Below are 144,179 nucleotides of genomic sequence, written 5' to 3'. Positions count from 1 at the left end.
GATCTTTCTGAATTCATATTAAAAGTTTTGCATCTGTCCTCAAAGAATGTCACGGCTCTTGTTCCAAAAATATCTCGTTGCATCTGTTCATAGGGGTTAGAGTGACTGGTGTGCAAGTAGAGCGATATGTCTGTTATTGAATTAAAGGCAATCTGTGCTAGCATTTGGTTATCATGGTATCAACAATGTGTTGTAGTTTGAGACCATTCAAAACAGGAAGCACTGAAAAGCCTGGAACTTTGTCTTCTTTGTGTCACCCTTTAATGAGATTTGTGGCACACCTGAATTTACTGTCACTCTTTCTTGGAGATAATTGCAGTCTGCTGCAGGCTACTTTAGAACTTCAGTTTTATTTCTTATCAAGGACTCTCTCCTCCCCTTGCTGGTCACTTCTGAATTATATGTGGGATGATGGATTAGAAAGCCTCTAATCTTAAAAGCCATCCCTATTTTCTTAGACATAACAAACAGACACAACAAAAACAAAAAAATAAAAAAAATGCCCAGTTAGCTTTGAATTTCAGACAAATAATGAACACCTTAGTATACTTCCAATCATATGTAACATACTTTTCTTTGTTTCTTTGAAGATTAAATATAAGGGAGTCCTTTATACTCTATCTCATAATCTCATTTGCATAGTCACAGGAAGTTGGAATTGGAAAAATGTGAAAGGAAAGAGGTGAATGATTTTGCTTAACTGAACATAAAGTCATAAGAGAGCCCCACTCCATTGCCCTCAATGTTCTGCCTTTACTCACCAATGTTCTAGCAGCTACATTAGAGTCTTTCTCATGGGAGTTGGTATTTGTAGCAGAACAGAAATGGAAAGGTTAGAGGAATGAGATTCTCAGGGGCTTTCCAGAGCTCAAGTCCTTGTTCAAGGAATGTGGGACTTCCCCCCAGCTTTTACCCTGGCAGGAGACCTCACAATGGAGGGGTGAATTGAGAAAATCTATGGATTAAGCAGAAGTCTAAGTACATTTGAGCTTTTGAGATCTCCCCTTTTTCCCTTTAGGTACATACAAGTTTTTTTTTTCATTTTGTATGTAGATTTGGTATGTAGAAGTTTCCTGATCCCTTTATACCCAAATGATTTTGAGGGGTGCCATAAATTTGGGTGAAGTTTATCAATCGTTATGATTGAGTTCATAAAAGATCAAAATGAAAAGAGATTTAAGATGTTGTAGAAGGGAATTAAACCAGTGTGGGAAGAATATAAGCATAGGACAGACTTGAATCACAGTCTTTGTATCACACTGCTATTGCTATCCAAGCCTGAAGCACCAGAGGAAGAAGTGACTTTTGGAGCCAGGGACAGATATGGGAAGAGGGCTGTGCAGCAGCAGCTAAGTGATGGCTATTGTTGGGTGTCAACTTGACTACACCAGGAACTAATTAAAAACCCAAGAGCATCCTTGTGAGAGATGATTAGTTAATCACTGGAGGTAGGAAGACCCACCTTAAATCCAGATCACCTGAGATTAGGAGACCTACCTTAAATGGGTATCTTTTGATGTTGGAAGACTCACCTTAAATCCAGACCGTAGGCAATCAGAAGGCCCACCCTAAGTGTAGGTCACACCGTCTTGTGGCAGCCTACGTAATGGACAAGGAAGAAAGAAGCCTTTGCTTTTGCCTTCTTGACCTCACCCTCACTGGCATTAGAGCCTCCTTCTCCATCACATACTGAAGACCAGCTGACACATCTAGGCTCATGGACTGAGCAATTCCTGGGTTCTCAGACTTTCCTTTGGGACACAGTCATTGTTGAACCAGCAGCACCATAATAAATCCCAAACATATATTGATTCCGTCTGTTCTGTTCCTCAAGAGAACCACAACTTCTATGCTTGTCTAACGATTGGCAAACTTTCCTGCATTCCAGCTTTTGCTTCTGTAAACTTCATATTTGCCTTCATTTTCTCCACTACGTGTTTCTGGATCCAGAGACCACAAAACTGGCTTGCATTGTAAGTGGGCCATCAGATCCACCAAAGTGTCATATCACAGGGTAGTAGCCATTGAGTAGACTCCTAAAAGTCTGCCACAGCGTTTCACAAGGCAGTCGCACAGATGACTGACTGAAAACTATAGAGATGTTTAGTAAACATTGTCCCCCATTGAACTTTGTCTTATGACTCACAGTAACACTGCACTGGTTTGGTGGGAAGGGATGGGCAGTCTTTAGTGTTGGGAGCGATAGCATCAGTAAATTGCTAAACTTCCAGAATCTTGTGACCCTGCAATTCTTCCTTTGTTCCTCTTTAGCTCAGTGGGTGTCCCTGAGCCTCAAATGTTGTTGTATTTATAACAAACACTGCATCCTTCTTCACTCTTTTTCTCTGGAAAGCATTCATGGCTGCCTGTGAGTTTGGTGAGGATTGTTTTGTTTTTTGTTTGTTTTTCTTTTCTTTCTTTCTTTTTTTTTTTTTTTTTTTGACAGGAAGTCTTTCTGTTAGCCCAGTTGTCTTTGCCTCTAAAACCTCAGGGTCACCTGGCTCTCTCAATTAGACCTAGAGGGCTCGGGCAGTACTTAGAAAGACTTCTGTAAGTTTTATGTTTCCCTCCAAAACATACCTCAAGCCCTGTATAAATCAACACGTACACCCAGATTTTTCGGGGTGAACATACCTATATGTGACATGTACTTGCACTCCAGGATCCACATACATGATGAGCCAAGAGAAACTTCAAGATGCCTTGAACAAGGATGCCTGGGGCAGTCTCTGTCCTTATGAAAAACTCTTGGCTGCAATTATCCATAAAACTGGGTGTGTTTGATATTCACTTGATGCTTATTCATTTAGATGAGGAATTAAATATTGAAATTACTTTTGAACTTCTGGAGATTTTTAAAGGCCCTTGAATGAGCTGCTAATGCCTCTAGTTTTAGATGAAGCCAGCACTAGACAAACTTCAGATTCGAATTCCTGTTTAAGTCTTCCTAACTAAGGGTAAAACACCTAGCTGGGAAGGCCTCTTTTCCATCAGGGGAATAAGATGTCCTTTTGCCACATTGAGTCCTGATGCGGCTTATTTGGTGCTTTTGAGTTTGTAATATAAATAATGGTCACATGGACACACAAATGGATTTGTGTTATGGATGCGAGTTTACATGTGAAGAAGTCGTCTAGGATCCATTTTAACAGACACGGTATGGGCTCAGTCTGTGGTGGGTGCTCTTCCTCTGCAACTGGACATGTTGGGGTGTTTGGATAATCAGCAGTAGGGATCAATTTAAATTGCTGACATGTCAACCTTGATTTGGACCAGAGATGCACAGAAGTGAATTCCTTGTGAGTGTCCACTCTTGAGTGCGTTCTCATTGCTGTGTGTGGAAAGTAAAAAACAGAGACAAGTTGAAAGCGGGGGAGGGGGTAGGGGCGGGGGAAGATTGCTATGCAGAGAAGGCTTTGTGTGTGTGCTAATAAATAAGTTATGATATGGCATTGTTGCCATAGCTAAATACAGTGAAATGAGTTAGAACACTTCTGAGAAGAGAAAATGCCGTGGACAAACATAATTACGTTGCCTTTTCCATTTCTCTCTCTCCCATTTAGACGCAGTGACCCAATAATCCATAAAAGTCAGGAGTTCCTATTTTGACATTTCAACAATATTGGAGGAGGATTTGTAGAAGGCCTGGGCGCTTTGTGCTTCTAATTGTACTCACTGAATAGGATGCCATTTTCTAACAATGATTTTCTTTGGACAAATGTATATCTTGGCAAGTAATGTTTGGAGAGTTTGTTGTTATTATTGAGGAGCAAGCACAGAGGCCAATGGAGATGCATTCCTTGCAGCCTTAACTACACGCAGGGGATCGGCGTTAACAGGAAGACCTGCCTGAGAGCACTGTGAACTTGTGCTTTCTTTCCTCGCTGTGGCTACCCCGTGTTGTGATGGGGACACGGGTCACAGATGTTAGCACTTACGGGCTCTCCTTTCTCTCTAAACATGACTTGCTTTGATGTTTCAAGTTCCCCAGAATTAATCCCAGAAACAGGAGGAAAACCTACCTCTATTTCTGGTTGTTGTACGTAGAAGGTTGTGGTTTATGACCCCACAAGTTGCCAACCTTGTGCTCGGTTCACATACTTTGAAAAAAAAAAAGATAAAATTCTAAACTGTGTAGTAATGTTTAGCTGCATGGTTTAGAACCGTCATACATATGTGTGCTGCAGATGATTGGGGACTTGCCATGTACACTATAGTCATGCACATTATTTTTGACATATGACCACAAAATATCTGATTTCCGCTTGGCTCTTTTGTGATGAGATAGCCCGGTGATAATAATACGAGAGTAAAGGCATTTAGCTTGGAAGAAGTACTTTTCAAAATTTTGTTTTGATACCTGTTAATATTTGTTAAATGTAAAAAAAAACCCACAATGCCCCAAGTTGCTCTGACAGCTGAAGATCAAGGGTGTGCACCACACTAAATAACTGGCCCAGCATCTGAGTTTCCATCCCTGCCGGTCACAGCCTAGATCTTAGTTTATGCCTCTTCTAATTGATTCAGCAGGCCTGGTTCTGGTCAGCACATATTACGTCCAGTTTGATGAACTGTGTCCTGTCCTCAGGTCACTGGATAATTTTTCTAAAAATTATATAGGTGTCCTTAAGTCTAGGGATTTAAAACTGGATAGCATTGCTTGTAAATGTATTTTTTAAAAAAAGACCCAGTTACCATACAAGTTCAAAATTTTACCTCCCTGGAAAAGTTTTCTCAAGAATAAATAGTAATATTAGAGATAGGATCTAGAAATTTTCAATGAACACTACTGAATTATTTTAGTGCACTGATGATACTCGCATTTCAGCCACGAAACAAAAATTCCTTTGCTTTGAAATAGTTCAGATGGAGAATTATGTCATTTCCTGTCTAGTAGTAAGAATTTGCCTATAAACACCTGAGTCCAGCAGCCAAAGAAGGGAAGAATGGGGTCACATGTAGGTTTTCTTTACAATCCTTATGTCTTGGACCTTTTGACTTTTTCATCAAGCAATGTTTCCTTTAATACTTTCTCACAAGACCCCTTCAGCTTGTGCCAAGCAAAGACGCTGCATGCTGAGCTAAACCAGGACAAACCCAGAAAGGAGCTGACATGTTTATAGGGATACTGTCCACATTCATTTTACTTTAAAAATGGAGTTACTTGTAGTTGCTAGGAAATTCCGTAGCAAGACAAACTCTACATCTGTTTTTAAGTGGCTAGCAGGGAGGAGCAAAAATAATTTGATTTCCACTCTCCCTGGTAGTTGGCTTCCCATTACAAAGGGCCATTTGAAGAGGAAAAAAATGTTCAAAGCTCTTATTTGTGACTCTTCCTGAAGAAGCAGCTTCCATTTCTGCACCCTCACACAGCTGACAGGCATCAGAAACCAGGACCAGCTGAACAAGTTTCTGGTATTATCTGAAATAAGTTATCTATCATAAGTCAGCACTCTTCCCTGACATCTTGGTCCTCAGTGCTGATATTTCTCTAGTCCGGATATGTTTTGCACAAACCATTAAATAGCAGAGGTGACATGGGCAGAAATCAGCACAAAGAAGCATGGCGCTCGTGAAATCTGTGCCGTTATCCACACATGGAAATGGGTGGGATTTACCAAGGTGCTGGGGTTGCTCTCAGGTATTTCTCTGAGTTCACCTAGCATTTCTAGGTTAGAAGCAGAACAGAGGTCCAGAAGGGAGAGTTTGACAGCAACATTCATAGCCTAAGAATGGAACAAAGGACCCCAACGTGGCATCATCCTTACTTCTGCCTCTCAGAATAGGTATCTGCTTTGCACAATTCTTTTAAATTATTAGTTAATTTAAAACAAACTCGCACCTTAAAAGGTATGTGTATTTTGTTTTCCTATTAAAGCTTGCATAATGGAGAATATTTTTACTTACAGGTGAAGGGAATGTTTATTCCAGAAACCTTCCTAAGTGTGATAAATCATAACACTGCTCAGCAAAGTGTAGCTTATAAAGTGATTGTAGCCGTCATGTACATAGGAGCATTAATTTTTAATTATAAAGTCTGAATGTCATGTGGATTAAATATAGGATGTGGTGACTCAACTAATAATTCATATATAGTATATTTTTCAGTCTCTAATTATATGGAATATTAGCAAAAATGATAAAATTTCAAATGAAGCCTAGATTGAAATAAATTACTCATTTTTTTCAAATAGTAAAATTGAGACCTAGGCATGATAAATAATTTGCCTGGAGTCCCTTTAACAAGCAGTATAAAATGGATCGAGAGAGCTGGACTTAAGTGGTTTTAGATTGTCATATTTGTGCTTTTCTGTAAGGATCTTTCTAGAATGTAAGACTATGCTATCATTTTTTTCCAGTAAAAATCTAGTGTTGGGAAATGCAGATTTATATATTAAATTTATATTACTTGGTACTGAAAGCCCATGTAACATTTCATAGTCTTTCTGATGTAGCATAATTAAAACTCCTTATGATTCCAATAAAGGCTTTGAATCGTGGCACAATGCTTTCTAAATCCCAAGGTAACTGATTATTTGAATACCATGGGCTCCTTGAGTAATTATACATTCTACTGAACACAACGTGAACTTTATTAAGCAGGTGGAAGTGTATGTTTGTATTCTTGAACTTCACTCCTATTATAGAAGAATTCTGAATCTTGGAGGTATATTTCACCATTATGCAATCCTCAGTCTACTTAAGAATTTGAACCATATAATCAATTTTTCAACATAGTTTTGAGTGTTAGGATCCTTATTTTTTTCACACATGCTGGCAATCTCTGATACAAACATCCCTAAAGCTTATGACTTACCGTAAATTGTGACACTGTACAGGGCAGCACCCAAGACTTCCACTTACCTTGCTGTTTCCCTGGAATCCAATAAAGAGAGAGACAGGTGTGTTTCTAAGCATACTTGTCAATATAAAAGACAAACAAGCAGAATATTAAGAGGTCAGGGATTTTATAGGCATGTCAGAGATTGAAAAGAGATGGAACAAACTCAAGAAAGCTTCAAAAAAAAATGATAGACCTTGAAGCAAACAATTAGATATCAGAGGCAATGTATTTCAGTTGAAATTGTTCCAGTGGTAGGACAAATCTTGTACTGAGACCCAGTGGTCAGTCTCAAACTAGGCAACATGCCCAAGAGAGCACAAAGTAGAGGTTTGGGAGGAGAGAGCTCTGTGACTTTTTCTGTAGAGATGTGAAAAAACGTCTGTTCATCTCAGATAAGTCACCTAGGGCAAGCTGATGAAATGCTTCTACCCAAGTCCGCCAGGGTGAGCCAATGCATTTATGAAGTTCTTTACAGGAGGATCAGTGAGCCAAGAGCAGCTGCATTTTGAGGAAGCCTGCCCAAACACGGAGACCAGCTTACACAAAATACCTTCCTGGTGCTCCCTGAAGAACTTGAACAAAACTTTACTGCTTTTATGGCCTAGGTGAGGCCTTCCACATCTTGTAACTTTTGACAATTTCTAGAATCTTCTAATTCTTAGTTACCTTTCTAAGTCTTAGAAGCATTTTTGTTCCAAGAGTGAATGCTTCATTTTGGATGAAAGAGTCACAAAACTGAGAGCAGGGGATAGAAATTGATGGGAAAAGAACCTAGTAATACAGGACGCCCTTTCTCTTATACTTACCATTCCCAGTGTCGTATCAGTTATGCAGAGGATGGCAGATGAGGGCATGACTATGGACCACCTGTAATTCAGAGACACTCTCTGTGAAGTGTGAGTAGGCACTTGATACCTGTTTAGCATTCCTTACATTCTTACTATGGGACAGGGACCAAGCACTTTAAATAGAAGAAATATATAAAATTCATCGGATGTCACTAAGTTAACTTCTAATGCTCTTCTGATGACAAATGGAGCCTGCAATGCTCAAGGGAACATAGCAAGCCCTCCATAAGTTAATAATTGGGATCATCTCAATGATATGACTTCAAATTAAATGAATGTAAATTTAAGCAAGACCCAGTTGCATGTAGGTTTGTGGTGAGGTCATCAATGTTGATACCAAATGAATAGTGACCATTAGAATTGTTTGTGAATCTAAACCTTGTTTTAGTAGTATCTGAAGACCAGAAAAGTAAATCGTGCCATACTTATTATGAAGACTTACCTTTAGAAACCAGCTATTACTGATTCACTGTCTTCAGGGAGCTCTTTGTTGCTGACCCTGCTTACATATATGTTACAATTTGTATCTGGAGTGTCTTCTAAAGTCCACTGGGACATGGCATGCAGAATGAGGTCTCTGGAGCTGTGCAATCAAAGGGGACTGTAGAATCCTGCCCCTTCTCTCTCTTCTCCATCCTGGCTACACTGTGAATAAGCCTCAGGAAGAGCAGCCTAAAATGGGAACTGAGTCAGTTAGAAATAGGACAAAGGTGAGATCGGCGTCTTCTGAATATATACCCTGGGCAATAAAATAAGAAACAGTTACATTTTATTAAATGTTATGGATTATGATTCATCTAATACTTTAAGATCATTAAATGTTGTTTTCAAATATTTCATTAGCATATTACAATGTAGTCAATTAAAAGACTTATTAGTCAACAAGAGCAACATGCAGTGCACATTGCAGGGATCAGCCAAGCGGGCACATGATCACTGTTCTCCAAGAGCTTAAAGAAGGCAAACTTCAGGGATAAATGTTAGTTGCTTGTCTGGGTAGTGTGGCACAGATAGATCGATGCTTTTGGAAAAGGAGGATGACACTGGATTCTAGGGACAAAGTACCCTTGAAAAATCACCAAAAGTGATCTATCTTTCAATGTCAACTCAACAACATGACATTTTTCTATTTATTAGGTTCCGAAATTCCATGTGTTAAGTGTTAAAGATATACGTTAACTCAGAATATGAATTGGAAAAATAAAGGCGTCAACCTGATATTTTTGGTTATTTGACACTTCTCAGATAGGGGAAAAACAGAGGTGGGAATAGATTTTAAAAACACGTTTGTGAAGCTCAAATAATGATCTCTAGGAGAGGCAGGAATGAGATATAGGCCATGTTCCTCTAAACTGGTAATCCCTTACTGGGCTCTGAGGGACACTCCTTGGGCATGAACATTTGTCATGAACATTTGTTGCTTAGGAAGCTGCAGTCTGTACACTGCAACAGGAACATGAGCCCCTCTAGGACCTGGTGATGGCAACTCGACTCCAACATGAAGAGCGTTATGTGACATCTGGTACTGCTCATCCAGAAGATACAACTTTTTAAAAGCCAAGTACAGAATGTTTTCTCTGTTTTTACTTTAATTTCTTAGCACAGAGAACCTAGAGTAACTTAAATGTTTTTGTTGTTTCATCCCCTTTCTTTTTTTATGTTACATTCTTTGGAGAATGACTTGCTTCTATCACTTAGTCAATTTTATGAATCTGTGTCATCTGGGGTCTGACTAAAATCTTAATGGCTATCTGGATGATTGCTAAGCCATTGTTTCCTCTGCAGGAGCGATGGCTGCCTTCTACTGTGACACAGAGGAGCTTTTGCTGTGGGGTTATATTTGGAGCTTGCACATAAGAAGCATTTCAAGAAAGCATTTGTCTTGATTGGAGTAGAAACAGAGCAGAAATATTTTCGTATATACTTCAGCTACTAATTTTTCTCTAGGGATCATAGGAAAAGAGAGTATGGTTTTTAGCTTTCAAGAACTTTGTAATGGATGCCACATTCTTCCTGGACAGAAAGAAAGGGCAACATCATAGCCTCCTGGGGTTGGGCAGCTCAATTTTCAAGTGACTCTTCACGGGATTTGTAGCCATCTATGAGGTTCCTAAATTTCCCAATACTCTGTTCTTTCATCTGTAAAATGGGATTGTGGTGTGCACCCCATCGGAGTCTCATAAACCCTGAATGAGATGATGTATGGTGAGCAAAGTAAAACATCAGGAGAGGAAGAGGACCTATTATAACAGAGAGAATTTTATCAAATTTCGGAGCTGCTACTTTTATGGTATATTTCCGAGCCATATTTGGCCTTTCCCTGTGAAAATTATGAGCTTAAGTGTGTGAGCTAGGGATGTGTTAAGAAATATTAGGAGGAAGGTTTCATAAACTACTGGCTTCTGACAGTGGGGAATATGGTGTGTGAAGGATAGGAGGAGAGATTTGCTGTGACTGATGGGCTCTGGTTAGGCTCTCCCTTAGGAGAACTAAAGGAAAAGCATCAATTTAAACAAGGGAGCTAGAATAACTTACATCTCTGTGGCACTGTTCTAGGCAAAGGGGATATGGCAATGAAAAAACCAAACAAAATGGCCAGACTTTTTAGAGTGTATATCTGGGTGGGGAAGGAAGATACGAGATGCAGAAAGTATACAATAGCATCCCAGGAAAGCATCCCAGGAGGTAAGAAAGTGCTTTGGAGAAGCCATGTAAGCAGAGTCATTGGGGACTGTCTGTGGAGTAAAGGCTGGTTTATTCAGAGTGGGCAGGGATGGCTGTATTGCTCAGGACTTGGCTGGGTGTTGAGTCATCCCTCAGGGGGTAGAGAGAATGTGTGGGATCATTAGTTCAATCCCTAGCACTGGAAACCAGGCAAAGAGAGGCAGCCAGCATATTTCTGATGCTCATGTGTTCTAGATCAAAAACAAAAGCGTAAAGTGGGTGTGATGAGGCAGGAAGGAGGAAGCATCCACCAAGAGCAACATAGACATCACGGGTGGCACACCGAGGCATTCGAGGAGCGGTGCGGTGAGGCAAGAGGAGAACTGAGGGACCTTCTAGGGGCACTTCAAAGCTGAGGAGAAAGCTAAAAAGGACTCTGGGTTTCAAACGAAAGCTCATTCCGGCATCTATGCTGTGAGGTCTAGTGATCTGTAGACATGAAAGGGAAGATGGTTTGAAACCTTCAGATGTGCAGTTGAACAGTGAACAGTAAGAATGCTGTCTCTGGTCCACCTTGCCCTCCCGTGACAGGACACCCACGACTGAGTCGTGTGTAAAGAGCAAAAAGGATGTCTCTTGGAGTTCTAAAGGCTAGGAAGGACAAAGTTGAGGAGCTGGAGTCTGGCCAGAGCCTCCCTGCTGAGTCAACCCACAGTAGAAGGTAGATGTATACCATAAAGATATAAATTTAGAGCTTTAAGCCTTTCAAGATTGTCACTAACCCACTTATGAGCCTGGGTCCCCGATAACTTAAATCCTCATCAGTCTCTGCCTCTAAACACTATAATGTTGATTAAATTCCCAACACCTGCTTGGGGGTGGGGAGGACACATTCAAACTTTATAGCCTGGTATTATTCCTGCCCTCGATCCTCCTGCTCAAATTAAAGTCCTTCTCACATGCAAAATGCATTATGCATGTATTTAATTCTAAAGCTCCAAAACAGCCTGGTAATAACACCAAGTTTCAGTGTGGAAAGTTTTGTCTAACTTAGGGGTAATCTTAAAGGCCCGGTTCATCTTAAGGCATGTTCGCCCTTGTTATGAGCTTTAGAACAAAGCAAGTTATTCCTTCTAAAATCCAATGCAGGGCAGACACAGGACACTTTCCTTCCAAAAGGAAGAAATAGGCAAGAAACGAGCAGTCACCGGTTCTAGAAAAGCCTAAAACTCAACAGGGGAAACAATATTAAATCTTAAATTTTATAATAATCCTACTTAAACCTCTGTTGCCGCTTTATGGTCACAAGGAGGTGTGGGCTGGGTTCTCAAGGCCTTGGGCATCCCACTTGTATGGCTTCGCTGTCTATAGGTCTAGACCTGAATCGGACTAAGGACTTCTAACTGCATCATTCCATGAAGGTGGAAGAAGAGAAAGACTACACATATAGAATTGAGTGAAAGAGGAAGATTGCAGTCTGAAGATATTTTATAATTGGTATTTATCAATTTATGGCAGTTGGTATTTATCAACTTAGACTTTATGACCTAAGTAACTCCTGGAAGGGCCAGCTTCCAAATACCTACCTTCTAGACATACAGTCAAGCCATAGCAAACAATAACGTGCATTTATTGAGAGCTTGAATGCATGGCAATCCCTACTCAGATTTGGTACTGTATAATCTCATTTATTCTTTACAACTAGTATAAGAGTTCTTACATGTATTATCTCTATTTTGCATAGGGGCAATGAGTTTATAGAAGTTAAGTAATTTGTGTAAGACCCCAGATTTAGGAGTCTCACTGAAGAAATCTGACTTTAGTGTTAGCTTCTAATGTGTCTTTTCCCTTTCGACATCAGATTAGATTTTTAAAATTGTATCCATTTCATTTAAAGAGGTTCATTTTTCACTTGTTCTCAGTGGTAAGAGAATAAATATCTATTCAGAGATGTCTGTACTTCAATTCCTGAAACTGGTAGCTATGTTAGCTTGTATAGATAGGGTAATTTCTTGACAAATGCATAGTAAATTGAAATGATCCCCATTGCAAATGGATTAAGCACACCTTCCCTGTGAAGGTCAAAGCTGAGCAACGCAGTCTACTTTAGGGTGTCAGTTTTTCATCCTTGTGATTTCTGGCCCACCTGGAGCTATGGCTCACTGGTATTGCCCGTTGCTACGCTGGGAGAGTATAATTCTATTCTATGTCACATCGCAACTTTGGGAACAGATGACAAGTTGAGGCACAGTCTCTGTGCAATGAAAATGACTTTCAGACAAGTATGGCCTCAAACTCCGACAAAAGATCATAGGGTGTAAACATTCTCTTTCTGCAGCTGTGGTTGAGGATCTTAAGATGACAGGATTCCTGTTGGTTACCTGCGTGGGCCTGGTGTCACCACAGAGACACCGGGAAGTGGGAGGCACGAGAGACCAGAAAGAAAGGAGCAGGAGAGTCATGCTTCTTTGGCTACTTCTTGAAACAGTAGTCACAAGAGGAGAGATGTGTGGATAAACCCAAGCGATAACATCTTCCTAGGCATAGGGCCACTGGGTGGCGGGTAGAGAATTAGTGATCATAGGGCTGGCATATAAATGAAAAGGGTAACCTCAGCCTCTTGCCACGGGGACAGTGCTAGTAAGTCAAGCTTTGATTGCATGAGGTTGGGAGTTCACTACCTGTCCTTGGTGTTACCTAATGGGGGGCTTGAGAGAAATGATCTCTCAGATGCTAGTAAATACAGAAAGAGAGAAGGAAGGTGGGAAGGCAAGAGGATGGTGCTGTCTTTCAAACGGGATGAGCAGTATCCCTGTCTTAACAAGGTTTGGAAGCTTGCTAGACGGTCCGCCTAATTGTGTAATTCTTCTGAAAACACTTGGGATGAAAGGCTCCTCTATCGCAGCGAGCACTGTGTGCTTCCAATGCTCCATGCAAAGACAAACAAGCCAAGCCAAACAAACAGCAAGCCAGCCTGCGTGTTCCACAATTGATTTTTAGCAGAAAAGACTCCTTTGAGATCAAGGCTTTGGGAGCCTTTAGCATTCCCCGTGCAGTTCTCTGACACAATTGCTCTTTTGATTTTGGTAAGTTAAGTTAATGTGTTCTCTTTGAGGAACTGGCTATTTGTTATGAAGAGGTCCTTAGTGGATTCATAGGAGGAAACTGGATGGTAGAAACCAGAACAACATGATTCAGCTGAAGAGTGGGAGGGAGCATGGCAGAACCATGCTAGCAAGAAATCTTTCCTAATTTGGCATTTTGGGAACTATATGACTGAAAATTTCCTCTTTGGAGGACTACTTCACATGACATGGATGCCCATACTTTATATTTTGAAACAAACAAATAAAAAAAAAACAAACAATTCAATCAAACGCATAAAAATGGCTGGCTCCCATGTCTTTCTTTAATATGTAAAAGCATGTCACAGAAACATGAGTTATCATACTTGGATGCTTGGGATGCTGCAAAGAAGTTCCAGAGCCTGAGTATTTGACACATGGTAAGCTCCTCCCTGTTCCACTGCTCCAGAATGAGAGAGGAGCATCACCAAGGAACTAACCAGTTTCCTGTCTGATGAGGTACTATTTCCTGTCTGTTGGTCCCTTTCCCCAGGTGTTCTGGGAGGCCTCTATTCTAAGGTCACAGTTATGGTTTAAATGTGGTCCATGGACTATGTGCTTAAATATTTGGTCCCTAGCTGGTTCAGATGTTTTGAGGGTTTGTCTTACCTTCAGGGATGGGGCTTCACTGACAGAAGTGGGCTACTGAGGAATGGGCATTGAGAGTGTAGCCCGGCTTTTCCTTGGTCCAGCTTCCAGCTAGCTTCCTGTTTCCTGATCTATCCATATGCGAGCAAACTCTTGCAGACACAGCCCTCAGTATGGCCACTTTGCCTTCTGGCAACATTCTTTTCCTCAAATCACAGGCCTAAAGATGGCCTCCTTCCTCACTTGAGTTGCTTCTGACAGATATTTTATCCGGGGGAAGAAAAATAACTAATTGGGATCTGTATTCTTGAGAGATTTGTGTGTGTGTGTGTGTGTGTGAATATGGTGTGTGTGTGTGTGTGTGTCTGTCTGTCTGTCTGTCTGTCTGTCCGTGTCTGGGGCACATGCCCACATGCAAGAATGTAGAGTTCAGAGATAAACCATCCTCTATTATCCTTGCCTTTTATTTCTTTGTTTGTTCATCTATTTATCACTGCTTCTGGGGATAGATACATGTAGTTCTGATGGGCTTTCTTCTTCCTTCTTTCCTTCCTTCTTTTCTTTCTTTCTTTCTTTCTTTCTTTCTTTCTTTCTTTCTTTCTTTCTTCACAGGCTCTAGAATTTAATTTCAGCTTCTCTTGCTGTCACGGTAAAAACTCCCTGGGCTATCTCCCCTGCCCTGGGTTTTGGTGTCATTTATGTTTTGACTGTTTTTGAAAGAATGTGGCCCAGACTGGCTTAATATTCATTATATAGTCTAATCATAACCTTGAACTCTGACCCTCCAGCTTCTACTTCACAAATGTTACTATCTGTGGCCCAAAGATTCCGTCTTTACCAATCAGGTTCAGTGTGAATGCCTTACCAGCACAGTCCTCCCCTTCTCTCCGGCACACACTCACAGACAAACACCATCTACCAGACTTTCAGGAGTCCTGACAATCATGCCTGCATTCTGGCATGCCTATTACTCTCTGCCTATTGGCCAAAGTCTTAGCATTCTCTTTTTCCCATGTCCGTGTATTATATTACAAAATATTTTAGATTTATTAGATTTTTGTTACTATTTTAAGGAGTGGGTAGTTGCAGAGAAACCATAACAAAAAGCTGTCTAATGGTTTCTATAGAGCTTTGAACAGGGCACCGGGTGGGACTTTTAAACACTGTATTATGGCGTATTTTACCTTTCAATATGTTCCTTGTAGACTTTGTTCTGTTTACTTTTGCATTTTCATTGTGCAATTATGCTTCCTAAATTGTAATAAAGAGGGAAAAATAGCCTGTTAATTTGGGAACAGGGAAAGAATGCCTCTAAGGTGCAACAAATGTGTTTCTTGAGACGAGTACCAAGATGGGTGATTTGGTCGCCAGGAAGATGGCTCTCGGTGGTGGAACAAGCTGGGCTAGGTACGAGGCAGAGGAAAACTGACTCTTCTGACTGGAAGATCAGACCTTGGAGAAGAGGACGGAATGAGCAAAGACAGAGAGTTCGCTATTCTGGGTGGAAGTCTCTGCTATTGGGAGCGGCTGGAAGACTGGGAAGACAGGTTCTGGCTTAGAAGGATTTGTGCCCCAGAGATCTTGTTCTGGGAGCTTGTTCCCACGGTGGGAACAAGCTCTAAGAGATGGGACCTAGCAGAAGATGAGTAGATCGTGGGAAGGTTCTGCTCAGAAAGAATTAATGCTGGTTTGTCAGGAGTAGACGATTTCTGAGCAGGTTTACCAGGGGAACCAGAACTCCTCCCACTCTCTGACTCCGCCCACCTACTCCCCTCTCTGTGCTTGCTCAGGGTCCTTCTGCTTCTAACTGGTTGTCTACTGTGCTATGGAGGAGGCTTGGAGCTCTTTTCAGGATGCTTTTACAACGTGTTCGGAGTCTTTAGACACCAAAACTATGAGAAAAATAAGTTGTTTTTAGTATAGAATTTACCCAGTACCAGGTATTTTATTATATCAACACATAATGGACTAATTTGCAGACACATCTGACTTTCAGTTTTGAGTTGTTCCCTGTGTGTGTGGGAGGGTCTGGCATGAAATTAAAAAAAAATTATGTGAATGTGTTAGGCATTTAGTTATACAATTTTCAGTGTGTGTGTGTGTGTGTGCGCGCGCGCGCACGCTCACACGCGTATGAGAAACAGAGAGGTGGGGGGAGGGGAGCTGAAGCTGTGCAAGAAGAGGAAGAAAAGATAAGACAGGCAGCGCCTAAGGAAGAAGCAGAGGTGGGGCCCTGCTATCCAATGACTGCAGAAACAAAACTGCCCTGCCTCCCGGGCTGTAGTGCTTGGAAGATGCGAAAGTACCATTCTCTTCCCAAACCAAACCTGTAGCTTTCTTAGATTTACTTAAAATGGCCTCAGTGTCCTCAGCACCCAGGGGGCTCTGCTTTGCATCTCAGGTAATCTACAAGTAGAAGGCACTCTAATGACATCAGTTTTAATTGTTCATTCATTAGTGTGAGGGGCTAAGGGGGAACACAGAGAGTGAGAAAGAAGGGAGAAACGCTCCATCAGTGTTCTGCAGGTTCGCCCCGTTTCTCTTTTCTTTCACATTCTTTTGTTTTTGTTATCTTCTTTCTCTCTTCCCTCCTTCCCATTTCTTGCCTTCTGATTGAATTTTTCTGTTCAGAAGCTAGACTGGGATTGTCTGGACGTGAGCACTCTGCAATGCCTGCTTTCTCTTTGCTTCTTGGTACCCTGTAGGGAAGAACTGTGTGCCGGTGCCTGGGTGCACCTCCGTACAGGCATGGGATGATCTTCATTTACAAAAAAGCCCATTAGCATGTGGAGAGCAGATAAAAGACCGAACAAGTCTCTCAAGAAATCAGCTCGGGTTTTCGAGAGAAGCAGAATTGGGCAACTGAGGAAGATCTGTGGAAACCGTGTTCCTGTCCAGTAATAGGGTCAGTGGTCCTGCCGTTCAGTCTGCTGTTACAAGCCCTGTAGGTTTTCTTTACAATTATAATAAATTTATCATTTGAGTCTTTCCTAATACATACGAAGTTCATGAAGATAGGAACTGTGAAGTTCTCATGTAGTGTCAGGTATATGACACAGACTCATTATTAGGCACCCCTGTTTATCCCGCCTGTTCTAATTCCTGAATAGGCATCAGATGTTTGCCAATGGAAGAAATAGTTGGGCAGGTGCTCAGGGGAGGAGCAGAGACTGAAAAGGTGCTCGGATTCATCCTGCTCTTCCACAGTGAGTGCTCCCTCTAAGGGTACTTAGGACTTTATATACCATGCAAAGAATGTTCAAGCTGGACAAAACTTTGTTTAGTCAAATTAATTCATCCATTAATTATTAACACAAGCAGATTTAAAATAATCCAAGGTTAGAGAAACAAATGCATAGTTTTTTTTTGTAGCCTTAAGAATTGATTTGTATTTCTTTAAAACACCTGCCACATGACTAAGCAATTTTAGCAAATTCCAGTCCTAAATTTCATGTTGGTTTTTTTTTTGTTGTCGTTGTTGTATGCATGTAGCTCACAATGAATGTGAGTTGTTTTGGCCATTTCATAGATAATAGGTAGGAATCTGTGTTAAGAGACTGCAATCCCCAATCCTTCCCTCTTATTTGCAGCCATTCCCTCCAGTTAACTCCCCGGGAAAGCATCTTGCCTGCAGGAAGTATGCAGCACCAGGCCCTGACAAATGACCCCATTAGTCACACAGTCTATCTGCTGCTCATAGCCATGCAGGGCGGGCCCCTTCCAGAGATTGTACGATTTCCTGCTGCCTGCGAACAAGCACTGCAGGTCCGGGTTGAGACTTGCTTGTGATTACAGTGGGATGACTCAGTGTTTTGATGGAAACCAAGACCCGCATTTCCTTAGCTTTCTGAAGCTGTGAGACAGGAACACCACAGGAGTTAGGGTATTCAAATATCCACACAGCTCTCATCCCTACTCCTCTTCATAGTTTTCTTTATCACTCTTTTATGTTTTTGTGGAGTATACACACCTTTTAAAATGATAGCACTCACCCTTCAAGATGTTAAGGAAGCATCCTTATGTGCTGAAGGGATTCTGAAATGCTTGCTTGTGGATGATTTGGGTTTGCTTAATATAATCTTAATAATCCACTACAAAAAAAGAGCCCATTCTTTGCTTCCCCGAGGGCCTGTTTTCCTCCAAGCTCCTTTCTTCTTTAGAGTTTGGAATTTAGGCTTAGGTGAGGGTGGTATTTTCAGGCAAGACTGGACACATGAGCCATTCCATGGATTCCAGTGGTTGCTCTGCTGGTGTGCACGGTCCTTCCGGGAAGGGAGACACACTTGCTGGGACGTTGGTAGAGTTGCAGATGTCACACTAGACTGTCATACAATCCCATCCAATTCAGGTTTAAGGATGATGTAATCAAAAACCATAGACAAAGACATTTACAGATAATGTAGCCAACACAGGATGTGGGTTTAACTGACAGCAGTGAGTGTGCCCATTTCCTTCAACGCGAAACGTACGTTTCACTTGTAAGAAATAAAAACATAGATGACGGCAAAACCTTTTCCTGTCACCTTCTTGTCTTGTCCCCCCTCAAAGATAAGCATCCTTTGGGAGCTGATGAATCCTCATGAAAATCCTTTTCCTTTTACTATGGATTCACAAACAACATGCAAAGTTGTGTGCTTTTGCCTTTCACAGAAATGGGGCCATGCCAAGTGTAACTTGCCTTTTCTACTTGACATGATTCTTTTGGGATATTAACACATGTGAATTTAGTTTATAGGCTTCGGTAGTAGGGGCAAATCATAGTGCATCAAATCTTTTATGGTGTTTCCCTATTTTTGCTGTTACAAGGGTTTTTGTGTCCTGAACAACTATATAGAACTTTTAAATGGTCTTTTCTGATGACATTTCTAATTTATAGTACATATACAACTTTCGTTTTTCTGGATATTTCTAAACGGCTTCCTAAAATCTTTGTATTAAATTTATTCTCTTAGGTCAATGTTCAAGTTTCTTTTCCTCCATATTCTTACAAATACATGGACATCATCCATCTTAAACATTTGTCAACATGTAAGAAGAAAAGCCTAGCTTTTTTCTTTTTCTTGTGTAAAATATCTGGTTAAAACTTGTTGCTAGAGTTTAGGGTGGTGGCTTGGTGCTAAAGTATTTGCCTAGCATGTGTGAGACCCTAAAGTCTGTGTCTAGCACTGAAAAAAAAATTCAGTAATTATGGAACCAAAAGATACACTTCATGATTTATCTTGTTTGCCAACTTGATTGGATTTGAGCATGTCAGGAACATTGTTTATAAAGAGATTTAACCTAGGTGGAAAGTCCCAATTTTAATGTCAGAAGCCTGACTCCATGGATCTGGATTCTAGAAAAATGAAATAGAAAGAACAGAGGAAGTGAGCCAAGCACCAGTTGAGTATAGGTGAGATGCACTGTGACTCTTTACCGCACATTCCACCGCCCTGCCTTCTCCATTAGAACACACTGCATTGCCTTAAGCTGGGTCAATACAAACTCTTACCTACTAACTTGCCTTTGTCAGAAATTTTGCCAGAGCAATGAGAAAAGTATCTAATACCAACACAGTGCAGTCACTTTTATTTTTTTCTAGAATCTCTGACACAGAGGATTCTATTTCTAGGTTTATTGCAAAAGGAAGATTAGTCCAAGATGGGTAGCCATATATTTATTTTCCTATTTGTAAACAATGTCACTGACACCCACTTGTCCTCTCTTTTTGTGCCCTGTCCCCTGTAAATTTTCCTTTCTTTTTAGGAATTATTCATGTGTCTCTCTGAATACCTTGATTTTACTAGCTGGGTGAAGAGAGTTTCATAGTGAATGGTGGTTACACTTCACTCAACATTATGGTAAGACTTGTCATGGTGTTCTATGAAGCTGTAGTTTGTGTTTTCACCTCCACTGTGTGAATAAAGCACAATCAATTCACATCCTCCAGTTGGGAGGGATTTGGGTTGTTTGTGATGTATTCATTTTTGATCATTCCTGCAAGCATCCCTTCCTGTAAGACATTCTCTTATTGAAGTTACAACGAAGAGTGTAGAGTACGCAGATTGTCATTATACTGATCTTTAAGAACCATTATAAAACTCTGCTACGTCCCAGGACAGGCTACAAAGCTGCTACACAGAGAAACTTGGTCTCAAAAACCCAAAACAAACAAACAAACAACAACAACAACAAGAACCTCTGCTATGAAGCTTTTTGATCTTGTGTTAATTTTACATTTATTAAGGAAAATGAAAAGCTGGTTAATCTTAACATTTGACATCTTCATAAGTCTGTTTTATTTGGTGACATTTGAACAGTTGGTACATTTATCTCTTCTCTCAGTGATTAAAAGCACTGCCTGTTCTTCCAAAGGTCCTAAGTTCAATTCCCAGCAACCACATGGTGGTTCACAACCATCTGTAATGAGATCCGGTGCCCTCTTGAGAAAGAGACCTAGTCAGTCACCCTCATCAGCTTAGACCATGAAACCCAATATGGACAAGTTCAACAGTACTGCCATATATGGGCTGCCCATGCCTGCTTCAGCAAAAATTAAAAGACTGGGTCGAGCAGCATTTCCTTGTTATTTTTTTTAAATACTTTAATAACATTTAATTATTTTTATTAGTGTGTGTGTATGTGTAAGAGAGAGAGAGTAAGAAAGAGAGAGAGAGAGACCTTGCAGGTACGCATCTTCCATGCTCCACGTGCAGAAGACAGAGGACTATTTGGGAGTTGGTTCTCTCCTTCCACCGTGTAGTCTCAGGTCATCTGACTTGGTGCAAGCCTCTTTATTTGCTGAGTCATCTACCTAACCCCTTGATTTAATCACATTAGTATGAAGTTTCCTTTATTATTGATAATATATGTCTCTTCAGTAATACTAATATAGCTTAAGTTAACTTTTATTTTGTCACTTTTAAAAGAGAATTTATTGAGCTTCTATATTTTGTTTTTGTTTTCCATTTCACTTTCTTAACTGACTCCAATCACCGAACTCATTGTTTTTAAGTTTTTACATTGGAAGTTTATTCCTTTCTTCCTTCCTTCCTTACTAGTTTTTCTTGTTTTGTAAAATGCCCATAACTAGTGCTCACAAATTGAGATGTAATATTGTTACTTTTCCTTTGCCTCTAAGAATTATTAAATCAATCACCATGTATTTTTGACCTGAGATTGAATGGGGACTCTAATTTTCTTCCTTCTAGTTTTCTGGTGGAGGTGTAATCAGAGAACATGATCTCTATATTTCTTCCCTGAAATATTTTCTGATGGATATGTCTTAGTTAATACCATATGGTCTTGTCTTGCGTGTGACATGTTACATATGTTTGGAATTTCCCACACCTCCATTTTTCTCTGTTCCGTCTTCAGTAGGAGTATGTCAGCCAGGAGAGGGCTGAAGAGAGAAGATGAGCTGTTTTGTTGGTGTCTAGGACTAGAGTACTGCACCTTGTAATCAGGAGTCTGGGGTGGATGAGATAAGCCCGTGGAAGGGCAGTCGCTGGCTGGCTGGCATATGCCCAGACCCAGCTTGTACACAGATTGCTTCAACATTCTTTTTGTCAGGTTAGATCTGGTAAGAGCAGGTATATTAAAAGAATTCCCACGGACCTTACTCATCTCCATGGGTTAGAGTCTCTGACAGGAGAACCTGAAGGTTGTGGCTGACAGAGCTGAGGGGCATCTTGACTGTGCTTGTTCCTTTCTCCGTGCCTCAGGTAGGTACATCCGTTTGATTTTCACAAGCAACGCTGTTCTCTCAGGCAACATATATTATTGAGAAATGTGGCCTAGTGGTTTATACCTGAAGGTGGTTTTTATGTTTCTTTTTGGTGACTAATCTGTGAATAATCCTTCCTTTGTTTTCACCTGAGTCACTTTCCTTACATTTTTGCACATGTATCTTTATACTACAGACTTCATGACTTTCTCTCTCATGTGAAAATTATTTATTATTAGCAGTATAGCATACATTTGTGCTTATTTTAAATAAAGTTGGGTTCTCATTGACCCTGCTTTTACTAGCTTTCTACCTTTTGATAGTTAACTAAACATGCCTGTATTAAAAGGAGTCTTTTATGGTGTATTATTGGAGTGGCAGTTTACATAAATTAAGAATTATATATCCTTGAAGTGTTTGTAGCGACCCCTGTGAAAGTTCCCAATCTTCGTTTGCTGTGAAATGTGATTTTGAACTATTGATTAATTCTAACCAGTAAGGAAAGTCACTCAATTTTTCTATTTATTCTGGCTCATATTAGTAATGATAGGTTTAAAAATTATTTTAAATTGGTTTTCTAATAAGTTTTGTAGAATTTATAGCAATTCTACTTTCAAATCTATACTTTGTTGTTAGTTATTATGGGCATTTTTTGTTTAAAACTTGCTGTGCTTTGTCTCCTTCTGCTTTGATTTACCCTGCCCAACACATGACTGATTTGCTGGCCTTCAGAAAGGGAGCTGCTGCTCTTGTGATTTCTCCTCACTATATTTATACTGTCTTTGTGTTTATCCCATCCCCTTTTTCCTTTGTTCTTTTCACTTTTCATTGCTCTCTTCAAAATTATTTCTTGTTGCTAAAAATAATTATTAATTTAGCCATTTATGAATGGCTACATATCAGATAGAACAAATACTGTATGTATCAAGTCAAAAGCTTTCTCTTCTTATCCCCATGTTATGTGACTTTTCCTTGGGATGTTGGGCAGCCACCTACTCACACCCAAGATACGGCTGATAACAGACCAAAGAAGTGCTTCCCTCAAGCCTGACTCAGTGAGCCCTTGGATTTATTGGGGTGACTTATAGTATTGTTAAAATGTTATGCACAGGAGCTTGATGGTTCAAAAGCCGCTCTGTCCAGGAAAAGGACACTCCAGCCAGGCTGATGACTCATGGAAGCTTCATTCCTAGAAGTCTCTGCAGGACTGGGAGACAGCCCTGCTTGAACACTGCCTCTTCTCAGCAATGTTTTACTGACTTGGGGAGGGCCTTTGTAAACCTTGCAACTCTCTGAGCTTTCTGAGTCTTGTAAATTTTGTTAGCTTCCTGAGTCTTGTGAGTTTCCTTTGTACAGAAGGCAATGTTTCAACTTACAGGAAGTAGCTACATAATACCCCATCTAAGCAGAGATCATACACAGTCATGCTCATGCATACATGCCATTTTTACCTTTCTCTTATTAGTTAGTATTAGTGCACATTATGTTTCACAAATTTACCTTTAGTTATAAGTTAGTGATCTTTAAGGTTTTTTTTTAATTTTTTTATTTTCTTAGATCTTTAAGTTTTTAAATAAACTGCTTAGAACTTCATTGTACTTTTGACAATAAATCTTTTGTTTTTGGATTATGATTAGCACTATTTACAAACCTTTGTAGAAACTATAATAGTGTATGACATTTGACTCTTCTGTACTTACACATTGGGTTAAGAAAGCCATTTGTTAGTAAATTGTATATGCTGTACTTATTTTATAGGTACATCTGTACATCTGAAACACTGTTTTCCTATGAAATTACAATTTTATGATCATGTAGGAAAACTCATAGTACTTTCCATATATAATCTGATTTTATAATTCTTATTCAATATTTCCTCAGGCCTATATTTTTAATATTTGAAGTTTAAGTTTTCTGAAGTTCATTTTTGTTTTGCCAGCTTTGTTTTTTTATCTAGATTATCTTTCCCCTTTCATATTTCATTATAATGAGTATTTTGAAATGCTATACAGTCTGTTAGCAAAATTTCCTTGTGTTCTGAGTTTCTTCTATTGCTTTCTTCCATTGATTCAGGCACAACATTTTTGACAAAATTGTACATAGATGTTACTTGTTTTTTGTATTTTTATGTCAACTATCAGTGTCAACTAATTTCTTCGGTTACCTGAGACAAATAAGTAGGTCTCTCTGTTGTAAAGTTGAGTTTTCTCTTTGAAAACTTACGGATAATCTCAGCACAGATATTTATAATTACATGAATATTCTTTTTCAACTAAGTTTTACCCAGTGGGCTGTGATGTTCATGATGACTTATTTTTACCTGAATCAGTGATTGCATTGATATAAAAAGTTATGAATTTTCTAATCCTTTCACTCTTTTGCTTATTTGTTTTCTCTCTGTTGCCCAGGACAACCTTGCTATATAACCTCAGCTAGTCTTGAACTGGGTAAAGTCCTTCTGTATCAGCCCCTAGAGTCCTTGGTTGAAATGGTAAGCCACCACACATGGTTTCTCTAGTTCGGTTTAAGTGTATAAACTGTGGTCCTTTGGAAAACTTTCCTTCTCTCCTTACTCTCTCCCCTAAGTAAATTTTAGTCATCATTAAAGATATGTAACATGTAAGAATTTATTTCAGTCCCTGTCTTATAGATGCTCAGCTCGTGATGTCTGGTAGATAGATCCAGCTTCAAGAGGACATCTCTATGGCCACATTCCTGGGTGACTGAGGATGTGCATAACTGTGGAATTATGTTTCTCCCGGTGTGGATAAGGTTGAGTATGTTTTGTATAGAGTTGTTGGCCATTTGCTTATTGCCTTGGGTCTCAGTTTTAACTGTCAACTTGACACAATCTAGAGTCATCTGAGAAGGCAAACTCAAGCTCAGTTGAGGAATTGCCTAGTTTACGTCTGAATCTGGCATGCCGATCAGGGATGTCTGGATTCTTAATTGATAGAGTATGCCCAACCCGGTGTGGGCAGCATCACTCCCTGAATGGGTGGTACTGGACTATATAAGAAAGCCATCTCGGGGCTGGAGAGATGGCTCAGAGGTTAAGAGCACTGACTGCTCTTCCAGAGGTCCTGAGTTCAGTTCCCTGCAACCACATGGTGGCTCACAGCCATCTATAATGAGATCTGGTGCCCTCTTCTGGCCTGCAAGCATACTTGGAAGGAATGCTGTATACATAATAAATAAATACAATTAAAAAAAAAAGAAAGCCATCTATCTAAGCATGAAGCTTTACGCAAACCAGCAAGCAGCAATCCTCCGTGGTTTCTGCTTCCAGCTCCTGCCTTGATTTCCTTCAGTGGTGAACTATTTCTAGTCAGCTGAACTAAGATGTTTCCTCCTTCTAAACTACTTTTTGCCGTGGTATTTGTCACAGCAGCAGAATGGAATGAAAACACATTGTGTGACAAAGTTAAATTCAGAGATTAGAGGATTTTTGACTGTGTGGCTAAGTGTATCGCTCCTGTATTATTTCTGCCTTGTGTTTTTGCTATGTGGATTTGGAATAAAACATGGTAAAATTTTTCTGAGAGTGTTTTAGATAAATCTTCTGCACTCTATATTCTAATGGGACGCCACCCTGTTTTATAAAAGAATGTTTTCTAATTCATTTTTAAATTGGTCTACCATGATTTTATGCCTATTGTATGGCATATACATTGATTCAATTCTATTTTTACAGCAAAGCTCATCCATGTTTCTCCACATTATCACATTTCCATGCTTTAGTTTTGTTTTTTGTCTAATCAAATGGCTAGTCAGTGCATACATATACTACTTTAAGGGAAGTATTGACTGTGGATTTGTCTGCTAATATTAAAGGGATTGCCTTTAATACTCCCAAATAAAGAGACTACACCGAGGAATGCATCCCATTGTAAATCTAGCCTGTCATTCTTTCCAGGTGAAAGTCTTAGAAATAGTCACACCACAGTCTAGCAAGAACTGGCAGCAATCCTTTGTGAGTTGGGCATCATTGTGACCAGCGTGTGAGTGAACCTGGGTTCCTTTCCTTTGAGGATACCTTTGAGACAACCTCAGTAGCGATCACCTTAAGCAGGGTCCTCTAGGAAAAGACGATAAGATGAGGAATCACATGTGAAAGACTTGCTAAGGAAATGTACTGCTCTCTGGGGGACCAGCCTCCTGCAGCACAGGGCTTTGGTAGGAATCCACGGAAGTCGGCGTAAGCTAAGATTTTTCTATCTGAGGGGGGTTAAGGAACAGACACACACACCCTTGATGCTTTCCCTTTAAATTCGCCAACCTCTTCTGATGGACTGACAGGGCTGGACTTGATTGGCTTGGCTTCCACCAGAAGAGCCAAGCGTATTTACAGATTGTTGCTTAAAGTGCTTCCTCATACCAAGGTCCCCAGCCTTAATTTCCATGTCTTACTGAAGGGCAGCATCATGTGCTTCCCTGACTCTAGTCCTTCAATACGCATTGTGTTCAACACACAATAATACAGGATTTTCTGAGATGTCTTGTGACCAAAGCCTTGGTACAGCCGTGAGGCCCCTCAGTAAGACAATCACTGTTTTCCCAAGGATTCTCCAAGGTCAAGGTCCTGCTAAATTCTCTGCTCATTCTAATCTCTATCCTAAACAGTGATTTTGCTAGAGTACAAGTAACATGGTCTTCATTTCCCTTGCAAGATTGAAAACAAAGTTGCCCCCACATCCCTTATACACACATAGGTCTAAGTAACTTATTGCGAGTTAACAGGACAGGAGCAGACTAAAAGCGCCTTTTCACAGCCACTGTCTTCCCAGCAGACTGCACACCATGGCTGCTAAGAAAGAATCAAACATTCTGCTGTCTATCTAGACTGTTAATCTTACAAGGAATCCCAAAGGAATCACAAGCCTAAACTTTTTGTACAGGAAAGACAATCCGCTGGCTCTACTTTAGATCTTTAGGATGTGTACCCATTTATTGCTAGTTTCTTATTTTAGGAGAATGAGGGCGGATATTCCTCCACTGCTACAAGGGGTTAATATCTTTTGAGCATTAAGAGAATTAAGACCAAGTCTGGCTCCTAATTCAATTGTTCTCCTTAATCACTAACCTGGACTGTGATCTAAGATAGAATTTAGGCATAAGGCATAGGCCTTCACTGTGAAATGTATCGTTGTATATGTTTTTATTCATCAAAGCTCTGTATAAGCTAACATTATTATCAATTAGATGATACAGCTTAGGGGGAAAATCATAATAATCCATAGGTAAAAGTGCCCCAGTAGGACAGGGTGTGTCCATGAGATAAACACATTCATTACCTTACAAGCGGTGGGGAATCTCCCCGCACCCACTTCAACTATGCCAGATCTTAGAGAAGGATAGCAACAGCAATTGTGTAAAGGCCACAGCAGAAGCAAGAGGCTTTCTGGGGTCTGGTCTTGCTGGCCTTGCCTACCAGAGAATTATCTAATAAGGGGTTGCCTCCTGGTGGACCGACATCCTGAACCTCAATTGGCCACCACATGCTGTTCTTCTGACATGGCCATCGGTAGAAATATGTCCAGGACCACCAGTCAGGAGGGGCAGGAGTGAGGATGGAGTGGGTGGGAACAGACAAGAACAAATGTCTAACTTCAGCAGTGTGATCCTCCAAGATGAACTCATAAGGTAAAGTATGCCTTAAGTTTTAGCTTCATTCGAGAGTGTTAGACTTTCACAGTCTCAGATCAGGAGCTCAGTGGCTAGTGTTCTTCTAGGGCTGTCTGCTCTGACCTATTTTAAAGTTCTGCTGCTATGGGAATAGTGGCCCCAATAGTCCATGTTCATCCTCAGAGAAGATCTAAAATACATATACCAGTGCAAAGCAGACCATAATTTAGAGAATAAGAGGAAAATGGTGGGCGGTGGGAGAACAGATGTGGTCAAACAAGAACTCTATTAGACTCCATGATTGCTTGTCTCTTTGGTTTAAAGGATTTGAGAGAAACGTAAGGAACGCTGCAGCAGTAATTATGAATCCACGTTCCTTGTAATTTGGTCGTGTTTGTTTCCAGACCTCTGAGTCTGTGTTCCTCGATGCATAAAGATTTTGTTACCTGACCAATGGCTTTTTTCCTCCCTGACAAAGTTATCTTGTTTAATTTCACGTATTTTTTTAAAACTGGACCCTAGATGGATGTTGATTTTTAAGAAGACCTATGTAGATTATGCCTTATAATGGGTAAATTTAACCCACTGAATTATGCTAGCATATGATTTATATGTTTGTATACTTATTTTAACCATTTCAAAACTTGCTTTGCCTTTTTCCTAACCTCTTTTATTAACTTTGCTGATTATAATTTAGATTTATTGAGGTTTTTAGTATTTTTTATGGCTTGGGAGTCATTAATTTCTTTGCTTGTTTCTTTTTCTTCTTTCCTCCTTCCTTTTTCTCTTCTCCCTCTTACTTTCCTTCCTCCTTTTCCCCTTTTTCTCTCTTTCCTTCCCATCTCCTCCCCTCTTTTCCTCTCTCCATTCTTTCTTTTTCTTTCCTATACTTTCTCTCCCTCTTTCCCCTTTCTCTCATTCTTTTGTCTTTCCTCATTCTTCTTCCCTTCTTCCTTTCTACTTCTTTCTCCTTCCTTCATCCTCATCTTCTATCCCTCTGTCCTCTCTTGCATTTTTCCATTTAGTGATTTTTCTTCCATTGTTAACACATATAAATAACTACCCAATCTAAGGAAATAATGTCTCACCTCTCTTTTCCCCCAAATAAAAGGGCCTAGGAAACCACTTTGATCACCTTTTTGTTTTGAATTATTTTGTCTTATTTTCCAAAATACCACTTTTGGGTTATTTGTTATCAATCAGTAAGGACATGGTATTCTAAAGGATTAAGAAATGAACAGATGTCCTTGCTTTTTATCACCCCCCAGAAGTGCTCTTTCTTCTTGCTCAGGGACAGCAGTTTTTCTTCCTAGTGTGATTTTTTTTCCTCTGTTGTTTGTCTCCAAATCTCTAAATAATATCCTGCCGTAGTTATAGTTTTTATTTCTGTATGTTACACATCAACCTTTTAGCACAATCAATCATGACTTAGCTCTTTAACTTCCCCACCCTGCCCCAGAGCCCCACCTTTTCCTTTCTCATTATCTTAGTGTTGCTTATAGTATTGGAATGAATGATTACAAGGTTATGCTCAGAGATTTCTACTCCACAGCACACTAAACATTTCAGGACTGTGAATTCAGTTCCAAAACAGGGAATAGCCAATCTAATGAAGCTCAGAAAAAATTGACAAATATTAATTTATTATAACTGCTAAGGTGTCTAAGTTAGCAAAATAAGTATGTTAAATAATGGAATTTCAGACAGAGTGGATGATCAAATCAGGACATATCTTCCTTTTAGGACTACTGAGCAATGAACAGAGAAGGACAGGCATTAGAAGACAGGAAGTTAAGACTGATGTGTTCATGTGTGTGTTCATGTGTGAGTTCATGTGTGTGTTCTTCAGCTAGAGGCAAGTAAACATTTTCACGTCGGAGTCCACTCAACTCTTTCACAATGGGCCAGCTGTTGAGACGTGAAACCAGCTTTAGGAAACCATTAGTGAATGTCTATGGGTGTATGTTGATAAAACCCCTCCTGCAAGCCATTGCAGTGGCTTTGCATTGTTTCATCCTGACTGCAGTCAAGATGCCGCTGGACAGACAGCTGAGAACTGTACAGAAGCTAAGAATGAGTTTTACCTTTTTAAAGGGTTGTAACATACGTGCACACACACTTCCATACATGAGTGGAGAACAATATACAGAGACGAAGAGTGAACATGAAGCCTAAAATAGTTGTTTCTTGGCTATATACCGGGGAAAACAGTAAGCTTCTGCGCGAAAGTGAGATGCACAATAATTAGTTGAGCTTTTTTCTCTGGTCACCACACTCAGTGTTGATTCTTTGAAGGATCAAGAATGATTTTGTTTCAAACATAAAAAATCAAATCATGTCTCATCTATTTTATATTGAAGACTCCCCAAACTTTCACCAAATATACAATCTATTTTTTATGGAAGTCATTTTTATGGAACTTGAAATTGCAAATGATTTCCAGAACTAAAAACCACACCTGGCTAATGGATATCACATGGTCCAACCTGCTCCTAGAAGCTCTAATGAGGGACCTCAAATTCATCCCCACCGCCCATGTGTGACTGATATTTGCATGGGGTACCAGTCAGCATTCCTAGTGAGAAACCCCAGTAGTTGATAGGCTTAATGGAAGATCTTCAGGGTGCAGAACCAACCAATCTGGCTTCTCAACCATGAGGACATAGTGCTGTGATACTGGGACTCTTAAATATCTCCATGGGGATCTTTTCAAGATGGCCAGAAATATGTCCGCCAGTTGTTTTACGTCCTTGTCGTTATAACCGTCAACAAATAAGCAAGGGTAATTCTAATTCTGTTAGAAATCTGTTAGCTCGGATCACATTTCAATGCATTGCAACTTGAAAAATAATTATGTGGTTTGCCACACCTAAATCATAAACTATATTTATGCACATGGAGCTAACATCTTTAGCACAACATGTTAGCTACCACAACACATGAGATGATTTTAGGGAACTGGGACCATCCTTGAGCATAGAAAACATTAAGTAAGTGTTCGTGAACAATCTCTAAAATGCTCAAAATAACACCAAAAGCAGGCGGAAGGCAATAGTTTATTTACTTTGAATTTATTTTTATAACATACATACCTGAAGACCAACCAAATTCTTAGATTATAAGGTTAACACTGGTGATTATAAAGTCTTGTTAACCTTAGAGGTAGTTCAACACTTTCTTTGAAACCTGTATTTTTTGAAAATTTGTGGGTGGTTCAAAGAGATATAGTAAGGCTTTTATTAGCTGTGTGCAGTACTAAAAAAGTTTCCGGCTTAGTTCCCTACAGGGGAGTCTCACTTCTTGGCTATTAGTATAATTTCAGAATTTTTCCCCATACATGCCTATTAAAATTGTTAAGGAGGAGAATGTTATTTAAAACTGGAAGAACACTTTTTCTCCTTTAGAATATTTCCAGTCCACCCATTTATAATCTAGTCATCAAATATGGAGCCTTGGCAAGGACAGGACACAGGTGCCTGGGGCTTAGTGTTTTATTTTAAACTCTTACTTCTTCAGAATTAACGTCTCCCTTTGAGGAGACCACAACTTCCCCTCCCTGCTTCTGTTCATTCATCAGGAGGATTATGTGAGTGGTAATTCAGGCCAAAAGCAAGAGAAATAGAACAGAGGGCAGGAGAGCCTTTGTTTTCCTTTCTGAGGAATTTGGGCAAGATTTAATGAGGACCATTTCCCATTTATTACTTTTTGAAATAAATAACAGCTGATGAAAAGTATTAATTTTGGTTTCATAAAAACACAGATTGGTATATCCAAAGCAAATTATACAGACTTTGAGTAGGTCATGTAAAAGGGCCATAGTGTGGCCTCAGTTATTGGTGCGATGAGGCAATCATGTCATAGGCATTTTTTTTGATTTTCCAGGATTCCTTTCCAATGGTTGCTACCTGCTTCTGTCACCCCCACACCCCCCCAATCTTATCCGTCCCTGCAAGTCCCTCCAGCCAGGTTATTTCCTGCCTCTGTCGTCTCTCCATCCCTCTCTTCCCTCCCCTCTCTCCCCTAAAGTCAACCTTCTTTCCACAGAGGTTTTGTTTGTTGTTTCTGTTCTGAGATTCTAAAGCAGATTTGATCATGGGTCTGAACGTAGCTTCAGGATAATGATGGCATCGGATTCTTCTCATTAAATTCAAACCACAGCGAACCAGAGCCAAAGCTGGTATAGTTGAGATTCCTTTTCTCTTGGTATTTATTTGGCTTTTATAAGACACTTGGGTAGAAGGAGAAAGTTTCAAGTTTAAGTGTTTACTTTTGATCTTTTCAATGTAAACATTTTAACTCTAGTTTGCAATCTCAATGCACTTTTATCTGTTTAAATTTCTTTTTAGCTGACAGACAAAAATAAAAGCTGTGTATATTATAATAGGGTGTTAGGTTTCAGTACATGTGCACATTGTAGAACACTAAATCAGATTAAATACTTCCATCTCCTCAAAATTTCAGTATTTCCTAATGTAAAAAAAAATCTTTTTAGTTTTATGAAATGGACACTGTACTTCTGTTAATAGTCACCAAGAACTTAGGACTTCGAGCTAGCTAAAACTTAGCACTTGTTGATTTGAATACACTTCACATTTTAATCATAATGGCTTACAGATCCAAAAAGATGCCCTTTAATCCCCCTCCTTTCTCCAACTATTATGCTGTGAATTCTTTCTCAAGCGTTTGCTCTAGGTGTGCCTTCCTGCAATTGTAAGTATTGCCTAAGATTCACAGTAGAGTCTTTTCTAATTTGATGGAGCCACATGCAAATGAAGGAGTCCTCTACTTAGTTCAGGCACTCGCGCTGTGCTGACGAGAATCCCAAAGTGACGATTTTCTCCAGTCACCGGTGGTTCAGCTTCTCGAACTCAGATGGCGATCTTAAACACCAGCGCATTAGAGGTCTTAAGAAATAATTGCGTCTCTTCATGTGGAGCTGTGCGTGGCCACGGCTCTGGTGTGCAGAAACTTTCTAGCTTTGTAAATATTAGATTTGACAGTGTTGCTAGGAAACACACCCGGGGAAGTAAGTAGAATACAAATTATAAAGTCTAAACTTTGCTGCTGCAAACGAAGCAGCCCTAAGGCACTTTTCTATTGTCAAAACAGTTGTGCTTACAACGTTTTTATGCACGCGTTAAAAGTTAAGAAGCAACTCCTTAAAATGAAGTAATCGTTTCCTGTTTCATTTTCCATATTCTCTTCTCTGTGCGAGCTGAGTTGCTTAAAGCCACCGCCAGGACAAAGTCTGTTCCCAGTTTACTTCTTTTGGATTGGTTAAGCCCCTCTTTAAGAGTATGCTTAGTTCAGGGAAATGCTTTAGGTCAGTTGAGCAACACACCCGCTACTGTTAAAAAAAAAAAAAAGCTGAGTAATGTTGGCGCTTTCTCAAGCTGGAGCTTTCTCATGTGGCTGATGCAAACCTGGAGAATTTGCATCATCATTGTAGCCCAGTAAGTTGGTGTGACAGGCGGTAGCATAAATACAAGCCCACGAGGAAGCTGAGCTGGTGTGTAATGATAGGGCAGCCGCCGCGGCTGCAGCAAACTGACGCTCCTGGAGCCCGTGCCACACACAGGTGCTCCGGAGGGGCAAGGGAGTAATTAGATCGCCACGAAGGCTCTTACACACCTCTGAGTTTTCACCTGTGGACATCACAGTGCCGAGCCAGTCAGTGAAAGCAAAGAGGAAGCAGGGACCAGTCACATCTAGAGAAACCAAAGTTGAAAGTTTGTTTGTGTTTTTTTTTTTTTTCTTTTTCTTTTTTCTTCACTCCCCTCCCCTGGTGACCACTATCATGGTCAGAAAGCCAGTTGTGGCTACCATCTCCAAAGGAGGTTACCTGCCTGGCAATGTGAGTGGGAGGCTGCCCTCCATGGGGGACCAAGAGCCACCTGGGCAGGAGAAGGTGGTTCTGAAAAAGAAGATCACTTTGTTGAGGGGGGTCTCCATCATCATCGGCACCGTCATCGGATCGGGCATCTTCATCTCCCCCAAGGGCATACTCCAGAGCACGGGCAGCGTGGGCATGTCCCTGGTTTTCTGGTCGGCCTGTGGAGTACTGTCACTTTTTGGTGAGTGTGCTTCTTCTCTGGGGGGTGTGGCTGTGGGGCTCTCCGGGAGAGCAAAGGGTTATTTCTGAGGAGGAAATGAATGGCGAATATTACCGGAAATATTTTGAATTTTTGTTGTTGTTGTTCAGGTATGTGCACTACCCAAACACACTGCTGTTGGCATAGACTGAATCCTCTTGGATTCTTTCCTTCAGGCTACACTCCTTTCTTTTCCTGTCTGAGACAGACTTCTCTGACTTTTCTCTGGTGTGAGGAGGGCAAAAACTAACTTTGATGACCCAGAAAGCCGAGCAAGCTTTCTCTGCCGAGTCCGTGAGGCAGGCATGCTTAGGGCACTGTGGCAGCTGGCTCGCTGGCTGAAACACCTGTGAGGTGCAGCCCGCATGGCCTATTTACATGCAGAACTGGATGTTCAGAACACTGGCACAGACGTTTTATTAGCTTAACAAATGGGTGGTTCTCTTTGCCTTTTTGATACTTTTAATTCATAGACTTGTTCATTCCTAATATTATGCTTTCAAAAGTCCTTGGAAAGATAAGTGTTTGATGTGACTCAGTCTCTTGAATGGCAATGACTTGAACTTCTTCCCCCCTCCCCCTTTTTAATAGCTTTAAATGAGAAAAATTCTCATAATTTCTCAGCATGAGCCTCCAGGCTTCACTGGATGTGTCTTCCCCGCTTTGCCTGGATCTGTTTTCTTCATCTGTGATTTACTCCGTCTCTAGGGAAACATAATTTCTCTACCCGTTCACTGGCTATTATTTTTTTTCTCTTCAAAAGTTCTGTTTCTTTTATTGGTTTGAGGCTTAATACCGTAGAGGAAATAATTGACTTTTGATCAGGAGGGCGAATCAGCAGAAAACTCCCCGAGTTCATTGTAAAGGTGACAGAAAGTGGTGAATGGTCAATTTATTTGACTTGATTTATACTTTGGTCCCAAAGTAGCTCATACTTTTAAGTTATTCTGTTAACCTGTTACTCTGGGACCAAGTTACTCTGGGACCTAGTGCTAACTCGGGCTCCACTCATTCTTTCTGCTCAGGTCTTATGATATTTTAAATCGCTGTTTGAGGAGAGCTACTTACAGAGGGAACCTAAATATCTGTTTTTAGGATGGAGGCATTTCAATTACTTTTAAAAGCAGACTTCCTATAGAAAGATCTATGGCTCAATTAAGAACCTGGAAACCTTTGTGACATCATTTATGTGACTAGATTATGCCTTATGAAATGTTTGGTGACAGCTGTGTGTGGTCCCTTTCCAGTTCTCTTCATTCTTTGCAGTAATACAGTTGTCCAAATCTCCAGCAGGATCCTTACATTATTAATATTAAAGTGGTTCTGGCATATGTAGGTCCAGAGAAGCAAAGAGAAACTCAATTGTTGATCTTAAATGACAGCGTCCCCTCAGGCTTTCAGCGCCTTCCAGTACTTGATATATTTAGAATAAATCAATATCTAATCAGAGAAACTACAACCAGTTTCTTGGACTTTGGAGACTTTCATATAGGCATCTCCCATTGTGCGAGTTGATTTCCACACACAATCAATGGTTATTCAGACGTGGTAAAATGAATTACTTTGAAGGCTGGGCTAGTTGACTTGCACAGTAAAAATATGCTTGTGTATATTAGTCTTCCATCTTTAGAGGAAACTCAGGAAACCATAGAGAACACCTGAGCGGGTGCTGTGAGCTGGAGTGGATGTTTGGGCACTGACTTGAGAGATGAACTCTTACATCGTTTCCACTTCAATTACTGGGAGCTTTTTGGTGGTAAAGTCTTTACAAGTAGGAAACAAGTGAGATACAAAAAGAGAGCTCTTCTCTTCCTTGAAGCTCTAGAACCCAGGGAATACAAATCAAGAATGTGGACAAGGAGAGCCTCCAACACTGGGTTCAGCATGTGATATTTTTTAACCTTCCAGTAGGAGGTGATAAGAATTTGTCATTCAATTAATTCCTTGAGATATTTTAGCACTTATAAAATGAAGTTTGTGTAGAATGATTTCTGTCTAGCTCAAAGCAAATGTGTAGAGTGATCCCTAGGCTATGTGTTGCCCATGCAGTTCCCACTGACTAGTGCTCTGAATATGTTGGGGGACAAAGTCACCCTCTGTAAGGGGAGCAGCATCTGTATTTGGTTTACTACGTTTTGAGCACTGAGGTCAGTCAACACATGGACTTTTATAGTCTGCTTTGAACTTCTTTTTATCTGGGCACATAGTTATGGAGTTTGAGACCTTTAAATGAAAATTCCATTCTCCCAAAACTCAATTTAAACCCGGGGCAAAGTGTACAGAGGTCTGGGTATTGATTCCCTCACAGTAAATTCCAAGGCGCTCAAGACTCTTTCCAATGACTAGGTTATATTGGTTGCTTTTCTGGACAACCTACCAACATGGTAATGACTTTTTCAAAAGAAGCTTACTGTAGTTCCTTTAGTTCCAAATTAGTGAACTACTCTAAAATTCTTAAATAACGACATGCAGATTCAACACTTTAGCATCCCTGGGCATTAAGAAACACCAGAGCTGCTTTGGGTGTTCTTTGGGGCGGAGTCTGGACTCTGAGAATAAGTCGAGGGTGTGGTCTTAAAGTCTTTCCTGATTCGTTTCCTCTTTAAAATAATTCTCCAAGTGACTCTGAGATAATGCTAGGTGTGGGAACCAGGTAAGTCACACTCAAACTTCACTACATTTCCAAATTATATTTATTTTGGGCGTTCTATAGGAGACACTACTGATCAGGAATTACTTTCCACATGGAGTGTCATTAGGTTCCTGGGCAGAACTCTGTTACCTTTGAGCACTAAGCAATGTATTCAGTGCTTTTTTATTTATTTTTTTTGGCTCAAATTAAAATTTATTTTTTTTGTCCTTTGTAATTGACTATGAGTTAGTTGGTAAGTATAGCGTTTTTGTGTGTTGTTCACAGAATCAGTTCTACCTGTGCTATACTTTGCAACATTAATACGCACAAGTCTTTTATGAGATGAAATCCATTTTTTTTCACCTCAAAGGGGATGAAAATTAGTATTTGAGGAGTTAAAATGGCTTCTCCAATCTCATCTGAGTATTGTTTCTACCCACAGCTAATTTATAATTGATTTTACATTGCATATGTGACTATACATACGGAATCTCATTGTAAAAGCAGTTGTCCTTTCAACTTCCTGGATGTACATCTTGAAAACATCCACAATAACCATTTGCAGGAACCAAGCAACTGAATCAAGATTCAATTTGCTGAAAAATCAATTAATGGAAATCTCACAAGGTGTGCGGTCCATTCTGGTCCAAAGAACAGATAACCCATATTTTGATGTGCCACAGAAACATTGTTTATTTACAATTTTTTAAATGCCATAATTAGGTCAGTTTGAGTGCATAGCTTGTCTTAGCATGAAGTGGTGTTATTCAAAGAATAGGTCAGTATCATTGACATCTGCCTTGTCTTTTGCCTTTGTCCTCTGGTTTCTGACCACAAATTCTCAACCATGTTTGTAGTCAACCATTTTGAACAAAATTCCTTTCCTTACATTTATTTTCAGTTCATTTTATTTCATTTTTATGTATATGGCTATTTTGCCTATGTGCGTATATATGTACAATGAACATACTTGGTGCTGGAGGAGGCCAGAGGAGGGCATTTCATCACCTGGACCTAGAGACACAGATAGTTGTGAGTCACCATGTGGATGCTGAGAATAGAGTTTGGGTCTTCTGGAAGAGCAGTCAGTGCTCATAAGTGCTGAGCCATCTTTCCAGTCCTGGCTTTTCCTTCCTTCCTTCCTTCCTTCCTTCCTTCCTTCCTTCCTTCCTTCCTTCCTTCCTTCCTCCCTCCCTCCCTCCCTCCCTCCCTTCCTTCTCTCCCTCCCTTTCTTCCTCCTTCCTTTTTTCCCTCCCTCCTTCCCTCCCTCCCTTCTCTTTCTTTCTTTCTTTCTTTCCTTCTTTCTTTCTTTCTTTCTTTCTTTCTTTCTTTCTTTCTTTCTTTCTTTCTTTTCTTTCTTGCTTTCTTTCTTTCTCTCTCTCTTTCTTTTCTTTCTTCTTCCTTCCTTTCTTTTTTTTTATTACCACGAGGCAGGTCTCAATTGTGAGGAAGTTAAAAGAGAAACTCGGTGGGTCTTGGTTATGAGATGATGATTGTTCTCGTGAAGAAGGTCATTCTGACCAAAAGAATGTAACCCAAATGCTGCTGTGTAATTCGGTCACAAGACTGCTTGGTTATGCATCAAATTCATACCTTTTTATTATAACCTTTCGCAGGAGCCTTGTCCTATGCTGAATTGGGGACGAGCATAAAGAAATCTGGTGGTCATTACACATACATTCTGGAGGTCTTTGGCCCTTTACTAGCTTTTGTCCGAGTCTGGGTGGAACTGCTCATAATACGGTAAGGATGTGGCAACGATTCAGGGAGAATAACCCAATTCATTTCATCGCTTTTCAGGTTCATCTCTACTACTTTTAACTAATGACAAATATGTGTCATGTGACTTTGTTGGAAGCACGAAGACCCTAAGGCATAAAAACAGTTTTCTTTAAGCGTCAAATTTAATTCATAGGAAAGGTATTTATTAGAGAGGAGGTGAAACTTCAAAATCCCCCCTGACACCCTGGCCCTTTGACTGACCAGACAGAGTTTAATGTGCCAGCATTCCGAGTTTTTTCTTATTGTTGATGATGTCATCAGGCCATTTAACTTTACTTTTGTGACTAAGGAACTTCTGTGCCAAACAACTGAGTGTATTATCAAGTCTTATGCTTCACGAAAAGTAAGAACAAGATCGAGTTTACACAGCCCGAGTGATTCATTTCCTCACATTAAACACACCAGCAATCTGCAGTTGCGAAAGTCTTTTGATTGTACGGCTGTAAGAGTCAGAGTCCCCCTTCCTTGTTCTCCTGGCACGGAATAGCGCCAAGTCACTCTGAATAGCAAATTTCCTTCAGCATTGTGGGGAGTCTGTGATGTCACGTGTGTGGCTTGTGTCACAGGTGCTTTGTGCTAACTCCTCCACAGGATGTGACTTGCACTTTCTGATGGCAGAATTCAGTAGGGATCCTCAGGGGACCTTGCTCACCCTGTAAACATATGGCCCGCAGGGCTGATGTCTCAGGTGAGTTTTCCTTCTGCTCTCGACACACGTGACAAAGGCAGAGCTCTTACGTGTTCATTAGCAGGAGCGATTGTTATGGCGTTAATGACAAACCACAGAGTAGGGCACACTTCGTTGGTAATGACAGTTCTTTGTTGCTTAGAAATTGCTAGAATTAAATGAAGATAAAAGAGCATCCTTTCTGTTTCCCCAAGGTCTCTTACCTGGGATGTACTTCTGTATACTTATATGAGTCATGTACTCTTCAAAATTTATCCTTACGCACCTTTTAATTTTTTTAAAAAGAGGAAACAGTTTTTGGTTCATCCCTAGCTTATGACATTTCTTTCATCTCTTAATCCTTCTGAAAAACAAAAGTAGCCTCTGCAGCCCACTAACATTGAACGCATCACCCTGTCCTTCATTTACTACGTTAGCTACCAATGTTGCATTAGGCAGTCTTACACCTTTATGACTTTCCCACCATTTACACCAGCTGCCTGTGAATCCTGGCTATAAATCCTTTCTTAACAAGCATCAGGAAGTCCAAGATTATGTTATTTTGAGTGTAACATGCTCAGCACTGAAATAAGAACATTTAGAATGCTGGCCCATCAGGCTGTTGGGCCTCCCAGCCTGATGTCCTTCGACTTCACTGCATCTTCATCCATACTCTTGCTGTGTAACTTTATCTAATTGCTCAGTGTTGCCGTGGGTGTGATCACTCCATTCGCAATGGACAGATATGGTGCTGGTTCGTTAATTTATTCTTTCCACAAATTGCTGCAAATGGCAAATGGCAAGATAAAGAGATCTAAATTGGAATGAACCACAGTTCCTGCTCCTAAACAGGTGATAATCAGATGTTGCTTTAGTTGTGAAACAACTGCTTTAGTGTGTGTGTGTGTGTGTGTGTGTGTGTGTGTGTGTGTGTGTGTGTGTGTAGTCCAACTACCGGAATAAATTCTGGAAGCTTTTAGATACATTTGTTTTCCCCTTTTTCACACTGGACTCGTGCTGCTGGGGTAATTTTTCAAACAGACAAAATAACAAATGACATGAAGAAGGACATGGTTCCCTCAGTACATAAATGCTTCTCTTCTAGTAGTAATACTCATGACATGTAAATAGTAATATCTGTGATCTCTAATGTTAAAGTTATACTAGCGAATTAAGTCTGTGCTGCCAAAAATAATCTGCAAAATGAATCCAGGCACACTCACCCGACAGAACACGATGGGGACTTTAAAGTTAGGTTCACTCATTTACAAAATATTCAGTGACTACTGTGTGACAGTCACTGCGCTGGAATAAAGTTCTGATTAGCAATGGACACAGTCTTGTTCTGAGAGAACTCAAAGTCAAGAGTTTCAATCTGGGAGTCACAAGAAGTAGAATAGAAACCCTCCTGTGATATGCAGGGTGGAAGGGACAGGTTTGGCGTTGTGTAAGAGGACACTTGGACAGATCTGACCCAGACGGAGGCTTGAGGACACTTCTCTGGACCAAGACTGAACCCAGATAGTACAAAAAGCAGCTATTTGATGCTGATTCTGCACACAGAACAATCAAGTTGCCCTACATGTGCCACTCACGGCAGGAGCAAAAGTAGTTATTTGAAAAGGCTCTGAACAGAGGTGATTCACACCTTGATTCTGGGAAGAAGGCAAGGGAAGAGGCAGGAGAAGTTTAGACTGAGTATATGGGCAAGACCTGACCAAGGCCTAAGTATGTTTTAAAGATACTGAAATGTCATGCAAATGAAAGACTTATAAATGATAACAAAAAAAAACCAACTAAGAACAGCATCCGCCTTGGAGAAGGGAGAGAAGAATGTTACAATGTTTGTGGTGGTGACTGGAAATAGGGAGGAGAACAGGGTTGGAGACAGATAATGGTGGCTGGTTTCTGGTAATCCAGGGATCAAGCCTGGGTATTAGGTAACCACAAGAAGGAAGAGAAGCAGAAAGGGGCTCTTACTTGAGATGTTTAGCAATTCTGTGATTTCCTTGTGTGTGGCAACAATATGTACGCATATTGAAGATGAAATGGAATATTCATTTTTCCCTTTGAAGAACTAGAGAGCCATGACTTATTGTCTGGTTTCTGTCTCCTCAGGCTGGGATTTTGTCTGCTTATTCTGTGGTTCTCTCTCTATACATATTCTTAAGAAGTTAAGAATATTTTCTTGACTTTGGGATTTCTTTTGAACTAGGAAATTAAGAGTCAACATTCAAAATTTAGACATATTTTGGCAATGAACACCTACAAGTGCTGATTTTCACAAAGACTTTTAGAAATTAACCATTTCTGGTGTAAGACAGTATTTCCTTTGGAAAGTATGGTGACTTAATAAAAGACAAAGTTCTAAGCATAACAGACTTCTGTGTTAGATACATAACTACACCTAACAGTCTGTGTAGATAGGTTCCACATGTTAGTTAGTAAGACCTGAAGATAAAAATGTTTTAGTGAAACTGATACTCATTGCTGCCTGTAGTTAACCTACATATATTCCTTCTTAGCCCCGGAGCTACGGCTGTGATATCCTTGGCCTTTGGACGCTACATTCTGGAACCGTTTTTTGTTCAATGTGAAATCCCTGAACTTGCAATCAAGCTCGTAACAGCTGTGGGCATCAGTGAGTATTGTAGCTGTAACCGAAAATTAAAAAAAACAACATAACCAAGTGATTGGAGGCAAATTTTCTTTAGCGTTTTTTTTTTTTTAATTTTGCATAGTATCCCCCAAATTGGGTTCTTTGTGCTTAACGTTTCAAATGGGTGTCGGGAACTAGAGGCAGAAACACAGGATTCGAAGTGGCCTCTGCCGTTATAATGTATGCCAACTGTTTACTGCATCAACAGATGTGGGAGATGATCTTCAAAAGCAGACAAATAAAAACTTCTTCTGCAATGAAATATTAAACGGACAGTGAATCGGGAGACTCTTAGAGATGAAGAACTATTCTGAGAGGGGTGGTTTTTGAACTGGAAATTACCCTATGCCAGTGCTATGTGAAATCATTACTCATGAATGATTCTGGGGTTATGCTTATATGCCGGGTGTGTATGTTGTGTTTGTATTGTTTCTGGTGATATTGACTGTCACCCTCAGGGTTATTTTTTCTCAGCCTATTTTTGGCCATGATAAGAATTTTCTCTCAAGTTTTGATAGTTAGTAACCCTTCTCAGCTAGAAGATTTGTTTATGGGCTACAAATTAGGAAGTTGTCCTTTTTTTTTTAAATCAATGGGCATAGGCATTTAGAAATTGCAGAAAGAAATGAAATGAAAAGAGGAACATGCACAAGAATCAGTTAGCCATCCAGAGCCAAATCTGATGGTCCTTTCCTGTAACATTCTAGAATGTCATGGAGAGAAGTTGCTGATTGAATCGTTGTTTTCTGAATTTTTAAGATCGTAGTTGACTAAGCTGAAAAATCCAGAGAACAGAACACAGGAGTAGCTGAGTTGCACATTCAGGGAAAACTGTTTAGAGGGTCGGTCCCTCCACAGTGGCTAAATAGAATAACACAAAGCTCAATGCACTTGTGACAGCAGACTCCCTAAGGGCTAGTCAGTAACAGAGTGTGAGTGATCCTATGTAAAAACATCTCTGGGACGATATACATGGATTTCTCAACAAAACAGCTTACTCCTAAACACACAGTTGTTCCATGACATCTCTGGAAAGACAAAGAAAATGACTGAAAAGTATACGTTTTGGAGTTCTCGGAATTAAGCTGTAGCTGCCTATGACAGTCTTCCCTTTATAGACACCATAGATAGAAAACCTAGGAACCATTGACCTCACTGCTCTGCACCTCAGTATTGTCTTCGGGATGCTCATGCCCGTGTTGTGGGGGCCGTGAAGACTCAGCAATGTGTAGAGTATTTGTGATGATGCCTGCAGCTTATTAAGAATGCAGGACAAGCGCTGAGTAGTTCTACTTTTGTGGAGAAATGTCACTGGAATTCCCCTGGGACCAGGGGTCTCTACAATGCTATGTTCTCAGCTCCTCAACAGCACTTAGGTTGCTTGTTTGTGCTCCGGAAGTATCTGTTAACTGATTGACTTTATGAGAAGAGCTCTAAGGTTTTTTTTTGTTTTGTTTTGTTTTGTTTTTTCTTTAAATTTGGCAGAAATACTTGTAGTTTGTGACCTGTTAAACCTAAGTTTTAGCAAGTTTCAGTTCTGAGGATGATTAGTGGAGAGAAACAGTTTGCTAGACAAGATATTAGATCTGGCACCGTGATCTTTTAGGGGTGAATCATCTTACACAGTGGTTGTAATTACTATGGACCAACAACTTGGATCTAGAACAAAGTGTTCTGGTTTCTTGGTTATGTGATCTTGGTCTATTAAACATATTTATGCTTTTGTTTCATTGATTGATAAAATGCCTGTGAAATAACAATGTATCTTGATTGACGATAGAAATGTAAAATTTTATCAGAGACTAAAGATTGAAGTGTTCCTTACACATGGAAGGTTCTTGATGACTCTGATGTTGCACTAAAGGGTTAGACTAACAGCCATTTTTCCATCTATCGTATTCTCTTTCCCTGAATGAGACCGAACCCCATCACAGTTGTTTTATGAAGACTGAGAAGAGAAAGGATCTCAAGGAAAATATCTTAAAGAACTCTTTAGACTATTATTAATACGTGTTATTAATTTAAAAACAGAAGCAGAAATCTTAAAGTAAATCCTGATGGACAAATATTTACAGATCCACAACATTTTCGTGCTTTGGCCATGAAATTAGATAAATAATGCTGATGTGTTTGTATTTTTATTTTTATAAGTCTAAATGTCTCTATTATGAATTCCAACTTTGCTAACCTTTTTTTAAAGGCGACTTTCATATTGTAGGGAATTTAAAATTTCAAACCTCTCCCCAAATTTAAAACAATTGCAAGAAAGGATCAGCAAGCTCTGCTTGGGCTCCTGTATTTGTAGTAGAGTTTGGTGGAGGAATCAGTCACTAGAGAAGAGCCTTATGGGTTGATGGAACCTCGATATTTCACTTTATTTTTGTCACTAGCTATAGTATTAGTTTGTCAATTGTGACTTAAACTACAGATGCTGATCAGGGACAAGTTCTTAAACTCAAAAGTACTGAAAGAAAAACCAGAATTTTCTCTTGAGTCTGCAGGAAGTAATTTAAGTCAATGACTTAATTGGAAAAGTCAAACTGCCTTTAAGAGGAATTTAGCTTTTAATGGAGCAACAGGGGGTGGAAACAAAAATAAAGAGTAATTTACCTGGGGCAAATCTTTCAAATACTTTATTTTTCAAAGTGAATATAGGTGATGTTCTGCCTGTTATAGGGGGAAGGTTGAGGAGATGAAGAAAATGGAATTTAATTGCACGAATTACTTCCTGAGTTCCTAGCGGGAAATGAGGAATTTAAATCTCTAGTTAAGTATAGAAAAAGGTCAAACTTCAAAAGTGTTTCAACTTTTGTGAAATTTTAACCATCATTTGCAAAATAATAGCAGAGCAAGGGAGGGATTTATCTAAATGCTAATTTACCCACATTTTCTTCAAAGTACCCCATTTCCAGCAAATAATGAAGATGAGATGCTTGTGTTTATACAAAATGCCGTCCATTTTTGCAAAAATGTTAGGCATGTTGAAGTGTAAGTGGAAAATCTTGTAAATTCACTTTGACTTTTATGTCCATAAATCCGATTCTGACATGACGAACGACTTTCTGTGGAAGATCACAATTTCCACTTCTCTCATAGTCTGAAGGAACAGGCATGTTTATTCAGGATTTAAAATATTGAGCCTATCGCTCTGGTAGCTAAAGCTGGACCTAAAGAAGCATATTCTCATGTGGAATAATATTACAGCACCGCTTTCTTCTTATGCTGTGGGTTGTACTCACATCTACCCTACCACATCTCTAAGTCTCTCATGCTTTGCGTGTTTGCTTCATGTATAGATAAGAGTCATGTTGTATAGCTCAAACCTTGTGAATGTAATTGGGGTGGGCAAGAAAATGGCATTTGTCTGTCATTGTGAATCATAGCTAAGGGCTGAGAAGATGGTTCAGTAGGTAAAATGTCTGCTAAGCAAGCATGAAGATCTGAATTTCATCCCCAGCCTGTAATTCCAGGACTAAAGAATTAAGAGACTGAACAGCTTTTAGGGCTAAATCAGTGAGCGCCACTTCAATGAGAGATCCTATCTCCACAATAGAGTAGAGAGCTAGGTCAACATCTGTCTCTGGCCTCTTAATGTATATACGCATGTGCCTACCTTGTGGTCACACTCATGCGAACACATGAGGACATGTACACACAGAGAAAGACACAATCAAACCAGCTAATGCTACACATATGTTATGATGATTTCTGTTTTCCTGGCACCTGCAAATTATATTGAAAATATATGACTAGCCTCTATTGACAATCCAGTCACAGTGCGTGTCTGTGGATCTCTTTAAATCTGAAGCCTAGGTATCCTTGCTCATCTTCTCCATGAGCTAAATTACAACCCAATACAGCTGACCTTTTGGTAGATATGCACAGCAAGATATACATATACTAAGGAACAACAGCCATATCTTTCAGGAGGATGATATGCAAAGTGTGGACGCAAAGTGCCCTGAGATCCTAAGACAGACAGGAACCCTTCCAGAGAACCACGAGAAAGAGAGGCAGAAGTTGTAAAAACAAAACAAACAAACAAAAAAAACTGGTTGTATCAGTGAGTTCACAGATATCTTCTGAACAATTTCCTCATTGTGTCACCTGTGAGCTCGTGGTAAAGGCTTGAGCTCAGGAGTTTGCCAACCTGCCTTCTAATCTTATCTTAACACGTACTGCCTATTTATGAAGGCCAGCAAATTAAACAGAAGCGGGAGTTTCACCTGCTCATATGAAATACACGACCGATACGCACAGCCATGTCGTAGAGATGTGAGGATTGACAAACACTACCCGTGAAAGTCTTTGCAACCATCTCTGATAAAAGATACTAGTTTACATTTCTGGGCTGCTGGCTCTGTTTATTCCCAACAGTGAGATCATAGATACGGAGTTGGCCCTCTGCTGTCTAAAGGTACTTTCTGAGATCCGTGCATCCGGGAAATGGATGCTGAGAGATAAAGGAACCCAGCAGCTGCTGCAGGAAACAGTGGAGGCACCCACTCATCTCATCATGTAGCATTCATATATAGCATCTGTATGCGTTAGCAGTTTAGCACGGAGTGCTCCAAAGGCGGAAGCCCGAAAGAATATGGCTTTGAGAGACAACGATCTGTAACCTCTCTTTTCAAAATGAAAGACAGAGGCGAGTGATGGAGTGTGCAGGAAGAAATACTTGCTAGTCCTTCAATCAGAGCATCAGCCCCTAAGATTTCCCTAAACATCCTTTTTAAATACAACTCCTTTCAAAAATGGGTTCCTTATCTCTAGGATTTATGGATATAGCTTTTTCTGCTACATTTTGATTTCTAGGAACCTGCATCATAAATAAGTAAATAACGGTCATGTGTTGCTTGCTGAATTTTCGTTTTGGTAAAAATCTGAAATGAGTCCCCCCAAAATTTCCTCAGGTGTGAAATTAACTGTTACTTAAAGGGAGTAAAACCCAGGCCAGAGTATTGGCTCAGACTTGTTTTCTTATACAATATGCGTAGATGGCGTGCATTTAAGAGGCAGATATGGTTAACATCAGAAACTCAGACCACTGCTGTGTTTACTGAATCCCAAATCCCTACTCAATACTGTTGGATACATAGCACATGCAGCCTTAAATCCTGCTGTGGTTATAGCAGCCCGAGAGCCTCCTCTGGCTGCCCCATAGGTGGCCTTGTCCCTTACTAGACTGTACCTCCAGGTCATTGAGGGGCACCTCCTGGAAGATGATGTAGCTACCGACGAATGCAATGTTAGCCGCTCAGATAAAGCTGACCTTGGAGGAAAGCTTGAGGGATGTCAATCTTACTAAGAATTCTTTCCTCAGCAAAGGGGAAGGAAGCAAGGTGAAAGGATCAATTCCTGGTGATAGATTTGTGTCTTCCATTTGTTTGGGGAAAGTTTAGAAAATAGAAAATAATGTCCCAGATCCTCATTGGTTTTCGTATTTCAATGAACACCAAGCATTTAAGAGGCATCGGACCTTCTTTTCCCAAATATGCATGCGATCAGGTGTTCTTCAAATGAGAATATTTCTTCTTGCCCAGTGTGTCCACGTCTTTATTTCCCTCTTTTTTCCCTTTCCTCTTTCTCCCAGGGCCTCTTTTCTACTTAGGACCACCTGAGAAAGGCAAGCACAGGGCTCCTTTGTTGCTGGGGACAACCAAGGACAAGTTTTTTTTTTTCCACCTTCATGTCAAAGTTGGACCTCTTTAATTAAAAAAAATTATCATTCTCATGTGCTGAGCCATTAATTACACAAGGTCTGACATTAGGAAATAGATACTCATCCAATATGAAAAAAGCAGGGTTGCCTTTCATTGTTTTTGATATGTCACTCATTCAATATGAAAAAAGCAGGGTTGCCTTTCATTGTTTTTGATATGTCACTTCTCTGTACGTATTAGAGACAGATAAATTATTTTATTTTTAATCATTCCCGATAAAATAATGCCTTTGATCACTGACAGTGGTTCTATTTATTCCCTCATATATTCAGCTTCAAAAATAGCTTAAATATGATGCCCCCTACCTCAGGCCCTTTTGACCATTTGCTGTCATTCTTACTTTGAAATACTACATTACTACACCCCGTTTCACTTTCAGTGAACTCTTCTGAGCCCCCTGAATTTGTCTTCTTCTCAGTAAGACTTAACTCACTGCTTCCTTTACTCATTAAAATGTCTACCCTTACTCTTGGGGTATGTTTTGCAAAGCAAATTGTATTAATTTAGTATGTATAGTGTGGTAGCAATCTGCCTATCCCGTGTGAGCCGTTTCCTAGTGAAAGTCTGTTCCTCTTTCTTTTCCCTCACCCCCATCACCTCTTTAGCTTTGATTGTGTATACACATTTATGTACATAGTTTGCTCATCCTTTTCTCCACAAAATTTGTTGAAATGTTGCTGTAAACTAGATTTCAAGTTTGAAAATTTTTGATGTTTTGTCATCTTTAGATACTTGATATTATTTTTATAAATAATCCTCAGACATCCTGTTTTCCTGTCTCTGACTTTGTCATCTCCCCGTGCACACATCAATGGCTCTTTACCCTAGTCTGTGGGTCAGTAGCTGCTATAAACACCTTTGCATGTAATACATAATTGATTGGATACTGATTTTAGATAGCGGCCCAACACCATTGAAAGAATGTGCATTAATTAGGTTCTATTTGGGTATAGATTGTTTTAATTTTCCCATTAGTCATTGTGTATTGCTAATACTGCAGCAATTTCTAATTAGGGAACTGAGGAAATGATTATTTTATATAAGGGAAGCATGTTGACAACCTCTGACTGTACACATTCCAATTTGAATGGTAAGAATTTTTTGGTAGTGTTTTATTTTTAAATTCCTGAGAAATAATTCCATACATTTTTAAAATCTTTGCTAAGGGAGAACATACCTTTACAAAAGAAGAAAAAAGGTTTATTGATGAAAACCATATGTGTCCAGAATAAAATGGCTGCCAACTGCTTTTGGCTGCACTGTGCCTACTACCTTTTTTGCAAGAACATAAAGTTGAAATTCACTGTGTAGAGTAGCCCTAGACTTTCCATCAGATAAGAAAAGGAAAACCTAGAACATCACTATTAAAACTGTTCCTTAACATTTTTGATAACCCAGTTTACTCATTCATTCATTTATTCATACAACAAAAATATATTAGCTATCTACCAGGGCCAGGGATAGAGCTGATTGCTGGCAGTGTCTGAATGAACAGCCATTGTTCTGTCCTTGGTGTGGATAGAGGTGGCTTCTTGGGAAACTGTCAACATTATCATTAAGAAGAAGAAAGTCTCCTGGCTTCAGACCCACTGTGCATCCTACGTTGAAAAAATCCCCCCAAATTTTTTGATCAAATAGTCAACACTTGTAAGGTAGTTAAAGCTCACCCCTCATTATCTATTTGGAAAGCAGGGAGGAAGTTCAACAAGAGTACTGGTAGGGCTGGTCCTGATGTTGAAGAACAAGACCAGATACATAGCACTTCTTACCCTTTCCTGAGTCAAAGTCTGCATTCTCATGACCTGATGGAAGACTCAGGATGAAATTCCACCCTCTCAAGGCCCACTGGATGATCTTAGGATGAAATCCCACCCTCTCATGGCCCACTGGATGACCCCAGGATGAAATGCAACACTACCATGATGCATGGGATAACTTTAGAGTGAAGATATTTTATTCTCCATTACTTTATTGTTATCACATGGCAATGTATGTTCATTCTTATCAAAGCGCAAAAACCAAAACTGGTTCTCTGACTGTGCAGGAGTTTTATCTAAACTTTTCAGGCTTGAATGTATATCAAGGAAGTGTTTTAATAGAGGAGAGACTAGATCTGGTGCAGAGCCTGCGATTCTGAACTTCCTAGGTTCTGGTAGTTCATGCCAGCACTCCAGGCTTATAGATCACATTTCTACTATCAAGGACCGGAGACATCGATGTGCTCATGGGGGTTCGTCTTTTGTGACGTTGTCCATTTGTTTGCAGCTGTGGTGATGGTCCTAAATAGCATGAGTGTCAGCTGGAGCGCCCGGATCCAGATTTTCCTAACCTTTTGCAAGCTCACAGCGATTCTGATAATTATAGTCCCCGGAGTGATACAGCTAATTAAAGGTATGGACTGAAAAGTAAATGCGTTTTAAACTGCGTCTCTGCTTCTGGTCTCTTCCAACACTGGCTTTCGCTTGTCTAGCAGAATCCTTAATTAGTCTTCGCTTGTGGAACTTAAACTCTGTACTGTCAACTAATTGATTTGAACGGCTGCATGGAGGGTAAGTTAGTATTTATAGCCGGATGGCAGCCAGAGGATTAAGAGTAGACCAAGCAACAAAAATAAGGGGTCGGAGAATTCTTTTGGTATAAATTAAAATTGCTTGGAATGAAAACCCAAAGAGAAAAAAAAAACCCACCTCCCTTCTCCAAAAAACACAGGAAAAAAAAAAGAATTTGCTTTATCGCTTTAAGTGCAGATCAACATACCCTTTGTTTGCATTGTAGAACTTTGCAAAAATGGCAACAAATATATTTCTGGAACATGATGGAAGATGACCAATAATTATTTTCTCATTTGTATTTCCTTGCGCTGAGATGAGTGTTCACAGAAGAGCAGTGAGGCTTAGGACTGACATCTCTAAAAACAAGATCCTATGTGACAAAAAAAAAAAAAAAAAGAGTTGCAAAATTTAGGATTTTTTTTCAAATTTATTTATTTATTTTCTTATTATTTATTTACTTATTTATTTATTTATTTTGGTTTTTTGAGACAGGGTTTCTCTGTGGCTTTGGAGCCTGTCCTGGAACTAGCTCTGTAGACCAGGCTGGTCTCGAACTCACAGAGATCCGCCAGCCTCCGCCTCCCGAGTGCTGGGATTAAAGGCGTGCGCCACCACTGCCCGGCCTTATTTTTTGAAAAAGGAAACAAACTATCTTTTTTCATTTTACATTCCAGTTCCAGTTCCTACTACCTCCCCTCCTCCCATTCTCTCCACCTATCCACCCCATCCACTCCTCACAGAGGGCAAGGCACATTGCTTTGGGGAAGGTCCAAGGCCCTCCCTACTATATCTAGGCTGAGCAAGGTATCCATGCAAAGAGAACAGGTTCCCAAAACAGCCAGTCCAAGCAGTAGGGATTAAATCCTGGGAGTATAGGGTAGGAGGAGTAAGGAGGATGGAAGGAGAAGACAAGGGGAGAAGGGAATCGGGGAGGAGAACTTGAGGGAACAGTATAGTAGAGATGGAGGAAGAACAGAGATGAGAGCAAGGAAAGAGATATTTTGATTGAGGGAGCCATTATGGGGCTAGCAAGAAACCTGGCACTAGAGAAATTCGCAGGAATCCACAAAGATGACCCCAGCTAAGACCCTAAGCAGTAGAGGAGAGAGTGCCAGAACTGGCCTTGCCCTGTAATCAGACTGATGAATATCTTAAATATCACCACAGAACCTTCATCCAGCAACTGATGGAAACAAAACTTAGTTCTTATTATTACATTATTTTCTCTGTAAATTTGTATTTCTGAAGAAATGAGGCAACTTCTGGATTTATTTGTCATGAAACTTTCTACTTAATGAGATAAGAATTTGAGGAACGCTATCACGGAGTTAGGGTTGGCCTAGTAAGGATGGTATGTACATTTGCTTAGATTAGGTGGAAATGACTGAAAGAGAAAAAGAGTCTGAATCAGTAAATAGCAAGAGATGATTAGAGCAAATCAATGGGAAAGACGTGATGTATCATGTGGGCATGTTAAGTATTGTCTATGTTCCAAAGAAAGGAAGTTATAGAGAAATTTAATGAGCCTGCAGGAGGAATTGCCACAACACACAAGGAAGCGGCAAAGTTCAGCAAAATCATTGCCATCGGTGGAGGCACCGAACACCAAGAACTTGCTCACTCTAGCTGGGAGAGGGAACTGTTCTTGTCCATTTAACCAGCCTGGTGGGCGATCTCAGAATCCTGCCAGGAAAATGCTTTCATCGAATCCCAAAACTTCAGCCCCAGAGTAAACACAAAGAATCATTTGAACAGCAGGGCCGGTGTGGGAGAAGATGTGGGCTCGTGGTCCCAGTTCTCCACAGTCTCTGTGGAGCTGGCCAGCTCACAACCACTATGAATGGAGGCAAAATGGTCCACACTCTGGGTGCTTTCATCTCCTGAGCTGCCTTTCTAGTCTTCTGCAGAGAGCCTTTCAGATTCTGGAAAGCAGACGAAGGAAGAGTCCCTAGGCCTTCTACATATAGCTGATTCCTGGGTTTTCCTTGTTGGTGTAATGCCAGGAATGATAGGTAGTTATACTCCGCAGTTGGTTCTGACCCCTCGTTTATGTATGTGTAGAAAGTGGGGCATGCTTAGCAATCGCTACTGCATTGCCATTCCCTTGAGTGCAGAGGCCAGATGAAACGCCCGAGTCTTCCCTGTCTGTTACAATACAGTGATGTTTTAATTATTGCTATGGCATCCAGCACATAGGCCCACCCGAATTCTTGCTTCTCCCACACCAGAGAAATTCCCCGAGGATGTTACTGCATTGAAGCATATTTTAGGACTTTGGAGACCAGACATATTTTCCTTATTTTACTACGAAATTTTATGAAATTGAGATTTTAGAATTCGTATCCCAGTCATTTAGTTTTTCCACATTTCTGAGACCCCAGGAAGAAAAGGATCACTGATAAGTGTGGTGTATTTATTTCTACTCGAACCAGTAGAAAGTAGCCTGGGCATTCACTTATGAGGCCCGGAGCTTCCCTTTGAATGCTGCTTTCATCTTCCCAAGGCCTGTGTTTTGCATCCAAAACATTCCCAAAGTTCAGAAACAATGTGCCTGGTTGCAAAACTCTCGAAGAGGCTCATTCGATGAACTGTGGCCCAGTCTTTACAGTTTAAATATTTCCTCTCATTAATTACTAATTGCCAAACTCTGAAAAATATTCTCTTCTTAGGCTAAGGAGACCACGGACCATAAACAAATACCCAACAGATATTTCTTTCTTTTAAAAAATATTTTATTTGTAATTGTGTGTGTGTACATGTTTGTGTGTCTACAAATGTTCATGTACACATGAGCACAAGTGCCTGCAAAGGCCAGACGAGGGCATCAGATGCCCTGAAGCCAGAGAAGCAGGTGACTGTGACCACCTGTTGAGGATGCTGGGCACTCAGATCCTCTACAAGAGTAGCACATGCTTGTAGGAGCTGAGCAACTTCTTAAATCCCGACAGATGTTCGTTTTTCTTCTTCCGAATCTCACTCCGTGTGTACAATTTCCTTCTATTAAGGCACGGAAATATTTCAGTAAAATGGGTATTTCTGATTTACCCTGTCAAGTTTTCATAAAACTACATTTAGAAGTTGGTTGCTTTGAGAAAAATATCATACTTCGTGTCACACAAATTTGTTCATCTTGGCCCCCATACTCACATTCTGTCACTATGAATTCTCAGTCTCATGATGTGAGCATTGGCTGATATTTGACTTACAAGAGAGTTTTGTATATATATTGCCCACCTTCTGCCCTCATGGCCCCCTTTTGTTACTTATTAAAAGTCATTTTTTAAGCAGGATCATTTACTATCTAAATAATACCATTTGCTGTTTTTCTTTGGGGGTGCTGGATGCCACAGATACTTTTTGGTACTAATTTTGAATCTGTACTTTCTAATCCAAATCTGATTTTTTTTAAATCTCTTAAACTACCCAAAAGATTAAAAGAAAAAAGTACTTACTGTTCACAAAATAGGGGGAGAAAGTCTCCATGTTGATGCCAAAATTGGTAAAACGTGGTTTGGGGTTTGGTATAGTTTCTTATTCATTTTCCTAGAAGAAAATGGTGGCCTGGACCAAAATAATATCAATAAGTTATTTCTATAAAGAAAGCCCTTTGGGTAGAATGGCTTATCACAGTTAGGTACACTATGCTGCTGGGTGACATTGGCCACAGACACTCTTATGTGACTGGGCGGGGCTGTGCTCCAGAGAACCTTTATATGAATAAGCTTTGTTGGTTTTGATGATGGATTTTGTCTGCAGCCTTCCCTGCTTTAGAAGGCAGGTGTGTTGAATAAACAGACTATAGGGATAAAGGCCGGAGGCTAAGTGATGTGATGTAGGAGACAGTGCAGGCATTTCTTGATGTCTACTCACTCAAGATTTCTTCTCATCCTCTACCACGACACATTGTTATCTTCTAAGAATTTTGTCAAATCCTTAAAATTTCAGTTTAATGGAAGATGCTTCAGTCAACTGTCATGGTTAAAACATAGGACACTCAAGCAAGGGAAATGGAGTTACTTATTTTAAGTACCCCATTAAATCTAGTCGGTCACATGCAAAAAAACTTAAAAATGGTCTAGATGACAAGTATGTGTTTGAGATTTCTGTTCTACCTTGGGTGCGGTATTAATAGATAGAGTTGGCCATGAACAGAGAGTGAGAACAGGGTAGTTCATCTCCCAACTGTGTATAGAGTTGTAATAAATAATAACCAATTCTTTGCAAAGCTCTAAAAATCCTTGTATTCTAATTCCAGGGCACACACAGCACTTTGAAAATGCATTTTCAGGAAGAGATACAAATCTGATGGGGTTGCCCTTGGCTTTTTATTATGGGATGTATGCATATGCTGGTTGGTAAGTTGATATCTCCAGATACTTTATTAAGTTATTTCACTTGTCTTTTCTCTTGTTAATCTGTCTGTTATCATAGGAGTGTCAGCTTTGACCCCAGTGACGAGTGATGAAACCCTCAGACATTTCCTCCCAGCTAGGTTTTCATTATATCATGTGCACAGTGATGATTTAGTCAAAGTTTCAAATAACATGGGATTCTCACAAGTGAAGACCTAAAAGGTCAGGAAAAATATTTTTTTTTATGCAATGGCAACAAACTGGAGGGAGAGTGAGGCGTGTTTGTTTAGATTCTCCTTGACTTCTTTGTATAACATTTCCTCTCTCAACCAAGACTCTTAGGATGTATTATGAGACAAGGTGGAGCAGAGAACTGTGCAGCTGCTTTCTGCGGAAAGTCAGGAGCAAGCGAGAGATGTAGTTCTAGGTTTTACCGTTGGCTTTGCGGAGAGAGGTTTCTAGTTTCTATGAGCATTTAGGGAACACAGATTCTAGCTTCTGCAGCTTACTCTGGGAGGGAAGAAAGAAGCATGAAGAAAAGGTGGGAGGATACTAGAAAGAGATTCTTCTTCAGCAGTCCTTCCAATTTCCTTCAGTGTGGCAAAGCCTTTAACTTACGGTGTCATTTTATGAGACCCCAGACAGTCAAGGTTGCTATTAGATTTAGTTCAGTGGCAGAAAAACGAACAAACAGATGCTGGGTTTTAGCAGCCAGTATGCATTACTTCTAATTATTCATCCGTGAGGACGAGATAGTGCCATGGGAACTCAGGGTTAGTACCTGCCCTGTCAAAAGGCTTTGGTGCAAGCGCACCAAGGATATTTATAGACAGCAGTTAATGATTTTTTTTTGTCTACCCTATCACAAGGAAGAAACAATTCAGATGTAGAGATGAGATGGTCTCAGAAGATCAAAATGGTTCGGATGATAAAGACAGGGAAGGAGAAATCACAATAATGAAGTCAGCTGGTCAAATATGTGGCATATTCAAGGGCCCAGACACATTTCATTACAATGTTTCCAGTAGCTGAAAACACAAACAGGAAGCAGAGACTCTTGGCAGCATGATGCCATGGATGTGCTTACATCCTTCACGCCTGTCTGCTGTGATTCCCCCACCCTGGGGCAGCAGTGTTCTGTTGAGTTCCATGAGTCACAGTGACCAAATATCCAAAAGGAACCTCCTGCGACTAAATTTTATTGACCTTGAAAGCTTTAGTTAAAATGACTATTTCCAGAAACCCCATTAGGTACAACAATATTGTCAAAACACTAGAATCATTGCAGGAAGATTAATTTTCATAGTTTTGGAGTAAATAATTGTAATAGTTCTTTTTTTCCATATTTATAAAACAGGTAGTTAATGTGATAACACTCTCTGAACCTAAGCATACCAAAAGGAAACTTTGCTATCTCAAAAATTATGTAAATATGTATCTAACATGAATACAATTTTCTCTTCTTTCTGCCTCCTTTTTTTTATTATTTTTGTTTTTGTATCTTACCTTTTAGGGAATATACAAATGCATTCCAAAATAAATAGCATATGTACTCTATTAATCTCAGAAATTGTGAAAATATGGCATTAGAAGCCAATCAGCAGAGTATAGCTACATAGGTTTAGCATAGCTTTGAAGTGAAATGTGTTTGAAGGTTGTTAGGTTATAGCATAAGAAGATCAGTGTAAACTATTTGTATACCCGAAGAAGATTTTTTGCCGCCATTGTGTGCACGCTTTAGTTTTGAATCCCAGTGGTTTTGAAGTCTTTTCACTTTTGTTCAAAGCACAATGTGGTGCTAAGCAGAGAAAAGAACCGAGTGTGATCACAGTGTTAGAAGCAAAATCAACTCTTCTATGTCTTTTGAGCCTGGTTCAGGGCTCCATGCCCTGGGGCAGCAGCCAAGCCACAGCGAGGGTCCCTGGGAGCCCCAGAGCAAAGTAGGGGAGGGAACAAGAGCTTTCAGCTCCAGCTGGGTGCTGGGAGCCTGTTGTACTCTGTCAAGAATGTGGGATGTGGTGATCTTCACAAGGCAGATTTGATTAATTCTGTTGAATGGAGTTTCTTTTGCCTGTGAACACCATGCATCTGTTCCCACGGAATATTAAAACATTTTTACCCTCACTCCACCACCACCCGGCACTGAATATTCAGGTCACCTGCTTCATGTACCGCCAATTTTCTCCACTTCTGAGGTTTTTGAGGGGCTGTTGATTTTTCTCTGGAAAAAAAAAAGAGTATTTTCATCTTGACTTATCTTATTAATATTGTATTTTACTGATGCCAAGTCCAAAGCGCCACTGTTTTCACCTATGATGGGGGTTTACAGGAAATTTGACTTATACTTTGTCCCCCCTGAATAATTCTTGTGCCTTCACCCAAGCTTGAAGAGCCAAGAACCATCAATTGTGTGTGTGTGCGTGTGTTCTTGAGGGTTCAGTCACAGTATTGGAAAGTAAGTCTACAATTGTAAATGAGAGGTTATGTGATCCAAGTGGCTTAGCCAGAGGATGACAGGGAACGATTTAGCTTTATAGGTTGTTGTAATGGTTTAATGGTGCTTTGTGAAGAGGGGGAATGACCTGGTTATTAATCTATGGCCCTCAGTCTCAGAAAACAGAAGTGGAAAAAGAAAGAGTCTGTGGGTTTGGCACTCCAGAGGTACAGATGTTATTTCCATGTAAATGGATCAAAGTGGGGTCTGAAATGGGTCTCAAAGACAGGAGCATTGTAAGAACAATCTTTGCTATCAGAATTTCTACATAATATTTATTTATTTTGGTTTTTCTATACAGGGTTTCTCAGTGTTGCTAGGCTTGGCTGTCCTAGGACTCACTCTGTAGACCAGGCTGGCCTCAAACTCACAGAGATCTGCTTGCCTCTGCCTCCCCTAGTGCTGGGATTAAAGGTGTGCACCACCGCTGACCAGTGAATTTCTCCCATCTTTTGACATATGATTGCAAAACTGGTTTGCACACTTATCAATTAGGACTGCAAATGGCTACCACTCCCTGCATTGCTGTAGAACAGTATTTGACTAAGGAGAGAGAGAGAGAGAGAGAGAGAGAGAGAGAGAGAGAGAGAGAGAGAGAGAGAGAGAAACCAAATGTGGAGGCTTTGTAGTGAGACAGAAGCAAAGCAGTTATAGTCAGGAGTTGCAAGTCAGGCTGCTACCTATTTGGATGGGCAGCATGCTAACCCTCTGTTGTCCTGGATACCTTGCTCGAAGAGCAGTCACCTCCAGCTGTTAGGCTGAATAGGAAAAAGATACCACCAACCCTTGGGGACCATGAGCGGAGTAAAGTTGGATCTAAGGAGCACAAAACCTATCCAGAATGATAAAAAATCCCGTCACTGAAACATGATTAGGGGAAAAGAAATCATTAACTCAGTCAGGTCACGGAGTCGGGTCAGAACAACTTTCCCATTATTGCCAATGTCCGTATTCAGAGAAATACATCTGCCAGTCCGCCTGTGGCCTTGGGGAAGTCAACCAATTTCATTCCTGTATCTGGGTCCAAAGCTAAGCCCAGCGTGGTGAGATTTTTCTCCTCTCTTTTCACCGTGTGATAGAAAATTGGTTTTCAGTGTCTTTTGTTGCTTTCTTTAATCAGATCCTCAATGGATTTAGTCTCCCCGAAGCACAAGGCACGGTTATTGTATACCTTTGTATCAGATCTCATCTCGAGAATCTGCTTCCTTAAAGACTCATGTACAAGGCTGGGTGCTGCAGTGCAGGGTCAACAGTGTAGTTTGTCCCAGTCCTAGAAAACCCGGGACAATAGACTTTGTAAGTATTCTCCAGGGCCTTGAGATATAAACCAGGGGAAACGGACTACTGTGGTCCATACTGTGAGCAGACAGATGTCAAGGTATACGTCCCCCAGTGCGTGGACCCCTGCACTCAAGTGATCTGCCGTCCTCCTCTTCCCTACATGCTACACCCAACCACTTTCCTTTTCTCTGTTCCCTAGAGTCATGGAAAAATATTTGAAGTCACATTCTTTTTCACAAATAGTTCCCTTCTTTTCTTAAGGTTATTGCGGGGGGGAAAAAAACAGTTGATCAACTATTAATAAACAACTGGCTATCTCTGACATGCAAAACCTGGCTCTATTCCTTAATTCATGTGATTTGTTCAGTTTTGGGTGTTATTTATATATTTGCTTATTGATTTGCATTTGTTTCCCCTACTTCCTGTTGCCTCAGGCTTATAATGCACTTGTCAAATCCGTCTCAAACAGCACATTCCACAGAACTATCTCTGCTACACTCAATGCAGAAATAGTAGCTCATCCACACTTATAATTCTTCCAGCCAGTTTTGCATTACATGGGGAAAGATGGAGTGTGCACATAGTAAGGATCTCACTGACTGTCACTTTCCCTATACTAACAATGTTGCATGCATTCTGCTATACGTGCACTCTGCTGTTCCTAGAAATTTAACTTTCTAGTTGTTAAAAAGTATCATTAGTTTTATATGTGTGTATATGTGCCCTTTTATATCACCCTTATTGCTACCTTCCCTTCAGTCAATGTATTTCTAATACTGATTTGTTGAAGCTGTCATTACCTCTGTAGCCATCCTGTTCTTGAACCTCAACTGACTAGTGAATTCAGATAGGATTGTTGCAAGTGTGGGACAAAACCCACTTCCTCACCTTTCTTGTACTCTGCGAGGTGCTTTAAGCATGTGGCAGGCGATGGGTTAATATTCTGGGTGTTTTTAGAGAGAAGGGAATTTGACTTTCAGACCTGTAATCCCATGAGTCATGTAAGAGGCTATTTTAGCATCTAAGTGTTGTTGTGGGAGAGGCTGCTTGGCAGCTCAGACCTAAAATAACCACACAGAAACTATATTATTTAAATCACTGCTTGGCCCATTAGCTCTAGGTTCTTATTGGCTAACATTTACATATTAATTTAACCCATTTCTATTAATCTGTGTATTGCCACTTAAAGGGTAAAGTTCAGGCATCTATTTCCTGCAGGGCTACATGACATCTCCCTAACTCCTCCTCCTTTCTCCCAGCATCCACTTTAGTTTCCCCCACCTACCTTTATTCTCTGCAGAGGCCCAGGAGAGTTCCTTTATTAACCGATGGTATTCACAGCATACAGAGGGGAATCCCACATCAGCTAATGACCATAGAATGCATGACTTTTATTCTGTAAGAGTTCTCTGAGTTTATGGAAAGCAGATATAGCAAGTTTCTGTTGTTTCGTTCAAATGTTCTCATGAGGATTCTTAGCTTCCTTCAATGTTGTTTTTAGGAAGCTTAGGAAGAATTCAGTAGGGCTTAAAGGACCTCCAGCAGTCCCTTTTAGTTGGGAAATGAAATCAAGGATGGACAGCATTGGCTACATCTGTGTGGGCTGGTAGAAACTCACAGAGAAAAAAGCAGTCAGAATTTCTCAGGCCCCGGCATTAGGGTAAGAGTTTGAGATCCCATTGACAATGAAAGCAAAATATTTTGTGCCTAAAATGTTTCTTTTCACACGTACTTCCCAGAAAAGTACCATGGACCTGAGAAGTGTTCAAAATTCTCTGCTTGTTTTTTTCTTGATGGACAGTGTAGTAAGTAACAATGTATCTACAATTAACTACCTGAACAGACCGGAGACTGACCTCCCTCTATAGGCTTATGAATCTAGTTATATAGGGCAAACACTGGCAGTGGCTCTAAAGGAAGAAGTATGAATGGAAGGTTTAATCTTATGTTAATTTAGAATTATAAATTGGCAAGTAGTATGCAGTTCTGAGGTACAAAGAAATTAGGTTATGGTTTAGGAATGGAACATGAAATAATTAATCAAATAATTAACATTTCAATTACAAAATATAGTTTTTAATTTTCTGTGGTAGAATATTTGGAATTTTCTCTTCTAGAAAATTTGAGGCGTATAATACACCATCATTTCTAGAAATTTTGGTCCTTAACTTGTATGCTGTGCTCTGTGTAGGAAGTCAATAGCAGTTCCCTACAAGTCTACTCTCGTATAATTTGGACCCTCTTGTTTCTAACTCTAAATTTAGATTTACAGGAAGCACAGGCCACCTAATCCTTAATTTGTCCCCCCAGGCTTTCTTACATACTTGTATGACTGAATACGATAGCATTCCTCCTTCCCCTTTGCATAGTCATTATGGTATACTCCATACTTCGGGTCAACCTTGGCCTGGAATGGCCTCATAACACTTCAGTAGAGTAAATGATGTGCATTCTTGAAGGTTCAGCTTGGGAGGAACTTCCTCCGGAAATGCTTCCTCCTCAACCTTAGTTCACGACTGGCCCTGCTCTTCTAGCTCTGGTGCCCTTTCCTGACATTGTGTCAGGCTGTTCTGAGCCATCCTGTGAAGCGTGGCCTTTCCCCTGTCATCACCATTATGTCTTACACGTTTTAATGCCTCTTCCATGATTTATATTATAGAAAGTGTTCTATAGGGGTACTGACTGGTTTTGTATTTGCCTCTTTCTGCATACATTTCTATGTAATTTTCATGATTCTTGGTTTGATTTTTAAAAGTTTAACATGTGAATCTTTGGATTATGGTGGTAAAATGTACTAATAGTTATTTCTTTACTTTTAATGCAGGTTTTACCTCAACTTTATTACTGAAGAAGTCGAAAATCCTGAAAAGTAAGTTACTTCATTTACTATAAGACTTTTGTTAGAAATAAAATTTGAGTTTTCTAATTGAGTCATAGGCTTGAGGAGGAAACCCAGTGTGGATTGGTTAATTTCACCGTTGTTGCTGTCATTGTTCTTTTAGATAAACTGACCTAAATTTTCACAATAAATTATCCTCCCACAAATACATATTATATATCAATATTAATATAATAAATACATTATATATGATCGTATACAATATTCAATGCTAAATTGCCTAATAATCTGAAGGTAGCAAAGAATAAAGGCATTTTTTAAAAAACCTATTTTATGTAAACATATACATATAATTTAATGTGAGCTCTTTATAAGTATAATTTGAATTAAAAGAGCTGATTACTTCTACATGTTCCTTAAAAATATCCATGTAATTAGAGAGAATAACACGATGAATGGAAACTTTGTGAAGTAACTGAAAGATAGTCTAGGAACTTGTAAAACTGGGAGCTCAGTGATTTCATTTATTCACTTTTTACCTTTTCATCCTTAAAAAATGATAGATGATTTGCTGTTAATCAAACAATATGTCAAAATAGACTGCAAAATTATTTTCATGATTGGTGAATAAACATTGGGCGTTGTATAGAAAAAAATATATATCTGAATTAAAGAAGGAAAATTTAAAGAATATATAATTTAATGATATTTAACTCATCTTGCTTTTATTCAGCATAGGCTATCTACTAATCATTGTACTAAGCGCCTCCTTCAGATGAATGAGGCTTATCGTCAAGCATTTTACTGTGTTCTCCATGAATGGAAGCGTGGACACAGAAGTGTGATGGTGTGACTGACACCACAGCAGAGTGTTAGCTAGCAAAGAGAAAATGAGATGTTCTTAGCTTCATTCTAGGACACGTTGCTCATCAAGAGTCTCAAGTAAATGTCCCTAGGTAAACAGAGTTGGGGGGGGGAGGAGAGAAGAAGAGAGAAAGAGGAGAGAGGGACAGACAGTTACAGAGAGAAGGAAGGTGGGAGAGAGGGGGAGAGAGAGAGCGAGCGCGAGAGAGAACGAGAGAGAAAGCGAGGGAGCACACTCTGGCCTGTTGGAAAAAGCAGAAGTATAGTGGTAAGAAAGTATACCATTGTGGAACAGGTTGGAATCAGAGAGTTTGCCTACGGGTTGACCGTTCAAAGTAGAATGAAATCAAATTATAACCCCAGGTGTCTTGGGAGATGATTTGCTGGTTGCACTTGGCAGAGTATCAGAAATATCAGAGTTTAGAACACACAGGCCCACAATGGAAGTTAACATGATGCCTCATAGTATGCGATTCAACTGCTGTGTAAACCAATATGTAATTGCAGCATGAAAAAGACCAGTTCATTAAGAAATATGGTCAATTTATAAGACTACTTTCATTTGTCACTGAAATTAAAAGTAGAGTAAATATTTACCAGGAGGAAGTTCTTACATTTCTTGGAGATGATAAGCAAGCTACCTTGTGACTATAAGCAAACGGATTATAGAGATTAATAGGTGGACGGGCCTGTCCTTTTAGTTTTGCGGGCTTGTTAGTGCGTATGTTGCAACCCAGAGAAAGGACAGCTTGTATTAGAGTTTATGAGCAGTATTTATTGAATTCTGATTATGTGAAACAAAGAACTCGGACTTAGTACGGCATTTAAAGCTAAAACATTTTAAAGAGATTGATTGCTAAATCTAATGTAAGAGAATATTTATTATGAAAAAATAGCAAGCAAGTTATGGTTTGTAGACATGTTCTAGATCCCAGTATCAGTGTTATGGACACAGTTCATGTTCTACGTGTAGTTATTTGACAATTTAGACAGATGTGTTTGCTAGGTACTTGTTGCTATTATATGTGTATGTATCGTTATCTGTCTTTAAGTACTTCATACTGCTGTTATGTGTTTCTGACGCATAGCCCTCTTCCTCAACTATTTCATCTCTCAGTTTCAGATACGGATACAGACTTTTAACTGCTATGAAATCTCTCTAGTCTCCTAATATAGCATCTCACTTTAAGGTCTTAATATAGGGGATTTCTCAGTACAGGTTTGTAGTATGAAGGAGGAGTGGGCCGTGTCCCACAGCCCAGGTAGCTTAGCCCCTGAAATAATTACACAGAAATTGTATTAATTAAATCACTGCTTGGCCCATTATATCTAGCCTCTTCTTGGCTAACTCTCACATCTTGATTCAACCCATTTCTAATAATCTGTATGTCACCACGAGGTCGTGGCTTACCGGGAAAGATTCAGCATGTCTGACTTGGCAGCTTCATGGCAGGCGGCTCCCTCTTCTTCCCAGCATCCAGTTCTATCTTTCCTGCCTACCTAAGTTTCTGCCCTATCAAAAGGCCAAGACAGTCTCTTTATTCAACCAATGAAAGCAACACATCCTACACCCCAGGTTAAGAGTCTCCAGAATTTTGGGGTCATAATAATGAGACAAGTTGAAGAACAAAAGCTTTGATTACTTTTTCTTCTTTTGCACAGGATACCTAGTTAAGTCAGTTCTCAACCAGGGGACTCTGAAAAACTTAGCCAGAATAGTCATTTTCTTTAAATTAAAAACAAAACAAAACAATAAATCCATAAAATTTTCCAACTACACAGCGAAGGTTAATGAAATGTTCTGTATTTATCAGCCAAAGAAACTCAGAGTTTTGATCATTTTCATTAGTGTTCAGTTTTAAAATGACTTCGTGTGACCATTTTAATAGTTAGAATAAGCCTTTTCAAACTGCATTTTATTTTTAGCATACCGGGATGATTTGGGAAATATTTAGAGCCAAGTATCAAGAGCAGATGGCACAATTATATGGATCTGGTCCAAAAGAGTACTTTCTATTATTTGGGAGGTGGACACAGGTTCCAGAATGCCTTTCATTACAAGGGAGAGTAATTACAGTTGCGTCTCCTTTGCGATGTGCCAAGATAAATGTGTTTCCTAATCAGTCACCGGTGCATGTGTCCAGGTGTGCCGAGACATGCAACTTGCTGGCAGCTGGTGCAATGAATCATCAGCCAAGGGTATAGCCCTTTTACTACCTCCTCCGTGTGAGCAATCAGATCTTCCACAAACTAGTGGGGAAAAGGCAGTAACTAAGCTAAGTCAGTGAAAACAAGCAATGCGATTCTAGGGAGGTACAATGCAGAGTGAAGCTGCATGATGTCACTGACTAGTCTTCTCACGTAATCTCATTTTGAGACATCTCCCAGATACCTGACATGACACTGTGAGCTCATTTCTGAGCTCTCCTAGGCATGCCTCATAGAACAGTCCTTAGGTGCTGTAATGAGGGAGAGAACAGCTTGACAATAGTATTTATCCTTACATTTACATTATGTTACGGTTCAGAAATGTTCTCATAGCACTTTTTCTTGTATAAAGATCAGTGCGGGGGCATGTGCAGATGAGTGTATGCATGCCCATGGACACCAGAGGTCCCTCCCTACTGAACGTCTTCCCTAATCCCTCGTCTCCTCATTTTTCTGAGACAGAGTCTCTCACTGAACCTGGGGCTCAGGTTGGCTAGCCTGACTAGCTGGTGAGTTTCAGGGGCACATTTGTCTCAGTGACTTGTCATCAGCAGCACCACACCTGAATTCTACACAGATGCTGGGATCTGACTCAGATCCTCAGGCTTGAGTGGCAGGTACTTGACCAACTGAGCCATCTCTCAAACTCCATTAAATTTTATAACAAAACCAGAAATATCAGGAGGTGATACTATCTTTTATACTTTTATAATTATACTATCTTTTATAATTATTTGTAACTTGTTGACCAACTCCACATAATAAATGTATTAGAATAAGAATACTATTTTCAAGGACATTAATGTGTAATGTTTGGACTATGAAGGGCATAGAACCCCAAGGAATCTAGTTTGGAAATATGATCTCCCCATATGGTATGTGGAATAATAATGACAGATGACATATTCGCTTTTTGTTTTTTAAATGTGTTTTGGGGAATATAATGAGTTTTGCCTCATGACATTACTTTTGTAGGGAATATATCACACAATCTATCATTGTTCAAAAAGTTACACAGTACAAAGAACAGATCATTTAGATGTATAATGTTTGAAATCCTGTTCATCGATTGATAAATCATGTCTTGTGTTGATGAAAGCTAAGAAATGGATTGCTTTGCTTTGACCTTGGGGGTCTGAGATTACTCAGTCTGTCTATTAGACGTGTTCTCGTGTTCTTCTCACATCATTTATCCCTCTCTTCTGAAGTATTGGAAAGCACAGATATAGAGGCAGTCACTAAAGCTTGATACCATCCATCATTTTTGAAGAACAAGCCATCACCGTGCTCTGAATGATCAACTTAAATAGAAGGTTTAAATAATCAGAGTGTCACATTTAATTAATATCTCTCCCGCTCCCAATTTATATTAATTGGTACCTCAAAGTCATCACTTCTTGTACCAATGATAACTTAGAAGAGCAACTTGCTTTGGAAAAAGTAGTCTGAGATCAGTGATGCAGAATAATCCCTTTGATTGGCCCACAGTGGTCCCCCAAACAATCTTGATGTTTGTAATTGGTTCAGATGTTACACTCTTAAAATTTTAAGATAGGCATTTAATTTCTTACCGACTGCTTTATTTCTTATTATAATGTTTTATATGACCTGTAAGTTCAAGGTGTATAAAACCACTAATTTGAATTAAGTTAACAAAGCAAAACAAGCAAGAAAGCAAAAAAAATTTTTTAATGTTTTGTATAAATTGCATGAGAAAAATCTGAACATAAAATTGGAGTTCTTTTTATCTTTTATTTTGGCACTTTTAGGATCCAGCCTTATATGAACTAAGTCTTCCTCTTCATGTGCTCAAGTAGAAGATTACAACTCATTAGAAAATAGCAGTGTGTTTTCTCTGTGTGTGTGCTATGGTAATGTTTGTGAAATTGTTTATTCAAAATATTGTAATTTTATAATCCTATAATATATTCAAATTTTATTATATATCCTCATGTTTGGTGTTCTTTGGGTTTCTAAAGTGTTTTTATAGAAAACTGACTCATTTAATATAAATTTATAGAAAAACATTTATTACACCAATTTAACTTACAAACATATTTTCCAAGTGAATCTCTTAAAAACTGAATTTCTGAATAGAGGATTTTAAGGATTCAACCCCATAATAAAGCAAATTACTTTTGAACCTTTGTTTACTACTTTTAAACGGATGGTAATTATCCCAACGCTACAGTTCTCATAAATAGTAAATACAAGAAAATTTAAATTGTAATGAGCCTAAAAAGTAATACAAATTGTAAATCTGAATTTACATTCAGGTCCAAAAAGGTCATTCCTTTGGAAAAATGAAATTTTTTCTCTTTTAATATCAATATGCATCATTAGATTTATCTTAAATAAGGAGAATGCTGTCCTTCAGTTTCGAAATAACTATTACCTAAATTAAAATATTTCCATATTGTGCTTCTCTGGGAATAAATACAAAATTTGGTAGCTCTAGTTCCAATGTGTTTCACAATAGAAAGATAATGCCATCACTGGGGCCACTGAGGCAGAGAGAGGTCAGCGTGTGACCACATTGGAAGAAGAGATGGCTGTACCTTCATTAGCTGTTGCTAACTCTGAAGCCTCTCCCAGTGGAGCATGGGGTTGATGTACCTTGGGATTAAAACCTGCATTTCTCAGCTTCACATATGCATAAAAATTTCATTGGGCTCCAAGACCCTTTGTTCATATAAGGCTTAAGCATCAAACAAGTGGTGCAGAAATTATAGGATTATATTATTATATTTTTTTCATGACATAATCAAAGAACAGATATTAATCCTTCAAGAACTTTGTGGGAGGCCCAGTCCTTTTTTTTTTGGATTCCAACCACATCAAAAAGCAGAGTTTTGAAGGGGAATGCTTTTGAATGTTCTCACTTCCTTTCAGTTCAGTCATTTCTGAGTTCTATTTTTAATCTCATTGAAGTTTATATTTGACATCCAGAAGAGAAAAAAAAGTCATGTTTTAGGATCAATAACAGTGGTTAATTTATCTTTACCCAATTTTTGTTTCTTTTATAGGAGGAAATCAGAGAGCACAGCTGGTAGAGTGGATAGAGTGACTGACAGGCATAGCAAAACGAGCTGTCTTTGAATCAGTCTACCTTAATAATATCTGCTATTGTTAGAGTTGGGGAGTCTCACTATGTAGCTGTAGGAGTGGGGCGCTCATTATGTACCCCAGGATGGCTGTGAAGTCACAGAGACCCATCTGTCCCTGTTTAGGGAGTGCAGTGGTAACGCTCTGGGCCCACCACACTCATGCCTTTTTGTTTTACGTGTGTGTGTGTGTGTGTGCACTGACCAGCCACTTTATAACTTAGAACCGTTTCTAGTTTGGATAAATTATTGTTTGAACGATATAAGTAGAGTGGTTGTTGATGTCTTGACTGCAGTAGCTATTACCCAAGAGAGGAACAAAATATCTCACTCTTGGGGTTCTGCAGCCAGAGTCTCTGGAATCTAGACACTCAAACTATAGTGCCAGTCACCCATCCACTCTGGTTTTCATCTACTGTCTACATGGACATTCCCTCCATATTTGGAAGTACCAAGTCAGCCATTAGCGTGTCTCCCATTTTTGAGGTCACATGTTCACAACCCCCCCTCATCCATGTTCTCATCTATACAGATTTTCTACCTCCACTCTTTGTTATGGCTGCATTTGAAAGTCAAGCAACTGTGCCCAAACTGTGTTTCAGAAATATGTTTTACGGTCTGGGTTGTAATCCATGAAGAACTTCTTAGAACTGTAAGCTCCAGCCTATGGTCTGTTGCTGCTTAGACGATCACGTTGGCCCACTTCTGCTTAAGAGTCTCACTAGAATAGAACAACCTTTCATGTGATTCTTTATGGGCAGAGGCCAGATATGTCATTGCATCTCCAGGTCATGACATAAGAAAGTCATTATGTCCATACACACACACCATGCCTCAAAACTATTTTGATAATTTCTTCCAGTTGTTCAAACACTGACTCCATTTATCATTCTACTCAGGAAAAGAAACGACCTTGTGTTTGTACGGGCACAATTATAACCTAATCCCGGGATAAACTTGAAAGAAACCAAAGGAAGTTAAGACTTTCCAGTGGGGAAGAGGAATTCCTTCACTTTTATGAACTATATTTGCTATAGAGTCATTGTAAATAGTGCTGGTTCAGACAATCAAAATTCAAGCCCTGTCTGGCCTGAACGGGCTGTTTGACCTCATACACACCTCACATTGCTGGACAAGCCTCTGTTTGCCACTTTAATATGGAAGTAATAATCCTCTGTTTTGCTTTTCTCAGGGTTGTGGAGAAACATATGTGAAATTTGAAAATGTTAATGATCTCAACAAGTAGTATACAAACAGCGGCCGCAACCCAAACCTATATTCTTAGAGGATTAGAATGCTTTTTAAGCATAAGCTCTGAAAAAATTAAAGGATTAACATAATTGTTTCATGAACAGGGGGTGCCTTTTCTGCTCACATGACCTAATAATCAGCTTGGAATGTTGTCTGTGCTATCAGTAAATCATCTACTTATTATAGTTAGAAGGCTGAGGGGATGGCGATACCAGGCTCACCCATCTGAGTCAGAAGGAATTTCTTGGAAGACATTCTTTTTCTTTTGTAATAAATGTGCTGTGCTTATTCCTGGATAGTTATTGTCACACATTTGATTGATGATGCTGATAGAATGGGCGGACTGCTTGTATTTTGACTAGAGTTACCTATTTTTAGATTGACTTTTATCAAGAAATACTTTTATGAAATCTGTGAAATAAGGTCTTGGTCTGAGGGGCCTACACCATGTATTTTAAAGATTTTTATTCTTACTTTTTTCAATAAAGAAGCTAGCTAGTACACTGCATGAGAATGCAAGTTAAAGTCATGAATTTTTATATAATTCAAAGATAAAAAATTTTGTTTTGTATATATATATATGAATTTTGATACAGGTTTCATTAAATCTTCCAGGCTGGTCTTGCATTCTCTTGGTAGCCCAGGTTGGTCTTGAATTCAGGGCAATACTCCTGCCTCCACCTTTCAAGATTAGGGATAAGAGGTGTGTGCTACCATACCTAGCTTAAAAATTAGTTCTTTATTAAATACATAAACAGCATTTTAATCTGTCTCATAGATGGGTTGCAGGGTTTGGAACTCAGATGAATTTTTTTTTTTCATAGCTTGGTATGTGACCTGTGCAGGGAAGAAAGCTGGAACTCAAAGGAGTGGCATGCATTCTTATGGTCATGAAGTTGGCCAGTGAGAAGACTAGGGCAGTCATCTACATTTTTCTAGCTCCAGAGCTCAGAGTCTTTCTAACACACTGCAAATCTGTGGGGGGAAGAAAGGCAGAAGTGATCCTTGTCCATCGGTGCTAATTAAGTGGGCATCTTTGCTGAAGAAGAGGAAGTGAAAAGCAGAAGAGAGAAATGGAGGTGTCTGAGGCAGTGACTGGCATGCACAAGACTATAGAAGAGTGACTGGTTTCAGAGAATAATGTGTAAGACACTCTGCGTAGGAGGATGGGTGTTGGGCTGCAGTAAGCATTAGCTTTCCATCGTGAGGCCTTGGGACCTTATCTAGCAGCTAATGAGACTGGCAGGTAGGAAAGTCTTTGGGGGCGATGGGAATTAGTCCTTGAGAAATATTAACTCATTGGCAAGTCCTGAGGGTTTTCTTCTGTGACACCAGAGTTTAAATGGAGTTGCCGTGATGGGACATTCTTCAACCTTCTTTTGCATGTTCGATCGAAATAAAACAGCATCATTGTTTTATACTTGTCTCATTGCTATGTGAGACAGAGTGACATTGAAGGTGGCAGAGCAACATAGTCTCCACTCTATCTCTGCCCTAAAATAAAGAGCCATCATCTACTTAGTCAACAAGATGAATCAGCACAGTGTCCCTGTGTGTTCTTCACAAATGCAGGGCTGAGGATGCTTCTTTATTTAGTGAGAAAGCTTCATCCTTCTATTCTCTCTGCCACTGGAAGGGCAAATGAGCTAACAGGAGATAGTTCATTTGTAAAGAAAATTTATAAGTATCCAAGCAAGAGACTTTGGTTAGCCATGGAAACGTTCAAAATATACATGGAAAGGACTCTTGTTTGGTGACATTCTTTAGACATTATGGTTGGGAAAATGGGACACGCTCACATCTAAGTTGCTTTGAGGTCTATGATATTCTAGTTCTACTTTTAGATGAGTGAATATAGAGAAGCCAATAGTCATGCTGATGGCTTGTGTTACTGGAAATAGGGAGGTATCACAATCCAGTGAGATAGATAAAACCCTAAGGCTGGAAAGATGGCTCAGTGGTTAAGAGTACTTGCTGCTGTTTCAAAGGATTCAAGTTCAGTTCCTAGCACGAATGTCAAGTGAATCACAATCACATACATCTCCAGCTCCAAGGTATCCTCTGCCCTCTTCTGCCTTTCATGGGTACCTGCACACAGTTGAATATACGCACACAGATGGCCATAACCACAAGCGCACACACACACACACACACACACACACACACACACACACACACACACCACACTCAATTTTGAAATCCTTTGAGAAAAGAAGACTTTTACCATCAACTAAGAATCTTAGGTTAAAGTCTAGAAGCATTTCAAACAAAATCCTTTAAGGAGTTTTATTCTTTTGCTATTCAAGGGAAAAGGTGGGCATGGGCAAAGAAAAAAAGTACTGTGAGCACAGGACAGGAGACAGGTTGGTGGGCCATTGGTACTACAGGACAGTGAACTTCACAGTGCTGCGTTCAGAGATCCATGTGGATCAGACGGCCAGGGTTCTAGATGTTTCAGCCTTTTTTGTTTTCTTTTGGGGAGGGTAACGTTTCAGCATGTACCCCAGGATGGTTTTGATCTTGCAATGTAGCTGCTTCAGCCTCCCCAGCACTGGGATTATAGACACTGGGCCACCATACCAGCCGAGATACCATTTCTGCTTCTGACAATACTTTGCTTTGTGGCTTAGATATCTATGTTCCTTGTCCTTTCTCACCATTTTGTTTATTAGGGAGGATGCTTGGTAGCTGACTGTTCCTGTTCTTTTAACTCTAGCGTACCCTGTGTAGATGGCACAAGATGTCCTGAAACTCACTTTGTAAACCTCGCTGTCCTCAAACTCACAGAGATCCACTTGCCTCTGCCTTCCAAATGCTAGGGTTAAAGATGTGCACTACCTACCAGGCTTGAGATTTATTTTTCTTAACAACATGATGCTATTAGCTATCTGCAGCCTTCAGGAATTACTAGGTCAGGGTTTGTGTATGCAGTGAGTCATTTCTTTCTTTCTTTTTCTTTGCCTTAACTTAGTGTTCAATTTGCTCATTATCTCAAGGTAAATGCCGCCCTTGTTGGAAACACCACTTTCTAGGAAGCAGAGTTTATCTCATTTTCAGTTAATCATTTGCAATATTTGACTTGGAGGCTCTTTTACAAAAATCCTAGAAATATTTTTGTACTTGGATTTTTAAGGAAATAATAGGCTTATGGCTTTTTGAGTTTGTTGGCTCTTTGCTGGAGTGTTGTATTTTCTTTCTTTTTCTTATATTCATTTTCTCTTTATAGAAGTAGATAGAGTATATAGTTCTACCCATGGGAAGGGCCTACCAGCTTTCAGCTTTGGTATATATGAGTTGTGAATGCTATAATCAAATACCTTCATATTTTGCAGAGGTCACACTGTACCATATTCATATATGAAGAGTTGAAACTTAACTGATGTATCTTCTACAAAATGAAGGGGGCATGTTGGGATGCATGATGCTGTAAGTGAAGTGGCTTTTTAAGGCTTGTGATATCTGTGTATCACTGGGCTTTTGTAGCTGTCCCAGGTTCTGCCTTTCCAGCTAAGGCAAAGAAAAAGAAAGAAAGAAATGACTCACTGCATACACAAACCCTGACAGCTCTGTTGGTTTTTCATGATTCCATTTTACTTCTGATTCTGCTGTTAATCTATGGCCATTCTCCCTGGAACAAACAGTAATGTCTCAATTTTTTCATATTATCACCCTGTACTAACAGTTCTATTCTTATTTATCTTCCTTTATATGTCTTAGCATTATCTTCCATTGGCAGGTCCTGCATGCCTTAGTTTATGGAATAGCCTCTTCTCGTGGTTCAACCACGATAAATTTGACTTGAGAAAATAAATCACACAGGTCTATAATGTGACTATGGCAAGATTTTAGCCTTGAAATTAGCTGGTAGGGAAATGTCACCATTAGACACGTCCTGTGTGGCATTTAATAAAACTGCCCTTAAAACAGTGAAATGCAGATTTCTAAAATTATTCTGCAAGCAGAAAATGAATGTGGTTTCTAGATTAGAAGAAGTAAGTAATCGATTCCAGGTTGTTCAGCAAAGATCATGAGATTCTAAAATTAAAAGGGAAATATTATGAAGAGGAGAGGCTGAAGTTCAGAGTATTATAAAGGAATAGCTGCTTTTATCTCTGGTATCTTCACATGTACACTGGCTCTTAGATATTTGGTATCTCTGAACATCTGTATTTAATTTTTCTGTTATTGATACCATCAAACAATCAGTCTCCCACTTTCTGTATTTTGTACTGGGGGAAGAAACAGAGAAATTGATACAGAAGACATGGTTAACTTTTGTTGTCTGTCTGAAAATGAGAAAAGCAATGATGAACTTGATGGTGAGTAGTGGTCAGAGATCTGAGACGGTGTTTTATAGCTGTGTAGGGCTTTAAGCAGGCAAGGTTAAACCTGTCCGGAGTGTATGCAAGTGTTTATTTACTTGATCCTCCTGATACAGTTCCCTGTCATTGGGAAGATGACCAAGTGACAGTGTTGGGAGAAAGCACGTATGCCCTGAACTCAGGGATGTTCTGAGTCATGGGGCTTTCCTCTATTGTACTAAACCACAAGCTGAGCTGAGAGTCCACATGGAGCCAGTTCCACTCAGGGTGTCTAGGTGCTTTCTAACCCTCAGGTTTATGACACAAATCTATGACTAAGCAGAGTAGCTAGACTCCCTATTCTCTAAACATGGTGTCAAATGAAGCTCTTATTACTGCCATTTCTATAGAGACAGATGGGTGGAATTTTCAGGACTCTAAACATTTCCTGTCCACTCTGCCCTTCTGAACAGAGACTCTTAAACACCCAAATCCCCCTATCATCTTGTTTCTGAATTCTCCTAATAAGCACATATTATTTATCTCATTTTAAAGTAGTTGGAACTCAAAAAATAGCAGTTGGCATCTAATAATCCATTTAGTCAGAAGATGAACAATTTTCCATATTTTTTATACTCGACTAGAAGAGTGAAAGTAACATTTTCAATAGCAATGGAAATGATTTTTATTGGATTTCCAATATGGTAATATGCACTCTTTCTCTTTAAAGTAACAGATGGCCAAATTAGAAAATTCCAACAAATCATGAAAGAGAAATGTATAGCCACTAGTAGTTCATGAATCAAAGTAGTACTCACTTGAATAATTTTGGTCCTTAGTTTCCCTATCTCTCTCTCTCTCTCTCTCTCTCTCTCTCTCTCTCTCTCTCTCTCTCTCTCTCTCTCTCTCTCTCTGTGTGTGTGTGTGTGTGTGTGTGTGTGTGTGTGTGTGTGTGTGTTCATATGTACTGGATTGTTTGGCTTGGGCTAAAGATACATATGTATTTTTCTTTACATCTTGGAAATTCTGCTATTTATGTTTTGCTTATTTATTGTCTACCTCATCAATGCCCCATTCCCAGCCTTACCTCATAGCCCTGCTGTGTCTCATGCTCAGCTTCTTCTCCTGATGTGGCTACAGATCAGCCCTTCATCTCACACTATTCCATTTGGTTTCAATATTCTTCATTCTCAGTGATCACGATTTTAATGCTGGACAGTACATCTCTAGTTTCTCTCTTGTTGGATGTTGAAAACATTTCAATTTTTTCTTGATGCCATGATGCTAGTTTATAGACTGCCTGTATGTCCGTATATCTAATTATTCCCTTAGGATTGAATACCAGGTTGTGTCTACTTTTTAGTATGCACTGAGCATTGAAAGGTCACTGTTTGTGTTGCCTTTTGAAGAAGAGTTATTGCTCCCCTGTTACCAGCCCTGGGCATCACTACCTTCTGTTGTTGGTTCCACTGTTCTTCCTCTGAGGGTCTAGGGCCTGGGCACACAGTCTCGTGATGCAGTCATTTTGTCATTTCCACCCCCCGCTCCAGGTCACTCTTGTTTGTTTGTTTGTTTGAGAGGCCAGCTTGCCGAACTTCTGCATTTAATAAGCATTTTCATTTATGTGTATTGCTTTTGTGGTCATAGTCTTTTTTTGTATAGAACATTTAAATCTCTCTTTCACACACATTTTATTTTTGGTGAAAATATAGAGTATACACACACATACACACACACACACATAAAGTGATAATACCCCTAAGTTTATGAAGCTCATAAATTATGGCAATTGTCAAGATATGATAATATACATTAAATTTTATGTTCTATACTAGATCTTTTCAGGTAATTTATTCCACCTCATTTATCATTCTATTGATATAGCAGCCAATTACTATATAATTTTCTTATTAAAAAATTTCTAAATCTCTTTCTACTCTGGAGGAAAAAGCTGCTTCAATTATTACTCTATTACTCTAAACAAGCTCTTATTGGGTACAACTTCTGTGTGCATGGAGGAATTTCTTTTCAGCTTTTTCTATATATGGAAATAATATGAAGAGTGCTTTGAAATTTAAAGTCCATGGCCTTTTCAAGTTATCTTGAAGGCATTATCTCTTATAATAATGCCCCCACTGTATAATTTGTGTGGCAGATATTCTCTCCATACATTTCTTTCTCCATGTGGCATGCTTAGTTATTAAGTTTGCTCCTTTTTGCTGTCTCTGGTTAAAAGAAAATTAATGAATGAAGGCAGCTGTAGATGGCGTTAATATTTTTTTTGGCCTTCTTAGCCCCCTGAAAACACTATTATACACTTTTAAAATAATGTTTTCTATTTTCAGGATACTTTTTACAAGACAACATGCCAAAATATTAACAGAAGTACCAATGGTATCATGGAGAAATATTGCTTATGATATTTGAAATTGCCAACATTTTTTTGCCCATTGAGGATTAAATATTAGTTAAGTTTGTTATGTATGTATAAATACATCTCAACTCTTTGGGTTTATAATCATGAGAACAAATCTTTGATCATATGTTGGAAAAATAATAAGCATATTTCCTAAACAATTACATAGATTCCACTCTACATTAAAAAGGAATAACACATACTTTTCTTCTTGGCATCTTTCTTCTTTTTCGAAGGAATGTATCTATCAAAAAATATGGAAATTATATTTTTCTGGTTTTCTTACATATTTACTACTTTTCTTACAAAGTGGTTATGGTAATATTGGCTTATTTCATCACCAGCCTGTTTCCCATGAAGGTTCCGGGGTACTTGTTATATTTAAATTACACATCAGCACAAGATTAAACACACACAAGCAGGGTTGCAATATGTATCCAGTCATGCACTGGTTTGATGGGAAGCCTTGCAGTGATGTGACATAGCCTTGTGCTTCTTCTGGTCCAGCCTAGGTTTCCGGTCAGTCTGTGTTTTAATGAGAATTGTTTGTGTGTGACTGATGCATGAATCCAAGAGATTCCTCCTTTTTATTAAAAATGATTTTGTCTAGGTGTAGCATTATCATGTCCATAAATCAGGTGTTCTGAGAGATTTTATAGTTTGGGATGCACACAACACTTTGGTAGAACGAATGTTTCCTTCTCTAGTAAAGCTCCCTCAGTGCTTCCATGTACTTTTCTGGAATCTTCTTTTGGTAGCTTCACTGACTTCTCACACAGTTATGAAAGTCATATAAGAAAGTGTATGAATTAAAGGAATGGTGTAGTTTGAAGTAACCTAAATTTGCTCTCTTTTATGTCTTCTTCCAACCATAAAACTTAGTTTTTACTTTAATTGATTTAAAAAAAATCTAAGTTTTAGCCTCTAATGGTAACTATCTCTTCCTGTTTTAATAAGATTTTTTTTCTTATATGAAATGTGCTAGAAAGAAAGTACATAAAAAATTTAACAGAGACCAGAACTGGAGAGATTACTTAAATGGTTAAGAGCACTGGTCACTCTTAGAGAGAACCTGTGTTAAATTTCTATTCCCTACATGGGAGACTCAAAACCATTAGTGACTCCTGTTCCCAGGCGATCCAAAACCCTCTTCTGGCCTCCGTAGGCACTGCAGACACACGGTGCACAGATATATATTGGGGGTGGGGGCACCTATATACATAGAATTTTTTTTTAAATTACCAGAAACCAAAGAATCCAAAAGCTCTTTCCATTTGTGACTAGAAGTGCCACAAAGGTAAGTTATATGTTGGGTTGGAGAAATGGCTCAGTCCTTAAGCACTCGATTTCCAAATGTGAGAACTTAATTTCATTCCTAGAACCCATGGTGTGTGAGTTGGTCATAATGACTGTCCTTGTTAGGTTTCTATTGCTGTGATGAACATATGACCAAAAGCAACGTGGAGAGGAAAGGGCTTATTTCATCTTACAGCTCCCAGGTCACACTCCATCACTGAGGAAAGTCAGAGCAGGAATTCAAGAATGGAAGCAGAGGCCATGGGAATGCCGCCTATTGGCTTGTTCCTTATGGCTTGCTCAGCTTGCTTTCTTATACAGCCCCAAGCTACATGACTAGTGGTAGAACCAACCACAACTGTCTAGGCTCTCCCACATCATTCAGCAGTCAATAAAATGCCCCACAGGTGTAGGTGGAGTTTTTTGTCGGGACAGTGATCAGCTCTGTTCTATCAGTTGCTGCCCAAATAACCATTCAGAGACTTATTATTAATTATAAATGACTTGGCTGATAGCTCAGGCTTATCACTTAAATTACTCAGCTCTTACAACTTAAATTAACTCATTTCTATTAATCTATGTGATGCCCCAAAGCTCATGTCTTTTACCTCCCCTGCACGTCCTGCTTTCTTTTCATCTAGCTGCCAGATGACCATTCCTCTGACTCCACCCTTTTTCTTCCCAGCATGCACTCTGTCCCCCAATCCTGCCTAACCATTGGCAAATCATTTTTTTTATTAATAATGAGAGCAATACATATTTACAGGGTGCAAAGATTGTTACACAGTACATAAGCTTGTCTATCTAAAAGCAATTTAATAGAGATGGTTTCTTAATTGAGGTTCACCTTCACATATAACTCTAGTTTGTATCAGTCAGGTTATCCAAACAAACAAATAAAACAAGACATCCATCCATCCATCCATCCATCCAACCAACCAACCAACCAACCAAACAAACAAACAAAAACAACCCATCCAACCAACCAACTAAACAAACATTTTTAATCCCCAAACCCCCAAATGAAAAAAACAGGGTAGTAACTGCTCTTGTAGATGGTGAGAGGCAAGTAGACCTCAGGCAGTTAGTTGGCTGGCTACTCGGAGAAGTTCCAGGCTATGAGAGACTCCATATCAAACAAAGGCGGAAGATACCTGTGAAACTATACCCAAGGTTGTCCTCTGGTCTCTACACACATGTACACACATACACACACATATACACCCACACACACTCCCAAACACACAGATATAGAAGCAAAAAAAATCAATTTTACTTGAAAGGGTCAAACATCCCTAAAAATTCTCTTCAGAGTTGTTTTCATTAGAGACTTGGAGGAAATCCTCGGGGTGCTTTTGAATACTTAGGGAACACTAATTTACTTTGCCAAATTTGTTGCATGTTAACACATAAAGAAAGTCTTAGAATTAACACTGTTCTGAGACTAATTCAGAAAATGAGGAAAAGGTTCTCTAAGGGGGGACACTTTGATCTAAGACCAACCGGAATGAGCAGTCTCTTAAAAGATAGTCCCCTGGTTCTCTTTGAAGTTTAGGTTCCACTAGGAGAGAATATCTGTACATTTTATATTTTAATTACTCTACTTATAATAATTAGCAAATAGAAGATATTTGGCAAGTGTTGGTCATATCCATGAGCTTGGTTAACTTGCTAGACACAATTGTGTCTTTATAGCTGTCTTTATAGTATCTCTGTGCATATTCTCCTGAAATTCGGATGATAATGATGGACATAATTAAGTTCTGACAATGTCAAAGTAATAAAATGCAATGACTTATGAAGCCCCCCCCCATGAGTGGTGGTGCGGTCCATGGAGGTCTGGTTTGATCACAGACAGTCTGTGTGGAATCACGAGGGTGGATAACTCACTTATCCACTAAATTATCTTCTGTGATGATTGTTCTTCTTTTAGTCAGGCTGGCACGTTTAGATAGTAATGATGGAAGGTGCTCTGATGTGCTGTGTTCCTGCAGACGACAGCAACACATCTTCAGAGGACAGAGGAGATTGTAAAGTCGGTGCCTGGTCTGTCTTCTGAGAGACAGAAGAAACAGAGGCAAAACTTCTCTGGTGCTCTGGCCTACGAACAAGAACCTCACTGCTTCAGGGAATTTTCTGGGATGCTTTTTTTCAAGAATTGTGGAGAAACGAACATTCTAGAGAGTGACCTATCAATCCAATACTCCTGTATTTCTCCTAGTGATGGACATGTGGGTGAGGCCCAGCTCTCAGACTGGAATGTAGAGACTTTCTTTCTAATGGTTCCATGACGTCAAGTTAGAATAAATGTCAGTCACAGAGTGACATTTAAACCTCCCACAAACTCTTTACACTGAGATTGTATATATGGAAAGTTTTAATTCTGAGTCAGGAGAAAGAAGAAAAAAGGGAATTATGGAAGGGAAAGGACATGAGGGATCAATACTTTTATGCACCCCCTCCGATTCCCGTGGGTCACATGTCACTGAGTCAGCAGACAGTGTGCTTGCCTTGATAATATTTTCCCTTCAGAGAGGTTTGCCTGTGAAACTGTGGTCTAAGAAAAGATAAATATAAGTAAATATAAGAGGAATGCACGAAAGTGTAGTTTCCAAAGGTTTTGCTTTTTGCTGAAAGGCAAGAGATCACAGCATTCCACTTCCTGTGGGAACATGAATCTTGATAGCTCGACAGCTTGAGAAGAGGAAAGGGAGGGCTTGACCAGGCGCTGCCTTTCTGTGGGCCTCTGTGACCTTTTCAGGCAGCTGTCAACTGTTCTAGCCAGGCGTCTCTATCCTCACTTTCTCGACAATGACATATTATCTCTCCAGACTGGCGGGGTGCTTAGCCCATCAACTCTCTTTTTTTTCTTTCCCACCTTTTCCTAAACTGCTTTGTCATGTGCCCTGCAACGTGGGGTTTGTCACTTTGACTAAAGTCAGACCATAACTATTGGCTTCTTAATCTACTTTATACTTTCTTTTGCTAAGATTAACTTTATTTACTATTTTCCTCAGTTATTATAGTATTAAAATTATTTTCAACTTTACAGGGTCAGTCATATACAAATTATGTAGTTATTCATATATGGGCACTTTTTTAAAGTAGTTTTTATTTTTAAGGTGTACTTAAGAAAGCCACAGTTGAACCCCAAATGTTAACTAAGGCATAAAAGAACGTTTTAGAGCCATGATTGTAAAATTGCCTTAGAATTCTGTATTGCATCTTTCCTTTAAGGAGGATTCTGCTACATAAAAGCAACAAAATCTGGTTTAACTGGTTGAAGTGACTCAAGAGTACCCTATCATTTTGCCCACTGCCTTCCTTCTATTCGATTCCTAGGGATCCAGTTTGAAAACCAGTTGTCTACTTGACCACCAGATATGAAATTTAAAAAGGTATCATTCAAATGATCTGACATCAGATATTGGAGGCAACTTTGGCAATAATTTGTTTGTCAAAATTTTGAGTGGCTACGTGCCTCTCTGCACCATTTCTCATTGTCTAATTAGAAATCAGCCTATGTGTGTAGACTTTGGCAGTTCCTACTAAGTGTACCTTTACAGCTTGAAGGATCTTTGACATCAGTTTGCATTTAGCATCCACAGTGGGTAGACTCAGTGCACACCACCGTGCTTTCATCATTGGAGTTTATTTAATGTTCATCGGTGGGGGAAAAGTGGGTAATTGTGTTTTTCTCTTTGTTAGACTGGTAGGAATTTTCAGGAGTTCAAGATTATTGCATTGCTTCAAAATAGCAAATAATAAGAGGCGTCTACTGTTTCTGGGGAAGTTTGAATAATGATTCATTTTTTCTATTCTAGTTGCTTCAGACAAATACCTATTTTGATTTGACATTGTCATTGAAGCCTTTAAAAATTTTATGTCAATTGCTCATCTTTTGTAAGATAAATAATATAGTATATAATACTGCTTAATGAAGTCATGTTTTCAGTCTTATCAACCCTAATTAAAATCTATAACTATAAAGAAGTCGATTCATACAAAGGAAGTCCTTTATTCTTTAGTTGTTAGGTTAATTCTTCTTGAACTAACAGTCAATCCGCAGAATGCCTATAGCTTTCAACCACCAAAAGGCTACTTCTTAAATATTACACCATTTTGGGTATGTCTGGTTCCCTGGTAGGCTTTGGTCTATTTTACTTCTGCAATTCAGAGTTCCTCCTATGGTATGGCTTCTTCAGGAAAGAGTTTTGCTTCAGTTTTCAGGATAAATGCCTCCCACTGAGGGCCAGGAAGTAAAGAATTAGTCCAAGTGTGGTATATATTAGGAGGTGGTATAATCATTAAGAGGTGTGGCCTTATTGTGTGACACTATTGCCGGGTAGAAGTGAACAGATGTAGGGAGCTGACAAGAGACTAAAGTACGGATAGTGCCAGAGTGCAACTTGATGGCCAATAAACTCCCTGGGGTTGCTTCTAAGAATATGGGTGAGCGGTTACTTACAGGAGCAAAAATGACTCAAGACAACTGTGTCACCAAAAGCCCACTCTAATTCAGGGTTTTCACAAAAGCTGGGAACCTGGAGCACACTGCAGAATTTGCAGGCAGCCAACAGTTGGCGAAGAGTCTCTTTCCGGCAGCTCAGCTGGTCTCTTGTCTCCTAGCAGGCCTTACTGAATATATTTGGAGAAGGAGGGACTTCCTGAAGCTTCGAGTTGTTTTCTTTGTGAGTTTTAATGATCTTTCCTGAAGGATGGAATTTTCATCTCCCCTTAGAGTCTTACTGGAGATTCACTTCAAGACAAACTCTTTTTCTGGAAAAAAACCTGCTACACATAGGCTCCTGGGAAGTCTTTGGGTCAATGAAGGTTTACCTTTGAAGGAGATTTTGTGAACCTGTTTCCTTCTTTTGCCTCAGTTTTGCTGTTTGGCCATGACGTGAGAGGAAAGGTTTTATCCTGTTACAGACTCCTGCCATGTAGTGTGTCCTTGCCACTGTCTCAGGCAGCAGGGTCAGGTCATCATACACTGATATCTCATACACGAGGCTCATCTCTTCAGATACTGTTTCTCTGGAGGAGTTCTCTACAGTGATAGGGCATTGACTAACATAGAAACCAGATCCCTGCTAGGGCAGGGGTGGTAGCCATCTTAGCTTCTAACTCACTCATCTAGCCAAATCCTGTTAGTAAGAATGAGTCACATTCCCTCCTACAGACGAGGAAGCCTGGGCTGTCTTCTGGGTGGCTCATTCTCAGGAAGAATGTAGTTTTGAAAGAGGAACACAAACTCGTGTATAGTTATGTGACTTGTTCATATATCTGAACTTCAGAAACACCACTATAAAAAGTGGTTCGATGAGACCTCAGTGTACTTTGGGTCAGTGCATGATGAAAATAATGAAATTTTAAGAGAAATATTATGTGCATGTCATAACAAAACTAACCACCACTGTGGGACTTACTTTATTACTATTAAGATATTTCATTCTATGATTTAATTGCCAGCATTTAATCTAAAGCCAGTTTTGTCTTTATAAACTAGAACTCACCTAAAATATGCTTGTGTTTGTTCATGATAAATATAGATAACTATAATGCATCCAGGGGACACACACTAAATCTTCAGAAAATGAGAAAAAATGGGATGCACACAATGCAAAGTTTTTGAGTTTGTATAAAGTGGAAGCAAATGAAAATTTATGCTCATGCTACATTTTGCTGCATGATTTTATTTAGTCATGAATTTATTCTGGGAGTAGGACAAAAAAAAACACCAAAGTGTTTGCAGAATAAAATGCTTATATTTATGTTTGTGATTGTGTATTGCCCCGTGTTTCTGAGTTATAAGTTTGTGTTTCTCTTCATTTGTCCTGTGAAGTTTGGGGGGAAACTTGATCCTTTCTTGCACCTTTTCTCTGTTGTTTTTCCGTGCTCTCCTTTATGCTTTCCCATATATGTGTTTTCCCCCGAGCCTCTTGTGGCTTCTGATCTCACCCTGTCTCTACTAATTTCTCACATCTCCTTTCAGGTCTGTCTGTCTTCTCTTTCTGTTTCTGGACCTCTTCATCCACGGATACAGAGAATGGTGAGATGTAAATGAGACAATGCTACCATATTTGGAATGTGTCAACACAACTACCCATGGTCTTGCTGAGTTCCATGGGGAGTCGGGGTGGGCAGATAGGACTGAGCTCAGTAGCATCGTTGTGTGCACTCAGGTTACAATGCGCTTGTTGTGTCGGGTTGTTCAACTGTGCTCCAGAACAGTCATTAGGCATGAACACAAATCCTTTGGGAACCTTAAACAGGTTCATCTGGTATTTCCTTCCTCATAATATGATTTTTTTCCATGTCAAACTACACCTTCTCCTCCGTTGGTTTCTGCATCTCTTCAAGTGTGTTCTTTTATATATTTTAATATCTCATTCCCACTCTTAATGGATAGCTAGAAGCATAGCAACACTACCCTAGAAGACAATGAGGCAAAAATCCCTGAAAAAAAAAACAGAAGAAAATGCATATGAACTCAACCATGGAAAATTGTCAGTAACAGTTAAGTGTGAGTGCATACATGGCCACATGGGACAGTCCAATGTCCAGGGGCTCCTGAAGACCTCATGGGACAGTCCAACGTCCAGGGGCTCCTGAAGACGGCATGGGACAGTCCAATGTCCAGGGGCTCCTGAAGACCGCATGGGACAGTCCAACATCCAGAGGCTTCTTTGAACAAAACTAAGGAAACATGAATAGTATATGTGGACATAAAATCACATGCATGAAACATGTGGGGGAAGCTTATCCTTGAAATAAGCTTATTAGTATCTTGTCTGTCATACACAACTGAAGTTTGAAGAATTTAAAAAATCAATAGCAGTGATAACAAAAGAAATATGATAACTCTACAAAAAGCAAGCTGGTAAATCCAAAGAGAGAGGTAATGATGTCTGAATTATTTCTTGGTCAAATCTGAAGGAAAAAATTATATAAATCTTTCAAAGTCCCTGCAGGGTCACTATAGAAAAAACTGAAACAAGTATGTCTCTAAAATAAATGGTTAGGATTAGAAGGTACTTACTATAATTATAAATACTTTATGTTGCAATGAAGCATGGCTGCATTTTAAGTACAAAGTGCAAATCCTTTGTTTCCCAGCAGACTTTTAAAAATCCTTGAAACATGCTAGTTTTCATTTATTTATTTATTCATTCATTCATTCATTCACCTCCCCTTTTTTTGCTTTTTACCTTAAGAAGTTTGTCTTTCTTTTGCTCTTCTTGATCATGACTTTTTTTTGTCATGATCCTTACTTTCTCTGAATGCCAAATACATGCATTAAAATATTAATGCATCTAAGTAGAAAGTTGGAACAAGAACCACTTAGAAGGTTCCAGAGCATATGAGAGCAGGGTTTTGTTTTGTGTATGTTTCTTTCTTTCTTTCTTTCTTTCTTTCTTTCTTTCTTTCTTTCTTTCTTTCTTTCTTTCTTTTTTATAACTTAAATGTCTGCCACTGTGTCCTGGCCCTTATCACAAACATAAGAGCACCTATGGGGTGAGTTCTAGGTTATCATGGTCACCGAGGAGATAACACAGGGGTCAGTGAGCTCTAGGTCCTCATGGTGACTGGGGAGATTAACAGGCTTAGGTTGTGACATTCTTGGGAGATTTTGTTCAGGTTATGAAACAAGCTTGGGCTATCCTAAATTCAAATAATTAAGGCATTACTCTGGCCACCTGAGAAACACGACTCCCTTCCACTTTGATGTGTCCTTGAAGGATCACGGCATCCAGCTGAGTTTACAGCAGTAGCTCCTTGTGGCCCAAATGGAATTCTAGAAACCGTATTCATAATAACATGTTTAACAGACTCTCCACTTTCAGTGACTGTTGGGTTCATAGTCACATATGCATGGCATAAGATGTGTAGAGAAACAATTGTCCTGATAATGGGATGCTTGCATAAACCATAGCGTGCATCTGTTGGCACACCAGGACCCTGTGGATCTTGAACTTGAGATAAAAGTCAGCACTATACAGTCAAGATGCCATTGCAACAGACATTCTGGGACTCGGAAGCACTGGGGGAAGGGGCGCTAGGTTTGAGTTCCTGCTCTCCACTCGCTGCTTCTGGGACCTTGATCCATATCACAAACCTCTGCCAGCCTTGGCTTTTCTGCTTAAAAGAATATGGGAGCTACCTACTACGTAAACATATGATTGTGTGTTTCATGTATTTATCTTCTGTATTGTTCCACAATTGTCTGAAATGTAGTGCATCTACTTCAGTATCAAGTATCTTTGTGGGGCCCATGCAGATTCTTCAAAGACAAATATCCATCCATCACTTTCTGAAAAGAAGCCATCACCCATAACAAAAAGAAATGGAAAAGGAACTCCTGAACAGGCAATTTCCAGTTTAATAGTTTCAAAGGATCAAATATTTATTCTGAGTGTGCCAGGATGGCTAGAGATGCCAATTTAAATGAAGAAGTAGGAGGACTACCTATGACAGTTTTGAAGACAATTTTCAGCTAATACAAATATCATACACACACTCATTGCCCGTTAATCAGAAAAAGCACATGCAATCATGGAAGGCTCTTGGGGATGAAGGAGCTCTTCTCACTAACTTTGGGTTTTGTTTATCATCACAAACATGCTCAAACACTCGAGAAAGAGGAGCCTTTACAGGTGTGTGCCTTTTGCACTCATCACGAAGCTAATGATTCTGTTGCCATTTGGGATGGGCGTCCACCTCTCAGCAATTCAGAGGCTTTGAAATACCCATGGCCTCTCTGCTCCTTCCTCTATTTTTTTTTTCATTTCCCGTGCCACTGGCCTTCCTCTTGGGCCCCTAACTGTGATTATCTGCCCTTTGCATCTAAAGCATCTGAAAGATCGATCTGGCTTTTATCAGTTCATAGGCTTTGATCCTTGTAACCAGGACTTAACCACATGGCGCTCAGCCCTGATCAGACCAGCTGGTCACCTTTGTGAACTGATGCTGTTTATGGCAAAACGAGCACAAAATCTGCCCCACTTCCTTCCCTTCCTTCCAAGTGGAATGGAACCTGAGGATGCTCAGTAATGCTAGTGGCTCTGGAGCCACGGTGTCTCTAATTCCCATGGTTTCATTAGATCCAATGAGAGCGTCTCGTGGTTTATCGTATACCACAGCCTACCCTCTCACTCTTTGGACCTTTACTTTAGGGTTGGTTGCCCCTCCCAATAGCTACCTAGCATATTTGGCTCCACAGCACATTTGAGAACAACATTACAACTTATTTGACGAACATGTTGACTCTTCTTTCTTTTCTATACAAACATGTCTGGGGAGATTCATCAAGTGAACATCTTTTCTTTTAAATAATAATTAATAATAATCATCTGTTCCATAAAATGGTAAGATGTCTGAGAACACTCTCAACACTACAGTCTGTGCTCTACAGAAACATGACAAGAAGCTCTGAATGCTCCTCTTCCTTTAACTGGAACTTGTGAGAAATGTCATCTTGACGAGACTTCCCCAGCTCAATATTCTACAGTTTCATTTCCATGAACAGCAATAGAATTGAGGGAGCCACACTTGTGTGAGAGAGTACACTCTCAGGGTTAAAATGCCCTGATTTCAAATTAGGCCATGCTCACAGCCAAATCCTGAATTCCATTCGCCAGCTGGGTGTCCTTGGATAGTTTTTTTTTTTAAAGTTCAAAAATTCCATTTCTTTATAAATAAAAAAAAATACTGATGTTTCCAGCATTCAGGAATTTCCAAAATAAAATGAGGCAGATACGCAGAAGCTTCATAGATGCTGGGGCTGGTATCAGCCCAATGGCCAGAACTGCTGTTGCTAGGTTCCTTAGTAGGAAACTGAGAAAGAAGGGATGCTAACCTCGAAGGCTGGGTTAGCTAAGCCTGCCCTCTCATAAGATGGGTATGGAAAGCCTCACTGAGAGACATACCAAGAAGGGACCAAGCAGGTTCTGGTTTCTAGGTACAAGGCTAGAGAACTCAGTTCTTGCCTGGGAGGACCATAGTCCCAGGCGTCAGATGTGTCTTTTTCTGTTGTTTTCAGCATTATATGGTGTAACCAAGTTCCCTCTCTTCTGCAAGTTAGTCACCCCAGTTCATTGAGCAATGCCACCTCAATTTTTATGGCTAGAACCTTGATATACTGCCTTAATCAATCATGTGTTTGGAAGGCATGGAGGGTCTGTTTCTCCCCTTCTCTGTATCTCCATCTTCCTTTACCCAAAGCATGTAGTTTCCAGGTGGGAAGCTATATTCCAGTTGAAAGAACCCATGCGAAGGGGGATCCACACCTCACCTCTTCCTGTTATCCCATTGCAATGCCACCTAGTCTTTCAGAGAAACAGAATTCTTCTTTAGTTGCTTCACTCCCTTGTCTTTCCTTGGCCTGGTGATTTTTGTTTTATTTTCCGTTTGCCTTAAATTTAGCGTCTATCAATTACAGCTAGCAAGGTCTGCCATGGTGCTCACGGGAAATTCCATGGGACCCTTTTCACACCGGGGAAGGGAGAACATCTGCTCCTTTCATGTTTGGCTGCCAGGATTTAGAGGTCAAGGCTGAAGGCTTTGGGGATCAGGGCGAGTGTCAGGCTGCAAGCAGCATAATGAATGGCAGCCGCTGACTAGCTCGTGTTGCCTGTGCTCAACAGGGAATATTGCTGTTCAGTATAATGAGCCGGGACTCAGGGTGTTAAACACATCTAGCTTGGCCAGTGAGGCTGGCTATGCCTTTCCCCTCCTGGCTCTGAACTGCATTTTCATCCGGGAAGAAATTATGTTGAGGTCTTCATTAATGGCACCCAGCAGGGGGAAGCCTGTATGAGGGCTGATAGCCGAATGCTAGAGAGAGAAAAAAAAAAAGACCAGCTTTTGTGCAGGAAGTTGAAGGTTTAAGTTGCTTGAACTGGAAAAGGTCTGAAGAGGCGATTATGTTAAGCAAGTAATGTGTATCGGTAACATGGAATCAAATTATGAGGGTCAGTGGCTTCCTGGCTTTCCCACCGCATTAAATGAAGACATAATATTGCATTTGTGCCGGGTACTTCTTGAGGCCACACAGTGTCGGCACTGTCCGGTCGTCCGTACTTCACAGCGTGTCTCCTCTAATTTCGTGGGATTATCTGCACGGCTGCTTTATTAGATGCTCCTGATCTTGAGAGTCCTTTGAACTCACAGCAGGGCCATGCAAGTCATTATTGTGAACACTTCTCTTCCATACAAGATTCTCATTGCCTTCGTTTTACGAAGACAGATGCAGCCCACTCCCCTGCCTGCAAAGTCTTTGCTGGTTTGCACCACAAGCTGCCCAAGGGGAAAACACTGAATAGGAAAGATGCTTTGGAGGACTCCCCTTAAAAAGCTGCCAGTACAGTGGATTAATAGCAGAAAGGTATGTGGTCACCAGTGAGCAGCATCAGGGGCGCTTAGGAAAACAGGAGGGATGCTGATCCCATTGAATCAGAAGCACAGGGAGGGGCTCAGTGGCCTGCGCTTTAACAAGCCTTCCATGTGACTGTGAGGTTAGTAGAAGCATGGCAATAACATTCATGAAATAAGGAAAGAGACTAACCTTTGTATTTGGGGATGAAATAATAGACGAGTTATACAAAATACCCTCCTCCATGAATCTCATTAAACTGCAACGATAACTTTGTTCCGATAAAATGTCCTTCCATGTGCCATCAGAGCCTTCAGTCATGGCCAAACTGTGACGTCTTTTACTGGAATTAATATTCTCTATTCTTTGGTAGCAGAGAATCATAATGACTCATAAGTGATGTCTTTGTGTATTCCAGAAACATCCCCCTGGCAATCTGCATTTCCATGGCCATCATCACAGTCGGCTACGTGCTAACAAACGTGGCCTATTTTACGACCATCAGTGCCGAGGAGTTGCTGCTATCCAATGCTGTGGCGGTGGTAAGTCCACATTAAAATCATGCCAGTTTGGCTTTAGGCTAACGAGCTGATGGACCTTTATAGTGATTCCCTCCAGGAGAACGGGTTTTGGAAGACAGTAATCTTTTCCCAGCCTGAATGCTAATAGTTTGAAAATTTTGAGCACACCTTACTTACCAATATATCATATGATACAGCTAAGTTCTTCCATAGATTCGCTTAGTTTTTATTAATCTCCTAGAAAACATTTCCACATATAGCTGCTGAAAACGCCTCCAAGGCTTTCTTAGAAGGAGGAATTACTTTCCCAGCATGGCCCTAAGGACAGCTGGACAGCTACTGAATGTAAATAAATGTAGGTTTTGATTTGCAAAAGTACAACCCACTCTGCTGGTTTCTGGTTATAAACTTTACAAATGTTGACTTGAATCCTTTCTCCGAAGGATCATTCCAGAACTTTGAGGAGGACCAAGTCTATTTATTTCCAGCATAACCTTGGAACAGTAGTGTTGGGGTATTCATAAATTTGAGAACAACTAGGCAATTAAATGTTAAAGAGATGTTGTTGTAATACTTGAAGATGCCAGTGTGCATTGTAACTCCCTAAGAAATACAAGCATACAATTCTAAAGCATTTCCCTAAGTTTAATTGACACTGGGATCACACTTGTTTCCAAAGACCATGCTATACGACTGTTTCTCTGCAACACAGACTTTTTTGCTCAAACGTTTTAGCTTGTAAGAAAGAATCCACTCATTAAATCAAAAACAGGAAGGGTGAAAAACTCAAAAACGTCAAGTGACCATCCCGTCCTTGAATGCCAATTCCTTTTAAAACAGTATTGCTTCCTATCAACGCCACACACGGGATAAACATCTCGGTTTGACTGAATCAGCGTATGAGTTCACTGTATGAAAAGGGCTTTGTCCACTGCTGGGCGTGCTATCAGGCAGTGACGTGTATAAAGTTTCCAGGTGTGTCTGGTCAGTTGCCTCACCTTTCCAGGTAAAGGGTAACACTAAATTTTGGAGACCAAAATGGGATCTGTTGATTGCATCGCCCCAGCTGCATCAAGTACAATGAAAAAAAAAAATCCTACATTAAAAATAAGTTTATCCTTCACAGAAATGTGCAGGGCTGCACATGGAGGAAATCTCAGAACTTTGTCTACCTTCTCTATTGCCTGCCACTTGTCAGGACTGGGGTTGTGTTCTAGCTTTTTACAGGAAACCCTGGAAGAAAATGGCAGCTTCCTAGGGTGGGGGAGGGTTAACTCCATGAACTGGTTCAGCTGGTATGACTGTACTGGGGGAAGGAACCTTGTAGACTGGCCCATTGGTAGTAGGACTTAAATGATCAGCTTGTCTGTTGTCTTGTCCTATCGTCTAGCTGTAACTCTTGTGAATGCTGTCTGTACCCCATCATACAAAGGTGGCTTTCTGGGCTAAAGAGCAGGTAGTGTACCGAACCATTTCTGTCTCTAAAAGCAGAATTTCCGAGTTGAGCCTCTTCTTCTGATCAGAGGCAGAGATGATATACATCATGGTTGATAAAGATTCAGTAAATGGATCATCGCTTTGAAGAGAGAGAGAAGGTGACTGTTGAGACCTTTGCTCACAGGTCTGAGACAAGCAATGCCATGGTACCCGCTTCCGATGATTGTCTGAGGAGTCCGTTTGACCCTAACCAAAAAGAAGGGTTATAAAACATTCACATAGCACCAGGCTAATAGAAAGCCAAAGAGCAAGTTTGGCCTAAATTGCTTCATTTTATTCCACTTTCTGGGAAAGCATTAATTTGCTTCGTTCTCTCTTTCCCCAGACCTTCTCTGAGCGGCTGCTGGGAAATTTCTCATTAGCAGTCCCGATCTTTGTTGCCCTCTCCTGCTTCGGCTCCATGAACGGTGGCGTGTTCGCTGTCTCCAGGTGAGCGGGTTCATGTATTTTCAGAAACACATTTCTGTTTTAGAGATTGGATGTGATAAGGATAACTTTTAAACAGAAAAGCAATAGTGTCTCCGACCCTGTTGTTTTTAAAGCGATATGCAAGTTTGTAGTAGATTCTAGTGCAGCATGTTTGATTCTCTCCAGTAGAGGGCGCTGCGTGTCTACACATAGCCCGCTCTGAGCCGGCCATGCCGCATTTTTTTAGAGTCTGTCTACAGGGCCTAATAACAGCTTTTATTTCTGGCGATAAAGTCTTTTGTTTTCCTGAAGGTGCCACGAAAAAGAGTAAAGTAGAAAGCAGAAATAACCACCCCACCATCTGTAACCCTTTTGCTTTGTTTGATGGCAGGGAAATCTCATTTCCTTTTGTTACAATTTAAGTCATATGAATGCTACATGTATGTACATGTGTTTAATGTTTGTGTGCTAGACTGGATTGACACTAGCAATATAGAGTGACTTTGCTACAAGCTCTTCGTGTGTAGGTAAAGCTCCACTCAGTGAGACGTTGCTATTGCTTTTCCTCAAAGCATCGTAAGATATGCCCCAGATATCATAAGTCTTGACATGAGACTTATGATGAAGTCTGCCCTTTGTCTGCAAGGCACAGCTAAAATGACCATCTAAGAAACGGTAACATGCTGAGTGTGAGAAAGATGCATGCATGTTGCTTTGGGGATTTCAGGATTTTTCCCATTTGAATGATTGATTCTGTAGTGAACTCCACCCACGTTTTTCTCCCACCAGGTTGTTTTACGTTGCGTCTCGAGAAGGGCACCTTCCGGAAATCCTTTCCATGATTCATGTCCACAAGCACACTCCTCTGCCAGCTGTTATTGTTTTGGTAATGAACATTAACAAGTATATGTAGATTATATATATATACCCTCACAAAAGGTTTAGCAAAAGGCGGAGTCAGAACAGACTTCCTTTGTCTCCGTGTTTCTGGTGTGTATGGAACGCCCTGGGTATGCTCTGCCCCGTTTCTGTTTCACCTTTGAGAACATTTGTAAGGTATAATGGGAAGTAAGGGCTGCGGTTTCTTTGCTTGGCAGAGAACCTCAAAGGAGAGAAAAGGAAAAACCACAAGGACGGAGTTTCGACTACTGACTCTGAATTCAGCTGAAAGCAGGCTGTGCAAACATTACCTGTTGTCTCTCCTCCTGGACCCCATCATAATGAAACCCACCCAACCCCATCCAAAGCGTAGATAAAACACTAAGCAGTGAAATGTTTCTCCAGTTGTCACTAAGACCTGCGAGAGCCAACCTTGCGGAGAAGAAAGGGAAAGCCCACATGTAAACTGAAGCTGTGGAGTTCTCTATGCCAGGAACAATATTTGTGAAAAGTGGGGTACAAAAGACTGTAAAAGGTGTAGGAGCCCTCAAATACCCATTGGCCATGTTCTAGTCATTTTTATTTGAGTACCATTTTCCCCTCAACTGAAATGTGCTATTGAGAGTGCCCTAGGTAGCACTGAACATTTTTTCTTCTCCGTGCATTTAATTTGTTTCAGAACTCATCCTTGAAATTTCTTTTTAAAGTACGCACTCACTCTGTGAGGATTCTAGAAGCTAACATCCCTTGTGGGAACAGGACGTATTATTATTCCATGAAGAGGGCTTTCATTTGGAGCCTCTGCCATCAGTCACATCGTCCTTGGCTTTCTCAGCGGCAGAGGCCTGACCTGCTGCTTGCTGTTCTGCAGGCTCCATTCTCTTCTCTTCTTGAGGGTCACGTGCAGTTAGCACACGAGGAGAGCTGACCTGGAGCAAGAAGAGGTCCATGTTTTACAGTCAGGAGCCAAAAGATTCACCTCATCCTGGTGACTTCCTGTGTGTGGGCTTCAGGAGCATCTCAGAAATCATCTCAGAGCAGCCTTTGAGGTTTCTAGTGGAGCCGCATTTAATATTTATGATTGGCGCTTACTAATAATTGAAGCCCCATTGATTTTGAGTGATTGGATGCTTTTTTTTTTTTGGAACACATTGTCTGGGGCAGGGTGACCCTGGTACACTGCTAGTCTTGAAAGCATAAGGACTGGAAAGTTTAGTCCCTCAGAACCATATTTATAAAGTGCTGGCATCGTGGCTTGGGTTCATAATCCCAGTGCTGGGGAGGCAGAGATAGGGAGATCCCTGGAGCTCACCGGCCTGCCAGCCTAGCCCACCTGGCCAGTTCTAGGCCAATGAGAGACAAGGGGGAAGTGACCTGAAGAATTGACAGACTGAGAACAGCAGCTAAGTTTGTCCCCTGGCCTCCACACGCATTTATAAACACCCCTGCATTTATACACATGTAGATGGACACACGTGCACACAGCACAGAACAGCCACAGAAAACACATTGTCTCCTCTCCAGTGAAGAAAAGGAATGGACAAAGTAACAAAACAGTAAATTCGCGTAAAATTCCAGCTGAACCCGGGGTGATGACCGCATCCCCCAACTGAGGCTTAGTTGTAACCTAAGAAGAGAATATGGAAAAGAAGTGTATGGAATGTAGGCTTCGGTCAGGATGATGGTCTCTTGTTATAAAATAAGCCATTGGAAAGGCACATGTGAAATGAGACAGTGTTGTTGTTTGGTATTGCCTGCCCCCTCTCAGTTCGCTGCGTTAACCTTGTCTCCTCTCCCCCACCGCCAGCATCCTCTGACGATGATAATGCTCTTCTCCGGAGACCTCTACAGTCTTCTGAATTTCCTCAGTTTTGCCAGGTGGCTTTTTATGGGACTGGTAGTTGCCGGGTTGATTTATCTTCGATACAAACGCCCAGATATGCATCGTCCTTTCAAGGTAGCCTGGACAAGCTTGATGGGTTTGCATAAATCTCTCTCCTAATACCTAGGCCTCTTTTGTCATAACTTGATGATGGGGAGGTTGGGAGGACAGCGTCCTGCAGTGTAAAAGATGTAACTCTCGCAGGGAGCGCTTTCTAATATGTTTTACTTAGGGAAAGCATATAAACATATATTATGTGTATTTATATAAAATATATATATATTTTAAGTAAGATATAGTGAATTCATCACAGATTTTACCTGTTGGGAACAGATAGTGTTAAAAGATACTTTTTGTGTTGGGTTTTCATGCATGACTTTGTGTGTTTCAGAGGGTGGAATTCCCTCATTTCTCTTCATGCCCAATTGTTGACACAGCTGGGCTAGGAAAGAAAGAGTACTTCATTAATTATAACTTGGAAAGAGGAACAGCTTTAAGGGTTAGGAAGAGTTTTAACTTGTTAACATTATAATCTTTATGTTATATTATATATTATATTATAACATTAACATGATAAAGCAATGGCTCTCAACCTGGGGAACTAGGAGGTTGAATGACCCTTTCACACGAGTCTCCTAAAACCATTGGAAAACGCAGATATTTACATTATGATTCATAGCGCTAGCAGAATTATAGATAATCTTATGTTTGGGGGTGGGGTCACCACAGCCTGAGGAAATGTCTTAAAGGGCCGCAGCATTCCAAAAGTTGAGAATGACTGCTCTAAAGAAACATGAAATAGGAAGAGCTTGCCACCAGGCGGAACAGCCATTTACCGTGCCCAGGATTTCCCTTCGGGAGGGCTGGAGAGCTGGCTTGTTGTCTCCTCAGCCTCAGCTGTCCATGGGTCAATGCCATCTCGCGATTTATTTGCTCTTAAGACAATAGCACTGATAACGTTGCAGTCATGTCATCAGGGTTTGTTTCTGATAGTATTCGCGGCCGCATGCCTGCAGCATCTTTATTAGCTGTTGACTAGGAGTCGGCCTACTTTATTCCCGTCGGGTCGGAGTGTGACTCTCAACAGGAAATCAATGTTCACTGACAGGTGTTAACACATAGCAAAGCCACCAGTGCTCTTGACTCCCTGTGAAAGTGGGTTCTATTCACGATTACCAAGTAGGCAATCTTTTCAGATGAAAAACATAAGTCCTAATGATCCTTTGCAAGTGAAAGAATTTGAAGAGATCATCTACTTACTAGCCCTAGACTTGGTTCAGATATCCTAAAAACGAGGTAAAGTTAAGAAACTGCACCTAATACTGGCTCTATGCTGCTTGGAGAGATTTTGCTGCTTACATGGGTGGAGGCCTATGGCCTGGTCACATGACTGGTATTCTCCACCCCTGGTCTCTTGAACTTGAGTGATGCTGTTTTCTTTTGGCCATGTTCCAGGTGCCTCTGTTCATCCCGGCCTTGTTCTCCTTCACCTGCCTCTTCATGGTCATTCTCTCCCTTTACTCGGACCCGTTTAGCACCGGGATCGGCTTCCTCATCACACTGACTGGAGTCCCTGCGTATTATCTCTTCATTGTGTGGGATAAGAAACCCAAGTGGTTCAGACAATTATCAGGTAAGACTTTTAAGCCTCTTGGACCTGGCAATAAACTGCTATAGAGAACCTATAAAGGTACACACATCCAGTATGCATCTCTTAAACTTCAAAACGACGTGTGGTACCATTGTTATTAAATTACTGCATTTTAATTGCGGTTGTGAGGAGAGAGGCAGCAAAGGGCATTTAGAGTGCAGCCCCATTGCATCCAGTTGGGCATTTCATTTGGGTGCTTGTAGCCACTGGCATTTTAGAGAATAGCTTCTTTAGGCAGAGTCTTTCCGGTGCTGCAAATGGCCTCACTGCTCGTTGGAATCCCTTAGTGACATAATGCTTGTTCTCCTGGGTGGAACAAAGCCAAGTGACTATCATGGCATTAAATTGACCAATGACGTGAGATTTCTTGGTGAGTGAGGTGGAAGCCTGCAAATGTCTTAAGCAGCAAGGCTACAGCACCACCTTGTTGAAAGGGCTCTGCAGAAGGCTCCGGTGACAGCACAAGCCATGAGGAGGATGAGAACTTGGATTTCTTTTATGTTTTCTATATGTTTGCACACGTGAGACCGCTTTCAGTTCTGACAACCATTTGAAGAAGTAGAAGCCATTGTCCCTACTACATAGATGCTGAATTATGGCCCCAGAGGATTCACGTCACTCTGATGGTGATGGCTATTGCTTTTAGGGACCAGGGAGTATCTGATGAGGCGAAGCTGTAACCAGGATGCAGAGAACTGCACAGAATGAGGGACTAGGCATAACAAATGCCTTATAAATGCAGTCCTCCGTCAGCTAATTCTTCCAAACAAACCCATATTTAGTTAGGGTTTTCTATGTTGGAGACACTGACTATAGGTCTTCTGAAGGGAGGAGAATTTTTGTTAAAATATTTAGGATTAGCCGGACAGTGGTGGTGTACACTTTTAATCCCAGCACTCGGGAGGCAGAGGCAAGTGGATCTCTGAGTTCAAGGCCAGCCTGGTGCACAAGAGCTAGTTCCAGGACAGGATCCAAAGCTACAGAAAAACCCTGTCATAAAAAACCAAATTAAAAAAAAATTGGGATTAGTGTCGCTTGGCTTCTTGCTACCATTTAGGGCTGAGTTGGGGAGTCATCCCTGAGACTAGGGCTTTATGTCTTGCCCACGGCCTAGAAGAAAGAGCCAACAGCCTTTGGGAGGAGCCTGGAGTGAAAAATTATTTTATCCCCTCCAGAAGGTTTTCTGTGCAGCCAGTTCTAGCTGGTCTCTCGTCTCACTACCACAGGCGCGCTTGAAGCCGCTCAGTCAGTTCAGATCAGGAATTTTCATACATGATCTTTTTTTTGTTGCCCTTCTGTGCTCATGTAATTTTGGAGGTTTTGCTATTTTTCTGCCTCTAATGATGTTTTGAACATATTCAAGGCAGCTGAATTTAGTGTTAGTCTTTTGTGAAACGAACTGTGATGGCCGAGACCCACGACGGTGGTTTGGTTCTCGGGGACGCTCTGCCATCTTACCAGGGCCCCAGCCCCTCTGCTTTATACTGTGATCATCACAACTCTTTATCTTTATAGACGCTGTGAAAGGGACTAGGGAAAACAACAGCCCTCTGTAATTCTGTTTGATTTTCCTCTTAGGCAGCATTCTTGTAGTAAAATAAAGAAAATTCATAGTATTTATTGCTGCAGTAGGAAGTATTTTTGTAGCCTTTGGCCAAAACAAAACACACAGAGATGAAGCAAAAGCCTCCTACAGCAAGCAGTACTGGGCCCTTCCCCCAAAAGATGTACTTTCTGTTAGAGAGGAAACTCCACGTGAGCGTGGAGGTAGGAGAGCCTTGCTTCCAGCAGTTTGTTCGGGAGTTTAATATCATGTTTGCTTGGTAAATTGTTTAGTTTTTATGTTATGCTGTTTGATTTTTTTTTTAAATCTCAGTATGTATGAATGGATCCACCCTGGGAAAATGTGACAGTGTCAGTCTAGCAAAATGCCCCTCGCAGGGGCTGTTTCTAGAAGTTGTATCTAGACACCATTCAGAAACCGGTGTAACGCTAGTTGGTACAGACAGCCAGGGGGTGCTCCTAGTCTCTTAGCCCAAGGATGTGAGATTTCTAGAGCTCTGATGAATACCTCTGGCCACATGATGCCAGTATTGAACCACTTTTTATGTTATAGTATTTCCAGAGCTGGAAGAGAGCACTCTCTTAAGGGGGTAGTCAGATATGCCGACAGCTCACTCCACGTCTCTAAGAGGGCAGTTCATTCTTCTGCTTGGTTGTTTATATGATTTATTTATCTACAGACAGGCAAACTTCCCAGGGGAGGAAAAGGGGGCAGGTTCCACCCTGATGTGTACAGAGACATGGAGGTAACAGACCCTGGAAACACAGGCTGGCTAGTGGCAGCCGTTGAACTCGATAGTTACCTGTCCAACCTTAGCTCACCTGAGAGGCAGTGGGATGGCCAGCAGCTGGCCCCCCTTGCTCAGGTGGAGATAGGGAGGCAGCTGTATTTAAACATAATCTTTGATTGTAAAAATAAACAAACAAAAACCCATTCTGGCTGACATGAACAGAATGCCTATAATCCATCTTTCTAGAACGCAAGCTAGAAAGTTGAGAGCCTGGAAGCATATGTTGCCCAAAGTGTATCAAGATAGCTTCAACTGGGATGGGCCACTGAAAGCTGAATAATGCATTTGCAGCCTTTCCCCAAAGATTAGAGTGTACTTATTTAATCCACTAAGTTTGCCTATATTCTTAGGAGCTCAGAAGATGTTCCACTAGATAAATATCATGCATATGAAAGTGCTTTAAGAGAACATATTGGCCGGGCGGTGGTGGCGCATGCCTTTAATCCCAGCACTCGGGAGGCAGAGGCAGGCAGATCTCTGTGAGTTCGAGACCAGCCTGGTCTACAAGAGCTAGTTCCAGGATAGGCTCCAAAACCACAGAGAAACCCTATCTCGAAAAAAACCAAAAAAAAAAAGAGAGAACATATTATTATTTTTCATATAACTTCTGGGGTAAGAGTGACTTTGCCCTGTTTCCCAAGCTCACTCAGTCTTGGCTGTTGCTCCCCTGCGGATACCAGGTGTGATGGGGTGAGTGAGATTTTGCAAAGTCGGCAAGAATAACCAGGGAACATGAAAAACAAAACTGAAAACACTGCATTCCTGTAAAGTCCCATAGGGTTCAATTATGGAAACCTCCAACTGTCAGTCATTGGCTCACCGTTATTGATGGATCATTGTCTGGCCACTAATCTTACTGCGAATGTAAATAGAATATATGGCACTCCAAAGTCACGTGTTCTGCAGCGTTTCTAGAAGCTTCCTCGCCTCCACTGAGCACCTGTGCCAGCCACACCGTTGTAAGACAGCCTACAAGGAAAAGTTGGGAAGCCAATGAGTACCTAAGGCCAATGCCGATCTGTTCGCCGAACACTCCACCATTAGACAAGTTATGCCACTCCTGGAACGCCAAGGGGAGAGTTTAGAAAATTCCAGGGGAGATGTCAACAGGGTTGAGTAGGCAGAACCATACTGTTTGGGTCTCTGTCTTGCTCTGCTGAAAGGAGAATCCAAATTGTGCTTTCAGAAGGACATATGCAGCTGGGGGGTGGTGGCGCACGCCTTTAATCCTAGCACTCAGGAGGCAGAGGCAGTGGATCTCTGTGAGTTCGAAGCTAGCCTGGTCTACAAGAGCTAGTTCCAGGACAGCCTCCAAAGCCACAGAGAAACCCTATCTCCAAAAAAAACCACAAATAAATAAATAAATAAAAGACACATGCAAACATGAGCATCCCAGAGGCTTCCGTGTATCTGGAGTGGCTGTAAAGTTCCCATACCATCAAGAGATCTAAGAAGACAACACTTGGGATGCCACATTACGGAAAGACACTAGGACAAACTTTGATGTCAGGTGTGGGGGACCGGGGCTAAGCAAGAAGACAAGAACCTAGGGTTTAGCTTAGGGAACTACATAGGGTACCTTTTAAACATGGGCTTGAGTTATTGTTTCTTCATTTGCATTGCTTTGCTTTACAGTGCTTGTTTGATTGTTGCTCTCATGGCAGAGTGGACGGTTACAAAATACAATTTATTTAAAAATCATAGAAGGTTTAATTTACTTGATAATTGTATACATAAGACCCCTTACAATAAATACAGAATTAAAAAAAAACGTGCCCAGGAAATTCCCTCAGGGAATATGATTATATTTGTTACTTTTCTTTGTACTGTGATGACATACCTGGGAAGAGGCATCTTAAGGGAGAAGAGATTGTTCTGGCTCATAGTTTGAGTGACTACAGCCCATCGTGGCAGAAACAGGCGTGACTGCAGGGGTCATACCATCTGCAATGAGGGAGCCAAAACCGCGTAGAGACTCCATAGGAAGTGAGGCTGGGCTATAGTCTCCATGCCAGCCGTGGTTAGCTCACGTTCCGCAGTCAAGCTGCACCCATTAAACCTTCCAGAGCTTTCCTAAGCAGCACCAACAGATGGTGACCAAGTGTTCAAATGCATGCGTCTCTGGGGGAACATTTAGCATTGAAGCTACAAGGATCAGAGAGCCAAAGATGAAAATAGCTCTTTTAATGTAGTTAAATATTGTTTGCAAGGACCTATTAGGATGAATCATCAGAAAAGAGAAAGCATTCCTGGAGGAGAGATGATTTGGTTCTTAAACCTTTAAGGGGATAGAACTTGGGGTTCTCTAGGATTAGGAGACGTCTGAAGATGTTCTATGGGCATTAGTGACAATGAGCAAGCAAGAATGTCCCTGGAACCATCTCCACAGAGCTCTGCACTCTACGGCTGTGGCTAGGAAGCATCATTAGAAGTGATACAGCTCAGGGGTTCTTCTATTTTAGTGTGTTACAGTTGCCTCTTGCTGTGTTAAACCCTCAGCTTCTAAATTAAGAGACTAAAGGTTGAATTTGAAGCAAATTCGGAGTTGTGGACGATGCTGAATGTAACCGGTCTAAGGACCAGACCTCAATGACCCAGATTAGTCCAAGATTCTGCCTCTATTTATGAGACAGCCGAGGCCTTGATAAATATGGTAATTTGCTCAACAATACTACACATTAGACATTGGAAATAATATTCTTCTCCTGACTGTCTGAGAAATTGGTTGTCATCCCCTATGTGAGAAAAGAACAAACCCATCTTGAGCTGAACATATTTGTAAACATTTATTTATATCTTGGTTCCATTGTCTCAAAATATTTTCAGCCTCCCGGTTCATAAATAAATGTTCCCATTTGAATGCAAAACATTAATATATTCTTACTGAAGAGGCATCATGGGAAGTTGTAGAAGTGACAAGTAAATTAATTGAGCATGATAGGTTTATAATGAAGTAAATAATTCTCGAAAGTGCACTACAAAGAAGGTGGCTGTGCATCTCAGTCTCCCTCCCCAAATAATTCACATTTTGCTATTTTTATGCCTTTCTGATTTTCATGCATTTTAATCCCTTCTTATCTCCTTATAGACAGAATAACCAGAACATTGCAGATAATACTAGAAGTTGTACCAGAAGACTCTAAAGAATTGTGAACTTAATGCATCAAAATCCTGGCCATCTGCCCAGGACCGAGATACAAAGTGGATCTTTATTTCAAGAAGACACGGCTTTGGTGACGGACTAAAGGAAGCGATTATTTCTATCCATATCCTCTAGTGTATTCAGAGTAGTCTCTGAACAGTTTACTGGTAACTCAATGTATTTGTAGAAAGCAAAGATGCAAGTCGTACAGTGAGGCAAGCTCAGCTCTTGAGCCTGGTGCTTACCCATCGAGGTAAGAAAGACAAAGGGCACTGACAACTGGGGTATCATTCTCTGCAACATTTCTTATCCTGACTGAGAACCTTCAAATAGAAGACCAAAGTGTTTTCTGTATATAAGGGAGGTCTGTAAACATAGCTTTACTACTGGGACATCTATACTGTGAAAAGTGTTTTCTGTCTTACTGGAGAAAAATGTCATTATTGTGGCAAAGGGTCCAGAAATAACTTTAATTTACATAGATCTTGGATTGTTTTCCTCTAGTGACCAACATGACTGTTACTTATCTTTCAATGGCTTGTACTCAGAGAGCATCAGAACAAAAGATGGGGGAAGTACTGTGTGTGTGTGTGTGTGTGTGTGTGTGTGTGTGTGTGTGTGTGTGTGTATGTAGCTTGAGATCAAACTCAGGGCTTTGCAAAAGCCAAGCAAGCACTCTACCATCAAGCTACATCCACATGCCTTACTTTTCTTGAACGCATTAAAGAAGCATTCCTTGAGGCTGTTATTAAGAGGCAATCCTAGGATTTATGTTTGAATAAAGATCATGGAGACTGTGTCAGGTGAAATATGATCTCACTTATTGTGAGGAGGTTTGGTGTTTGGAATGTCACTTCGTTTTCATCCTGGTCCCTGAGTTCTGGAAAATGTGTAATTTTTGCTCTGACATCCATTGATGGACCACCTCTTTGGTTCTTTACTTCTTGATGATAAAACTAAATTTTAAACACTACGGCACAACATCAACATGGGAGAAATTGCCCACAAAACTCTAAATGTCGGGCTTAACCACAGTTATACTTAGTGTTAGTAATTCTAATCACTTTTCCCTTTCCTTTGTGGCTATTTTTCCATGGTGATGACTTTTGACAGTGTCTACATTTCCTTTACAGTTCTGTTGAGATATGTCTCTGGACAAAACTATCTAGATCAACTAGGAAAAACACAGACTTACATAAAAACTATGGAAGAAATGCCACTGCATAGTTCAACTTTCAACCTAGCTTTTAAAAAGTTTTTACTTCTAAATCTAGGATTTTTCAGTTATTTCCTCACTTTAGTTATGATTCAACTTGCAAAAGGGCTAACTGCAGGCAAACGTATTGGAAGGAGAAGTCTTTGGTATGTGTGTTCAGCTAGGTGGTGCTAGGTCAGAGTTAGAGAACACTGGTCAACTTTCAAATGGGATGAAGGTAATGGTGGGATTTTTAAAACCCTTATTTCTAACATCCAAAGATTAAATGCTCAGCATGGCCACAGTAACTTTCATCTCTTACATTCTGACTGTTTAAAAATGAGACGTTTAAAAGATTATTGTAATAAAATCATTGCATTTATAGTTAATTGCCCAAAGTACCAATGATTATTTTAATCCAGAACAATTCACCAGTTCAGTTTTTTAAAGCCTTAATGACATTTTATGTATATCGAAAGTTGACTTTTTTCTTTAAAAAAAAAAAAGACCAAACTAAGTGTTTATTTACCTAAGTGAGTCAGTAACAATTCCTTCTGTTTTTACTAACATGGATATACTAACCATATGTCTGGTCTCTAGAATTAAAAGTGTTACCAAAATACACCTATTTCTAGCAGATGCCACTGGGGGGGGGTGCATATTTTTATATTGCTATTTTCACACTAGACCCACAGATTTAATGTGGTGTTGTCTTCTTACCTACGAAATGAGTGAAGCCTTGGAGAGAGTCCTGCAGGTCTTGGTTCTTTCCAAGGCTCTTGTGCTCCCTGGCTGCTTGTTCTCATTGTGCTATGTATCTTTCCTTGTGCAAGCTGATCAGAGTACACTTTATCACCCGTCTTCTCTTTTCAAAGACCTTTTGATAGTGTTAGATTTATAATGGCATTGTAATACTACCTTAATCAAGCACAGGAAAAAAATAGCCAATCAGTATTTCTTTAAAATACAATCCACGGAGTTTCATTTCCACTTACTTTGAAATTATATCTCAAGAGAGCACAGCATTTTTTTTTTTTTTAGTCATGGAATTCATGTCCCTAATTGTTCTAGCGAGAGCTTGTAAATCATATCTTTTTATTTAGAAATAGTGCTGCACACTTGTGTGTTTTTATACAAAGTAAATTCTTTTATCTTATTATAGATTAATGTGTGTATATATACACATGTGATTACGTGTGTTAATGTTTGTGCTGGTGTACATATTTGAATGTTTACAAAAAATATGATTTGATTACTATAACACAAAGCTAGTGAAACCTAAACAGTTTAAGAAATACATGTAATACTCTACTTTCAGATATTTTTTGTTTAGTTCACAAAGCCTTGAACATGCAACTTTTAAAGATTTCCAAAATTTAGGTGCAATTTTCTTTTTCTCACAGAATTATAAGTTTTCCACTGATTGGCATTCTAACAGTGCTATTTTGTCTCTTCATTGAAAGCACTGGATTCTCCCCTTTGATTCCAAGTGGCTCTTATAAATGGTGGGTTTGCTTAGCTGGCAGTAGGACCAGCACGCCTCCTTCTTCAGAAGATTGAACAGTTGTCCTAGCAAACATGGCCGGGTCCAGTTCCACTTATGCATCTGCTTAACTTGTTTCCACAATTGCCATGTGAACAGCAACAGATGGTTTTCATGAAGACAATTACATAGCAGGAGTCCTCATAAGCTGGGATCAGCCTTTGGCAAACTCCCTGTTTCATCTCAATTTACAGGTGAATGGGATGCAAAGAAAGCGAGCATCTCTGGCTTGTGTGGATATCTTGTAAGTGAGGTGTGCAAAGACAACCCAGGGTCAGGATAACAGAAGGTGGCAATTTGACTGTCTTACAACAAAGCATGTCTGTTGTCTGCGAATGGTACCTTGAGAAGCTGATTAAGTGGCTTTGGTGTCTCCTGTGCACCCAAGCTCCTTCCAAGGCTCCTATCTCTCTTTTAGGGAAACTGCGTTATTGAAAAAAAGACCCAGAATTGGGGCTGGAGGGATAGTTCAGCTTCTGAGAACACTGACTGCTCCTGCAGAGGACCTGAGTTCAATTCCCATCAACCCACAGGGTAGCTCACAACCATGGGTGACTACAGTTTCTCTTCTGACGTCTGTGTGCACAAGGCATGCACACGGTGCACACACATACATGCAGACAAAACACTCACACACACACACACACACACACACACATATATATATATATATATAAAATAAGTGTATGCAATTTTTTAAAGACCAAGAAAATTGCATATACAATACAATGATAGCTACATTTTTGTAAATAAGATAAAAATAGTTTCTATTATTTTTCCATTAAAAGTAATCATAGAATATTTGTAAATATATTTTAAAATACTTTAAAATGCTATATTAATTGAAATGTACACATAAAAACTATTATTGGTGGCTTTCTCATAAGGTCTATGTGATTCAGAAAGCAATGGTTTCCATTGTGCTAGGTTGTGAGTAACAGAAAGGCGATTAATGAACCTTTATTTGTAGCTCCATTTCTTACTTTGGAAAGAAATAGATTTGAGCTTCCAATGAAGATGACTCAAGAACCTTACTTGATTTGAATATCATTTGCTTCAAAACATTCTATGTGTCAGTGCTCATAGAGTGCAGGATGATGTTTTATGTCCCTAATCCATCAAGGCAGGCATTAAGTCATGGCATGGTGTAATGGCAAGAAGCTCATAGAGGATATAAATTAGAGCAATAATGAGTCATTTGCATAGCTTCTGTTTACATTACATGCGGGTAAAGGAGTTATTGCCTGCAAATATAGTTTAGCTAAATTTTTCCATAAATAGTATTTCCAAAGTCTATTTCAATATATTTCATAGCTAAAAGTGTGACGGCAAGGTAGGTTACTGATTGCTAGTACTGTTCTCTAAAACAGATGATTTAACAGCCCGCTTTTATATGTAATCTTTTATGTTATTGAATTTTAAAATCACTAGGTATCTAAATATAAATGCTTTGTCTGTTTTTATGTCACATATTGGTGCAAAAGCATGACTTATGGCCACATAGTTCACCATTTTATTATATCCCGAGACACTGTCCTTCTTACCGACTCATGACAATACTGTTAGTGTTATTTTTTCTTTTCTTCTGTTTTTAAAACCATTTCTGCCTAATTTACATAGTAGCAGTTCCCTGGGTTTCTGTTTCAGTTTTTGACACTATGCCTTTAAGATGATAACTATAGAAAAACTCAGGTCCCAAGATTTTCTCAGTGGGGGAAAATCTTCCACTTTTATTCATTTTATTGGGACTACTCACTACTCTTCTTTTTTTTCCACTTGGCTTTAAATGCAGAAGGTGGTTTCAGCCTCCAAGCAGCTACCGGCTACACGTGTGTATTTCAGCCTGTTTGGATCAAAGGTACTTTTATAGTATCAATCCCTGCCCACACAGGTTTATAGATGATACTTTCAAAGAAATGGAGACTCATTAAGCATCTGAGAGTCGCGGGGATGGCTGCAGTCATTCAAAAGTAAACACGCTCGCCCATTTTAGCATGCACACTACTGAGTTTTGAACTGAAGTAATCATTGCTTAGAAGACCCACTTGCTATGTCCCTGTTACCTCTGACGTCAGTGTTCAAGGCCAGGGAGAGAACGAGAAGACTAGTGCACAGTTACCTCTTTTGTAGCAATAGCTGTGTGACGTCAGTGTTGAAGGCCAGGATGAGAAAGAGAAGACTAATGTTCAGCTCCCTCTTTTGTAGCAATAACTGTGTTTTGAGCACTTCCTGTGGGGTGCTTTCACAGCATCTTGTGGGAAAATGAGTTAGGTCTTTGGATGTCACAGCTCTAAGTGGGTTGTGCGTGGTCTGGTTGGAAGGTGCATTTTGAAGGCAGATTTTACACATTCTTGCTAATGACCCTTAGGAACCGCAGACTCAGAACTATTGCCATACCTTATGACGAGACCGTATGAGTCCCTGCATTGAACGGTCTTGTTTCAAAGAATTTACAAATTAATCTTTTCCTAGAAGTTCTCTATTATTCTACTTACTAAGCAATATAATCAAATATTATCTTAAAGTAGAAAAGTACTGTGGAGAATAAAAACACAGCCAACCACTTTATTTGCAATGAATGAAAGTTGGTAGCAGGAGAGATCACTTACATTGAATTACTTTGCGTTCTGATTATTTCAGGTACTTGTCAATATCACTTTTTATTACTCTGAAAACAAAAAAGTCCTGTATCATTAAACCTATATTTTCCTATATCTATGTAGATATAGGACAGTGATTATTTGAAAAACCACCTGAATTCCCTTATTGAGTCACCTGACCATCTTAAAGAATTACTAGCCAGCCCTTTTCTCTGAGAATTTCATCGCTGCTGCTGTAAAATTTGCAAAGACATTTTTAACTAGGTTCTTCTTGATATGACCCATGTCCAGAGAGCTTCACCCTAGGAATGTCCTGGGATTAGTGCAATAGCAGCATGTATACTTTGAAGGCAGACACTAGCCCTGAATTTCTGTTTCTGTCAATGGGTTTCAGCACCATAGTAATGAAGGTTAGTAGTGTTTTTCAACATGTAGGAATTTTGCAAGCATAAACATCAGGCATGTCTTCTAACTGTGCCAACAGGATGAAAAAGTATGCCATTACTGAATGCTGAGCAGGTGGCCTGTGGTTTTATATTAAGCACATTCCAGAGAACGCACTACAACTGGCCCCTTGTGCGGAGTTCTTGGAGAACGTAATTGTCTTCCCTCTCAGATAAGACTATAACCCTGAGTTTCATAGTGAGTAGTTCTTATTGTAGTGGGACATACATGGTAGTCATGCACTGGGAAGGGGAAGTTGGAGTTACTAATCCAGAATTCCATCAATTTAGTCACTTACATGCGTCTTTATTTTAGTATATCTGGATTTACTTTGCTAAAATATGGGTTTGTCAATTTTATCGAGATACTTGACATACTAAGTTTTTCTTCTTTCGTCAAGGAGTAGAAAAATTCTTCTGCGTGTTGGTTTGTTCATATTAGCGTATCAGGCACTGTGGATAAACATATTTAACTTTCTTGCATTCTTCTGCGGATGTCATTAAGTAGTTCTGGGGGAATCCCTTGAGCCGAGTGACAATTGTCATCTGATCTGTGCTCCAGATGTCATTTACAAACATGCTAAGACCCAAGTTGGATGTAGACTGTGACCCTCATGACCTTGGAGCACTGTCCACATGGAAGGAGCAAGGCAGCTTTGTTCTGGTGATCTCAGTACAGGATTAAGAGCACGCTGCCGAGTCAGAGTGATACCCTGTGCTCTCTGCACTCCTCGTCTCTGGCAGAGTTCTTTACCCTGGCGTTGTGACGATGAACCTTGGCCAGGTGATGGCCATAGTTTGCACAAACTACACACAATGTCTGACGTTGAGTGGTGAATACTTGGCTTTGCTACAGAAAAGCTGACTAATGAGCTGTGAGCAGTGCAGAGAAACTGTTGTTTGTGGATTGTGTTGTGTCTTCGAATTCCTTGGCACTGGTGTTGTAACAACATGTGGTATGTGAAATAAAGTGGGTTCTTCTACAGCTAAATGATTTCCCTCTAGGGAGAGTTCTACAGTAGTTAAGTTTGCTAGATGCTCTTTGTGGGATAGTTGTATAAGTGGGAAAGCGCAGCAAAATAAGTGTGCCTTCTGATGGAAATGCTTCTTGTTCATTTTTTCATAGGGAATGCATTTTGGTGCAATATGATGTCACTCCAATTCGCATTATTGAATTTTATTTCAGTTATATTTGGGGAACTGCCCACTTGTGCTCTTGGCTGATTATATCTTTGTATGTCTGTCTTGTACATATTTTTACTTGAAAAGACTTTCAATGGACATTTTAATAGCTATTTGATAGTTTACATATTAAACATTATGTTTTGCTCTCTTTTCAATAATAAATACTGCTTTAAACTGAAGTTTCTGGGTTTTGAGATTGAATTTGTCTCACTGATTATGTGCATGTATTGAATCATATCTTGACATTAATTCTCTGCATGTAAAATAGCAGTGGTGAAAGATCTTATCTCTGTAACATCTTCATGGTCCATGTCTGTCTGGCCTTTTCTCTGACCCAATGTCTGATGTTCACACGTGGGACAAAGTCTTTTTATTTGTTACTTTTGACAAGAGTATTGTCTCTCATTTCCTTCTAATTCAGAATCATGTGTTTCACTAGAACATTCTGTGTGAAACTGAAATAAGGTCACATTTTCAAAACAATTTCTTATTTGTTTCTGGATGAACTTTAAACTCCTTCATCTAGGATGTAGGGATATCCACAGTGTGTAGGTTTTCCCATGGTGTATAGGGTTTTCTGTAATGTATATTTTTCGATAGGCTTTCTATAGTGTATAGGGTTTACCATAATACATAGTTTTACCCATAGTCTGTAGGGTTTTTCATGTCTACAGGGTTTTCCACAATGTGTAGGGCTTTCTATAATGTGTAGGATTTTTTATAATGTATAGAGCTTTCATAGTGTATAGATTTTTTCCACAGTATATAGAGTTTTCCATAGTGAGCTGGGTTTTCTGTAGTGTATAGGACTTTCCAGAGTCTGTTCTTTTTTTTTTATTTGTTTTTTATTTTTTTTAATTTATTTATTTATTAAAGATTTCTGTCTCTTCCCCGCCACCGCCTCCCATTTCCCTCCCCCTCCCCCAATTAAGTCTCCCCCCAGCCCGAAAAGCAATCAGGGTTCCCTGTCCTGTGGGAAGTCCAAGGAACCCCCACCTCCATCCAGGTCTAGTAAGTTGAGCATCCAAACTGCCTAGGCTCCCACAAAGCCAGTGCGTGCAGTAGGATCAGAAACCCATTGCCATTGTTCTTGAGTTCTCAGTAGTCCTCATTGTCCGCTATGTTCAGAGAGTCTGGTTTTATCCCAGGCTTTTCCAGACCCAGGCCCAGAGTCTGTTCTTACGCCACCTCCTACAATCTCTGTAACCATGTTAAATATCTTCTCAGAGGTTAAATGGAGAGCAGATATCAATATTATTGTTTCTTAATACAACGTAAACTCTTACAGAAACTATATGCTACTTCCCAACACCTATATTCTTTTTCATACAGAGCAAACTTCTATTCAACATTACAGAGTGAGTTAAAAATGATTTGATTCAGAAATGCTTGCAAAATAGGTTCAGGACTCAGTTCCTGATTGTCAAATTTCTGGATGCCTCTCTTTAGAACTCACTGTATACTAATGTAATTGTTGGATTGGATACTTTTTCTCTGGCTAGATTTGTCTACTTTGTCTTTCATGGACTGAAGCAGGGCTTCATCTTTTTCCACTCGAAACTACATTCCTTGCAATGATGTCTTACACAATTCTAAGTATAAAGGTGAATGAAATATGTATATTTATTAAATATTTGCTGTTAATAATAAATTCAAAAGCAACTATTAGGCACATGTATGATTTTACCACTGAAGTGTGAAAGCAAACTTGCATACTAATAAGGTAGACATGCTTGCTTATGTTTTCATAAAGAATTTAATCTTGCCTAAATATTTGATATTGCAGAACATAGAGGATCTTTAATGTTTTTCTGAGTTGAGTGATAGTTTGATTTTATAAACACCAGTGATGAAAATGCCATTTTACATAAATACATACGACTACATGATATAAATAAGTTTAAGAACACATTGGAAATTCTAGCTTAATCCCAAGCAGATATCACTGGGTTTTTTAAAAATAAAATTTCAGGTCTACAATTTTAAAAGCCAAACATTTTAACACAATACAAATTTAAACTTCTATAATTAGGCCATTATGTTTCTCCCAAAACAAAGACTTGTATATATATTAAAAGCACTGCATTTCATAACACAGAGCAATCACAATTCTGAGCTGGGCAGTTCCAGAAAGCAGGAGCTGGCGTTACATGGCAGGACAATGCCCAGTGCAAGGTGCTTCTTGCATATGCTGTATGTTCATAACCAAGGCTGTAGGGAAGCTGTGTGAGGCAGAATGGGGATACTGCCCAAGCCACAATTGAATGGGTTCATTACACATTTGATTTTGAATCATTTGTTGGTTGTAATGCACTCAGAAAACTTTTACTCTGGCCAGATTTTCCCATAATCATAGCATCTGGTATATGACCTTATATGGAATTGCAACCACAGTTTAAGAAACTGGAGTGGAGCCAGGTGGTGGTGGTGTACGCCTTTAATCCCAGCACTCAGGAGGCAGAGACAGGTGGATCTCTGTGAATTTGATGCCAGTCTGGTCTACAAGAGCTTGTTCCAGGACAGCTTAAAGCTACAGAGAAACCCTGTCTTGAAAAACTGCAAAATAAAAAAAAAATAATAACTCAGTTGAGTTTAATTAATATGTAAAAATAAAAGAATAATGAGTTGAGGATAGCTCAACATACACAAATCAATAATGTAATACTTAAAAATTAACATACTTAATTTCATGGACTACGGATAGAGAGTGTATTTCAGTATAGCGAAAGTTGTGTGCAATAAGCCTATAACCAGCCTCATGTGAAGTGGCATTTCCACTAAGGTTAGGAAGAAGACAAAGATGCCCACTTGCCTCTCCTGTTCACTAAATTGCCTGAAGTCTTACGGAGAGCAACTAGACAAGAGGTGGAAATAAGAAGAATATAGATAGGAAAAGAAGAAGCAAAGATATCCACATGAAAAGATACTAGGATTCCCGAGGAAAACTCTTAGAGTGGATAAACACTTTTCATTAGAGTGGATACAGGCCACTTTCAGCCTTGATCAGAGACATGAATGTAAGGAAGGTATCTGTAGGGAAGAAGGCATACAAAGGCGCAGCAGAAAGATGAACGAGGACGAGAGTTGAGAGTAGTCAGTATGTATTTTGTAAGTGTATACAATTGTGAGTTCAAGGCCACCTGGGTTACCCAAGATTGACTCAGTCTAAAAGATAAACAGAACCAAGGGGTTAGTGGCTCACACCTTTAATTCCAGCACTAGGGAGGCAGAGATGGGAGATGATATGGCTGGAGAGAGGAGTATAAGGTGGGAGGAGACAGGAGTTCAGGATTCAGCCTGAGGTTTGGTAGAGACAGCATTCAATCTTAAGGTTTTGTAAAAACAGCATCTTGCCCTTTTTCAGTCTGAAAGTTTTGTAGAAGTAAGAACTTTAGTGACTGGCTGTTCTGCTTCTCTGATCTTTCAGCTTTCACCCCCTAATATCTGACTCTGGGTTTTTATTATTATTAAGACCAATTAGATTCAAGCAATACCAACCACTCGCATACCATTCCCGACCCACGTCACTGAGATCACATCGTGCGTTCGCATTTATTTTTAAAATGTAAAATTCCATAAACCTTATAGGTGCCAAAATTATTAGATTCCTTCAGTATTGTTTTCCATTAACAAGCAAGGGAACTTCTATTTTTGTGTCTTACATCTTCTTCATAATGAAGTCTGATCATCCACAGTTTAGGCTTTCTTCTGTTCTACACTTCAGATTATAACATTTTCAAGTTATTGTGATTAAAATATATTATTCTATTATATACATGGACAGAATACCCAAAGACAGCCTGATTTTATATTCACAGAAAAAAATTCATAGTGTATTCTTGGATGAGAATTTCTCCTTTCCTACAGAAGGAAAAAAAAAGGGAGAAAGAGAGGAAGGGAAAGGATAGGGACAGAGAAAGAAAGGGAAGAGACAGAAGGGAAGGCCAGAAAAGAGAGGAGAGGGGAGTAGGAGGCAAGTTCTAGGATTAAATGTGTATGCCCCCACTGTTTGAACTCCACGGCTGACTAGTGTAGCTAGCTTCGTACTCTGATATTCAGATAAGCTTTATTTGTTAAAGCAGAAACAAAATATCACTACAGGTTAGTGTGTATGTGTTTCTGAAACCATCAAAAACCCAAATTTAATTAATAAGATGATGAAAACATGAATGAGGTTGTACAATATTTTTATGCACATCTAGTGTTAAGTAATCCCTTGGATGCTGTGGCAACAGTCTATTCTTATTTAAAAACAGTGAATATGGCCGGGCGGTGGTGGCGCACGCCTTTAATCCCAGCACTTGGGAGGCAGAGGCAGGCGAATCTGGGTGAGTTCGAGACCAGCCTGGTCTACAAGAGCTAGTTCTAGGACAGGCTCCAAAACCACAGAGAAACCCTGTCTCGAAAAAAACCAAAAAAAAAAAAACCCCAAAAAAACAGTGAATATGACTGAATGTGTGTCTAATGAAAATTCACAATGGCCAACGTTCTGTTTGGGAACTCTCAGGTAGCTTTTGAATATGCTGTTTCAGGTTCACAGTCTTCAACTTGAAGTCTAGGCTACATCTAATGAGGAAGGGCTTGAGCCAATCATGTGTGGGCAGGTGCTGAGTAAGTAAATGTACCCTTCCTTCTGTTTTCACATCTTAAATTACATTTTCAGGTTCGCCGGAACTCTGATTTTGAAGGTTGAAACCTCACAACCCTCTCATTGGTTTTTACAGTCCTAATTTTAAGAATACCTGGTCACCAGCTGGCAGTGGCTAAAACTATGGTCTAAGAAATGTTTGGGGCTTAAGGAATTCTGAAATAAAACATAATTAGGATTCAAGGTCCTTTGAATTTTATTAATTCAGAAAGGCATGAAAGAGGATTTTCTAATGCAGGCTAAACACTATAAAAGTTGAAATACGTTCCAGCTATAATAAAAACTTAATAAATTATTATTATTCTGTATAATATAAGAATGCTAGTGATTTTCCCCTATTGAATATTTCTTAGTAAGGGTATTAATCTTATTTTATCATAATAATTAGCATAGTATTTACATAATGTAATTTTTGTGTGTTTTTAATTTCCTAAATTCTAAAACCATTCTATTTTTTCATGTTCTGAATTCTGCTTTAAACTCACTTATGGTTATTTTTTATTCCCACACTGCTAGGTTACCTTTATAATTTTTTATTTAGTGAGCTGTTTATGTTTTTGATTTAACGCAAATCACCAAGTCCCTGACCATTAGTCCACAATGGCTACCAGAGCTCAGGACTTAACAGCTGAGATACTTTTTCTGCTCATGAACATAAATATTTGGGGAAACAATGTTTCTTAATGACAATAATTGGCATTGTTGTGAATTAGAGTGAGTCTTGGGTGCTTTCAGTCAGTGTAACTAGGTGGAAATGACTTGGTCTTGGAGTTGGGAGGAGCTGAGTTGACAGTTAAGGGTGGCTCCCTGTCGCCAGAAAACAAGCAGGAGGTTAGGGAGGGTTGTTACCAGCAAAGTGTGTGGCAAAGGCCGTGTGCCAGAGGAAAGCAAAGACTGTTTAAGGAGGGTGGGCTCAGTGATAAAGCCTTTGCCTAGCACGCTCAAGGCTCTGGGTGTGAGCCCCAGGGCTCCAGAAAACAAACAATACAAGAAAGTCATAGAGAAAAAAGTTACAAACCAATATGGATCAGACTGTGTTATCCTTTCTACCAAGAAGTAACTGCAATCCCAGGGCAGCTAGTGTCCTGGGACAAGGGATAGATGTGCCTAGAAGACGGACAATCATGGAGGACTCATGAGAAGATGCTCTAGACTCGAGCCTGCATCCAGCATAAGGGAGAGAAGCCAGGGAGGATGAAATTCACATACGATAGAGATGCTGAACTGTCTCAAAACTTCACAGGCAGGTTGGGGTAGGTGGAGAGATGGGGGATCAGATGTGGTTGGGATGGGTAGAGGGAAAGAGTGTGGGGAGAGACAGACTTGAGAGGCTTTTTGGGGGTGCGTGGAAACCTATTGCAGTAGAAACTTCCCTGGCATCTATGAAAGTGATCCTGATGAGGACTCCTAGTAACGGGGGATGGAACCTCAAATGGTCATCTATTATCACCAGGTGAGGCTTCTTTGCTGGGATAGGTTGCATTCAATGGAATTGTTGGTCAAGGGTTTTCCATAAAAATACTCAAATAAACAACCCTGGTCATTGCTAAGACAAAAGGTCACATTCCACAAACTGACGGCGTGTCCCCATTGCTGAGAATGGCCTTCACACAATTCATTGAACTAGAAGAAGTCAAGGTGGTGCCTACATGGAGTCTCCCCCACTACATCCTAGACTCTTTAGTCAGGGAAGGTACTCCATTGGCTACCAAAGGGAAACATGGAAACCAACCAAGCAACAACCGTCTTTGACCTACAATCTGTCCCGCCTGCAAGATGTGCTGGGGTAACGGTGGCACAGAACTTGTGGGCATAGCCAGCCAATATCTGATTTAACTTAAGGCCCACTCCACACGAAGGAACACATGCCTGACATTTCTTGGATAATAAGAACCAGAGACGAGACAGCACAGAGACCTAGGTTAAAACCAAAAATTTATACACACACACACACACACAAACACAATACACACACATACACACATATACACACATGATCTTTAAATTGACTCCTAACAACATTCTGCTATACTCATAGATTGGTACCTTATTCAGCCATCATCAGAGGAGAACAGATGAAGAGATCCATAGCCAGACGTTACAGCACAGGACCTACATTGGTCTGCACCAGGTCCCCTGAGTATATATTATACCCATTAGTTTAATATTTCTATGGGGCTTTTGACTGTGAGTATGAGTGGATCTCTGATTCTTATGATTTATGATTCTTACAAAGAGTCCCTGCTTTTGGGACTCTTCCTGTTGAACTGCTGTGTCCAACTTCAATATGATGGGTTGTTTTGCTTCATCTTATGACATTTCATTTTTGTCATATTTGGTTGCTGTCACTGTTGTTTTATGACGAGAGACAGAAAGGGAGTGTGGATCCAGAGAGAAAGGTAGGTGGGGAGGAATGGAGGGAGGGGAAACTACAATCAGGATATATTACATGAGAAAAGAACCTATTTTCAACAACAACGGCAACAACAAACTTCACATCTTTCTCTTTCCCAATGCCTCTAAATAGAATTATTATTTTTTTAAAAAATATTTGAGGCTTACTTCATTTTTTAATCACTCCCATGTTTTGCTTAATTAGTTCACACTGTCAAAAATGTTTATAAACTGAAATAGGCTTTAAGATATACATTTGAAAGAGGATGTAACCCAAAGAATTACATAACCAACAACTGTGGGAAATCTGCTCCCCAGATGTTTACAGCTGTCTCTGTTGACACATTTGCTTTCTTCCTTTCAGGCTAGGTGATGTTTAATTGATTTTATTGAGTACTTGCCAACTATTCTCTCTAGAAAGAATCATCTGGTGCCTTGTTAAGTCTCATCCTAACTTCCAAAATCTACTCCGTCTTGGGTCTTTTGATTTATCACAAGAGATTGTTACTTAACCAGTGCTTTTCAATAAACAGTTTAAAGGTAATAAAGTCATCTAATAGAAGTTATTTTTTGTTTTTTCTGTAAAAATATAAAAAGCATGATTTGTTTTTGGTTTTGCACTTTGAAATTCACAGAAAAAGAAAACTAACTTCTCTGGCAAGAAAACAAGAATTTTACCTAAAGGAATTATAGAAATATTTAAAGAAAAATACTATTTGATATTACTTAAAGTGTTATTCCATGAAGCACATTCCATCTGATTAAAGTTTTCAGATTTTCTTCCATCTTGTGTTAAAACAGATTTCTCTCACCCGAAGCTCATTGCCAGCTGTTTTCTATGCACTTCCAGTGATGTATTGATTTCTTTAAAAGAAAAATTTCATGCCATCCAGGTGTACCTAATGATAAGAAAAGGTTAATGCAAGAAGCCGATGGTTATTAGTAAAACATTTCATCAGATTAAAGTTCTCAAATTTCAGTGAGGGAGGATTGAATCAAAGCACAGAAAGGGCAGTAGAAATTGAACAATGGTTCAATTTTATAATGGATGTTATTTATCATTTTTATTAAACTTTGTATTAGCCATGTGCCTTGCATCGACTAGGACACTCCTCACCACTCTCTATGAATAAGACAGATGACGGGCCTTACTTTCACTTTTGGATTAAGAAAATGAATACAAAATCACTAAAATGGCCTGCCCGGAGCAATAGAGAAAGTCAAAGAGGTCAGAGTAGAAATTCTGATGATTAAATTACTCTGAAATTTCAGAGTCCTGAACCAAGCCATCATTTTTGGTGAAGACAGTTACTTTGTTTTTATTTATAAGTCAATTAATCATTAATTTTTTTTTACAGCCACTCTGTGATCATCAGCGAATTTTATGATGTGGGATGCAGGCCCTGAATCTTCAGCCACAGAAACTCTCATTACTACATCCTGGGTGACGATGATGCTGTAATAAACCACAGGAACACTCAATTTCATATAGTGTGTGATTAACTGAAAACCTGCATTGCAGCTATAAAAGGAACATTAAGCATAGAATGCTGGGCTTCCCATCTGCCCTTCAATAGTTGGAGGAGTGAGGCAGAGTGGAGAGGCTGCTTTGGGGTGATGATGTGGGGGTGGATTACAACTTGGGCAAAGCTATATAGGAGAAACATTGCTTCGTAAATAGTTCAGTCTGTAGAACAGGGCTAATCGCGCCTCTGTCTTTGGTTAAGATCAAGTGCAAAGGATAACAGATACAGCAGAATAGGAAAATACTGGGTGAACTTTCCTATGACAGTGGGAACAAACATCTTATCCCAGTCAGAGTACTGATAACCAGCCAAAGAAATGATTCCACCTGAGCTTATCTTACCGGGCCAGTGAGCTCGCTAAGGTTCCTTTTAGGCATATGGGCAAGAAGTTACTTGCAGGACGCTCAAGGCAACTACATAATTAAAATGCCCAGCCCAGCATGAGCAATGGCTCGGGAAAGCTATAGTTCTGGAGCTCCATGTCTCATTTCCAGGCTGCTCAGCGGTTGGGAGTGTCTCCTCTCCCAAGTAAGGGTTATTACCTGTGTAAGTTTGGGGAAAGACCTGCGAATTTTGCAGCTTTTGAGAACAGTTTGAGACCTGTGACTTACGTTTGCTTTCCAGGCCTTTTAGGTTTCATTCACTTCTAATTTTAAGAAGTTTCAATCCCGGATCTTCAGAAGCTCCCGCCCTGGAGGGAATGTTCCGTTCAGAGGAAACAAGGTTTATTTCCACGTCCAGATGTGTTTTCTTTTCTTTTTTTAAATTTATTTATTTATTAAAGATTTCTGTCTCTTCCCCGCCACCGGCTCCCATTTCCCTCCCCCTCCCCCAATTAAGTCCTCCCCCCTCCTCAGCCCGAAAAGCAATCAGGGTTCCCTGTCCTGTGGGAAGTCCAAGGACCACCCACCTCCATGCAGGTCTAGTAAGTTGAGCATCCAAACTGCCTAGGCTCCCACAAAGCCAGTGCATGCAGTAGGATCAGAAACCCATTGCCATTGTTCTTGAGTTCTCAGTAGTCCTCATTGTCCGCTATGTTCAGAGATCAGATGTGTTTTCCTATCAGGAAAAAGGATTAGATTTGGAGAGGGCAGCCACTGAAAGCAATTTGGAAGGGAATGGTGTAGTCAAACTGGCGTCTGGAATCTGCATATCTCTAGCTTGAAAGATGGGAGTGGGTGCAGCATGCAGAAGTCTAAGTTGAAAACTAATGTGACAGTGTGGAGAGATGAGACAGCGTCATCAGTGACTAATTATAGTCAGGCACCAAACCTAAAACATCGGAGAAATGATACCTTTTGGCTACCCCAGAAATACTTGGAGCAAACTTCCTTTCGTCTTTCATGCAGAAGTTGGTTACTGGAGGATGCTCTTATTTGTGAAGTGCTGAACTGGAGGTAGTGATTATTAGTCCACAAGATGCACGTTCTTGTTATTAGATGACAGGGCAAGGTCTCGGGCGAGAGGGCAGGTCTTGACATATGCGTTGGCAATATTCTTCAGCCAGCTCTCATTAGTATTCTCCTTCTGGTTCAAATTATAAATCAATTAAGACATATGTCAACATTGCTTGGCAAGCAGGAGAAAAAGCACGCTACCTTTATTGCTGATACAGAAGACAGGAGAACATGACAATCAATATGTCTTGGGCAAGCAAGCATCCTAACAGTGAATTCTAGGATTAACATCTCAGGGCTTTTCCATCACAGATTCCCAACCCTATAAACCTTATGCTATGTCCAATCCCAGTGAAACAAAGGATCAGGGCTGCTTTGGGGAGCAGAAACCACTTAGATAGTTTGTTTTGCTTTATTCCAAAGTCACTAACACAGTTAAGCTGATGTTCTTCTAGAAAGAAGTCATGGGATTTCCCTTAATGCACCTCTTTCTACATGAAAGTCGATACCACACACAACACCATCTTTTCCTTTCCCTACCTTATCATACTTACGAGTACCCCTGTATAGAAGTGAATTTAGCTTCCAAATGTGTCTTTTGCTCATTGTATGCCCAACCGAATTCAAGTAGGGAGCTGGAGGACACAAATGACTTGAGAAGCAATGCAGGCTGGCCTGGGAAAGGGCTCCAAATACAGAAATAGAAACCAGGCCATAGTCTCTTTCTCTACATACCTTTATGTGTCTGTGTGATTGTTACACTTCCATTCTCACAAGTTTGTTTGTTTATTTTTTAAATTCTTTTGACTCTTTTTTTTCTTTGGGTTGGGGGGCAACCGCCCAGCTCCTAAATAAATCACACAGAGGCGTATGTTTTCTTACGAATGCCTGGCCTTTGCTTGGCTTATTTCTAGCCAGCTTTTAAGTTATCCCATCTATCTTTTGCCCCTGGGCTTTTATCTTTATTTCTGTATACCTTTCTTTCCTTCTTACTCTGTTGCTGGTTGTGTATCTGGGTGGCTGGCCTCTGGGGTCCTCCTCTCATTCTCTTTCTCTCACTCCTCAATCTTTCTTCCCTATTTTTTCTCCTATTTATTCTCTCTGCTTGCGAGCCCCACCTATTCTTTTTCCTGCCTTGCTATTGGCCGTTCAGCATTTATTAGACCAATCAGTTGTTTTAGGCAAAGTAACAGTTTCACAGAGCTAAATAAATCATAAAAGAATGAAACACAACTTTGCACTTTTAAACAAATGTTTCACAGTATAACCAAATGTAACACATCTTAAAATAATATTCTACAACACAGGTTCTACTTTCTCTACACAGTGCCTGAGGCTATGTATCTTTTCTAATTGAAAAAATGACTCAAAAATCAAATTTTACAGTTATAATTACAAGTACTTAATTTGAATCTCCAAAGTATAGCCTCTAAAGTTGCTATACAAATAGCCGGGTAAATGGTTTTGAAGATTTTAAATTTTGTTCTCTTTCACAAAACGCTTAATTTTCATTTTATTCGTAAATATTGGAAGGTTTTACTAGTGTGGAAGAGCAGAAAGAACTTTGTTAAATGATAAGATTGATGGTGACCTCTTGGCTGTATAGACTTGAACTGGTCCCAGGGCATGTCAGTGTTTATTGGGACCTCAGCTCATGGAACTCTGGGGGATATGAAAGATAGATTTGTAATTTGGGAAGTTTTCTCACATCAGGACATTGAGATCAAATTATAGGTTTCATTTTTATTCCCCAACCAAGAAACTTACAAAATGATTTAGCTTACAAAAATGATTTAATTTCTAATGAGCAATTATAATGGCTTTGATTTCTCTTTTCCTTTGATGGTAAGAACAAGTAGGAGGGAGAAGAAGCCAAAATAGTGGAGAGTTTGGCATGAATTACCCATTGGAACTAGAGCTTCTAGCACTTTCAGAAATTATTTGGATAAAACTGACAAAGCGCAAAAGTACAAAATGTTTAACTGCGTGTCTGCACATATTTAATTAAGTTTACCAATACACAGTTTGTATAGTTAATACCCAATTAAATTTAACTTAAGTATCCATAGGCCAGTTATAAAAAGTGTGTGTGTGTGTGTGTGTGTGTTTTTCCCATGGGTACTTAGGTGTGTTGGCTGTTTTTCTTGTTGCTATGACAAAATACCCGACCAAGCAGCTGAAGGAAGGAAGGGGTAATTTTGGTGCCTGGTGTGAGAGCATGCGTCCGTCACAGCAAGACAAACACAGTAGCTGGAGTGTAGGGTGACTGGACTGGTCACTATGAAACCATAGTCAGGAAGCAGACTAAGTTGAACACTTAAATTATTATCATTTTCCTTTATTGCAGCCTAGGATCCTAGCCCATGGGGTGGTACCGCCCACAGCATTAAACCTCTCTGGAAACACCTTCATAGATGTACCTCACCTCGTGTGTGATTCTAAATCCAGCTAAGTTGACAATTCAGGCTCACTGTCAAGACAGGAATCTAGCAGGCAGGTTACTATCTAAACCAGAAGCATGTGCAAGAATTGTGCTGGAGGTTTGATATTCATTGCCATTGATCTGATATTATAGAGACGATGGCAAAAATATAGCAGAATTATAAATATGTTTAAAAGGATGGCTTAAATTTTTGCTTTTCTATACGTTTATAAATAAATGTTAAGAAAGTCATAGGGGGCACATGAACCCTTAAAATATTTAGAAGTAGAAAACAATGAAGAAAATGGCAACCTTCCATGTTTAAGCTATAATTAGAACTGTTTGCACAGAGAAATTTGGAAGGCATAGAGAGGGAGGCGTGGCTGTGGGGTAAAGAACAATGGTAACAACACAGTAAAGACTGAATGAGTTCATCAAGAAGAACGGTTACGGGCCAAGGGACCGCTGGGTAGTATTTTTAATACTTTAAAGACAATTGTCTGGAAGGAACTGAGCTAAGTGCATTAAGAGTGCACTGCATTAATGCCAGGTTTTGGGCAGGAAGGGAGAGAATTTAACAGGAAAAGAGGATAGCATTAGGCCCTTAGAAGTGTGTGCATGCTAATGGAAATGTCCTTAAAAACCTTGTAAAAGACCTGACCACCTCAGTTGTCTGTGCATCTCAGGGCTAAAAAAGAAAGAGGGGCCCATAAAGAAAAAGATGCTTAGTCCGCTGTTTTAGCAAAAAGTCCATCTCACCAGTGGAACACTGCCAGTCCCTCCCTCCCTGTTCAGGGAATTTGCTAGTGTTTTCTGGGCTATAGAGAAAAGCTTAGCCCTGCTCACTTCCCAGCTTTTTCTGGTAGAATCTATGGCCTAATAATCTACAGTGCCCAGGTAGAGTAATTTTCAAGTAAGATATCACCCACAATTTATTTCTAGCTCTGCAGTAAATGAAGCAACAAAAATAAGGCTCCAGAAGCTCCTATTAACCTTTTAGCTGTATAATACAATGAGTGTGGCAATGGGCAATCATTATGGAAAGTTTCATTGAATTTCAATATGAATGCAGATTTTAAACTATGCATTATCCTGCAACATCTTTCCCCTTCATTTGCTAAATCAATCTTACCAGCGTCAGACACAACCTCTCTGTCTCTGCCTCAGTCTCTCTCTCTCTCTGTGTGTGTATGTATGTGTGTGATATGTATTGTGTGCACATGTATATGTATACCTGTGCATATATGTGCAAAGGCTATAGGGATGTGTTTTTTTTTTTTTTTTTTTTTTGTCTAACTGAACATGAGGCTTGTTATTTTGGCTAGCTTACCTGGCCTTTGACCTCTGTGGATCCTCTTTTGTCTGTCATCACCCAAGGTTTGAGAAACAGGCTTTCACTGCCACCTTCAGCTTTTACAAGGATGCTTTGGATCTGAACTCAGTCCTTATCCCTGTGTAGCAAACCTTTTATTCACTGAGCCATCTTCCCAGCCTATTAATTTATATTTTTTGAGCTCGAAAATCTGACACTGAATCCTGATTTCTTTCCCACCACCTCTCGTCCTGCGGAGGTTTACCAGGATATAAATGCCAGAATGAATTGTGGCATTTTATAACACACATTAAAATTTATTTCCCTGGCGACAGATAAGTCTATCACAGTTTCTCGGTATTATTTCAATTAACTGTTAAGTAATACCCCCTCCTTTGCTAAAAACTAATCTTGTAAGGGATGCGCAATCCTATAAAGTTTAATTCAATAATTTAACTCATTTCAACAAATAAAAAACAACTGTGATGTGTCAAGATGGATGCCATGCAATTGCAGATAAACTGCATCCCCCCCCCCTCACAGTAATGCTTTCATCATGTCTTAAGTAACGACAAAAGACAGACCCATAAGTCTATGTGTACATGGTGAAGGCTCTAGAGGGGCATACGTGGGAACACCTGTTCATACCTCATGACATCTAAGAAACCAAGACACGGGACCTGGAGGGGTGATTATTCCTCAAGGCCTTGGCGACTCACCGTGCAAAGGAGTATGAAGGGTTGCATTGTTCAAAAATCCTAGCCCCACTTGGAAAATCAAACAGCAACGTATAATGGGCTCGCAAGCAGAAAGGGAAGATACAGTTTGCTGAGGCAGGCAAAGGGAGGTCATGAGGAATCCTTGTGTGATTTCTCGGGGTGGGATACACGAGAAGGTATTTAGAAAGTATTTACTGAGACCATTGATTATAGAGAAACCACTGTTAATGCTAAGAATGTTTATAGTGGGGCTAGAGAGATCTATCAGTGGCTGAAAACATTTGTTTTTTCCAGAGGTTCTGGGTTCGATTCCTAGTATCGACATGACAGTTTACAGCCATCTGTAATTTCCATGTTCTCTTCTCTCATGTTCTCTGTTCTCTGCAGGCACCTGGCCTGTGCATGGAGCACAGACACACATGCAGGGAAAACACTCAGACACATAAAAGAAACAAACATACAAGCATTTAAAGGAAGCATTGCAATGAAAAGACTGGCAGGTGTTCTGGGCAAGGCAGAATAAACCAGGGCTATGGACACAGAAATTGAGATAAGAGAATATATTCCTTTCTTGTTGCCTTGATAATAGATTAGTATCTGTCAAATGACTTGAGACAGTACAGATTTATTCTCTTGCAATTCTGGGGGTTAGAATTCTGAAGTAAGTCCATGGGCTAGAATCAACGTTTTAGTGGACTTGTGTCTTCTGTTTGCTGGCTATTTTTCCAATTTCTCCATTCCTTGGCTCATGGTCTCATTCTTGCATCACTCTGGCCTGCTTAGGTGGTAGCAACTCGTTCACTGACTAACTCTTCTTCCTCTCTTACAACGGCCATTGGAGTCATCCTAGGTTGTGCTCACCCACCTGGACCTCAAAGACAGTTCATCTCAATAGCTTGAACTCAGTCATTTGCATCTGCAGAGTCTTCTCTTGCTCAAGGCAACACACCATTATTATTATTAGTATTAGGGGATGAGAGTGCAGAGATCTTTGATGGACCAATATGATATCTACCAAAAAGCATGAGCTGAAAAAAATATCTGGGAGGGTTTAGTACTTTATATACGTGATGATTGAGATAGAAAGTAAATGCAAAACCAAAACCAAATGAAGCAACAGAAATCACTTTCTGGTATTTAATTTCACTGACATCAAAAATGGTGGTGCCATCCAATGATCACAATGTGTGGAAAAATTCTTTTACAGCTGAGGACTATGATATTGGGGCAGTAGGGAGTGAGGAGCTAAACAGGTAAGGCCAGGGAAGTAATTTGATGCCAGGCTTCCCAAAGTCTCCCTTGGGGTAACTACATTTGATAACAGAGAAGAATCAGAGCAATCTCTAACAAACGTGAAGGATACTCTGTTTTGTGTGATCAGTATGTAATTTTATGGCACTCTGTCTAATTGCTGCGTTTTCTACCAAAACTATATTTACATTTTGGAAACTTCTTGTTCAGGCAATTTGATGTGGAACGAGAGACAAATGTTCCTTCTCTCTGAGCTACAGCACAGTGTGACCATGGGTACAAAGATGTGCTTCCGATGACCCTGGACAGTCCCAACCCTCAGTGGCGATCACCCACTTCACTGCCATGGTATTCCTTGTTCATTTGGGTTTTCACTTCTCTAGACCCTGAACATGTTTCAAAGTTTTCATCATTGTATCACAAGCATAAAAATGCAAGGGAAATTCTGTTCATCAGACTCTCTTACAAAGAGAAAACTGTCTGTCTTCTGAAGAGAGAGGCAGATGTCAACCAGAGGCTCACAAAGGGAGTTTAGTAAGCTACAGTGTGGGAGGAGGGACGGTACATTCCTGAGGAGTGGGAGGGAGGTAGAGGGAGAATGGCAATCAAAGAGGAAGAAGCTTTCATTACTCTGCCTTCTATTCACTGTCAATGGCAAACACATCTATGATAATTTTTTTAAAGTCTTGCGTGTGTGTATGTGTGTGTGTGTGCATCTGTGATGTGTGAGTGCAGATGCAAATGGATTAGAGCACACATGGACCTGAACACACACGTGGAGGTTAGAGGACCAATTCTGCCACCAGTCTTTATCTTCCACCCTGTAACCATTAGGCTAGCTGGCCAGCAATCCTGCTGTTTCCATCTCTTCTCAGCATGCAACAAAAGCAGAAAATTGCAGATGGGCATGACACACCTAACGCTACCTGGGTTCTGGATCCATTGTGTAGACAGCACTTAACCCACTGAGCTATCCTCCCAGTCAAGATTTCTGAGGTTTTAGTTGAGCTGAAACAAAACCAAGGTTGTGTGTATAAAGAGCAGATATCTGAAAAATAGTCCATAAAAATAGAATAGCTAGGAATTGAAATGAACCATAAAGAGACATTCAACTGGCTTGTATGATGAGTCTTTGAAAGAAAATTTAGAACAGTTGCTCTACTGTTCTAAGTGACCCACAAACTATAAACCAAGCATACACCTTAAGTGTTCTGCCAATCACATTTAAAATCAAAATAAATGGATGACGATTAATTTAAGAAAATTTTAATTTAATACAATATGACTGTGCTGGTTGGTTTTGTCAATTTATACAAACCTAGACATATATTTGAAGAGTGAATGAATATCAATTGAGAAATATCAATTGCCTCCATCACATTGGGCTATTAATAAGTCTATGGGGGCATTTTCTTTCTTTCTTTCTTTCTTTCTTTCTTTCTTTCTTTCTTTCTTTCTTTCTTCTTCTTTTTTTTTTTTTGGATTTTTCGAGACAGGGTTTCTCTGTAGCTTTTGGTTCCAGTCCTGGAACTAGCTCTTGTAGACCAGGCTGGCCTCGAACTCACAGAGATCTACCTGCCTGCCTCTGCCTCCTGAGTGCTGGGATTAAAGGCATGTGCCACCACCGCCCGGCCTGGGGGCATTTTCTTGATTGATGATTGATGTGGGTGTGATGCGGGTGGGCCCAGCCCTCCGTAGATGGGGCATGTGGCTCTGGCATGTATAAAAATAAGGCGGAGCAAGCCATAGGAGCAAGCCAGTAGACAGCATTCCTCCATGGCCTCTGCTTCAGTTCCTGCCTTCGGGGTCTTGCCTTGAGTTCCTGCCCTGGTTTCCCTTCATAATAGACTATAATCTGTAAGATGGAATAAACTGATTCTTTCCCAAGTTGCATGAGGTCATGTGTTCATCACAGCAATATGTAGAGGTCATCAGGTCCTCATGCAAACAGATAAACACTGGAGAAACCAGGAATGCTAAACACTCAGGCTTTTCTCATCAACAGAAGGAATTCACACCTGTTTTCCACTTAGAACGTTAGGAGTGGATGTTGTTAATAACCTGGTGATCTCTTGCCTCATCTGAATCCCTCAGACTTTTGAGCACTGTTTCTCAGTAAATAGAACCCATTCTTATGAAAGAGGTCTCATGTACTTTTGCAAAAAGTCTACTATCAGGCTTATTCCAGTTTTCCCCCCTTTAACACTTATCCTAAGCATTGTCAGTCAATAGAACCTATTATTATGGAGGAGATTGCAGGTTCTTTGCTAAAGGGATCTGATGTAGTCATGCCTAAAGCTTTGTTGTGATAATTGGCATGAGGAAACTCTTTCAAAGCTGTATTATGCTTAAGCATGTCAAAAAATAAACTAATCTGGGTTAGACTCTAGAAGTTTGAATCAGCATTGGCTAACTAAGTCATGCTGAACAGAATTTCCTTCTTAATTTCCACGAATCTTTCCCTATAGATCAAAGCATCTACAGGGACCCACCCCCCTTAGTAATAGAAATCAAACTAAGACAATATCTAAAACATTGTCTCATTATATAGTCTGTAAGGAAATAATTGTCTTACATTCTGCTTTGGGGATATGATATATAGTTTATACATACAAGGGTAATCTTTGCAACATTAAAACTGCAGAACTCCATAATATAGATTATTTGCATTGAATATTAAGATTTCACTTTAAGGGCTCCTTTATGATGGGTGGACTTGGACCAAACAGTGAGCTCTATCTTGAATGACAATCAGAAACACATTCTCCCCATTATAGTCTAATAGTGGTTGCTTCAACCTAACATCTGTGAACATAGTTTCTCACGTCAAGAAAATAGTCAAACACCAGGTCCTCAATTCACTTCTCATTCTTTATCTATAAAATACCTCTAGGGGGTGGGCACAAGTGAGGTTTTTCAAGACTTCTTATCAAGATAAACCTCCTAGTTATTGACTTATTGAGAAATAACGGCGATTCTATGTAGAAAAAGCAGAAGTTTACCTATGAAATTCTTTAAATAGATACTACAGAAATGGTGTGATCGTGCGTGGTTTCATAATTCATACGGAGAAAATGAATCCTACGGAGGTATGTTTAATGGTTTGATTGCAAATAAGCTCTGGCTATTAGGTAAGTACTTAGTACTTAGTAGAGGGGAAGTACTTTATCTTCAGGGGCAGTGGCTTTGTTTTATATGTACCTAGTCTGTTTTGACCACATTCACCCCATTATCATTTCTTATCCACTGTCATTAATCCTTTTCATTTTCTGACTAGTAGCCTTCCTTCTACATTTCTGTCTATTTATTTGAGAATTTTATATATTAGTACTATATTTGCATGATTTCTCATTCCTTTCCTCCTCCAACTCCACATACATTGCCCCTTCCGTTCATATTCATAGCCTTTTATTCTTTAATTAATATTGTGTTTATATATATACATATATATATATATATATATAGTTTATAAATACATCTGCTGAGTTCCTTTAGTGTTGCTCATATGTACATATATTTATGCCTGACCACTTGGGATGTCTTCAATAATGTCTTTGAATTTAAATTGTTAAAAATTCAGAGTTTCATTGCCCTAGCCCACATTTCAAATGCTCAGGTACCACACATGCCTTGTGTCTGTTGTGTGCATGAGAGGAATATAGATCATTTAGTTATCTCAGAAGCTGCTGTTGAAAACTCCTGTCCTAGAGATTAGAGCTTGCCCCGGGTGCTGCAAACTAGAAGAAAGACTTTATTTCCAGTTAGAGCATTCTAGTGAATTATGGCAGAGATGTCAGATATGAAAGTAAGAAAGCAATTTGTTTGATCCTGAGAAAGGAGGAAGAATACAGGAGAGGAAAAGGGTAGAATACAGAGAGACACAGAGACTGTAAGAAATGGGAAAAAGCTGGACATCTTGCCAAAATATTCCATTTATGTGAATATATACATTCAATAACATTACTGAACTAGAAAATTGGCAAAGATGTGTAGGGAGTGTGTTCATTTCCCAATAAACAATTATTCTGAATGCATCTGCAAGAATTGATGATATAGATCTAGCAAGTCTTTGGGATTATACCAATGGTGGAATAACAATTGGCAGTTTTTTTCTGTTTTAGGATTTGCAACTCAAGCCATATAGCTATGCCCATAAGATGTACAGGAAAGATGAATTTGAATTTTTGGGCTATTAGCGTATGAGTTACATGATAAGAGGTATTAATCCATTAACAACAGAATTTCTTAAAGCGTGTTCATTCACAGACAGCCATTGCGCTGTAGAAATGAATGTAAGACCATCTTTGACATGCTTTGATTTTACAATGACAGCATAAATTTGGATCAACTCCAATTCTAATAGCTTCATCTTTAGAAGGTAGAGGCAGGTTAGCTCGTCTGAAAACCTCCCAACCTTCAGAAGTTCATAGTGTTTATTTGCTTTAGATTTATTGCTGCACTCAAAACTTCAGCGTGACTAAGTCAATGTTAACCCCCAGCACATCTTCACCACGGAGCAAATCCAACAAATATTAAGGGACTTTGCAGACAACTCTGGCATTGAGAAAAATGCAAAAAGTTCATGACATGAAGATTTTGACCCTTTTAATAGAACAAATACTATGCAAGAAAGATCTCTAAGTTTTCATCCCAAAAACACAGGGCTGAGATTTTACTTAAATTTGTCTTGTGTGGAAAACGGGTTAGATTCACTATTGCTGAGCTATATAACAACTTCATTAAGCTGACTTTCACTCTATCTAGGCCTTTGTCATTTCCTTCCATGTTTAACTGAAAATAACACATAGGAAATCCTTGCTGACAGGCCTAGAATTTGTCTTCTATTATTTATTGTGATACTTCTCTCCACCCACCATTACACTCTAGCAAGTCAAATACCAGTTAAAGGGATGTTTACGACCTTGTAATTCTCAGCGCGGTGTCTGTTTTGACTATATTTAATGGCCGGCACTTCCTCCAAATGAGTTAAAGCATGTTATTGTGTAAGCATTTATTTTCACTACTTCACTGTCTTGGTAAAACATTTTCCGATTTCTCCTTTGCTTTTCTCTTCTCTTGGAAATTTAAATCACAGAATGGAACAAGTTAATAAATAGTATTAGCACTGCTTCGACTGACTTGGTAAGTGTAGGACATTACCCCTGCACTTACAGACACACAAACAAATATATACATGTCAGCTCCCACGTCTGATTTTCCTTCTGGCTTCCATCTTTCTATGAGACTCTCCCCTTTCTGTTCAAGTCTCTCTACTGTTCTCTCTCTCTCTCTCTCTCTCTCTCTCTCTCTCTCTCTCTCTCTAGAATCATATGAGTATTTATGTCATTGCTCAAGCCAGAATTTGGCTATTTTCTTAACTACTCTCCAACTCTATACATATACAATCATTTGTAAATTTGGAATTTAGCTATATTGCAGAGAAGACCATTGTGATGGTTAAGATTTCTCCCTGTACCTATTTTCATAATTATCTAGATAAAATGCATGATAATTTATCATCTATAGATGAACTATGCATGCTTTTATTTTTCTTTAATTTCTAGTATTTTTCACAGTTAAGTCAGTGTGGTGCTTTGAATGAGACAGGCACACTTAGGCTCATATGTTAGTCCCCAGAGAGTGGAAGTCATTGATGAGACTAGAAAGATTAGGAGGTGAGGCTCCAGTGGAGGAAATGTGTCATTGTGGGGTGAGCTTTGCTGTCCTAAAAGTCCATGCCAGGCCCTGTCTCCCTCTGCCTGCTGAGCAGGATGTCTTTCTCAACTACTTCTCTAATACCCTGCCTGCCAACATGCTTCCTGCCTTAATGGCAATTGACTAAGCCTCTGAAACTATAAGCAAGACACAAAACAATTTTTTTTTTAACAGTTGCCATGGTCATGTTGTCTCTTTGCAGCAATAGGACAATGTCTAAGATGGTCAGTCATAATCTTGACTTCTAAGACCATATCACACTTAATAGCTTTCTTTCTTGGATATGAAAGTAAGGAGTGAATTTGGGTATATTAAAATATTGGCTCTTGACATTTTCTTGCACTGTTTTCTAATGAACTCTGAAGAAAGCCTGGCCATGTATGTCAAATGTAGAATAAAATGAAGTGCACATGCTAGACTTTGATTTCTTATAGATAGAATGTAAATATTTATGCAATTACCATTCAGAATTTATTCTGTCTCCTGTCAGTTACCACTTTAAGAGTCAGAGAAAATATATTTATGAGACACTTGCAGTTGGCTAGTATAATTATTACTAGCTCCGTGCAATCTACCATAGTAAATACAGAAGAATATCAACAGAAAATAATCAAGCTTCCAGCTAATTCAAAGGGTGATACGAAAATGTTACCTTAAAACAGTCAATTTACAGCCATCTAAGCTTTTAAGATGATGCATCAAAAACTTGATTATCAGAGTAAAGTTAAGTTTTATAGTTTCATTGACAGGGAAAATTTAATAGGGGATATATTATTTGCCAGTGGTACAACGATAAATAATAAGAAATAATAAATCATCAAAGCTATTAAAATAATAATTTGTAAAGTTTCAAACATGAATCAGGTGAGAAAAAAGCAGACTGAGCTTCTGCATTATAGCTTCCTGATATTCAACATTCAACCTCATATAGCAAACTACCTCTCTCAGCTCTCTTTCACAGTGTGGTCCTTGCAGCTCCAGCAGGCACTTTTTGTTGGCATAGTTTGTTCCATCCTTTGGTGAAAATTTTGGCAAGTGGAGATTTGGCTGAACAGGTTTTGCCACATTGTGGGTGAAAGGCCCTAAAATCATATTGACTTATGATGACAAGTGTTTCTCTCATATGAATGTTCTCAGGTATTAGCTCTGGCTCTTCTCCTTGGTTAGTCCCTACAGTATTTTCTCCGAGAGAAGGAGCCATTACAGCTGGAATTTTGTCATTGCAGAAGAGACATAGACCAAGTGAATGCTCAAAGCCCCCACCTCTATAAACTCAGATTTTATCCACATTGCATTTTTACATGTTGGACATGAACTTCCAAACTTTGCAGGGCATGATGTAGAACATTTGTCCCAAAGATAGGGGACTAATTATATTTCGTTTTGTTTTGCTGTGTTTTATTTTTTTTTCTGAGACAGGGTTTCTCTGTGTATTGGCTGTCCTGAAACCAAAAGATCAGTTTGGCCTCGAACTCCGAGAGGTCCAGTTGCCTCTGCCTTCCAAGAGCTGGGATTAAAACCATGTGCCACCTCCCAACTAAGTAAGTGTATATGATCTTTAAATAAACAAGCACTTTCAGCTTTCATTCGCCCCTCGGTCACACTGGGTAGTGCACACCAAGGCTCCACCTCACCATGCCTGTCTCCAGATGCTTGTGCATTCGGGTACTCTTATAGCGCCTGAAGTTCAGAAATTAGTCCGCCCTTCTGTCATCTTGCAGTGTCATTTTTGCCTCTTTCAGGAGGTCATATTATTTCCCTACAAAATCTCCTGACTTCTTCCTCAGGAAAGATGGTGGTACCTTACTTGAATGAGATCTGGGAGCTATCATTCTAAGTTGCAGATGTCCCATGAACCATGTCTAAAAGGCGTTCTCTGAGCCAGTGTGGTCTGGCAGTAGCTGTAGTCTGAACCATCCATTCTCTTTCTCATAGATACCGGGGTCATTTATGTTTACCTGCTTTCTCTTCTCCATTTTTTCCTGTACCAAGAATAGAACTAGTTATCTTTTGAGGCAACCACTAAGGACCCATTCCCTTGAACTTCTTAAATGTATTCTCTAGCCTGTTTTTGTTTTGTTTTTTTACCTTCTATTTTCCCATTTCTGATTGTCAAAAAGAAAAAAAAAAGCAAAAATAAACCAAAAAAACTTGACAATTATTTGTGATTCATTTTAAAGCTGAATAAAGATTTCCTATTTAACTCCCCATTTCCAAATGTTTATCTTAGGCAAAGATTACATACGTTTAAAGATATGAGTGATAATATTTGAAGATTTAAAAATGGGTTTGAGAATTTGAGATTTTACTTATTTTTTTCTGACTTTCCAGGTTTTCCAAATATTTATTTTACAGTAAGTTTTTTTTTTTAAACCACTTCTGTAGTTACTTAAAATACAACAAGAGAGAAAATGAAGACACTGACTAGAAGAGACAGTTTTTACTGAAGCTGGGAATAGCTTGAAACCAGTTTAGAGTCTGTAGAAAAGCCTCATCACTTTTGTGTCTCATGGTTCTCAGGTAGAAAGGTATGAGCATAACTATTTAGTGCTATTCGTTCCACGGAGTCACAGGGGTTTGGAATCTATGCTGAACCAATCAACGCTATTGTGCAGATGGACAGAGAAGCAAATGCAAAAGAAAGTGCTGTAGTTGTTTCTAAAGACCACTTTATGGGGAAAAATTCCTGAGCCACCCTGAGCTGAAAGAATGGGGAACATTTGGAAACAGTACTGAATATATGTGGGGAAGGGGAGTCTAAGTAGTGGTGGAACACGCCTTTATTCCCAGCACTTTAGAGGTAAAGGCAGGAGGATCTCTGAGTTTGAAGTCAACCTTGTGTACAGAGTGAATTCAGGACAGCCAGGGCTACATAGCCCTGTATCACGAAACTCCAAACAACAGCAGCAAGTCTACATGGCCCTATTATGCTCTTCCTTTGACAAGGTACAACAATGTTTAAACATTTCTAATTCAAAGCACTACTGACAGTTATAGTATTCCTTCTCTCTGTTCCTCCTAGCTTCTTTCTACCTCGGCTTCCATTTGGATCCACTTACTTTCTAGCTCTCATTAGAAAGCAAGCAGACTTCTGTGGGATAGTTATTTAAAATATAATAAGAGAAAATAAAAGCTAATATGTTGAAATATGACAAAACAAACCAACAGAAGGGAGGAAGCCAAGAAGGAACAAGAAACAGATATAGATCCACTTATTCACACACTCAGGTATCCGATAAAATGACTAATCCGGAAGCCATAATATATACCCAAAGGACCTGTAGGATAAAGAGAGAGAAATACACACACACACACACACACACACACACTAAAAGATAAGATTTTTTAAAGTCCTGTTACGACATTACAAAACAAGGAACTGCCCAAGGTGCTCTTGAGTCTGTTTTCTGTAGTCTTCTACTGCTGGGTATGTAGCCTACCCTAAATTAAAAGTAGTTTGGTTCCCCAAGAGACTACCTCTGAGAAAACTAAATTTGTATTTGCAAGCAGTTATTTGCAACTAGAGATTGCTTTTGCATTCAGGATGGAGGCATGTGTGCGCATCTTTCAGTTTTAGGACCACATCTACTGCAGACCCTTGTCTGCCTGCACATACTGCCTCAGTGTCTGTGAGCTCATATGTGCATTGTTCATTGTTGATTTGGAGGGTCTTGCTTTCATTGGAAACACAGGCTTACGCTCAACCTTGACTTATTTCAGATGTTTCCTTGGACAGAGGAGCCTTCAACTTTGGGGTTTATTTCCTTAACAGAGGTAAGATTAAGAAAGAGAAAAATCAAAGACTCAGAAAGCAATGACATCACCGAGAACGATTCCTGGAAAGAAAAGATTTTTAATGGCTTGCATTTAAATGCATTCACTAGCCCAGGGTTGAGAAGATATCCCAGAATCTGAGCGAGAAGATAGCCCAGAATACTCTTGGTCTCCATTGGAGAAGTGAAGCTTGCTTGTACAATCTGTAGCCAGCACTTGATACAGTTGTTGAATGTTGAAGAGATGGAGTCTTCTGATATTTCAAAGGGAGAGGAAGCAGATAGAGGCTTTCTTTCTTGAAGAAATGCAGTCCTTAGACTTAATTCATCACTGTGTTAAATCTTTACACCAACATAGTGTCAAAATAATCAGGAATTTTTCATGTATAAATGCTTTTGGGGGAATACTGATAAATTGTAAGAAAAAATGCAAGCATGAATTATCAAATTAATCAATAGAATAGGCAAAGCAAACACTTCCAACAGGTAGTTTTCTGCTATATTAATACATTTCTTATTACTTATATTATTTTACAAGTAGCTTTTAGGGATAACATAATTTCCTAAGACAATACAAGTCCCATAGCTTCTTTAGCTGCTCCAAAATTCTCTCTTGAAAACACTTCCAAGTTGAGCCAAATTTTAAAAGTTGATACGGTTCTAAATCCAGACCTGACCATGTAAGATGTGAATACAGTTTCATGGAAGTCGAAAAGAGAAAGGCTTCGTCTTGAGTTTAAAAAGGGAAATCATTTGTGTGCAGAGAAAGAATTCTTTACCACCTTAATCCATTATTAAAGGTGACCATTCATCCTTAGTAATCAGATCAATTTGTGTGGAGAATTTAACTCCATATGTGCGAATTGGAAGTGATTTTATTAGTGTTCCACTACATCAAGTTTGATAAAATCCCCAATCCATTTCGGTTAAGTTTCTATTGATCCACTTAAGAGATCAATTTGGACTTGTTCGATTCTTCTGTCAGGGGATTTCATCTGCCTTGAGTTTAACGTTATGAAATAAATGTGATTTACAAAGTAAGGGGGAATGAAAAAGAGTGCAGATGATTGTTGACAATTGTTTGAATGTAAGCATTTGCATGTGAGCATTTGAAAGGGCAGCACCATTTTGCAGTGAACCAGAGAAGCAGGACAGAGTGGTTAGGTCTTGCCTTTCAGGGGAATTCTTGGTCAAGTCTTCTCTAGCTCCAGTAGTAAGCATGCTTCCAGTGTTGCTTAACTTTTGGATGGTCAAAACACAGCTTACTTTTAATCTGTAACTATTTCATATGTATACTTATATGTATAGTGGAATCTTTCTTTCCTTCCTACTGTGCAGCTTTTTTTTTATTACTTTCTGTGTTTGAATATAAATTTTCCTAGGAGACAAAGACTGGATTTGAAAATCCCTTGTGAGTCCTGGGCAGTTACCTGCCAATCATTTTCTCTGTCTTCTTGCCTTCTTCTGGAATAGTTTTAGTAGACATGTTTAGTAACCCTGAAACATGTCTCTTTCTCCTAAAATTCTATTTTCTTATTGACAGGATAAATATATCTCATCCACCCCTCCCCCCCAGAAGGCAGGGTTTGAGACTTTGGCATTTTTTCTGGAGAAGAATAGATATATAGATTGGCAGCAATGCTATATTTGTCTAGTTTATTGTGGAAGTTCAGACTAAAGTGAAGCTCAAAAGATTGAAAGTAATTGAGGGTCAATTTGCTATTTAAGGCTATCGTACTGCCAGGTTTCAGCAGAAGAGCCACTATAATTTTGCAGGCATAAAAGAGAACTTCTAAGTGAAATTAGACTACAATAAAAGTGTGGCCACTGTGAAAGTCAAGGTCTGGAAAGTTTTGAGATGAGAGAAATAATTGTGAAGAATCACTCATGCATAGGTGGTGTTCTGTACAGGGAGGAACCCCGGGCATGCATAGGACTTGAAGCAGAAGCCCACACTTGTAACTGGAGACAGTGCTTTCATTTCTCGAATTCCCAGATCTGAGTAATCACACAGAAACTATATTAATTTTAACAATGTTTGGCTAATGGCTCAGGAATGTTTCTAGCTAGTTCTTACATCTTAAATTAACACATTCTATTAATCTATGTATTGCTATGAGACTGTGGCTTACTGGTAATGTTCTGGTGTATTTTTCCTTCAGCAGCTACATGACATCTCCTTGACTCTGCTTACTCTTTATATAGCTCTGTTTGGATTTCCCTCCTGGCTTTACTCTGCTAAGCCATTGGTCAAACAGCTTTATTCATCAACCAATAAAAGCAACACATAGATAGAAGGACATCCCACATTATCTTCCCATTTCTATCTAATTAAAAAGGAAGACTTTAACCTTAACATACTAAAATTACATATGCAAAGCAGTTATTAAGCAAGAATTATACTTACAATATTTATTCTATTTACATTTGACAAATTAAGGAAAATACTCTACCATCTATCCTACCTTTGTGCACCTAAAGTTTTATGTATAATTTACCTTTTGTCATAACTAAGAAAAACTATAATCATAGCTATCTAGCCTTCAACTCCATCAAGACCCCAGAATGATATATTACTTAAGTAAACAGGAAGTGCATTGTAAGCAACTTCTAAAGTTCTAGAAATGACAGATATCTCGCTGCCTGGACATTCATCCAAAGTTCATTTGTAATATTGGGGCATCCATATTAAGCCTAGTGCCCAATAATATCTGGCAGACTTTTCAGTGAAGCAGGAAATTTGAAGATCTGTTCTGCCTTGTATTGACAAAATTTGCCAGTTGCCTTCTTCTATATCCCGGAGAATGTCTGGCAGTCTCTTCTGTGAAACAGGAACCCTGAAGGACCATCCTGTCTTTTAAAAAGTTCAGCAGTCATTTTTCTGTGGATCCTGGATGTCCAGTTCATACAGCAAACCATTAAGAGTCCAGGCAGGAACAGTTTCTTGCCCAAATGGCTATCCTTGTCTCACTGAAGGAAAATTCCATAATGAGTTTCTTCAATGCCCATCAACCTCTCTGAAGTATTTGGTGTTGCCAGAAGCTGACATGTGTCACTGCCAAGAAAAGTCTAAGTTCTTAAAACATGTTAAATGCCATATTCTATAGTCTTTGAAAGATTTGAAGAATACCCATACATTTGAAATATATATCTGTACATCTAGAAAACCTAATTAATATGACTAAAAGTTTGACTACTATAGATGACTATCAATTAATCCATAATTTTAATTATACATTTCATTTTAAAATGAGTTGTGTAAATATAATACCTTAAACAAGAGTGAAAATATACATATAACAAAACTTACCTTAAATTTGTATCAACAAACCAAAGTCCATACCAATGTATTCATTTCTATATCATATCATTCCCTCTCTTGTTTGGAAAGAGATTGACTGTAACCATTAACCACTTATAATCTACCTCTTTTAAATGAAAGTAAACATTCATATTGGAAATTTGAACATAGTTTTCTCCAAGATGCTTCCTGCTGTTTGTTGGGCAAAGTATTTTTAGTGTTCATGGAGCCACGTTATCCTGTAAGGAATTCACAGGTTCTCATCTTCTATGGAAACAAAAGCAGAACCTCCTTTTGAAAGAAACCTAGCCTTAGACTCAAATTTTGAAGCCAAGATACTTTAAAAATATGTATGTTGGCTTAGTTTAGCAGCCTGTATTATGAAATGTCTCTCTGTAGTTAAGTCATTCACAGTCAAAAAGTTAAAAGAAAATACAATAATATACATAATCCAGACTCAGTATTTTCTATCTTTATGAGGCTTTTCTTTTAACTCTATTTCTTTTACCTTTATTTTTTAATTTTAAGACAAGTTTTCTCTGTGTATCTTTTGTTGTCTTAGATCCCACTCTTTAGGTTTTGTTTTGTTTTTTGTTTTTTCGAGACAGGGTTTCCCTGTAGCTTTGGAGCCTGTCCTGCAACTAGCTCTTGTACACCAGGCTGGTCTCAAACTCAAAAAGATCCACCTGCCTCTGCCTCCCAAGTGCTGGGATTAAAGGTGTGTCCCAACTCACCTGGCTACCCTAGTTCTCTTTTTTAAAGGGTTTTCTCTATTTTTTTTTCTTTCCTCCCAAGCCTAGGTATATTTTTAAACACACTGTAAACTATTTAGAGGGCATTTTAAATTTTATTTTTATTTCTTTATTTCCATCTGAATCTGTCTTTACTCTACATCTTTATTTTTTTTTCTGAGCACATGAGTTTTTAATCTGCTAAACAGCATGGTTTGGCAGCTGGCTTCACCTATTCCTTAGCTTTCTGAGAGTCTAGCTTCATTGTGGAGGTACTGATGAGAGCCATGTTTATCGACACAACTCTGTGAAGTTTCAAGGTCCATGCCACCACCAAGAAGCCTGCTGCTGGATGTTCATAAACACCATTTAAGTGTTTGGTGGCAGAGCTTTAGAAGAAAGCTGCAATGTTTCTGTCACTAACACTGACTCAGGAAGCCTCTCTTAAAGAAGATAAGCCTCTGCTTGCCTCTCCCAGACAGAGCTCACCAGAGACAATGCTGCTATCAAGAAGCTGTGCTTGACTTTGTTATTTTCTCTCTAGAATTCTTCTTTTTATTTTTTTAAAGCTATCTCAGGTTTTATGTAGAAATTCTTACCAAATGTTAGGGCACCATTTGTAGATAGAGAATGTGCTTTCATTTCCTGGCTGCCCAGACTCGAATAATCACACAGAAACTATATTGATTATGACACTGTTTGGCCAATGGCTCGGATGTATTCCTAGCTAGGTCTTACATCTTAAATTAGCCCATTCTATTAATCTATATATTGCCACAAGGCTGTGACTTACTTGTAATGTTCTGGCATCTTTACCTGTGATGTTTCTGGCATGGTGTCTCCTTGAATCTGCCTATTCTCTCTCTATAAATATGTTTTAATTTCTTTCCTGGCTTTACTCTGATAAGCCATTGGTCAAAACAGCTTTATTTATCAGCCAACAAAAGCAATGCATATACCGAAGGACATTCCACATCATACACTTGCACAAATGTGTTCTTGTCGCAAAGATACTATTACTGCAAGAAAGTGGGGCAAAGATTGTGGGAAAAGATGGGAACTTATTCAAGGACTCAAATAAGATATCTTATTTCACCATGATTTTATTTTAATTATTGCTAATTAACTATTAAAAGCTATTATTAAAGACTTTTACTTCTCACATTCATTTGTTTATCAGAAGAAAATTTCAATAGGCTAAGTTTAATAAAAGGAAATAACCAGTGTTTCTTTTGCTGTTCTGTATTCCTTTTTCAGAGGCTCTTTTTTTTTTTAACTTCAGCCATTGAACAGGTTTCGCATTTTAAAGCATTTTGATCTTACAAATGGCCAATTGACATTTCTTTTAGCAAGTCCAGTTTTTGTGGCATCATCTCAAGAAGCTGGATAGCTTCTAACCTCCCCAGAGACCACGATATTAGAGGGAAATGACAAAATACAGGTTACTGCATCTGCATAATGAAGAAATACTCATTGCTATTGAACTTTGGAAAGTCCAAGAACCTGTGAAGACAGGCAGCAGAGAGCAAGGACAACCTCTGGCTAGAGAGAGACCAGCTTTATTTGACCATGCTAAAACATTTTGTTTTCTCATGTTACATTCAACTACTCTCATATCAACTTTGTAATGATTGAAATGGCTTGCTAAAGAGACTAGATTACATATTCAGCTTAAATTTATTCCTATAACCAGAAAGATGGTGTAGAAAAATAGAGAAATAAGGTATGTTTTTTTCTCAAAGACACATAACAGCAGTGGAGGATGATAGCAACCACAGACTGGGCTTGCACACAGCAAATCCTACATCTATTAAAACTGGAACACATTAGGACTCAAAGTCTATCATAAAATTTACAATTGAAAATCAAGCTCTGCTGATGCCTTAATAAAAACAGGAGTGGGAGTGCCCAGATTTCTGTTTTATCTAGGACCTGCTTTGCTTTCCATTTTCAGGGAATTCCTTAGACTGCCTGAAAAAATTACCGGCAAATCTAGCTGTGTTTGTTGGTTTTTCTTTTTCTTTCTTTCTTTTTTCCATTTACTTGCTTATGACAGGTAATGTAGTAAGTTGCTGATGCCGTTGATTAATGGCCATGGGAGCATTTGGGAGCACAATCAATCTTCAGAACAATTTATTGTTTGTACAGTTTACTGCCAATGTTGCAAGAAAGATTTTTCTTTTCATATATTTGAAATCACAGGAAAATCGCCTTTCTTTGAAAGTGGTGGAATGTTCCTTCCTTGAATTCCTGAAAGGGGATATTGGGAGTGAGTTACTGCCATCCTTTTGGTGAGCTACTGAAGAAGGTAGAGCCAATGGTCTAGTAGGTTGGTGGCCATTCTGCCATCCTGTTTCTTAGACAGGTAAAGGATTAGAAACAAGGTGTGTTTGGGAAAAACAAAAATGTAAGTAATGGCTTACATATAGCATCAATTTGTCCGATGAAGTTATTGTAGAGAGAGCTGGCTGAGAAGAAGAGGGTGATGAATGTGGGCCACATTGAAGTTGTTTGATTTCTCCTGATTCCCATTGCTAAAAATCCCACAGCAGAAGCGATGACTGTCTGCACTGCACGTTGGCTTGTACACATCCTTATTTCCATTCAGTAACCTAGGCTCCTGTGTTCTGTCTAGGGGGACAAGATTGACAAGTTCATGGCTATAAATTCAGTATAGGCAGGTGCCAATCGTTTGACTGTTTTGCAGATAAGACAAGCTCAGGGAAAGAAGATAGAAAGGACACCATGTGTTCCTTTGCACTAAAGAAACAGGCCACTGTCTTGGTGATTTGGGGGACTTTGTGATATTGGCATAGCTTTCTGTCTGCCTAGTCCCACAATAAAGACACGAAACTATATTATTTGCAATACTGTTTGGCCAATAGCTTAAGCATATTTCTGGTTTACTTTTACATTTTAAATTAACCCATTTCAATTATTTTGTGTATCACCATGTGACTGTGGCTTACCGGGTAAAGTTCCATACCTGGCGTCTGTCTCTGGTGGGCCTACATGACATCTCCCAAACTCTGTTTTCTTTCTTCCAGCATTTAGTTTAATTTTCTCACCTAGCTCTGTTCTGTTCTACCACAGGCTGAAACAGATTCTTTATTCATTAACCAAGAAGAGCAACACATATACAGAAGGACTTCCCACACCATTGTGAGATCTTCCTTCTGGGTCTCTGCCACATAGATTCTCTTAATGTTCATTTCAACCACCTGTCATAAAGAATAAAAGAAACCAAGTTGGATGGGCCATGTCTGATTCTTCTGTCCTCTTGAGAGTCCATTTCACTGAATTTATAAATTCCCCAGGTGAGATTGAGGTATGATAAAATTGTCGGGAAATATAATACCCACAACAAAGGATGTTTACAGAGATTCTGTCATTTATTATAAAGAAATTAAAAAAAACGGGGATAACATCAATCCATGGTGACAAGGAATCTGATCAATCAACTCACAAGGTCATGCAATAAGGCCCGTGAACCGGTGAAAGAGAACAGGATGTAAACGAAGCCCTAAATGTGCCGGCTCTTGGTGAGAAAAGACAGTGATTCATTGTATTCACAGGTTAATCACACATAAACTTACACATTAATTCACATAATGACAGTTTTAAAAATTTGTTGTTAAGTCAATAAATAGCAATTATGTACGTTTATGGGCTATAAGGAAATGCATTGATTTATGTGTATGTTTTATAAAGAAAAATAACATAAAGACCAAATAACACACATATCACCTGAACAATCCATCACTTACTTATTTACTAATTTATTGGTGAATGCTAAGGGTCTACCCTTCTAGCACTGTAAAATGTTTACTACCTTGTAGAAATTAGGCAGTAGTTATGCAGGACAATAGACCACTAAAGCTTATACTTACAGGGTAGGCTAGATTTTATGCTTTTTGGTCAAATTCTTTTTTCTCTACCCCACTCCAATGCCTCTGGTAATTTTCAACTCCATATCCTTGTGATCAGCATTGTAGATTTCTGCTTAAGTGGGTTCACCTGATATATGCCTTCTTCCTTTACTTATTTCCCTATGTGTATTTATGTATTTATGGTAGGGTGTATGATTCAATTTCTTCCTTATGGCTGAATTCAGTACACGGACTTCTACTGAGTTCACCAAGTATATTGCTGGGTCTGTTCATCTATCTGTGGCCACTTTGGTCACTTTCATATCTTAGCTTTTGTGGATGAAAAACACAAGAGTGTTGCCATTTGTTACGTCCCTATTAGGATTTCTTTGGATATATACCAAGCCGGAGATGCAATGACAATTTTAAGACCCTTTCCAGGACGGCCTATTCTACAAATTGTCTTCTGTTTCTACTGCTTGGTGGCTCTGCTACCACACATTGCCTCAGATACATTCACCTCTTCTCATGCACTTACAACTTCCTACCTGTTACATTCCTATCAGTTGCTTTCACTGTGGATTTTGAAAAAACCTTAAATCCTCAAATGTATGCATCAAATTCTCTTGATGTTTTTGTAATAAAAATCTACTACAGTGCTACATGTACTCATTGGCTTAATGAACATTTTTAGAAGACTAAAAAAAGGGTCTTAGAAACATAAATAGCACTGGATATTGGTGGTGCAGGCCTATTAATCCCAGCACTTGGGAAGGTAGGGGCAGGCAAATCTTCGTGAATTCAATGTCAGCCAGGTCTAAAGAGTAAGTGACAGGACAGACTCCAAAGTTACACAGAAACCCTTTCTTAAGAAAGGAGAGAGAGAGAGAGAGAGAGAGAGAGAGAGAGAGAGCGAGCGAGCTTTATATGCTGTTCTCTGACACGACATAGCTTTTGCATTCATGAACCCACATAAGCTAAGGCTATATTATAGTTAACTTCTTTTGTTTTTGAATAAACAGTACACTCTGAAATGATGAAAAGCAATATATAGGAAATACAACAACCCTAAGCACAATAAATTGTTACTGTCATCAGACATTGCTATATGTAATTCTACTACTGTGTTTCTATTCAGCTGCCAGTGGGTGGGTCATTTACTTCTGCATCATTACAGCCTTAAGGAATGTGTTGTGACACCTGTTGCCATGTCCACAATGTCATTGAACTTTGGGGACCCCAGTTATTATAATTCTATGGGAATACCACAATATTTGAGGTCTGTCATTGACCAAATATTGTCCTATGGTACATATCTATGCTTAATATTTAGTAATCAAAGAGAACTTAAATAAAAAATATTAAACCTGAAATTTGGGAAAGAATAGGAGGACATTGGCATGGTCCACCCTCATGGTGTTTTCAAACCCATTGCACAACCAGGGTCATTCTAGAGCCGGAATGAGACCACATTTCTTCAAGGTCCTGGGATGCAACAGTTTGAAGAATATGTTTGCAGTTGGAAATGAACCCACAGGGATGGACGCGTTCATCTCCTCAATATTCATTTTTTATGGCCGATCATAATTAGTTCCTCCATGTGGTAACTTCTAACCTTGATATTTAGAAATATCTTCTCTGATCTTACTGTAAGTACAGATGACATTATAACCTTTAATTAAAAATGACCAGAGTTTTGGAGTGACAGACCTTGCAAAGGCCCCAGATTCAGTTCCCAGTATCCATACCCATCTGAAACTGTGGTTCCAGAAAATCTGATGTTCTCTTTTTACTTCTGCAGGCACCAGACACATACATGACACACATGACTGTATACATACATGCAAAATATTCACACACACAGAATAAAATAAATATTTCAAGCGAGAGAACTGGAGTGCAAAGGTGACCCCTGAAGTGTGTTTGCGACTCTGTGTCTCCTCACGGGTGTCTCCACTTGCTGCTCTCACTTCGTTCAAGGAGTCTAATTGAGCAGAATGCCAAAAAAAACCAAGGGAGCGAACGACTTTTTGTGCTGAAGTAAAAAGTCTACTTAACAGAAATCAGACTCTGCAGGTGTCCAGTTGTTCTGGTCGGAGCCTGGGTCCTGACCATAGCCACCATCACAGTCACCATCAGAAGACAGAAAGCACGACTTTGACATATTTGTTCAAGCTTAATGACAGATTCAGAATCTTGAGTAACCGGTGCCTTAAGGAAGCCTCTATTCTGAGAGCCATTGCAACCAGACATGAAGGGATATAATCCCCTTTGTGGATAACTGTGTGCTGTACGTCCTACATTAGTAGACTCTTAACCTCTTCCTGTTCCAGCGAGGTGGCAGAGCAGAATGGGGTCACTTATGAGGTGAATCTTACACAAGATGCCACTTTCCTCACTTCAGGAATCACTTCCATGCTCTCTGATCATACAGTGGTTTCAGATGAGTCAGTAGTACCACTGGCTAACTTTATTTCATATATAACTTCATAGACAGATCCACACATTAAGAAGAGGAGGGACTTCATGTTCTTGAGACTTCATATTTAGCATAAGCTAATTAATTCTTGTTTTCAGTTAAAATGCTAATTTTGGTACATTCTGATTAGAAATGAAATGATGTCAATAAAAACTCAAATAATTAGCCATGCGGTGGTGGCGCACGCCTCTAATCCTAGCACTTTAATTCTAGCAGAGGTGATGTGGGAGTGTCATATATCAATCTGTTGATTTCATTGGTTAAGCAATAAAGAAACTGCTTGGCCCTCATAGGTTAAAACATAGGTGGGTGGAGTAAACAGAACAGAATGCTGGGAGGAAGAGGAAGTGAGCTCAGACTCGACAGCTCTGCTCTCTGGAGCAGAGACACCATGCTCCCCGCTCCCAGGCGGACGCATGCAATGAAGCTCCGACCCAGGATGGACGTAGGCTAGAATCTCCCTGGTAAGCCACCTCGTGGGCTACAGCAGATTATTAGAAATGGGCTAGTCCAGGTGCGAGAGTTAGCCTAGAAGAGGCTAGATAGAAATGGGCCAAGCAGTGATTAAAAGAACACAATTTGTGTGTTGTTATTTCGGGCATAAGCTAGCCGGTGGCGGGAGCTGGGTGGCAGAATACAGCCCCACAGCTCCCACTACACAGAGGTAGGCAGATCTCTGTGAGTTTGAAGCCAGCCTGATCTACAGAGCAAGTTTCTAGACATCCAGGACTGTTGCATAGAGAAATCCTGTCTCAATATCCCACCTCAAAAAAAAAAACCCTAAATAATTTATATGTGTATAAATGCATCTCATAATATCACTGCCAAAAAAGAAAACAGATTAAGGTTTTGCAATAATTTGGAGCTTTAAATTCTGAGTTTTCCACATATTTAAAGAAAGAACTATGCACTTTAAAGTCGGGTTTCAAGGAGAGTCTGTTGAGCATTGAATGGCCCACCATAAATCATGTTGGTGGTTTATTTCTTTGATGCATTTCTGTGGCCTTGGAGACTAGCATCCTTAATGAATAGGAACACTCTGGGTTTTTATACTCGTGTCGCTCTGTAAATATTAAGAGGTGTTTGTAAACCAGGCTTCCTCACCTTTTTACTTTATTACAGAATTGCCAAGTGAGGTGGATGCTCAAATGAGAGTTTTATTTACTATGCCTTTCACAAAAGAAAACGAGAGGTGAAAGTAAATGGCTTACCTTGATGTTAAAGAATAAGACAAGAGACCTATAAATACAGATTTTTCTTGAATACTCATTTAGTTTTGAAATCATTTTACTTTCAAGAGACAAAAGCAGTCATTTTTTTCTCTTTGGCTAGTATTATATTTCTATGTAAAATATTTGACCTTAGGATATTGAAATATCCTAAAAACAGTTTGGTTGAGTTTTTGTGTTTATTACTGCTATTTTATATTTATATTTATTAGATGCTTGCCTTTTAAGTATTCAAATAAGCTTATAGGGTACCAATCTTTAAGAAATTGTAGAAATGAGAATTAACCAGGAAATATAGAGTCAAACTTAATATTAGGTCATAAAATGCATTTCACAATGTCCAGTAGATTTGCCTGAAAATGTATCCTTAGTTTTCTTAGTAGTTAACAAGAAGAACATTCAAGAAATATTTTACTTCTAATACTGAAAGATTTTCCTGTGTATCCTACCATGAAATTAGATTGCTTACATATTCCAATATATACTTCCAAAATGGTATGTTTAATTCATGGTTAAGATAGCAAGAAAAGATTGCTAAATCCACTATGGAAATGAGTTATATTTTAATTTAACTAGAAAGTCAATTAACCTTGGTGTCAATAATTTTTGATAGGATAAGATGTTCTCCTGGTTGTGCCAGGAACACTTGAGGAGGAAATAGAAAATTTTGTTTTGGTTGTTGTTTTGTGGTATTGTGTATCCAACATGTGTATCAAGTCCTTACATGACTTGAGATGATGGTGAATAAATTTATCATTATAAATTATCACATTCACTGACTAGGTCAAGGGGGACTGCAAGTAAATATTCAATATAAGCTGAGCAAA

The 144,179-nt window shown here is 39.6% G+C and overlaps 1 protein-coding gene across 1 annotated transcript; it reads left to right on the top strand.

Annotated features, from left to right (window-relative positions):
• Positions 1-32,883: 32,883 nt before the first annotated feature.
• Positions 32,884-106,765, top strand: Slc7a11 (solute carrier family 7 member 11). The gene is made up of 12 exons (XM_075950591.1): positions 32,884-33,473; positions 37,740-37,866; positions 41,098-41,213; positions 49,220-49,345; positions 53,762-53,861; positions 60,458-60,502; positions 87,705-87,828; positions 89,630-89,733; positions 90,502-90,598; positions 92,399-92,548; positions 93,929-94,106; positions 99,567-106,765. Exons 1-12 carry the CDS (start codon positions 33,197-33,199, stop codon positions 99,629-99,631), a joined length of 1,509 nt encoding a protein of 502 aa, XP_075806706.1. The 5' UTR covers positions 32,884-33,196; the 3' UTR covers positions 99,632-106,765.
• Positions 106,766-144,179: the final 37,414 nt, after the last annotated feature.

Source organism: Microtus pennsylvanicus, chromosome 16, assembly GCF_037038515.1.
Source record: "Microtus pennsylvanicus isolate mMicPen1 chromosome 16, mMicPen1.hap1, whole genome shotgun sequence".
NCBI classification, from domain to species: domain Eukaryota; kingdom Metazoa; phylum Chordata; class Mammalia; order Rodentia; family Cricetidae; genus Microtus; species Microtus pennsylvanicus.
The sequence above is the reverse complement of the archived record's forward strand: the minus strand, read 5'-3'. Positions and strand labels throughout refer to the sequence as shown.

Coding starts and splice junctions, on each gene's coding strand:
- Slc7a11 (XM_075950591.1), top strand. CDS start 33,197: ATGGTCAGAAAGCCAGTTGTGGCTACCATCTCCAAAGGAGGTTACCTG. Junction 53,862..60,457: donor ATGTATGCATATGCTGGTTG/GTAAGTTGATAT, acceptor CTTTTAATGCAG/GTTTTACCTCAACTTTATTA. Junction 89,734..90,501: donor GGCGTGTTCGCTGTCTCCAG/GTGAGCGGGTTC, acceptor TTCTCCCACCAG/GTTGTTTTACGTTGCGTCTC.